The sequence below is a fragment of the Ursus maritimus genome, unplaced genomic scaffold (genome assembly GCF_017311325.1).
Source record: "Ursus maritimus isolate PB19 unplaced genomic scaffold, ASM1731132v1 scaffold_16, whole genome shotgun sequence".
NCBI classification, from domain to species: domain Eukaryota; kingdom Metazoa; phylum Chordata; class Mammalia; order Carnivora; family Ursidae; genus Ursus; species Ursus maritimus.
In genome coordinates this window covers 44112223-44256401 of record NW_024424008.1, presented here as the reverse complement: position 1 = coordinate 44256401, position 144179 = coordinate 44112223, and the positions used below count along the sequence as shown (strand labels likewise).

The window sequence follows — 144179 nt, the reverse complement described above, 5'->3', positions numbered from 1 at the left end:
TCCAGATTTAATTATGGTAGGCTTTGAATTTCTAAGAATTTATCAATTTCGTCTACGTTATCCCATTTGTTGGCATATAGTTGTTCTTGGTACTCTCTCATAATCCCTTTTATTTCAGTAGAAGTGGTAGTAATATCCATACTTTCATTTCTGATTTTTTTCTTTGACATTTTTAAAAGTTTTAACAGTCTATGGAAACGGTCATACATATACAAGAGTAGGGAGCATATTACAATTTACTATGCAGAACCCATCACCAAGTTTCAAAAATTATCAACTCGTAGCCAATCCTCTTTATTCCTACCACCATTACTCAATCCCTTCTCCAGTCAGGTTATTTTGGAGAAAATCTGAGATATCATATTTTAGTATGTATTTCCAAAAGACAAATATTTATTTAAATTATAATAACAACACTACTTTATACTTAAAGTAAAACAATAATGCCTTAATACTATCAACTGTCCAATCAGTATCTCAATTTCCTTAATTGTAGGGTAGGATTTTAGATCCACAGTAAAAGTCTGAGGTACAGCTGTGTGATAAAGTTAGTGGATATACTTGGTCCATTCTGAAAAACTTACCTTGCAATTATTTAAATTGAAATCTGCTCAAATATAAGCCATAGCTCCCTTGGATACTCTACAAGCAAGAAACTGAGAGTTTCATTCTGCATTTAACATGGTTAGAGATAGAAAAAGTAAAGGAAATGAAGAAAAAGTATACTTCAACTCCTGACCTTAGTCCCTCCAACAAATTGTAGGTATCTATTATGCAACTGGGAGGAAAACTGTATAGAGATGACAGCTGAGAAGGGGTGGAAAATCTTTTCCCAGCAAAAATAGGGTAGACATTTTATTCTTTTTATTTATTTTTATTCATTTTATTGTTGAGTCAGGAAATATTCATGATCACTTTGTTCTTGTCAACAATATCTTGCTCTGATGTGATTAATTTGAGTCTTCTAACTTTTTTTCTTAGTCCATCTAGCTGAAGTTTTGTCAGTTTTGTTGATTTTTCCAAAGAACCAACTTTTGGCCTATTATCTATCTAGTTTTTCTATTCTCTATTTTATTTATCTCAGCTCTAGTGTTTATTTCCTTTCTCCTGCTAGATTTTCCTCCTTAAGTTGTACAATAAGCAAGGTCATTGACTTGAGATTTTTTTGCTTTTTAATGTAAGCATGTAGCTATAAATTTCCTCCTTGCCACTGTTTTGCAACATCCCATGAGTTTTGCTATACCGTGGCTTTGTTTTCACTCATATTTAAATATCCCCCAAATTCAGTTGTTTTTCTTCTTTGTTCCATTGTTTTCTTTAAAAGAGTGTTGTTTAATTTCCACATATTTGTGCATTTTCCCATATTCCTTCTGTTATTGATTTCCAACCTTATTCTGTTGTGGTCACAGGCAATACCTTCTATGATATTTCTCTTTTCAAATCTACTGACATTCAATTTGTAGCATAACAGATGGTCTATTCTGGAATTTAGCCCATGTGCATTTGAGGAAATGTGTATTCTGCTTTTGTTAGGTACGTGTTTTTATATGTCTGATAAATCTATTTAGTTAATTATGTTATTCAAGTCCTATGTTTCTTTCCTTATCTTATGTCTGGTTGTTCTATTATTGAGAATGGGAGATATGGTAGGGAGAGCTAAGAGGCAGCATAGTAGGAGGACCCTGTGCTGGTCTCATCCCTGAGCACAACTAGATAATACCAAATCATTCTGAATACTCGCAAAATTGACCTGAGAACTGACAGGACAAACTTCACAACTAGAGGGAGAGAAGAGGCCACACTGAGGAAGGTAGGAAGTGTGGAGACTGGTTTAGAGGAGAAACTGATCATGGGTGCTGTGGAGGGGAGGGAACACTGGGGGCAGAGAAAGGTGACTAAGTGGAGCACACAGGTGAAACACACAAAAAGAACATTTCCCCAAAGCCACTGGCTGGGAAAACAAAAGTGGCTGATTTTCATGAGTTCTTGCAAGCAGCAGGGCTCAAAAATGGGGTTTTAAAGGCCCAGAGCCTTGCCCAGGATAGAGTCCTGGGGGCATGGCCATACTCCTAGAGAGAAAGCAGGCAAGCAACCCAGGAGCAGATGGCATGATCTGAGGATCACCTAAGGCACACTGGGAGAGATGGTTCACTCTACTTGGAACACATCTGTGAGAGCTGGTGTTCACAGAGATGCCTTTCTGGTGACAAAAAAGCCAGTAGGCACCATCTCTTCCCCAATCCCTTGGCATAGGCACAGAACTACATGCTGAGTGCAGCTAACCTGGACACTGGCTACCTAGCATTTTTGCTCCACATCCCATGGCCCTGAACCCTGGCATGACTGCCCTTTTTGGTCAGATCTGCACTAGTTCAGCAGAAGACTGTCACAGAACTCTCTGCCTACACCATGTCCCTAAACCCTGTAGTTTTAGAAGTCAGCAAGTTTACTGGAATAGAGCTCAAATTATACTGTTCTGCTCCTGACAGGCAACCAGCCCAGAGACAGACAGGGTGAAAATGGTGATGTGAAGATCACCTGGGATGCACCAAGAGACATTATTTGCTTTTCTGAAAGTGCTGCCTTGAGTTTAGCAAGCCCAAGACCCCTCCCTGTGGACAAAGGAGCTGGCTGGTGCCATTTCCTTCCCCTGTCCCTAGCATAATCCAGCTTCAGCAAATAGCACAACACCAACACTGGTTGCCCACCCTGCTTACACCATGTCCCAACCCTGTCTGCTTGTTGGTCCTGCTCTTCTCTGGCAAGTGTGCCTGAGAAATAGAGCAGAGGGCCCCTCCCCAAGAAACCCCTCCCACAAACCCCCTACACACACCAACTCTACTGACCACTGAGTTCTACAAACCTTCAGCTCTCTTTTAACAAGCAAACCAGAGAACACCTAATTAAAACTCACCACACTGTGGCCAAGGTCCAAATACTCCCCAATATAGGCAAGGAGAAACTCCACAGAGGACTGACCTGAGGGGAAGGGCAGCCGAAACATAGCAGCAGAGTGCACACAGCACACACCAGAGTCACTTCCTGAAGTGCCAGGCCCTGCACAGTATAGGACTTCTTCATAAAGCCATTATTCTCCTAAGCAGGAAATGTAACAGGATTTCCTAACACACAGAAGACAGAGACCTAGACAAAACGCCAAGATGGAGAAATTCACCCCAAAAGAAAGAATAAGAAAAGGTTATGGCCAGAGACCTAATCAAAAGAGATATAAGTAATATGCCTGATCCAGAACTTAAAACAACAATCATGAGGATATGAGCTGGGCTTGAGAAAAGCATAGAAGACACCAGGAAGTCCCTTATTCCAGAGATAAAAGATCTAAAATATAGTCAGACCGAAATGAAAAATACAATAACAGAGATGGAAAATTTATTGAATGCAATGACCACAAGGATGGAAGAATCAGGGGAACCAATAAGTCATACAGAAGATAAAATTATGGAAAATAATGAAGCTGAAAAGAAGAGGGAAAGAAAAATATTGGATCACGGATGTAGACTTAGGGAACTCAGTGAATCCATAGTGTCATAACATTCATTTCACAGGAGTGCCAGAAGAAGAAGAGATGGTAAAGGGGGCAGAATGTTTATTTGAAACATCCCAAAACTGGGGAAGGAAACAGGCATCTAAATCCAGGAGGCACAGACAAGTCTCATCAAAATCAACAAAAGCATGGCAACATCAAGAGATATCATAATAAAATCTACAAAGTACAGAGATAAAGAAAAATCTAAAAGCAGCAAGATAAAAGAAGTCTCTAAGTTACATGGGGTTAATGTCATCCTCAAAGGGAGCCTCAGCAATCAGACAACAAAAAGAAATAAAAGGCATCCAAATCTGCAAGGAAGAAGTCCAACTTTTACTATTTGCAGATGACATAGTACTCTACATAGATATCCCGAAGACTCCACAAAAAATTGCTAGAACTGATATAGGAACTCAGTTAAAGTAACAGGAAACAAAATCAATGTAGGAAAATCTGTTGCATTTTTATACACTAATAATGAAGAAGCACAAAGAGAAAACAAGGAATCAATCCCATTTACAATTGCACCATAAACCATAAGATTAGGAAAAACCTAACCAAAGAGGTAAGATATCTGCACTCTGAAAACCATAAAACACTGATGAAAGAAATTAAAGATGACCTAAGGAAATGGAAGGACATCCCATGCTCATGGATTGGAAGAACAAATATGTTAAAATGTCTGTAATACCCAAAGAAATCTACACATTAGATGCAATCCCTCTCAAATTACCACCAGCAATTTACACAGAGCTAGAAAAAATAATCCTAAGATCTGTATGGGGCCAAAAAAATACCCCGAATAGCCAAAACAATCTTGAAAAAGAAAAACAAAGCTGGAATCATCACAATTCCATACCTCAAGTTATATTACAAAGTTGTAGTGTTCAAGACAGTATGGCATAAAAACAGACACATAGGTTAATGGAATAAAATAGAAAACCCAAAAATGGACCCATAATCATATGGTCAACTAAACATTAACAAGCAGAAAAGAATATCTATGGGGAAAAAAGACACTCTCTTCAAAAAATGGTGTTGGGAAAACTGGACAGCTACATGCAAAAGAATGATACAGGACCACTTGCTTTCATGATACACAAAAATAAATTCAAAATTGATGGAAGCTCTAAATGAGACAGGAAACCATAAAATCCTAGAGGAGAACACACAGGTAGTAACCTTTTTGACATCAGCTGTAACAACTTCGTAATAGAAACGTCTCCTGAGGCAATAGAAACAAAAGCAAAAATAAACTATTGGGACTTCATCAAGATAAAAAGCTTCTGCATAATGAAGGAAACAATCAACAAAACTAAAAGGCAACCTTCACAATGGGGGGAAGATATTTTCAAATAACATATCTGATAGGATTACTATCCAAAATGTATAAAGAACTTACCAAACTCAAACCCATAAGACATAACCCAGTAAAAACAAAACAAAACAAAAAAATGGGCAGAAGACATAAAAAGACATTTTTCCAAAGAAGACATACAGATGGCCAACCAACACATAAAAGGATGCTAATATCACTCATCATCAGGGAAATAGAAATCAAAACTACAATAAGCTATCACCTCAAATCTGTCAGAATGGATAAAATCAATCACACAGGAAACAGCAGATGTTGGTGAGGATGAGAAGAAAAAGGAATGCTCTTACACTGTTGGTAGGAATGCAACCTTGTGAAGCCACTCTGGAAAACAGTATGGCCAGTCCTCAAAAGGTTAAAAAAAAAGACATATAGTCCAACAATTGCACTAGTAGGTATTTATCCAAAGGATACAAAAACACTGATTCAAAGGGATATATACACACTAATGTTTACAGCAGCCTTATCAATATAGACAAATTGTGGAAATATCAGCTGATAAATGGATAAATATGTGATATATATGTGGAATGGAATATTACTCAGCCATAAAAAAGAATGAAATCTTGCCATTTGCAATGACCTGGATGGAGGTAGAGATTATTATGCAAAGCAAAATAAGTCAGTCAGTCAAATAAGGATAAACACCATATGATTTCATTCATATGTGGAATTTAAAAAACAAAACAAGTGAATATGTCGGGGGGGGAGAGAGAGAGGCAAACCACAAAACAGATCCTTGACTACAGAGAACAAACTGAAGGTTGCTGGAGTACAGGTGGACAGGTGATGCGTTAATGAGTGATGGGAATTAAGGAGGGAACTGGTTGTGATGAGCACTGGGTGTTGTATGTAAGTGATAAATCATGAAATTCTATACCTGAAACCAATATTACACTGTATGTTAACTAACTGGAATTTAAATAAAAACTTGAAACTAAAAAAAAGTAAATAAAATACAGCAAAACAGACTACAAAGAAGAGTAGACCTAAATCAGAAGGCTAACCATTTATTCTCAACTTTTTCTTTCCAAAGCTGTGTGTCATTAGGTAAATCTATCTACACTGAGCTTCACTTTCCCAGCCATACAATAAAAATAATTTTATGATCAGTTATGTGTTGGTTTGACGGTACAAAGGTAAAAAAGAAAAGCCTACCAAAAGACTCTTGGTACATAAAATCTACAAAGAAAAATGGATTAACCTTGATTGTCATCATGGAATCTTCAACCTCTGGAATTTAAGGAGACATTCTTCCCAATTGGAGGATGGAAAAATGGGAGTACAAACAGAGTATCAGATATATATTCTAATACCAATTGGCAGATAAGAACACCTCCAATAATACAAGGTCACCCTTCTGTTACCTAATTCAATACTGTAAAGAGCATTCATCATGTTCCAGAGAAAAAAAACATGTTGAAAATGAAAATCGGGAAAAAAGACACAACATGTTTATTACTTAATGCTATTACTAAACAGAACAAAAAGGTGGAGAAGATATTATGTTATTGGTGAGGAAAAGAAGAAGACCTATATCATAAAGACTAAAAATAAATTGCGAGACTCAAACATCATTTACCTTATTAGAAAAAAATGCTAAGAAGATTGCCACTAAAAGTATTTTATTTAAACACACAGAATCCCCATGTGTAACAAACTACACGGGTAGACACTGATTCTGATCAATTCATTCTCCTACTCAAAGTTTTTCTCACGGCAAGTTTAATGTCCTTGTTTCTCAAGCTGTAAATGAAAGGGTTCATCATGGGAACTGCGATGGTATAAAAGACAGAAGAGATTTTCCCCTCATCCATAGACCCAGCAGAAGATGGTTTAAGATACATAAATGCACCTGATCCAAAGAAGAAAGAAACAGCAACTATGTGAGAACTGCAGGTGCTGAAGGCTTTGGACCTGCCCTCCGTGGAGCTGACGTGCAGGATGCTGGAGAGGATGAAACCATAGGAGACAAAGATGGTGACACTGGGCACCATCACATTGATGCTCAACACAATGAAAACCACCAGTTCATTGACATAAGTGCTGGTGCAGGAGAGCTGGAGCAGAGGGAGGATGTCACACAAATAATGGTTGATGGTGTTTGCATCACAGAAGGTCAGTCTCAGCATGCATCCTGTGTGAGCCATGGCATCCAAAAATGCCTTCAAGTATGTACCAAGCATAAGGATGGAACACACTTTAGGGGACATGACAACATTATACAAAAGTGGGTTACAGATGGCTACATAGCGATCATAGGCCATTGATGTCAGTACATAAGCTTCACAGACACCAAAAAAACAGAAAAAGTACAGCTGGGTCATGCATCCCCTGTAGGAGATAATATTCTTCTTTGATGTGAAGTTAATCAGCATTTTGGGTGTAAACACAGAAGAATAACAGAGGTCTATGAAGGACAAATTGAAGAGGAAATAGTACATGGGGGTATGGAGGTGTGAATTCAGCCCAATTAGAGTTATGAAGCACAAATTTCCCAACACAGTGACCATATACATGACTAGAAAGAGGCAGAACAGGGGGAGCTGTAGATCTGGTAGGTCTGTTAGCCCCACAAGAATGAATTCAGTAACAAAGGAAGCATTTAGAGGAGTCATTCTTCTCCAAGGGAATCTGTGAACACAGGAGGAAAAGTTACACAGAGAACAATTCAACATTTTCCACCAGAACTCCTCTCACATGAGTTGGGTTTGTACTGGGAATGCCTGAGACTAGCCCACCCTGGACCCACAGAAAATGCTCAACTATTATCATAAATCTAGTTACTTGGACATCCCCTCATTAGAGACTTAATAAGCTGTATAAGCAAAGAGATTCAACACTTGGCCTACAGTCTGAAGGCCAGTGCTTCATACACCAATAGGACTGCTGTGAAAACCAAAGATGAAGGAAGAAGATTGCACCAGGAGAGAATCACCTTCTCTCATTTCATTTCTTTGACCACATGACCCCTCCCCTAACCAGTAAAATGGAGGCAGCAACCCCACCAACCTGGTGCTGGCTTCTAATGGGGATTGGACTTGGTGATGTAGGAATGAACAACATTATTGTAAATAAAACGTAAAGGATCAGAGTCTTGGGGAGTTCAAGTTCTTGCCCCATGTCACAGAGTAAAAACTGTAAATGTACAAGACTGAGAGTTCCATCCATGGAACTGACCAATAAATTGCATCCTTAAAACCTAATAATCTCTGAACCTTCCCTGCACTACCACCCTTCTCTAGAACAGGTCCTTCTATCAATTTCACCTGAGTCTGAGGAATGCAAATACTGGAAAGAAAGAGGCATATGTTAGTTCCCTGGACTTGCAACACAAAAGGAAGACATGAATTTATTTATTTTTTTGACAATATCGCAAGGCATTTTATCTCACAATATGGGTCAGTGAGGAAGACATGAATTTAAATGGAATTCAGAAACTCACCTTCCTTAGGCAAGAACACCTGAGTGCTTCCTTATCAGTATTATCCCTGTGGTCCTGAAAGGGCAGATTTAGTCTCTGTGGCTTTGCTCCCTTGGATTCTATGAGAACACAACCCAAATGTAATTTCTGATGAGCCCTGGAAATCCTTCTGAACCACAGATAACAATTTCCTCTTAAGCAGCAGACCAAAATTAACAGCCTTTATTATTATCATTTTGCCACTTGGTAAATCACAGAAGACGTAAGGTGAGTGTGATGATATAAAGTACTCAGTTATAAACAGGGCAGAAGCTTACTCAGTCTCTTCCACAGGGAATGGTTTCTGGTGTAATAGGGTCTTGAGGGGATGTAGTTACACAAAGGACCACAATGTGTCTGTAATTCCTTAGGGACTCAAACTTTACTCAAGGTTTCCCTCCATTGTAGGGATTAAACATCCACCAAAGAGGAGCCAAAAATAAATTCCCATTTCCAGGTCAGCAACAAGGCAGAAGAGGAACCTCTAGACCCTCCGACCTTCAATGAACACCCTGATTCAGAAACGTTTCCTCTACAGATTCCCTTTGTAAGAAATCCAGATACTAGTTAGGGTAGTCCTGCTTCCAGTTCAAGCACGAATCAAGTCGTATTGGAGCTGCCAGGGAAATCCTAGATATGCTCTTGTTGTAACACTTTTCTTTTCATATGCCTTCAAATTAGGAGAGAACCCCTCAGTTTCTGGCTTCTCCTGGGGAGGAAAAGAAGTACATCATGTGTCCAATGCCCCAACCTTTATTAGGTGTGCCCAGAAGACTGGATTCTAGCTACTAGTCAGAAAACAGACAGGATACAAGCACAGCATACTCACTGCCCATGGAAAGACACAAAAAAAGATCGTGGTTTGGGCTGGAAGTCTCCAGAGCTCCTTCCCCTGCCTCAGTATAGAGCAAGCAATTGAAAACCTCTTTCTTACAGCTTGTCTCTATTGAGGATAAAATGTGCACTCTGTGTGTACTAACTCAACTTATCTGTGAGCTCCTGAGAATCGACTTCAGTGTTACTTGATTAGGACACAGACCCAACGCAGCACACTACGGATGCGGGGGGCACAGGGATACAGGAGGTCCTGCAACTAAGAACAAAGACAGAGGTTTAAACTGCACTAAACTGAGAGTCCTGCAAAGTCTCTGACCAGGCTTATTGCTGGTAGCTTCTCTAGTCCAAGGCGAGTCCATGAATGTTAGGACAGATGCGTGTTTTGTCTAAAGTGCAGACACCAGTGCACAGAGTCAATGAAAATGAAAACAAGTTGAAATACTTCCAAAAAGGAATAAGAGAAATCTCCACAAACGGACACTAATGAAATGAAAATATGTGACTTACCTGACAGAGAATTACAATAACTATCATAAAGATGCTCACTTGAGTCAGAGAACAACACACAAACCAAAGGAAATTGCAACATGGAGACAGAAAACCCAGAAGTATTAAACGGGGTGCATGGGTGGGTCAGTTGGTTAAGAGCTGGCCTTAGGCTCAGATCCTGATCTCAAGGTCCTGGGATCAGGCTCCCTGCTCAGCAGACTCTGATTCTCCCTCTACCCCTCCCCACCATTTGTGTTCTATCTCTAGTTCTCTCTCTCTCTCTCTCAAATAAATAAATAAATAAATAAATAAATAAATAAATAAATTCTTTTTAAAAAAGTATTAAGCAGAAATCATGGAGATGAAGAATACAATATCTGAACTAAAAAATTCACAAGGGATATATATAAGAGCAAACAGATCAAACAAAAGAAAGCATCGCTGAATTTGATTAAAGTTCACTGTAAACTATTCAGTCAGACGGGCAAAATGAAAAAAAACCAAAAAATAGTGAAGAAAGCCTGAGGGACTTATTGGATGCTACCAAGTGGATCAATATATGCATTTCAGAAACCCCAGTAGGAGACTAAGAAAGAACCAGAAAGCATATTCAAAGAAAATAAAGGCAGAACGGGGCACCTGGGTGGCTCAGTGGGTTAAGCATCTGCTTTCCACTCAGATCATCATCTCAGGGTCCTGGGATGGAGCCCCACAACAGGCTCCCTGCTCAGCGTGGAGGCTGCTTCTCCCTCTCCCTCTGCTCCCCCCCCCCACAAACTGCTCTCTCTGTCTCTCTGTCAAATAAATAAATAAAATCTTTAAAGAAGTTAATAAAGGCAGAAAAATTACCAAATCACAGCAACTTCCCAATACTATTTATACAAAGATAAAAGACCTATTTATAAAATGACAAAACCCACAAAAATTTCATAATGAGTATATATACAAAGACCAATGGTGAACTGAATATCCACTCTCCATTTTTCATTTTTTTCTTTTTATTTAAATTCAATTAGGCAACATATAGTACATCATTAGTTTCAGACATAGTGTTCCATGATTCATTAGTTGTGTATAACACCCACTGCTCATCACATCAGGTGCCCTCCTTATTTATTTATTTATTTATTATTTATTTATTTCAGTTAGCTGCTGTGTAGTACATTATTAGCTTTGATGTAGTGTTCGAAGATTCATTAGTTAAGTATAACACCCAGTGCTTATCACAGAACGTGCCCTTTTAAATACTCATCACCCTGTTCCCCTCCCCCCAACCTCCTCCCCTCTGAAACCCTCAGACTGTTTCCCAGGGTCCATAGTCTCTCATGGTTCATCTCCCTCTATGATTTCTCCCCCTTTGGATTTCCCTCCCTTCCCCTATGGTCCCCCGTGCTATTGCTTATGTTCCTCATGAGTGAAACTATATGATAATTGTCTTTCTCTGATTGACTTACTTCCCTTAACATAATCCCCTCCAGTTCCAACCACTAAAACCCATTACCCAGTTACCCCATCCTGGAAACCACATCCCTTTCTGCAACCCTCAGTTTCTTTCCTGCAGTCAAGAGTCTCTCATGGTTTGTCTCTCTCTCTCTCTGATTTCTTCTCATTCAGTTTTCCCTCCCTTCCCCTATGATCCTCTGTGCTATTCCATATATTCCACATATGAGCGAAACCATGTGATAATTGTCTTTCTCTGCTTGACTTATTTCACTTAGCATAATCCCCTCCAGTTCCATCCATGTCAGTGAAAATGGTAGGTATTGATCTTTTCTGATGGCTGAGTAATACTGCATTGCATATACAAACAACATCTTCTTTATCCATTCATCTGTTGAAGGACATCAAAGCTCCTTCTACAGTTTGGCTATTGTGGGCATTGCTGCTATGAACATTGGAGTGCAGGTGCCCCTTCTTTTCACTACATCTGTATCTTTGAGGTAAATACTCAGTAGAACATTTGCTGGGTATTTTTAACAGGTAAAACAGGGTAGCTGTATTTTTAACATCTTCAGGAATCTGTTCCCATACTGTTTTCCAGAGTGGTTATACCAGCTTCCATTCCCACCAACAGTGTAAGGGTGTTCCCCTTTCTCCACATTCTCACCACCATTTTTGGTTTCCTGTTGTGTTAATTTTAGCCATTCTAACTGGTGGAAGGTGGTATCTCATTGTAGTTTTGACTTGTATTTCCCTGATGCCGAGTGATGTGGAGCATTTTTTCATGGCTTTGTTGGCCATTGGTATGACTTCTTTGGAGAAGTGTCTGTTTATGTCTTCTGCTCAATCTTGTCTGGCTTATTTGTTTTTTGGGTAAATGAACATAAGGGGAAAAAAGAGAGAGAGGCAAACCAAGAGACAGATTCTAACTACGGAGGACAAACTGATCACCAGAGGGGATGTGAGGGGGCAGTGGATTAAATAGGTGAGGGGGATTAAGGACGGCACTTACTGTGATGAGCACTTGGTGTTGTATGTAGGGATAAAGCACTAAATTCTACACCTGAAACTAAAGTTACACTGAATTTTCACTAAGTGGAATTTACAGAGAAGTGTGGAGATGAAAAGATTATCACAAGTGTAGAAGGGTAAAGAAAATGAAATTATATAATATGTTATGAGAACCATCTCCTCCTTACATTAAACTATACATAATGACATATAACCTACTACAGACCTATACAATGGGGTTCTCTATGGACTTTGCTCCTCCCGCAGAACCTCCTAGAAATTCCCCATACTGGTTTACATTACTTAATACATTAGTTCTGTTGGTTTCTTTGGTGTGAGCCATTCTGTACTTGGAAGGCTATTCCCTTCCCTGAGCCTTTATTCTGAGTCTTGGCTTGTTGATGACATTAATATTTAATTTAAATACAAGTAGAATCCAAGTAAATAAATCCTTAATTTATTGTGCAAGTTAGCATAAATACATATATCAAAGTCTACAAAACACACACATCAGCCGTTATTATAACTAAACAGCTTATAATGAGCATGCAGACCGATAAACAGACTATTCTGTGTCCCAGAGCCCTCTGTGTGACCCTAGGTCCTCCCATTCTCCACCTTGATATTGTTGCAATCATGCTCCACCTTTTGTTCAAAGCTTCATCACTTAAGTGGGTCCCCGCGGTGTTTCACGTCCAGCCAGAAGAAGGATGAAGAGAATGTGGAAATGATTATTATAGTTTATCCTTATGTGTTTCCACATATTGCAAAGGCCAGTATAAGAATATATTCACACATTCTAAATTAGGCAATAGAGCTTCCAAACATAATGTGGGAAAGATACTTTCCTGACATTTTGCTTAGTTTAGCATTTTGTTTTTATTTGTATTCTCAGACTTTTTATTCACTGAAACCATTTCCGTGATTCATGGATATTTAAAAGTATAGTATGTTAATAATAATAATAATCATACGCTGATATATTTAGAATCAAACCTAAGTCATACTCTCAGCTCTATCAGTTACAAGTTGTAATTTGAAACCAAACCATGAACACATCTGAGCATCAGTTTCATCATCTATTAAATGAAAACTAAACTTCCCTCTCCTCTTTATCTCACATTATTTCCCCTTGGGATACATAAACTGACAGATGTGACAGAGCAGAAAAACTAAAACACATTTAGAACAATTGTAACAACCTGTATGTCTCTATATTAATATTTGACGTGGGTTGATTTAACTTCATGTCAGAGAGACTTTCAACAGCCCCTTCCTTTGATGCCACCAGCCATCCTACTCACTGAGGACGATGAGTCTCCCTCAGAAAGTAAAACTTCACACTGAGTATGATTTTCATGTTTAAAGGTACATCTTTTTCACAACGAAGCCCTGCAGATAAACCAACTACTTCATCTGGTGTTCAGCTGATAAGACAGTGAAATGTCCCAATGGAGGAGAGAAAAGCCGACTACGACAGACTCAGGGAAAAATACTATGTCTGTCCTCCAGCATGGATATTGATTCAACAAACTCAATTTTAAGAAGAGATTTTGACTACATAAGGTGCATTTTAGAATCTAACTACTCTGTTGCGTTAAGAAAATCTACATTTATATCTTTCACTTACTATGCCTTATTTATATTTTTACGTATACTCCAAAGCCATACATCATTAGATACTTAGACGTACAAAATGCTGTGTGTGTGTGCATGAAAGTGAATGTGTGTGTGTGTTAGTACATATACGTGTGCATGTGTGTTTCCATGAACATGTAACTGATTAAAGCAATAACTACCTCCTTTTCCTAGATTCAGCAAATACTTGTTGCTCAGCCCTTCCTCTCAGGAATCATCTACCTGAAAGTGGGTTGCATACCATGCAATCAATGTAAGGCAGTGATCTCATAAAATACCTCATACAATATAACTTTTTTTAAAAGATTTTATTTATTTATTTAACAGAGAGAGAGGCAGCCAGCAAGAGAGGGATCACAGGCAGGGGTAGTGGGAGAGGAAGAAGCAGGCTCCCAGCAGAGGAGCCTGATGTGGGACTTGATCCCAGGACTCTGGGATCATGCCCTCAGTGAAGGCAGACGCTTAATGACCGAGCCACCCACGTGCCCCTCATACAATATAACTTGAACATGTGTGTAGGTGTTTCTGTATGAGTGTGTGTGTGTGTGTGTGTGTGTGTGTGTGTGTGTGTGTGTGTGTTTAAGGAGGCAGTGTCAGGAGCAGTGGAGAAAGAGGTTCAATAAATTTAGGGGTTCAGCAATTAAAAGGACATGGAACTCAGAACCCCTCCTACTTCTGCTTTTCATGACACCTGAACCTTAGTGTACCCTGATCATGCTCACTACAAGCCTGGTCCCAAGCGACCACAGCAGCTCGCTTACAGAAAGTTTACATGAAAAAATTCAGAATGTAATCAGCTCTGCTTCTGGTCCTGAAGTAGGAGGATCATTTTCTGTTATTGCCAAGAAAGTCCAAGCTTTCATACTGATTCAGACATAGCTCTGTCCTAGGACACAGGTACAGACAAACCCCATGACTTACCTGCTTGACTCAGTTGTGACAACTTCAATAGACTCATACTTCCTCTCATAACTTCCTTTACAGCTGCTCACATAACACAAAAAAGCAAAGGCCAAAAGGGACAACTATGTTGTGCATGTAACACACCTGACCTGGTTTTTCTCCTTTTGAAAGAAGTCCCAATACATGCATAGTGCTTAAACTACTATTCAGAAAGCTGTCAGCTAAGTTGCTTTTATGAAAACTTTGCAAATCTTAGCTTTAATAAACTGTCTTTATAACTTTTATAACAATTTTAATGAACTTTTCCCCAAATAATCTGAAAAGTGCTATTTAGTTCAAAAGGTAGTTTATCCTTTTAGCAATAAAAAATTATCACTTCTGAAAGTCTTCTCCTGAAATTGAAGAAGATTACATTTGTATTTTGAGGCTTCTCAAATGAAAGATTAGTGACCAGGGTTAATATATACATTTAACTACCTCAAATAGGGATAAAATATATAACAAAACGGACGCACCTTTGCAATGTTTATAACGGTTCCTAAATATCAGTATGTATTATTTATGTATTGACACACTTTTTGTCAATAAGCAAAACAATTTCATCAAAACAGACAGCAACAAACAAAAACTACAACCAAAACCAACTATTTTGTATAAATGGAACTTGTTAAATGAAAATCAAGCATGTTGATATGGAGATCAGGGAAGTGGTATGAGAGGTCATTTAAAACCATAAGTCACTGACTGTATGGTGACAGATGGCCACTACACTTATCATGGCAAGGATTTGATAGTGTATATATATGCCAGGTCACTACGGTCTATGCATGACACTAACATCATATTGTATGTCAAGTATACTTCCATTAAAAAGAAATAAAAAAAATAAATCAATAAACCATAATCAAGGTTTTAGTGATATCAAACATCTTTTTTTATAATAATTTTTTATTATGTTATGTTAGTCACCATACAGTATATCCTTCGTTTCTGATGTAGTGTTCCATATCAAACATCTAAACCAAAAACAAGCCAACAAACCAGTTATGCTAAATTTCACAATACCTAAACCTTGAGAAGAAATTAGAAAACAGGTAGAATAGTAAATATTATTAAAGTTAGAAATATTTAAATTATCACATGATTAAGGGATTAAAGATTTTTGAAGTAGTCATCTTTTTGTGTTTCCTCAAGGAAAATAAGATAAAATAATCCAACATCTTATACCAGTAAAGAAATTGTCACAATTGGGTTTATTTAGCCAATAAAATTCCTTGACTAATATTCTGTAGAGTTCAGTTAAACAGTATCCATTTTTCCAAAGAAGACATACAGATGACTCACAGACACATGAAAAGATGCAAAAATCACTCATGATTAGGGAAATACAAATCAAAAGTACAATGAGCTATCCCTCACACACGTCAGTAGGATAAAATCAACAACACAAAAACAGAACGGTGGTTCCTTAAAAGGATAAAAATAGAACTAACTTATGATCCAGCAATTGCACTAGTAGGTATTTACAGAAAGGATACAAAAATACTGAATCAAGGTATACATGCGCCCCGATTTACAGCAGCATTATCAACAATAGCCAAATTATGGAAAGAGCCCAGATATTCACTGAATGATAAAATGATAAAGAAGATGTGACATACACACACACACACACACACACACACACACACACACTGGAATATTAGCCATAAAAAAGAATGAAATCTTGACATTTGCAAAGATGTGCATGAAGCTAGAGAGTATTAGGCTAAGTGACATAAGTCAGTCAGAGAAAGACAAATGCCATATGATTTCACTCACATGTGAAACTTAAGAAAAAAAAACAAATGAATGTGGGAAGAAAAAAGACAGGCAAACCATAAAACAGATTCTTGACTAAAGACAACAAACATGGTGCTGAAGGGGAGCTGGGCAGGGGATAGGTTAAATGTGAGATGGGGATTAAGGAGGGAACTGGTTGTAGGAGCACTGGGTGTTGGATGCATGTGATAAATCACAAAATTCTACACCTGAAACTAACATGACATTGTATATTAACTAACTGGAATTTAAATAAAAACTTGAAACAAAAATAAATAAATAAAGTAGAGCAAAACAAACTACAAACAGTAGTAGACATGAAATCAGAGGCTAATAATTTACTCTATAAAACTATGTGACTTTAGGTAAATCTAATTACTCTGAGCTTCACTTAGCCCTACAATAAAAATATTTTTTGCTGATCAGTTGTGTGTTGGTTTGACTGTACAAAGGTAAAAAAAAAAAAAAAGTCTGCCAAAAAATCTCTTCGCAGATGATGTCTACATGTGCAAAATGGATTAACATGATTTTCATTATGCAATTGTCAACCTCTGCCATTTAAAGGGGACATGTTCTTCCCAACTGGAGGATGGAAAATGGGATTACAGAGTATCTGATACATATCTTAATATCACGTGTTAGATAAGAACATTCCCATAATATAAGGGGACATGTTCTTCCCAACTGGAGGATGGAAAATGGGATTACAAACAGAGTATCTGATACATATTTTAATATCACGTGTTAGATAAGAACATTCCCAATAATATAATGTCTCCCTTCATTAGGTATATTCAATAGTTGAAAGACCATTACCATGTTCTAGAGGAAAAAACAATTTCAAAATGAAAATGGGAAAAAAGAGACAACATGTTTATGACTTAATGCTATTACTAAACAGAACACAAAGGTGAAGAAAATATTGTGGTATGGGTAAGGAAAAGAGAAGACCTATTTTACAAAAGCTAAAAAAAATTGTGAGACTCAAATATCCTTGACCATATTAGGAAAACATGCTAAGAAGATTGCCACTAAAATTATTAGATTTAAACACATACAATTCCCTGTGTGAAACAACCTACTAAGTCGGACACTGTTTCTGATCAAAAATGTCTCTTACTCAAAGTTTTTCTCACAGCAAGTTTAATGTCTTTGTTTCTCAAGCTATAAATGAAAGGGTTCATCATGGGAACCACATTGGTATAAAAGACAGAAGAGATTTTCCCCTCATCCATAGACCCAGCAGAAGATGGTTTAAGATACATAAATGCACCTGATCCGAAGTAGAGAGAAACAGCAATTATGTGGGAACTGCAGGTGCTGAAGGCTTTGGACCTGCCCTCAGTGGAGCTGATGCGCAGGATGCTGGAGAGGATGAAACCATAAGAGACAAAGATGGTCACAGTGGGCACAATCACATTGATGCCCTCCACAATGAAAACCACCAGTTCATTGACATAAGTGCTGGTGCAGGAGAGCTGGAGCAGAGGGAGGATGTCACACAAATAATGGTTGATGGTGTTTGCGTCACAGAAGGTTAGTCTCAGCATGCATCCAGTGTGAGCTGCAGTGTCCAGAAATGACACCAAGTACGACCCAAGCATAAGGATGGAACACACTTTAGGGGACATGACAACATTATACAAAAGTGGGTTACAGATGGCCACATAGCGATCATAGGCCATTGATGTCAGCACATAAGCCTCAGAAATAGCAAAAAAACAGAAAAAGTAAAGCTGCGTCATGCATCCCCTGTAGGAGATAATATTCTTCTTTGATGTGAAGTTAATCAGCATTTTGGGTGTAAACACAGAAGAATAACAGAGATCTATGAAGGACAAATTGAAAAGGAAAAAGTACATGGGGGTGTGGAGATGTGAATTCAGCACAATTAGAGTTACCAAGCATAAATTTCCCAACACAGTGACCACATACATGACTAGAAACAGGCAGAACAGAGGGAGATGGAGATATGGTAAGTCTGTGAGCCCCATCAGAATGAATTCAGTCACAAAAGAACCATTTCCAGGAGCCATTCTTCTCTAAAGGGATCTGTGGACACGGGAGAAAAAAAGCTACACTGAAAATAAGTCAACATTTCCCACCATATCTCCTCTCACAGGAGTTGAGTTTGTACTGTTACTATTTAAGACTAGCCCAAACCGGACCCACAGAATCTGCTTTAGTATTATCATGAATCTAGTGACATGGGTGTTCCCTTACTAGAGTCCTTATAAACAGCATAAGCAAAGACATTCAGAACTTGGCCTACAGTATGAAGGCCAGTGCTTTTAAGTGCCAACAGGACGGTTGTGAAAAAAAAAGGTTAAGGGAGAAGATTGGACCAGGAGAGAATTGCCTTCTCTCATTTCATTTCTTTGACCACATGACCCCTCCCCTAACCAGTAAAATGGAGGCAGCAACCCCACCAACCTGGTGCTGGCCTCTAATAGGGATTGGACTTGGTGTGGTGGAAATGAAGAATGTTATTTCTTATCCAAACTAAAGACCAGAGTCTAGGGGAGTTTAAGTTCCTGCCCCATGTCACAGAGTAAAAACTATAAATGTAAAGAGTGAGAGTTCTGTCCATGAACTGACCCATAAATTGCAAACTTGAAAACACATAATGTCTCAACCTTCACTACACCAACACCGTCCCCTTAAACAGGTCCTTCTACCAATTTCATGTGAGTCTGAGGGCAGAAAAACTGGAAAGAAAGTGACATATCTTGCATCACAAAAGGAAGACGTGAATACAAGTGGAATTCAGAAACTCACCTCCTTAGGAAAGAACACCTTGGTGCTTCCTTACCAGTATTACACCTGTGGTCCTGAAAGGGCAGAATTAATCTCTGTGGCTTTGCTCCCTTGGATTCTATGAGGACACAGCCCACACTTAATTTAAGAAAATGTTCTGAACCACAGATAACAATTTCTGATCCTGAGTCTCTCAAGAGGCAGACAAAAATAACAACATTTATTATTATCATTTTGCCACTCGGTAAATCACAGAAGACGTAAGGTGAGTGTGATGATATAATGAACTCAGTTATAAACAGGGCAGAGGCTTGCTCAGTCTCTTCCACAGGGAATGGTTTCTGGTGTAATAGGGTATTGAGGGGATGTAGTTACACAAAGGACCACAATATGTCTCTGATTCCTTAGGGACTCAAAATTTCACTCAAGGTTTCCCTCCACTGTAGGAATTGGACATCCCCAAGAGGAGCCAAAAATAAAGGCCCATTTCCAGGTCAGCAACATGGCAGAAGAGGAAGCCCTAGACCCTCCTACCCTCCATGAACACCCTGATTCAAAAATGTTTCATATATATATTCCCTTTATGAGAAATCCAGACAGTAGTTAAGGTAGTCCTGTTCCGAGTTAAACAATGAATCTACACATTCCCTAACATTTTAGGGAAATTCTAGATATCCTTTTTATATAACAGTTATCCTTGCACAATACCTTCAAATTGGGACAAAATCCCAGTTCCTGACTTCTCCCTGGGGAAGGAAAGAATTGCACCATCTCTCCAACACCCCAACTTCCATCAGGTGTGCCCAAAAGATTGGCTTCTAGATACTATGTGTCAGAAAGCAGAGCAGATATAGGTCACAGCATACTTACCTGTCCATGGAGAGAGATAAAATGTTGGTGGTGTGGGCTGGAAGTCACCAGAGTTCCTTCCCCTGGCTCAGCATAGAGCAAGTGATTGAAAATCCTTTTCTTACAGCTTCTGTCTGGTGAGGAAATAATCTGCATGATGTGTCCAAAAATACAACTTCTCTGTGAGCTGTCTGCAGAATTGGCTTCCATCTTGCTTGTTTTAGAACACAGACACAACCTGCCATACAATGGATGCCTGGGGGCATGGGGGGATGCAGGGGATGCAGCTAAGAAGAAACAAAGTGGTTTAGACTGCACTAAATTGAAAGGCCTCCAAAGTCTCTGGCCAGGCTTATTGGTGGTACCTTCTCTACTCCACGGCCAGTCCATGAATATTAGCACAGATGGGTGTTTTGTGTAAAGTGCAGACACAAAGTAGAGAGTCAATGAAGGCAAGTGGAAATACTGTCCAAAAAGAAATAAGAGAAATCTTCACAAACTGGCTCTAATATGGGATTTACCTGACAGAGAATTCAAGGTAACTGGTCATAAAGATGCTCACTGGAGTCAGAGAACAATACACAAACCAGAGAAAATTTCAACACAGAGACAGAAAGCTTAAATGTATTAAACAGAAATCATGGATCTCTAGTATACAATATCTGAACTAAAAAAATGCAGCAGAGGGATTCAAGAGAAAACGATATCAACAAAAGAAAGGATCATGAATTTGATTAAAGCTCACTGAAAATTATTCAGCCAGAAGGGCAAAATGAAAAAGAATGAAAAATAGCGAAGAAAGCCTGAGGAACTTATTGGATGTTACCAAGTGTATCAATATATGCATTTCAGGAATGCCAGTAGGACAGTGAGAAAGAACCAGAAACTATAGTCGATGGGAAAAAAAAAGGAAAAAATTCCCAAGTCATAGAAACTTCCCGATACTGTGACCTATTTATAGAAAGGTAAAACCCAGAAGAATATATATACCAAGGGTCAACTACTTATCCACTCTCCACTTAACTGAGTTAACCTGACTCCCACAGTCAAACGTAAGTCTATCCCAATTCCCATGCTTATCTAGGCAGATGAGATATAAAATGCTCTAAATCTGTATCCGGGGACTCAACACAAATTTACAGACTGCTGAATCACCTTTAAACTTGAATTATGATTGTGATACCTGGTTCTGATTCAATCATTATACTTTATAATACCTCTGGTGATTGAAACAGTCTTTTCTCTATGCCTAAATATACCCATTTTTCTATAGTCCTAAATTATTATCATCAAACAGCTTTCAAAAAATAATGCCTCAAAAAGTTCTTTAAGACAAGACTTGATCAAAATAAGTTCTGAAAGCAGCAATACAAAAGAAACCCCTTACTTACAAAGGAACACACATAAGGATAGCTGGAGATCTCTCAAGAGAAACTTGGGGGGCCAGAAGGGAGTGGCATGATATATTCTCCATGCTGAATGGGAAAAATTGCAGGCTAGAGGAGTCTATACAGGAAAGCTATCACTCAGAATAGAAGGACAGTAAATAGTTTCCCAGACAAACAAAACCTAAAGGAGTCTGTGACTACTAAACCAGCCCTGCAAGAAATATTAAAGGGGGCTCTGATTGGGAAAGAAAGACCAAAAGTGACAAAGACTAAAAGGAACAGAGACAATATCCAGAAACGATGACAAACAAGTAATAACTTAGCACTAAATTCATATCCATCAATAGTTACTCTGAATGTAAATGGACTAAATGCTCCAATCAAAAGATGTAAGGTATTAGAATGGATTTTTAAAAAAAACATCTATATGCCACCTCATTTTAGAGACTCATTATAGACCTAAAGACACCTGCAGACATAATGTAAGGGAATAAAGACACACTGACCATGCAAATGGACATCGAAAGAAAGCCAAGTAGCAATACTTAATCAGACAAACTAGATTTCAAACCAAAGACCATACCAAGAGATGAAGAAGGGCATTAAATAGCGAGAAAGGGGACTATCCAACAATGATCTTATAATTGTAAAGATTTATACCTCAACATCAGAGCACCCAAATATATCAAACAATTAATAACAAACACAAAGGAACTCATTGATAGTAATATAATAATACCAGGGGACTTTAACACCCCACTTACATCAAAGGAGAGATCATATAAAGAGAAAACCAATAAGGAAATATGGCTTTGAAGGATGCATTAGACCAGATGGACTTAACTGATATATTCAGAACATTTCACCCTGAAGCAGCAGAAAACACATTCCTTTCAAGTGTGCATGGGACATTCTCTAGAATAGGCCACATACTAGGTCACAAATCAGCCCTCAGCAAGTACAAAAAGAATGAGATTAAACCATGCATATTCTCCAATCACAACACTATGAAACTTGAAGTCAACCACAAGAAAAATATCGGAGAGACAAAAAATACATGGAGGTTGAACAGCATATGACTAAAGAATGAATGAATGAATCAACCAAAACTTGAAGAAGAAATTTTTAAAATATATGGAAAAAATGAAAATGCAATGGTCCAAAACCTTTGGGATACAGCAAAAGTAGTCATAAGAGGGAAGTATATAGCAATACAGGTCTACCTCAAGATGCAAGAAAAGTCTCAAATATGCAATGTGACCTTATAGTTAAATAAGCTAGCCATAGAACAATAAAAGAAGCCTAATACCAGTAGAAGAAGGGAAATAATAAAAGTTAGAGCAGAATAAATCATATAGAAACAAACAAACAACAACAAAAGTAGAACAGATCAATGAAACCAGGAGTTGGTACTCTGAAAAAATAAATAAAATTGATAAACCTCTAGCCAGATTTATCAAGAGGAAAAGAGAAAGAGCCAAAATAAATACAATCATGAATAATATAGGAGCAATCACAAACAACACTACAGAAACAAAAACTTACAAGAGACTATTATGAAAAATTACATGCCAACAAATTAGGCACTCTGGAAGAAGTGGATAAATTCCAAGAAACATATAAGCTATGAAAAATGAAACAGGATGAAATAGAAAACTTGAACAGATGAATAACAAGCAGAGAAATTGAATTAGTAATCAAAAATCTCCCAACAAACAAAAGTCCAGGGACAAGGGGCTACACAGGGAAAGTCTAGCAAACATTTAAAGAAGAGTTAATACCTATTTTTCACAAACTATTCCAAAAAATACAAATGCAAGGAAAACTTACAAACTCATCTATGAGGCTAGCATTACCCTGAATCCAAAACTAGACAAAGACCTCACTAAAAAAGAGAACTAAAATAGGCCAATACCCCTGATGAACATGGAATGCAAGAATTCTCAACAAAATACTAGCAAATACAATCTAGCAGTACATTGAAAGAATTCATCATGATTAAGTGAGATGTATTCATGGGCTGCAGGGGTGGTTCAATATTTGCAAAACAACCAACATGATACACCACATTTATAAAAGAAAGGATAAGAACCATATGATCCTATCAATGGAGGCAGAAATAACATCTGACAGAGTACAACATCCACTCATGATAAAAACGCTCAACCAATTAGGGTAGAGAGAACATACTTCAACATAGTAAAAGCCATAGATGAAACTCCACAGATAATATCATCCTCGTTGGGGGGGGGCAGAATTTCCTTTACAGTCAGGAACAGGACAGGATGCCCACTCTCACCATTAATATTTAAGATAGTACTAGAAGTCCTAGCCTCAGCAATCAGACAACAAAAAGAAATAAAAGGCATCCAAATCTGGAAGGAAGAAATCAAACTTTCACTATTTGCAGACGACATAGTACTCTACATAGAAAACCCAAAGAATCCACCAAAAAATTGCTAGAACTCACATATGAATTCAGTTAAAGATGAAGGATACAAAATCAATATAGAGAAATCTGTTGCATTTTTATATGCCAATAAGGAAGCAGCAGAAAGAGAAATCAAGGAACCAATCCCATTCACATTGTACCATAAACGATAAGATACCTAGGAACAAACTACACCAAAGACATAAAAGATCTGCACTCTAAAAACCATGAAACACTGATGAAAGAAATACAAGATGACACAAAGAAATGGAAAGCATTCCATGCTCATGGATTGGAAGAACAAATATGTTAATATATCTGTACTACCCAAAGCAATCTACACATTTAATGCAATCTCTCTCAAAACACCACCACCATTTTACACAGAGCTAGAACAAACAACCCTAAAATTTGTATGGAACCACAAAGACCCTGAATAGCCAAAGCAATCTTGAAAAAGAAAAGTAAAGCACAAGGCATCACAATTCTGTACCTCAAGTTACACTACAAAGCTGTAGTGATCAAGACAGAATGGTTGTGGCACAAAAACAGACACATAGATCAATGGAACAGAAGAGAAAACCCAGACATGGACCCACAACTATGTGCTCAACTAATCTTCGACAAAGCAGGAAAGAACAGCCAATGGAAAAAAGACAGTGTCTTCAACAAATGTTGTTTGGAAAACAAGACAGCAACATACAAAAGAATGAAACTGGATCGCATTCTTATACCATACAAAAAAATAAGTTCAAAATGGATGAAAGATCCAAATGTTAAACAGGAAACCATCAAAATCCTAGAGAACACAGGTAGTAACCATTTGACATCTTACATATGTCTCCAGAGGCAAGGGATACAAGAGCACAAATGAACTTTTGGGACTTCATGAAGATAAAAAGCTTCTGCATAATAAAGGAAACAATCAATAAACCTAAAAGGCAACCTTCAGAATTGGAGAGGATATTTGCAAATGACATGTCTGATAAAGGGTTAGTATCCAAAATATATAAAGAACGTATACAACTCAATACCCAAAAAACAAATAACACAGTTATAAAACAGGCAGAAGACATGAATACGCATTTTACCAAACAAGACATACAGATGGCCAACAGACACATAAGAAGATGCTGAACATCACACATCATCATGGAAATACACATCAAAACTACAATGAGATATCATCTCACATATGTCAGAATGGATAAAATCAACAACACAGAAAACAACAATGTTGTTGAGGATGAGGATAGAAGGAAACTCTCTTACACTGTTGGTAGGAATGCAAACTGGTGCAGCCACTCTTGAAAACAGTATAGAGGTTCCTCAAAAGGCTAAAAATAGAACTAACTTATGATCCAGCAATTGCACTAGTAGGTATTTACTCAAAGGATACAAAAATACTGATTCAAGGTACACATGCACCCCAATGTTCACAGCAGCATTATCAACAATAGCCAAATTATGGAAAGAGCCCAGATATCCACTGAATGATGAAATGATAAAGATGAGGTGTGTGTTTGTGTGTATGTGTGTGTGCATGTGTGTATAAATGTTAGCCCTAAAAAGAATGAAATATTGTCATTTGCAAAGATGTCCATATAGCTAGAGAGTATTATGCTAAGTGACATAAGTCATTCAGAGAATGACAAATACCATATGATTTAACTCATGTGGAATTTAAGAAACAAAATAAATGAACGTGGGGGGAGAAAAAGAAGGCAAACCATAAAACAGATTCATGACTAAAGACAACAAACATGCTGTTGGAGGGGAGCTGGGCAAGGGGATAGGTTAAACGTGAGATGGGGATTAAGGAGGGAACTGGTTGTGATGAGCACTGGGTATTGGATATAAGTGATAAATAATGAAATTCTACACCTGAAACTAATATGACACTGTATGTTAACTAACTGGAATTTAAATAAAAACTGGAAGCTATAAAAAAAAGCAGAGCAGAATAGACTACAAAGAGTAGTAGATGTGAAATCAGAAGGCTGACAATTTGGTCTAAACGCTTACTTTATAAAGCTGTGTGACTTCAGGTAAATCTGACTACTCTGAGCTTCACTTTCCCAGCCGTACAATAAATATATTTTGATGATCAGTTATGTGTTGGTTTGACTGTAAAAGGTAAAAGAAGAGAAAAGTCTTTTCATGTGTCTGTTAGCCATTTGTATGTCTTCATTGGAAAAGTGTCTGTTTATATCTTCTGCCCATTTTTTGATTTGATTATTTTTTTCTCATGTATTGAGTTTGAGAGGTTCTTTATAGATCTTGGATACCAGCCTTTTATCTGTAGTTTCATTTGCAAATATCTTCTCCCATTCTGTGGGTTGCCTCTTTGTTTTGATGACTGTTTCCTTTGCTGTGCAGAAATTTTTATCTTGATGAAGTCCCAAAAGTTCATTTTTTCTTCTGTTTCCCTTGCCTTGGAGACGTGTCATGAAAGAAGTTGCTGCAGCCGATGTCGAAGAGGTTACAGCCTATGTTCTCCTCTATGCTTTTGCTGGATTTCTGTCTCACATTGAGGTCTTCCATCCATTTGGAGTTTATCTTTGTGTATGGTGTGAGAGAGTAGTCAAGTTTCATTCTTTTGCATATAGCTGTCCATTTTCACAGCACCATTTATTGACGAGACTGTCTTTATCCACTAGATGTTTTTTCCTGCTTTGTCAAAGATTAGTTGCCCAAAGAGCTGAGGGTCCATTTCTGGGTTCTCTATTCTGTTCCATTGGTCTATATGTCTGTTTTTGTGCCAGTACCATGCTGTCTTGGTGATCACAGCTTTGTAATATAGCTTGAAATCAGGCAATGTGATGCCCCGAGCTTTGTTTTTCTTTTTCAACACTTCCTTGGTGATTCAGGGTCTTTTCTGATCAAAACTGCATTGAGATACTACCTTACACCAGTCAGAATGGCAAAAATGGACAAGGCAAGAAACAACAAATGTTGGAGAGGATGTGGAGAAAGGGGATCCCTCTTACACTGTTGGTGGGAATGCAAGTTGGTACAGCCACTTTGGAAAACAGTGGGAAGTCCCTCAAAAAGTCAAAAATAGAGCTAACCTATGACCCAGCAATTGCACTGCTGGATATTTACCCCAAAGATACAAATGTAGTGAAGAGAAGGGCCGTAAGCACCCCAATGTTCATACCAGCATTGTCCACAATAGCTAAAGTCTGGAAGGAGCCGAGATGCCCTTCAACAGAAGAATGGATAAAGGAGATGTAGTCCATATATACAATGGAATATTACTCAGCTATCAGAATGAATGATTACCCAGCATTTGCAGCAACATGGATAGGACTGGAGGAGATTATGCTAAGTGAAATAAGTCAAGCAGAGAAAGACAATGATCATATGGTTTCACTCATTTATGGAACATAAGGAATAGCGGGGAAATGGGTAGGAGAAGGAAGGGAAGAATGAAGGGGGAATAAACAGAAGGGGGAATGAACCACGAGAGACTATGGACTCTGGGAATCAAACTGAGGGTTACAGAGAGGAGGAGAGTGGGGCATTGGGCTAGGCTGGTGATGGGTAGTAAGGAGGGCACGTACTGCATGCAACACTGGTGTTATACGCAAACAAGGAATCATGGAACACTACATCAAAAACTAATGATGTACTGTATAGTGACTAACATAACATAATAAAAAAATTTTTTTAAAAAGAAGAGAAAAGTCTGGCAAAAATAAACCTCTTGGTCATGATGTCTACATAAGCAAAATGGAAAATCCTCATCATTACAGAAACCACAACCTCTAGCATTGAAAGGAGACGTTCTTTTCAACTGGAGATGAAAAAATGAGATTACAAACAGATTATCTGATACATATTCTTTTATTATTTTTTATTTGTTTATTTGAGAGAGAGAGAGAGAGAGGACAAGAGAGCAAAAGCAGGGGTTGGGGCAAGGGAGAGGGAGAAGCAGGCTTCCTGGTAAGCTGGGAGCCGAATGCAGTACTCAATCCCAGACCCCAAGATCATGACCTGAGTCAAATGCAGACACTTATCAAGCCACCCAAGTGCCCTTGATACATATTCTAATACCAAGTGGCTGATAAGAACACCCACAATTATACAATGTCACCCTTCTAATTCAATACTTTAAAGACCATTTCATGTTCCAGAGGAAAAAACAAGTTGATAATGAAAATGGGAGGAAAAAGACAACATGTTTTTACTTAATGCTATTACTAAACAGAACAAAAAGGTGGAGAAGATAGTATGGTATTGGTGAGGAAAAGAGGAAGACCTACTTTATAAAGACTAAAAATTGTGAGACTCAAACTTCCTTTACCATATTAAGGAAAAATGCTAAGAAGATTGCCACTAAAGGTATTTTATTTAAACACACAGAATCCCTACACAGATAGACCCTGTTTCTGATCAATTCATGCTCCTAATCAGAGTTTTTCTCACAGCAAGTTTAATGTCACTGTTTCTCAAGCTGTAAATGAAAGGGTTCATCAAGGGAATCACATTGGTATAAAAGACAGAGGAGATTTTCCCATTATCCATAGACACAGCAGAAGATGACTGAAGATACATAAATGCACCTGATCCAAAGAAGAGAGAAACAGCAACTATGTGGGAACTGCAGGTGCTGAAGGCTTTGGACCTGCCCTCAGTGGAGCTGATGCACAGGATGCTGGAGAGGATGAAACCATAAGAGACAAAGATGGTGACACTGGGCACAATCACATTGATGCACACCAGAAAGAAAACCACCAGTTCATTGACATAAGTGCTCGTGCAGGAGAGCTGGAGCAGAGGGAGGATGTCACACAAATAATGGTTGATGGTGTTTGCGTCACAGAAGGTCAGTCTCAGCATGCATCCAGTGTGAGCCATGGCATCCAAAAATGCCATCAAGTATGAACCAAGCATAAGACTGGAACACACTTTAGGGGACACGACAACATGATACAAAAGTGGGTTACAGATAGCTGCATAGCGATCATAGGCCATTGATGACAGCACATAAGCTTCAGAAATACCAAAACAACAGAAAAAGTAAAGCTGAGTCATGCATCCCCTGTAGGAGATAATATTCTTCTTTGATGTGAAGTGAACCAGCATTTTGGGTGTAAACACAGAAGAATAACAAATGTCTATGAAGGACAAATTGAAGAGGAAAAAGTACATGGGGGTGTGAAGGGGGGATGTGGGGATGGGGCAGTGGATTAAATAGGTGAGGGGGATTAAGACGGCACTTACTGTGATGAGCACTGGTGTTGTATGTAGGATAAAGCATAAATTCTACACCTGAAACTAAAGTACAATGAATTTTCACTAAGTGGAATTTACAGAGAAGTGTGGAGATGAAAAGATTATCACAAGTGTAGAAGGGTAAAGAAAATGAAATTATATAATATGTTATGAGAACCATCTCCTCCTTAAATTAAACTATACATAGACATATAACCTACTACAGACCTATACAATGGGGTCTCTATGGACTTTGCTCCTCCCGCAGAACCTCCTAGAAATTCCCCATACTGGTTACATTACTTAATACATTAGTTCTGTTGGTTTCTTTGGTGTGAGCCATTCTGTACTTGGAATATTCCCTTCCCTGAGCCTTTATTCTGAGTCTTGGCTTGTTGATGACATTAATATTTATTTAAATACAAGTAGAATCCAAGTAAATAAATCCTTAATTTATTGTGAAGTTAGCATAAATACATATATCAAAGTCTACAAAACACACACATCAGCCTTATTATAACTAAACAGCTTTATAATGAGCATGCAGACCGATAAACAGACCATTCTGTGTCCCAGAGCCCCTGTGTGACCCTAGGTCCTCCCATTCTCCACCTTGATATTGTTGCAATCATGCTCCACCTTTGTTCAAAGCTTCATCATTTAAGTGGGTCCCCAGCGGTGTTTCAGCCAGAAGAAGGATGAAGAGAATGTGGAAATGATTATTATAGTTTATCCTTATGTGTTTCCACATATGTGAAGGCCAGTATAAGAATATATTCACACATTCTAAATTAGGTAAATAGAGCTCTAAACATATGGAAAGATACTTTCCTGACATTTTGCTTAGTTTAGCATTTTGTTTTTATTTTTGTATTCTCAATTTTATTCACTGAAACCATTTCCATGATTCATGGTATTTAAAAGTATAGTATGTTAATAATAATAATAATCATACGCTGATATATTTAGAATCAAACCAAGTCATACTCTCAGCTCTATCAGTTACAAGTTGTAATTTGAACAAAACCATGAACACATTCTGAGCATCAGTTTCATCATCTATTAAAGAAAACTAAACTTCCCTCTCTCTTATCTCACATTATTTCCCCTTGGGATACATAAACTGACAGATGTGACAGAGCAGAAAAACTAAAACACATTTAGAACAATTGTAACAACCTGTATGTCTCTATATTAATATTTGAGTGGGTTGATTTAATCCATGTCAGAGAGACTTTCAACAGCCCCTTCCTTTGATGCCACCTAGCCATCCTACTCACTGAGGGACGATGAGTCTCCCTCAGAAAGTAAAACTTCACACTGAGTATGATTTTCATGTTTAAAGGTACATCTTTTTCATAAAGAAGCCCTGCAGATAAACCAACTACTTTATCTGGTGTTCAGCTGATAAGACAGTGAAAATGTCCCAATGGAGGAGAGAAAAGCGTCAGATACAGACTCAGGGAAAAATACTATGTCTGTCCTCCAGCATGGATATTGATTCAACAAATCAATTTTAAGAAGAGATTTTGACTACATAAGGTGCATTTTAGAATCTAACTACTCTTGTGCTAAGAAAATCTACATTTATATCTTTCACTCTTTATGCCTTATTTATATTTTTAATCATACCTAAAGCATACATCATTAGATACTTAGACGTACAAAATGCTGTGTGTGTGTGCATGAAAGTGAATGTGTGTGTGTGTTAGTACATATACGTGTGCATGTGTGTTTCCAAGAACATGTAACTGATTAAAGCAATAACTACCTCCTTTTCCTAGATTCAGCAAATACTTGTTGCTCAGCCCTTCCTCTCGGAATCATCTACCTGAAAGTGGGTGTAGCCACCATGCAATCAATGTAAGGCAGTGATCTCATAAAATACCCTTATACAATATAACTTTTTTTTAAAAGATTTTATTTATTTATTTAAAGAGAGAGAGGCAGCCAGCAAGAGAGGGATCACAGGCAGGGGTAGTGGGAGAGGAAGAAGCAGGCCCCCAGCAGAGGAGCTCGATGTGGGACTGATCCCAGACTGGGATCATGCCCTCAGTGAAGGAGACGCTAATGACCGAGCCACTCCACGTGCCCCCATACAATATAACTTGAACATGTGTGTAGGTGTTTCTGTATGAGTGTGTGTGTGTGTGTGTGTGTGTGTGTGTGTGTGTGTGTGTGTTTAAGGAGGCAGTGTCAGGAGCAGTGGAGAAAGAGGGGTTCAATAAAGGGTTCAGCAATTAAAAGGACATGGAACTCAGAACCCTCCTACTTGCTTTTCATGACACCTGAACCTTAGTGTCCCTGATCATGCTCACCTACAAGCCTGGTCCAAGCGACCACACAGCAGCTCGCTTACAGAAAGTTTAATGAAAAAATTCAGAATGTAATCAGCTCTGCTTCCGGTCCTGAAGTAGGAGATCATTTTCTGTTATTGCCAAGAAAGTCCAGCTTTCAGAACTCGATTCAGACGACAGCTCTGTCCTAGGACACTAGTACAGACAAACCCCATGACTTACCTGCTTGACTCAGTGTGACAACTTCACATAGACTCATACCTCTCATAACTTCCTTTACAGCTGCTCACATAACACAAAAGCAAAAGGCCAAAAGGGACAACTATGTTTGGTATGTAACACACCTGACCTGGTTTTCTCCTTTGAAAGAAGTCCCAATACATGCATAGTGCTTAAACTACTATTCAGAAAGCTGTCAGCTAAGTTGCTTTTATGAAAACTTTGCAAATCTTAGCTTTAATAAACTGTCTTTATAACTTTTATAACAATTTTAATGAACTTTTCCCCAAATAATCTGAAAAGTGCTATTTAACGAAAGTCAGTGTTTATCCTTTAGCAATAAAAAATATCACTTCTGAAAGTCTTCTCCTGAAATTGAAGAAGATTACATTTGTATTTTGAGGCTTCTCAAATGAAAGATTAGTGACCAGGGTTAATATATACATTTAACTACCTCAAATAGGGATAAAATATAAAAAAACAGACGCACCTTGCAATGTTTATAACGGTTCCTAAATATCAGTATGTATTATTTATGTACTGACACTTTTGTAATAAGCAAAACAATTTCATCAAAACAGACAGCAACAAACAAAACTACAACCAAAACCAACTATTTTGTATAAATGGAACTTGTTAAATGAAAATCAAGCATGTTGATATGGAGATCAGGGAAGTGGTATGAGAGGTCATTTAAAACCATAAGTCACTGACTGTATGGTGACAGATGGCACACTACACTTATCATGGCAAGGATTTGATAGTGTTATATATGCTCAGGTCACTACGGTCATGCATGACACTAACATCATATTGGTAGTCAAGTATACTTCCATTAAAAGAAATAAAAAAATAAATCAATAAACCATAATCAAGGTTTTAGTGATATCAAACATCTTTTTATAATAATTTTTTATTATGTTATGTTAGTCACCATTCAGTATATCCTTCGTTTCTGATGTAGTGTTCCATATCAAACATCTAAACCAAAAACAAGCCAACAAACCAGTTATGCTAAATTTCACAATACCTAAACCTTGAGAAGAAATTAGAAAACAGGTAGAATAGAAATAATTAAAGTTAGAAAAATATTTAAATTATCACATGATTAAGGGATTAAAGATTTTTGAAGAGTCATCTTTTTGTGTTTCCTCAAGGAAAATAAGATAAAAAATCCAACATCTTATACCAGTAAAGAAATTGTCACAATTGGGTTTATTTAGCCAATAAAATTCCTTGACTAATATTCTGTAGAGTCTCAGTTAAACAGTATCCATTTTCCAAAGAAGACATACAGATGACTCACAGACACATGAAAAGACAAAAATCACTATGATTAGGGAAATACAAATCAAAATACAATGAGCTATCCCTCACACACGTCAGTAGGATAAAATCAACAACACAAAAACAGAACGGTGTCCTTAAAAGGATAAAAATAGAACTAACTTATGATCCAGCAATTGCACTAGTAGGTATTTACAGAAAGGATACAAAAATACTGAATCAAGGTATACATGCGCCGATTTACAGCAGGATTATCAACAATAGCCAAATTATGGAAAGAGCCCAGATATTCACCGAATGATAAAATGATAAAGAAGATGTGGCATACACACACACACACACACACACACACACACAAACTGGAATATTACATAAAAAGAAGATGAAATCTTGACATTTGCAAAGATGTGCATGAAGCTAGAGAGTTAGGCTAAGGGACATAAGTCAGTCAGAGAAAGACAAATGCCATATGATTTCACTCACATGTGAAACTTAAGAAAAAAAAAACAAATGAATGTGGGAAAGAAAAAGACAGGCAAACCATAAAACAGATTCTTGACCAAAGACAACAAACATGAGGGGAGCTGGGCAGGGGATAGGTTAAATGTGAGATGGGATTAAGGAGGGAACTGGTTGTAGGAGCACTGGGTGTTGGATGCATGTGATAAATCACAAAATTCTACACCCTGAAACTAACATGACATTGTATATTAACTAACTGAATTAAATAAAAACTTGAAACAAAAATAAATAAATAAAGAGAGCAAAAAAACAAATCTACAAACAGTAGTGAATGTAAAATGAGGCTGAATAATTTACTCAAAAACTATGTGACTATAGGTAAATCTAATTTACTCTGATCTCACTAACCACAACAAAAATTATTTGGTTGCTGATGAAGGTTTGATCAAAAAAAAAAGTCTGCAAAAACTCTTCGCAGACTGATGTCTACATTGCAAAATGGTATTAACATGATTATCAATGCAAATTGTCAACCTCTGCTCATTTATAAGGCATGTTCTTCAATCGGAGATGGAAAATGGGATTAGCCGATTTATTATACATTGTTATACAGATGCTGTTCATTCCCAAAATAATGTCTCCCTTCACAAAGTAGTATTCAATAGTGAGATCCATTACACATGTTCTAGGGAAACAATTTCAAAAATGAAAATGTGGAAAGACACATGTTTAGTGACTTAATGCTATTTACTAAACAGAACACAAAAAGAAGTGAAGAAAATATTGTGTGCTGCTATAAAGAAAAGAGGAACTTATTTTTACAAAGCAAAAAAATTGTGAGACTCAAACATACTTGACCATATTAGAAAACATGCTAAGAGATTGCCAGCTACTATTAGATTACACACAAATTCCGTGAGCACAACCTACAAGTTTTCACCTGTCTGACACTGTCTCACCCAAAGTTTTCTCACAGAAGTTTAATGTCTTTGTTCTCAAGCTTATAAATGAAAGGGTTCATCATGGGAACCACATTGGTATAAAAGACAGAAGAGATTTTCCTCATCCATAGACCCAGCAGAAGATGGTTTAAGATACATAAATGCACCTGATCCGAAGTAGGAGAAACAGCAATTATGTGGAACTGCAGGTGCTGAAGGCTTTGGACCTGCCCTCTGGAGCTGATGCGCAGGATGCTGGAGAGGGATGAAACCATAAGAGACAAAGATGGTCAGCAGGGCACAATCACATTGATGCCCTCCACAATGAAAACCACCAGTTCATTGACATAAGTGCTGGTGCAGGAGAGCTGGAGAGAGGGAGGATGTCACACAAATAATGGTTGATGGTGTTTGCTCACAGAAGGTCAGTCTCAGCATGCATCCAGTGTGAGCTGCAGTGTCCAGAAATGACACCAATGACCCAAGCATAGGATGGAACACACTTGGGGGACATGACAACATTATACAAAAGTGGGTTACAGATGGCCACATAGCATCATAGGCCATTGATGTCAGCACATAAGCTCAGAAATAGCAAAAACAGAAAAAGTAAAGCTGCTGCATGCATCCCCTGTAGGAGATAATATTCTTCTTTGATGTGAAGTTAATCAGCATTTTGGGTGTAAACACAGAAGAATAACAGAGATCTATGAAGGACAAATTGAAAGGAAAAAGTACATGGGGGTGGAGATGTGAATCTTGCAGCACCAAGAGTTACCAAGCATAAATTTCCAACACAGTGACCAATACATGACTAGAAACAGGGAGAAAGAGGGGAGCTGGAGATATGGTAAGTCTGTGAGCCCCATCAGAATGACATCAGTCACAAAAGAAATCCTTCCAGGAGCTCATTCTCTAAAGGGATCTGTGGACACGGAGAAAAAAAGCTACACTGAAAATAAGTCAACATTTCCCACCATATTCCCTCTCACAGGAGTTTAGTTGTACTGTTACTATTTAAGACTAGCCCAAACCGGACCCACAGAATCTGCTTTAGTATCATGAATCTAGTGACATGGGTGTTCCCTTACTAGAGTCCTTATAAACAGCATAAGCAAAGACATCAGAATCTGGCCTACAGTATGAAGGCCAGTGCTTTTGGCCAACAGGACTGCGAAAAAAAGGTTAAGGGAGAAGATTGGACCGCAGGAGAATTGCCTTCTCTTATTTCATTTCTTTGACCACATGACCCTCCCCTAACCAGTAAAATGGAGGCAGCACCAACCTGGTGCTGGCCTCTAATAGGGATGGACTTGGTGTGGTGGAAATGGAGAATGTTTTCTTAACCAAACTAAAGACCAGAGTCTAGGGAGTGTCCTGCCCCATGTCACAGAGTAAAAACTATAATGTAAAGAGTGAGAGTTCTGTCCAAGAACTGACCCATAAATTGCAAACTTGAAAACACATAATGTCTCAACCTTCACTACACCAACACCGCCCCTTAAACAGGTCCTTCTACCAATTTCATGTGAGTCTGAGGGCAGAAAAACTGGAAAGAAAGTGACATATCTTGCATCACAAAAGGAAGATGAATACAAGTGGAATTCAGAAACTCACCTCTCCTTAGGAAAGCTGGTGCTTCCTTACCAGTATTACACCTGTGGTCCTGAAAGGGCAGAATTAATCTCTGTGGCTTTGCTCCTTGGATTCTATGAGACAGCCCACACTTTAAGAAAATGTTCTGAACCACAGATAACAATTTCTGATCCTGAGTTCCTCAAGAGGCAGACAAAAATAACAACATTTTTATTATCATTTTGCCACCTCAAATCACAGAAGACGTAAGGTGAGTGTGATGATATAATGAACTCAGTTATAAACAGGGCAGAGGCTTGCTCTGCTCTTCCACAGGGAATGGTTTCTGGTGTAATAGGCATTGAGGGGATGTAGTTACACAAAGGACCACAATATGCTCCTGATTCCTTAGGGACTCTACACCTCATGCTTCCCTCCACTGTAGGAATTGGACATCCCCAAGAGGAGCCAAAAATAAAGGCCCATTTCCAGGTCAGCAACATGGCAGAAGAGGAAGCCCTAGACCCTACCCTCCATGAACACCCATTCAAAAATGTTTCATATATATATTCCCTTTATGAGAAATCCAGACAGTAGTTAAGGTAGTCCTGTTCCGAATTAAACAATGAATCTACACATTCCCTAACATTTTAGGAAATTCTAGATATCCTTTTATATAACAGTTATCCTTGCACAATACCTTCAAATTGAAAAATCCCAGTTCCTGACTTCTCCCTGGGGAAGGAAAGAATTGCACCATCTCTCCAACACCCCAACTTCCATAGGTGTGCCCAAAAGATTGTTCTAGATACTATGTGTCAGAAAGCAGAGCAGATATAGGTCACAGCATACTTACCTGTCCATGGAGAGAGATAAAATGTTGGTGGTGTGGCTGGAAGTCACCAGAGTTCCTTCCCCTGGCTCAGCATAGAGCAAGTGATTGAAAATCCTTCTCTTACAGCTTCTGTCTGGTGAGGAAAATGCTGCATGATGTGTCCAGAAATACTAACTTCTGTGAGCTGTCTGCAGAATTGGCTTCCATCTTGCTTGTTTTAGAACACAGACAAACCTGGCCATACAATGGATGCCTGGGGGATGGGGGGATGCAGGGATGCAGCCAAGAAGAAACAAAGGTGGTTTAGACTGCACTAAATTGAAAGGCCTCCAAAGTCTCTGGCCAGGCTTATTGGTGGTACCTTCTACTCCACGGCCAGTCCATGAATATTAGCACAGATGGGTGTTTTGTAAAGTGCAGACACAAAGTAAGAGTCATGAAGGCAAGTGGAATACTCTGTCCAAAGAAATAAGAGAAATCTTCACAAACTGGCTCTATATATGGGATTTACCTGACAGAGAATTCAAGGTAACTGGTCATAAAGATGCTCACTGGAGTCAGAGAACAATACACAAACCAGAGAAAATTTCAACACAGAGACAGAAAGCTTAAATGTATTAAACAGAAATCATGGACTTCTAGTATACAATATCTGAACTAAAAAAATGCAGCAGAGGGATTCAAGAGAAAACATATCAACAAAAGAAAGGATCATGAATTTGATTAAAGCTCACTGAAAATTATTCAGCCAGAAGGGCAAAATGAAAAAGAATGAAAAATAGGAAGAAAGCCTGAGGAATCATTGGATGTTACCAAGTGTATCAATATTGCATTTCAGGAATGCCAGTAGGACAGTGGAGGAACCAGAAACTATAGTCATGGGGAAAAAAAGGGAAAATTCCCCAGTCATAGAAACTTCCCGATACTGTGACCTATTTATAGAAAGGTAAAACCAGAGAATATATATACAAGGGTCAACTACTTATCCACTCTCCACTTAACTGAGTTAACCTGATCTCACAGTCAAACGTAAGTCTATCCCAATTCATGCCATCTCAGGCAGATGAGATATAAAATGCTCTAAATCTGTATCCGGGGACTCAACACAAATTTACAGACTGCTGAATCACCTTTAAACTTGAATTATGATTGTGATACCTGGTTCTGATTCAATCATTATAATCTTTATAATACCTCTGGTGATGAAACAGTCTTTTCTATGCCTAAATATACCCATTTTTCTATAGTCCAAATTATTATCATCAAAACAGCTTTCAAAAATAATGCCTCAAAAAGTCTTTAAGACAAGACTTGATCAAATAAGTTCTGAAAGCAGCAATACAAAAGAAACCCCTTACTTACAAAGGAACACACATAGATAGCTGGAGATCTCTCAAGAGAACCTGCAGCAGAAGGGAGTGGATGATATATTCTCCATGCTGAATGGGAAAAATTGCAGCTAGAGGAGTCTATACAGGAAAGCTATCACTCAGAATAGAAGGACAGTAAATAGTTTCCAGACAAACAAAACCCAAAGGAGTCTGTGACACTAAACCAGCCCTGCAAGAAATATTAAAGGGGCTCTGATTGGGAAAGAAAGACCAAAAGTGACAAAGACTAAAAGGAACAGAGACAATATCCAGAAACGACAAAACAAGTAATAACTTAGCACTAAATTCATATCCATCAATAGTTACTCTGAATGTAAATGGACTAAATTCTAATCAAAAGATGGAGTATTAGAATGGATTTTTAAAAACATCTATATGCCACCTCATTTTAGAGACTCATTATAGACCTAAAGACTGCAGACATAATGTAAGGGAATAAAGACACACTGACCATGCAAATGGACATCGAAAGAAAGCCAAGTAGCAATACTTAATCAGACAAACTAGATTTCAAACCAAAGACCATAACAAAGAGATGAAGAAGGGCATTAAATAGCGAGAAAGGGGACTATCCAACAATGATCTTATAATTGTAAAGATTTATATCCAACATCAGAGCACCCAAATATATCAAAACAATTAATAACAAACACAAAGGAACTCATTGATAGTAAATAATAATCTCAGGGGATTTAACACCCCATCTTACATCAAAGGAGAGATCATATAAAGAGAAACCAATAAAATATGGCTTTGAAGGATGCATTAGACCAGATGGACTTAACTGATATATTCAGAACATTTCACCCTGAAGCAGCAGAAAACACATTCCTTTCAAGTGTGCATGGGACATTCTCTAGAATAGGCCACATACTAGTCACAAATCAGCCCTCAGCAAGTACAAAAGAATGAGATTAAACCATGCATATTCTCCAATCACAAAACCTATGAAACTTGAAGTCAACCACAAGAAAAATATCGAGAGACAAAAAATACATGGAGGTTGAACAGCATATGACTAAAGAATGAATGAATGAATCAACCAAAACTTGAAGAAGAAATTTTTAAAATATATGGAAAAAATGAAAATGCAATGGTCCAAAACCTTTGGGATACAGCAAAGTAGTGTCATAAGAGGGAAGTATATAGCATACAGGCTCCTACTAAGATGCAAGAAAAGTCTCAAATATGCAATGTGACCTTATAGTTAAATAAGCTAGCCATAGAACAATAAAAGAAGCCTAATACCAGTAGTAGAAGAAGGAAATAATAAAAGTTAGAGCAGAATAAATCATATAGAAACAAACAAACAACAACAAAAGTAGAACAGATCAATGAAACCAGGAGTTGGTACTCTGAAAAAATAAATAAAATTGATAAACCTCTAGCCAGATTTATCAAGAGGAAAGAGAAAGAGCCAAAATAAATACAATCATGAATAATATAGAGCAATCACAAACAACACTAAAGAAACAAAAACTTACAAGAGACTATTATGAAAAATTACATGCCAACAAATTAGGCACTCTGGAAGAAGTGGATAAATTCCAAGGAAACATATAAGCTATGAAAAATGAAACAGGATGAAATAGAAAACTTGAACAGATGAATAACAAGCAGAGAAATTGAATTAGTAATCCATCCCCAACAAACGAAAAGTCCAGGGACAGAGGCTACACAGGGAAAGTTCAGCAAACATTTAAAGAAGAGTTAATACCTATTTTTCACAAACTATTCCAAAAATACAAAATGCAAGGAAAACTTACAAACTCATCTATGAGGCTAGCATTACCCTGAATCCAAAACTAGACAAAGACCTTACTAAAAAGAGAACTAAAATAGGCCAATACCCTGATGAACATAATGCAAGACTCAAACAAAATACTAGCAAACAATCTAGCAGTACATTGAAAGAATTCATCATGATTAAGTGAGATGTTCATGGGCTGCAGGTGGCGTTCAATATTTGCAAAAACAACCAAAATGATACACCACATTTATAAAAGAAAGGATAAGAACCATATGATCCTATCAATGGAGGCAGACATCATCTGACAGAGTACAACATCCACTCATGATAAAAACGCCAACCAAAGGGTAGAGAGAACATACTTCAACATAGTAAAAGCCATAGATGAAACCCACAGATAATATCATCCCTCTGGGGGCAGAATTTCCTTACAGTCAGGAACAGGACAGGATGCCCACTCTCACCATATTATTTAAGATAGTACTAGAAGTCCTAGCCTCACAATCAGACAACAAAAGAAATAAAAGGCATCCAAATTCAAGGAAGAAATCAAACTTTCACTATTTGCAGAGACATAGTACTTCTTACATAGAAAACCCAAAGAATCCACCAAAAAATTGCTTAGAACTCACATATGAATTCAGTTAAAGATGAAGGATACAAAATCAATATAGAGAAATCTGTTGCATTTTTATATGCCAATAAGGAAGCAGCAGAAAGAGAAATCAAGGAACCAATCCCATTCACATTGTACCATAAACGATAAGATACCTAGGAACAAACTACACCAAAGACATAAAAGATCTGCACTCTAAAAACCATGAATGATGAAAGAAATACAAGATGACACAAAGAAATGGAAAGCATTCCATGCTCATGGATTGGAAGAACAAATATGTTAATATATTCAGCCTACCGCAATCTACACATTTAATGCAATCTCTCAAAACACCACCACCATTTTACACAGAGCTAGAACAAAACAACCTAAAATTTGTATGGAACCACAAAGACCCTGAATAGCCAAAGCAATCTTGAAAAAGAAAAGTAAAGCACAAGGCATCACAATTGTAGCTCCTCAAGTTACACTACAAAGCTGTAGTGATCAAGAGAATGGTGGCAAAAAAACAGACACATAGATCAATGGAACAGAAGAGAAAACCCAGACATGGACCCACAACTATGTGCTCAACTAATCTTCGACAAAGCAGGAAAGAACAGCCAATGGAAAAAGACAGTGTCTTCAACAAATGTGTTTGGAAAAGACAGCAACATATACAAAAGAATGAAACTGGATCGCATTCTTATACCATACAAAAATAAGTTCAAAATGGATGAAAGATCCAAATGTTAAACAGGAAACCATCAAAATCCTAGAGAACACAGGTAGTAACCATTTGACATCTTACATATGTCTCCAGAGGCAAGGGATACAAGAGCACAAATGAACTTTTGGGACTTCATGAAGATAAAAAGCTTCTCGCATAATAAAGGAAAACAATCAATAAAACTCAAAAGGCAACCTTCAGAATTGGAGGATATTTGCAAAATGACATGTCTGATAAAGGGTTAGTATCCAAAATATATAAAGAACGTATACAACTCAATACCCAAAAACAAATAACACAGTTATAAAACAGGCAGAAGACATGAATACGCGATTTTACCAAACAAGACATACAGATGGCCAACAGACACATAAGAAGATGCTGAACATCAACATCATCATGGAAATACACATCAAAACTACAATGAGATATCATCTCACATATGTCAGAATGGATAAAATCAACAACACAGAAAACAACAATGTTGTTGAGGATGAGGATAGAAGGAAACTCTTACACTGTTGGTAGGAATGCAAACTGGTGCAAGTTTCACCTTTGAAAACAGTATAGAGGTTCCTCAAAAGGCCAAAAATAGAACTAACTATGATCCAGCAATTGCACTAGTAGGTATTTACTCAAAGGATACAAAAATACCGATTCAAGGTACAATGCACCCCAATGTTCACAGGGCATTATCAACAATAGCCAAATTAAGTGAAGAGCCCAGATATCCACTGAATGATGAAATGATAAAGATGAGGTGTGTGTTTGTGTGTATGTGTGTGTGCATGTGTGTATTAGTTAGCCCTAAAAGAATGAAATATTGTCATTTGCAAAGATGTCCATATAGCTAGAGAGTATTATGCTAAGTGACATAAGTCATTCAGAGAATGACAAATACCATATGATTTAACTCATGTGGAATTTAAGAAACAAAATAAATGAACGTGGGGGGAGAAAAAGAAGGCAAACCATAAAACAGATTCATGACTAAAGACAACAAACATGCTGTTGAGGGGAGCTGGGCAAGGGGATAGGTTAAAGTGAGATGGGGATTAAGGAGGAACTGGTTGTGATGAGCACTGGTATTGGATATAAGTGATAAATAATGAAATTCTACACCTGAAACTAATATGACACTGTATGTTAACTAACTGAATTTAAATAAAAACTGGAAGCTATAAAAAAAGCAGAGCAGAATAGACTACAAAGAGTAGTAGATGTGAAATCAGAAGGCTTGACAATTTGGTCTAAACGCTTACTTTATAAAGCTGTGTGACTTCAGGTAAATCTGATACTCTGAGCCACTTTCCCCAGCCGTACACAAATATATATTTTGATGATCAGTTATGTGTTGGTTTGACTGTAAAAGGTAAAAGAAGAGAAAAGTCTTTTCATGTGTCTGTTAGCCATTTGTATGTCTTCATTGGAAAAGTGTCTGTTTATATCTTCTGCCCATTTTTGATTTGATTATTTTTTTCTCATGTATTGAGTTTGAGAGGTTCTTTTTATAGATCTTGGATACCAGCCTTTTATCTGTAGTTTCATTTGTAAATATCTTCTCCCATTCTGGGTTGCCCTTTGTTTTGATGACTGTTTCCTTTGCTGTGCAGAAATTTTTATCTTGATGAAGTCCCAAAAGTTTTTTTTTCTTCTGTTTCCCTTGCCTTGAGAGCAGTCATGAAAGAAGTTGCTGCAGCCGATCCGAAGAGGTTACAGCCTATGTTCCCTCCCCTATAGCTTTTGCTGGATTTCTGTCTCACATTGAGGTCTTCCATCCATTTGGAGTTTATCTTTGTGTATGGTGAGAGAGTAGTCAAGTTTCATTCTTTGCATATAGCTGTCCATTTTCACAGCACCATTTATTGACGAGACTGTCTTTATCCACTAGATGTTTTTCCTGCTTTGTCAAAGATTAGCGGCCCAAAGAGCTGGGTCCTGGGATCAGCCCCCTGTTGGGCTCCCTGATTAGCAGAGAGTCTGATTCTCCCTCTAACCTCCCCACCATTTGTGTTTTATCTCTAGTTCTCTCTCTCTCTCGCTCTCTGTCTCCCTCTTCCAAATAAATAAATAAATTCTTTTAAAAAAAAGTTTTAAGCAGAAATCATGGAGATGAAGAATACAATATCTGAACTCAAAAATTCACAAGGGATATATATAAGAGCAAACGAGATCAAAAAAAAGAAAGCATCGCTGAATTTGATTAAAATTCACTGTAAATTATTCAGTCAGAAGAGTAAAATGAAGAAAGGGATAAAGAAAGGGGGGTAATCAGAAGGGGGAATGAAGCATGAGAGACTGTGGACTCTGGGAAATAAACTGAGGGCTTCAGAGGGGAGGGGGTGGGGGAATGGGATAGGCTGGTGATGGGTATTAAGGAGGGCACGTACTGCATGGTGCACTGGGTATTATACAAATTAAAATAAAAAAATTAAAAAAAGAATGATATATAGAGTTACAAAAAAAAAAAGAATAAAATGAAAAAAGAACAAAAAATAGTGAAGAAAGCCTGAGGGACTTACTTGATGCTACCAAGTAGATCAATATATACATTTCAGAAACCCCAGTAGGAGACTAAGAAAGAACCAGAAAGCATATTCAAAGAAAATAAAGGCAGAACGGGGCACCTGGGTGGCTCAGTGGGTTAAGCATCTGCTTTCCCCTCAGGTCATCATCTCAGGGTCCCGGGATGGAGCCCCACAACGGGCTCCCTGCTCAGCGTGGAGGCTGCTTCTCCCTCTCCCTCTGCTCCCCCGCCCACATACTGCTCTCTCTCTGTCTCTCTGTCAAATAAATAAATAAAATCTTTCAAAAAGTTAATAAAGGCAGAAAAATTACCAAATCATGGCAACTTCCCAATACTATTTATACAAAGATAAAAGACCTATTTATAGAACGATAAAACCCACAAAAATTGCATAATGAGTATACATACAAAGACCAATGGTCAACTGCTTATCCACTCTCCATTTTTCGTTTTTTCTCTTTTTATTTAAATTCAGTTAGGCAACATATAGTACATCATTAGTTTCAGACACAGTGTTCCATGATTCATTAGTTGTGTATAACACCCACTGCTCATCACATCAGGTGCCCTCCTTAATTATTTATTTATTTATTCATTTATTTATTTATTTTATTTATTTATTTCAGTTAGCAGCTGTGTAGTACATTATTAGCTTTTGATGTAGTGTTCAATGATTCATTAGTTAAGTATAACACCCACTGCTCATCACAGAACGTGCCCACCTAAATACTCAACACCCTGTTAGCCCCTACCCCCAACCTCCTCCCCTCTGAAACCCCCAGTTTCTCTCCCAGGTTCCATAGTCTCTCATGGTTCATCTCCCTCTCTGATTTCTCCCCTTTCAGATTTCCCTCCCTTCCCCTATGATCCTCCGTTCTATTGCTTATGTTCCACATATGAGTGAAACTATATGATAATTGTCTTTCTCTGATTGACTTACTTCCCTTAACATAATCCCCTCCAGTTCCATCCATTAACACCCATTACCCAGTTACCCCATCCTGGAAACCACTTCCCTTTCTGCAACCCTCAGTTTCTTTCCTGCAGTCAAGAGTCTCTCATGGTTTGTCTCTCTCTCTCTCTCTCTCTCTCTCTCTGATTTCTCTCATTCAGTTTTCCCTCCCTTCCCCTATGATCCTCTGTGCTATTCCATATATTCCATATATGAGCGAAACCATGTGATAATTGTCTTTCTCTGCTTGACTTATTTCACTTAGCATATTCCCTCCAGTGCCATCCACGTCAGTGAAAATGGTAGGTATTCTTCCTTTCTGATAGATGAGTAATACTGCATTGCATATACAAACAACATCTTCTTTATCCATTCATCTGTTGAAGGACATCAGAGCTCCTTCTACGGTTTGGCTATTGTGGGCATTGCTGCTATGAACATTGGAGTGCAGGTGCCCCTTCTTTTCACTACATCTGTATCTTTGAGGTAAATACTCAGTAGTACATTTGCTGGGTATTTTTAACAGGTAAAACAGGGTAGCTGTATTTTTAACATCTTCAGGAACCTGTTCCCATACTGTTTTCCAGAGTGGTTATACCAGCTTCCATTCCCACCAACAGTGTAAGGGTGTTCCCCTTTCTCCACATCCTCACCACCATTTTTGGTTTCCTGTCGTGTTAATTTTAGCCATTCTAACTGGTGGAAGGTGGTATCTCATTGTAGTTTTGACTTGTATTCCCCTGATGCCGAGTGATGTGGAGCATTTTTTCATGGGTTTGTTGGCCATTGGTATGACTTCTTTGGAGAAGTGTCTGTTTATGTCTTCTGCTCAATCTTGTCTGGCTTATTTGTTTTTTGGGTAAATGAACATAAGGGAAAAAAAGAGAGAGAGACAAACCAAGATACAGATTCTAACTATGGAGGACAAACTGATCACCAGAAGGGACATGAGGGGGCAGTGGATTAAATAGGTGAAGGGGATTAAGGACGCCACTTACTGTGATGAGCACTGGGTATTGTATGTAGGGATAAAGCATTAAATTCTACACCTGAAACTAAAGGTACACTGTATTTTGAACTAAGAGGAATTTACAGAAAAATGTGGAGACAAAAAGAAGATCATCACAAGTGTAGAAGGGTTAAGAAAATGAAATTATATAATATGTTATGAGAACCATCTCCTCCTTACATTAAACTATACATAATGACGTATAACTGACTACAGACCTATACAACGGGGTTCTCTATGGACTTTGCTCCTCCCCCAGAATCTCGTAGAAATTCCCCATACTGGTTTACGTTACTCAATACATTTGTTCTGCTGGTTTCTTCTGTGTGAGCCATTCTGTACTTGGAAGGCTGTTCCCTTCCCTGAGCCTTTATTCTGAGTCTTGACTTGTTGATGACATTAATATTTACTTTAAATACAAGTAGAATCCAAGTAAATAAATCCTTAATTTATTGTGAAAGTTAGCATAAATACATATATCAAAGTCTACAAAACACACACATCAGCCATTATTATAACTAAACAGCTTATAATGAGCATGCAGACCGATAAACACAATATTCTGTGTCCCAGAGCCCTCTGTGTGACCCTAGGTCCTCCATTCTCCACCTTGATATTGTTGCAATCATGCTCCAGCTTTAGTTCAAAGTTTCATCACTTAAGTGGGTCCCCGCGGTGTTCCATGTCCAGCCAGAAGAAGGATGAAGAGAATGTGGAAATGATTATTATAGTTTATCCTTATGTGTTTCCACATATTGTGAAGGCCAGTATAAGAATATATTCACACATTCTAAATTAGGCAATAGAGCTTCCAAACATAATGTGGGAAAGATACTTTCCTGACATTTTGCTTAGTTTAGCATTTTGTTTTTATTTGTATTCTCAGACTTTTTATTCACTGAAACCATTTCCATGATTCATGGGTATTTAAAAGTATAGTATGTTAATAATAATAATGATCATACGCTGATATATTTAGAATCAAACCCAAGTCATACTCTCAGCTCTATCAGTTACAAGTTGTAATTTGAGACAAACCATGAACACATCTGAGCATCAGTTTCATCATCTATTAAATGAAAACTAAACTTCCCTCTCTTCTTTATCTCACATTATTTCCCCTTGGAATACAAAAACTGACAGATGTGACAGAGCAGAAAAACTAAAACACATTTAGAACAATTGTAACAACCTGTATGTCTCTATATTAATATTTGACGTGGGTTGATTTAACTTCATGTCAGAAAGACTTTCAACAGCCCCTTCCTTTGATGCCACCAGCCATCCTACTCACTGAGGACGATGAGTCTCCCTCAGAAAGTAAAACTTCACACTGAGTATGATTTTCATGTTTAAAGGTACATCTTTTTCACAACAAAGCCCTGCAGATAAACCAACTACTTCATCTGGTGTTCAGCTGATAAGACAGTGAAATGTCCCAATGGAGGAGAGAAAAGCCGACTACGACAGACTCAGGGAAAAATACTATGTCTGTCCTCCAGCATGGACATCGATTCAACAAACTCAATTTTAAGAAGAGATTTTGACTACATAAGGTGTATTTTAGAATCTAACTACTCTGTTGCGTTAAGAAAATCTACATTTATATCTTTCACTTACTATGCCTTATTTACATTTTTACATATACTCCAAAGCCATACATCATTAGATACTTAGACGTACAAAATGCTGTGTGTGTGTGCATGAAAGTGAATGTGTGTGTGTGTTAGTACATATACGTGTGCATGTGTGTTTCCATGAACAAGCAACTGATTAAAGCAATAACTACTTCCTTTTCCTAGATTCAGCAAATACTTGTTGCTCAGCCCTTCCTCTCAGGAATCATCTACCTGAAAGTGGGTTGCATACCATGCAATCAATGTAAGGCAGTGATCTCATAAAATACCTCATACAATATAACTTTTTTTAAAAGATTTTATTTATTTATTTAACAGAGAGAGAGGCAGCCAGCAAGAGAGGGATCACAGGCAGGGGTAGTGGGAGAGGAAGAAGCAGGCTCCCAGCAGAGGAGCCTGATGTGGGGCTCGATCCCAGGACTCTGGGATCATGCCTTCAGCGAAGGCAGACACTTAATGACTGAGCCACCCAGGCGCCCCTCATACAATATAACTTGAACACTGTGTGTAGGTGTTTCTGTATGAGTGTGTGTGTGTGTGTGTGTGTGTGTGTGTGTGTGTTTAAGGAGGCAGTGTCAGGAGCAGTGGGGAATGAGGTTCAATAAATTTAGGGGTGCAACAATTAAAAGGACATGGAACTCAGAACCCCTCCTACTTCTGCTCTTCATGACACCTGAACCTCAGTGTACCCTGATCATGCTCACTACAAGCCTGGTCCCAAGCGACCACAGCAGCTCGCTTACAGAAAGTTTACATGAAAAAATTCAGAATGTAATCAGCTCTGCTTCTGGTCCTGAAGTAGGAGGATCATTTTCTGTTATTGCCAAGAAAGTCCAAGCTTTCAAACTGATTCAGAGACAGCTCTGTCCTAGGACACAGGTACAGACAAACCCCATGACTTACCTGCTTGACTCAGTTGTGACAACTTCAATAGACTCATACTTCCTCTCATAACTTCCTTTATAGCTGCTCACATAACACAAAAAAGCAAAAGCCAAAAGGGACAACTATGTTGTGCATGTAACACACCTGACCTGGTTTTTCTCCTTTTGAAAGAAGTCCCAATACATGCATAGTGCTTAAACTACTATTCAGAAAGCTGTCAGCTAAGTTGCTCTTATGAAAACTTTGCAAATCTTAACTTTAATAAACTGTCTTTATAACTTTTATAACAATTTTAATGAACTTTTCCCCAAATAATCTGAAAAATGCTATTTAGTTCAAAAGGTAGTTTATCCTTTTAGCAATAAAAAATTATCACTTCTGAAAGTCTTCTCCTGAAATTGAAGAAGATTGCATTTGTATTTCGAGTCTTCTCAAATGAAAGATTAGTGACCAGGGTTAACATATACATATAACTACCTCAAATAGGGATAAAATGTGTAACAAAACGGATGCACCTTAGCAATGTCTATAATGGTTCCTAAATATCAGCATGTATTATTTATGTACTGACACACTTTTGTTAATAAGCAAAACAATTTCATCAAAACAGACAGCAAGTAAAAGAAAACAAACAAAAACTACAACCAAAACCAACTATTTTGTATAAATGGAACTTGTTAAATGAAAATCAAGCATGTTGATATGGAGATCAGGGAAGTGGTATGAGAGGTCATTTAAAACCATAAGTCACTGACTGTATGGTGACAGATGGCCACTACACTTATCATGGCAAGGATTTGATAGTGTATATATATGCCAGGTCACTATGGTCTATGCATGACACTAACATCATATTGTATGTCAAGTATACTTCCATTAAAAAGAAATAAAAAAAATAAATCAATAAACCATACTCAAGGTTTTAGTGATATCAAACACCTAAACCAAATACAAGCTAACAAACCAGTTATGCTAAATTTCACAATACCTAAACCTTGAATGGAAATTAGAAAACAGGTAAAATAGTAAAAATTATTAAAGTTAGAAATATTTAAATTATCACCTGATTAAGGGATTAAGGATTTTTGAAGTAGTCATCTTTTTGTGTTTCCTCAAGGAAAATAAAATAAAATAATCCAACATCCTATACCAGTAAAGAAATTGTCACAATTGGGTTTATTTAGCCAATAAAATTCCTAGACTGATATTCCGTAAAGTGCAGTTAAACAGTAACCATTTTTCCAAGGAAGACACACAGATGACTCACAGACACATGAAAAGATGCAAATATCACTCATGATTAGGGAAATACAAATCAAAACTACAATGAGCTATCCCTCACACACGTCAGTAGGATAAAATCAACAATACAAAAACAGAATGGTGGTTCCTCAAAAGGATAAAAATAGAACTAACTTATTATCCAGCAATTGCACTAGTAGGTATTTACACAAGGGATACAAAAATACTGAATCAAGGTATACATGTGCCCCGATTTACAGCAGCATTATCAACAATAGCCAAATTATAAAAGGAGTCCGATATTCACTGAATGAGGAAATGATAAAGAATATGTGGCATACACATACACACACACACACACACACACACACACACTGGAATATTAGCCATAAAAAAGAATGAAATCTTGAGATTTACAAATATGTGCATGGAGCGAGAGAGTATTAGGCTAAGTGACATACGACAGTCAGAGAAAGACAAATACCATATGATTTCACTACGTGAAACTTAAGAAACAAAACGAATGTAGGAGGAAAAAAGAAAGGCAAACCATAAAACAGATTCTTGACTAAAGACAACAAACATGGTGCTGGAGGGGAGCTGGGCAGGGGGATAGGTTAAACGGGACATGGTGATTAAGGAGGGAACTGGTTGTGAAGAGCACTGGGTGTTGGATGCATGTGATAAATCACAAAATTCTACACCTGAAACTAACATGACATTGTATATTAACTAACTGGAATTTAAATAAAAACTTGAAACTAAAAACAAATAAATGAAGTAGAGCAAAACAAACTACAAACAGTAGTAGACATGAAATCAGAGGCTAATAATTTAGTCTATAAAACTAAGTGACTTTAGGTAAATCTAAATACTCTGAGCTTCACTTACCCAGCCCTACAATAAATATATTTTTTTAAGATCAGTTATGTGTTGGTTTGACTGTATAAAGGTAAAAAAGAAAGTCTGCCAAAAAAAATCTTCACAGATGATGTCTACATGTGCAAAATGGATTAACCTTGATTGTCATTATGGAACGGTCAACCTCTGGTATTTAAAGGGGACACTCTCTTCCCAACTGGAGGATGGAAAATGGGATTACAAACAGAATATCTGATATATATTTTAATACCAAGTGGCAGAAAAGAACATCCAAAATAATATACTGTCTCCCTTCGTTAAGTATATTCAATAGTTGAAAGACCATTACCATGTTCTAGAGGAAAAAACAATTTCAAAATGAAAATGGAAAAAAAGAGACAACATGTTTATTACTTAATGCTATTACTAAAGAGAACAAAAAGGGAAAGAAGATATTGTGATATGGGTGAGGAAAAGAAGACTTATTTCATAAAGACTAAAATTGTGAGAGTCAAATATCCGTTACCATATTAGAAAAAAATGCTAAGAAGATGCCACTAAAAGTATTAGATTTAAATACACAGAATCCCCCTGTGCGAAACAAACTACTAAGTCAGACACAGTTTCTGATCAAAAATGTCTCTTACTCAAAGTTTTTCTCACAGCAAGTTTAATGTCTTTGTTTCTCAAGCTGTAAATGAAAGGGTTCATCAAGGGAACCACATTGGTATAAAAGACAGAAGAGATTTTCCCCTCATCCAAAGACCCAGCAGAGGATGGTTTAAGATACGTAAATGCACCTGATCCAAAGAAGAGAGAAACAGCAACTATGTGGGAGCTGCAGGTGCTGAAGGCTTTGGACCTGCCCTCAGTGGAGCTGATGCGCAGGATGCTGGAGAGGATGAAACCATAAGAGACAAAGATGGTCACAGTGGGCACAATCACATTGATGCCCTCCACAATGAAAACCACCAGCTCATTGACATAAGTGCTGGTGCAGGACAGCTGGAGCAGAGGGAGGATGTCACACAAATAATGGTTGATGGTGTTTGCATCACAGAAGGTCAGTCTCAGCATGCATCCTGTGTGAGCCATGGTATCCAAAAATGACACCAAGTAAGAACCAAGCATAAGGATTGAACACACTTTAGGGGACATGACAACATTATACAAAAGTGGGTTGCAAATGGCCACATAGCGATCATAGGCCATTGATGTCAGTACATAAGCTTCAGAAATAGCAAAAAAACATAAAAAGTAAAGCTGGGTCATGCATCCCCTGTAGGAGATAATATTCTTCTTTGATGTGAAGTGAGTCAGCATTTTGGGTGTAAACACAGAAGAATAACAGAGATCTATGAAGGACAAATTGAAGAGGAAAAAGTACATGGGGGTGTGAAGGTGTGAGTTCAGCCCAATTAGAGTTACCAAGCATAAATTTCCCAACACAGTGACCACATACATAACTAGAAACAGGCAGAACAGAGGGAGCTGGAGATATGGTAAGTCTGTGAGCCCCATCAGAATGAATTCAGTCACAAAAGAACCATTTCCAGGAGCCATTCTTCTCTAAAGGGATCTGTGGACACAGGAGAAAAAAGCTACACTGAAAATAAGTCAACATTTCCCACCATATCTCCTCTCACAAGAGTTGGGTTTGTACTGTTACTATTTAAGACTAGCCCAAACTGGACCCACAGAATCTGCTTTAGTATTATCATGAATCTAGTGACATGGGTGTTCCCTTACTAGAGTCCTTATAAGCAGCATAAGCAAAGACATTCAGAACTTGGCCTACAGTATGAAGGCCAGTGCTTTCAAGTGCCAACAGGACTGTTGTGAAAAAAAAAAAAAGGTTAAGGGAGAAGATTGGACCAGGAGAGAATTGCCTTCTCTCATTTCATTTCTTTGACCACATGACCCCTCCCCTAACCAGTAAAATGGAGGCAGTAACCCCACCAACCTGGTGCTGGCCTCTAATAGGGATTGGACTTGGTGTGGTGGAAATGAAGAGTGTTATTTCTTATCCAAAACTAAAGACCAGAGTCTAGGGGAGTTTAAGTTCCTGCCCCATGTCACAGAGTAAAAACTATAAATGTAAAGAGTGAGAGTTCTGTCCATGAACTGACCCATAAATTGCAAACTTGAAAACACATAATGTCTCAACCTTCCCTACACCAACACCCTCCCCTTAAACAGGTCCTTCTACCAATTTCATGTGAGTCTGAGAGCCAAAAAACTGGAAAGAAAGTTACATATCTTAGATCCTTGGACTTGCATCACAAAAGGAAGACGTGAATATAAGTAGAATTCAGAAACTCACCTCCTTAGGCAAGAACACCTTAGTGTTTCCTGACCAGTCTTACCCCTGCGGTCCTGAAAGGGCAGATTTAGTCTCTGTGGCTTTGCTCCCTTGGATTCTATGAGGACGCAGTCCACACTTAATTTAAGAAAATCTTCTGAACCACAGATAACAATTTCTGATGATGAGCCTCTCAAGTGGCAGACAAAAATAAAAAGCCTTTATTATTATCATTTTGCCACTTGGTAAATCACAGAAGACGTAAGGTGAGTGTGATGATATAATGAACTCAGTTTTAAACAGGGCAGAAGCTTGCTCAGTCTCTTCCGCAGGGAATGGTTTCTGGTGTAATAGGGTATTGAGGGGATGTAGTTACACAAAGGACCACAATGTGTCTTTAATTCCTTAGGGACTCAGAATTTTACTTGAGGTTTCCCTCCACTGTAGGGATTTGGACATCCCCAAGAGAAGCCAAAAATAAATTCCCATTTCCAGTTCAGCAACATGGCAGAAGAGGAAGTCCTAGAACCTCAGACCCTCCATGAACACCCTGATTGAAAAATGTTTCACATACATATTCCCTTTATAGGAAATCCAGATAATAGTTAAGGTAGTCCGCTTCTCTGCAAGAACATACTTAGTCACATTGGAAGGTTTAGTGAAATTCTCTTGTTGTAACACTTATCCCTGCACAGCACCTTCAAATTGTGATAATCTCCCCTCCCAGTTCCTGGCTTCTCCCTGGAGAGGGATGGAATTGCACCTTATACCCATGCCCCCACTTTTTTAGGTGTGCCCAGAAGACTGGCTTCTAGATACTGTGTGTCAGAAAGCAGAGCGGATATAGGTCACAGCATACTTACCTGTCCATGGAGAGAGATAAAATGTTGGTGGTGTGGGCTGGAAGTCACCAGAGTTCCTTCCCCTGGCTCAGCATAGAGCAAGTGACTGAAAATCCTTTTCTTACAGCTTCTGTCTGGTGAGGAAATAATCTGCATGATGTGTCCAATAATACAACTTCTCTGTGAGCTGTCTGTGGAATTGGCTTCCATCTTGCTTGTTTTAGAACACAGACACAACCTGCCATACAATGGATGCCTGGGGGCATGGGGGGATGCAGGGGATGCAGCTAAGAAAGTGGTTTAGACTGCACTAAATTGAAAGGCCTCCAAAATCTCTGACCAGGCTTATTGGTGGTACCTTCTCTACTCCACGGCCAGTCCATGAATATTAGCACAGATGGGTGTTTTGTGTAAAGTGCAGACACAAAGTAGAGAGTCAATGAAGGCAAGTGGAAATACTGTCCAAAAAGGAATAAGAGAAATCTTCACAAACTGGCTCTAATATGGGATTTACCTGACAGAGAATTCAAGGTAACTGGTCATAAAGATGCTCACTGGAGTCAGAGAACAATACACAAACCAGAGAAAATTTCAACACAGAGACAGAAAGCTTAAAAGTATTAAACAGAAATCATGGAGCTCCAGTATACAATATCTGAACTAAAAAATACAGCAGAGGGGTTCAAGAGAAAACGGTATCAACAAAAGAAAGGATCATGAATTTGATTAAAGCTCACTGAAAATTATTCGGTCAGAAAGGCAAAATGAAAAAAGAATGAAAAATAGTGAAGAATGCCTGAGGAACTTTTTGGATGCTACCAAGTGGATCAACATATGGATTAATATATGCGTTTCAGAAACCCCAGTAGGACAGTGAGAAAGAACCAGAAAGTATAATCAAAGAAAAGAAAGGCTGAAAAATTCCCAAATCATAGAAACTTCCCGATACTGTGACCTATTTATAGAAAGGTAAAACCCAGAAGAATACATACACCAAGGGTCAACTACTTATTCACTCTCCACTTTACTTAACTGTGTTAACCTGACTTCCACAGTCAAACTCAAGTCTATCCCAATTCCCATGCTTATCTAGGCAGATGAGATATAAAATGCTCTAAATCTGTATCCGGGGACTCAACACAAATTTACAGACTGCTGAAACACCTTTAAACTTGAATTATGACTGTGATACCTGGTTCTGATTCAATCATTATACTTTATAATACCTCTGGTGATTGAAACAGTCTTTTCTCTATGCCGTAGGGGAAGAAAGGGATAAAGAAAGAGGAGTAATCAGAGGAGGGAGAGAAGCATGAGAGACTATGGACTCTGAGAAACAAACTTAGGTCTTCGGAGGGGAGGGTGATGGGGGAATGGGATAGGCTGGTGATGGGTAGTAGGGAGGGCACGTATTGCATAGTGCACTGGGTGTTATACGCAACTAATGAATCATCGAACTTTACATCAAAAACCAGGGATGTACTGTATGGTGACTAACATAATATAATAAAAAAAATATTTAAAAAAAATAATGCCTCAAAAAGTTCTTTAAGACAAGACTTGATCAAAATAAATTCTGAAAGCAGCAACACAAAAGAAGCCCCTTACTTACAAAGGAACACACATAAGGATAGTTGCAGATCTCTCGAGAGAAACTTGCAGGGCCAGAAGGGAGTGGCATGATATATTCTCCATGATGAATGGGAAAAATTGCAGGCTAGAGGAGTCTATACAGGAAAGCTATCACTCAGAATAGAAGGACAGTAAATAGTTTCCCAGACAAACAAAACCTAAAGGAGTTTGTGACCACTAAACCAGCCCTGCAAAAGATATTAAAGGGGACTCTGATTGGGAAGGAAAGACCAAAAGTGATGAAGACTAAAAAGAAACAGAGAAAATATCCAGAAACAATGACAAACAAGTAATAAAATAGCATTAAATTCATATCCATCAATAGTTACTCTGAATGTAAATGGACTAAATGCTCCAATCAAAAGACATAAGGTATTAGAATGGATAAAAAAAAGAACCTATGCCACCTCATTTTAGAGACTCATTATATACCTAAAGACATCTGCAGACATAATGTAAGGGAATAAAGATATATTGACCATGCAAATGGACCTCAAAAGAAAGCCAAATAGTAATACTTAATCAGACAAACTAGATTTTAAACCAAAGACCATAACAAGAGGTGAAGAAGGGCATTAAATCATAAGAAAAGGGACTATCCAACAATGATCTTACAATTGTAAAGATTTATGCCCCCAGCATCAGAGCACTCAAATATATCAATTAATAACAAACATAAAGAAACTCATTGATAGTAATATAATAATAGTAGGGGACTTTAACACCCCACTTACATCAGTGGACAGATCATCTAAGGAGAAAACCAATAAGAAAATATGGCTTTAAGGAAACATTAGACCAGATGGACTTAACTGATACATTGAGAACATTTCACCCTAAAGCAGCAGAATACATATTCCTTTCAAGTGTGCATGGGACATTCTCTAGAATAGGCCACATACTGGGCCACAAATCAGGCCTCAGAAAGTATAAAAAGACTGAGATTAAACCATGCATATTCTCCAATCACAACACTATGAAACTCGAAGTCAACCACAAGAAAAATATTGGAAAGACCACAAATACATGGAGGTTAAACAGCATACTACTAATGAATGAATGAACGAATGAATGAATGAATGAATCATCCAGAAAATTGAAGAATAAACTTTAAAAAATATGGAAACAAATGAAAATGAAAAGACAATGTTCCGAAACCTTTGGGATGCAGCAAAAGTAGTCATAAGAGGGAAGTGCATAGCAAAACTGGTTTATTTCAAGATGCAAGAAAAGTCTCAATATACAACCTAACCTTACAGTTAAAGGAGCTAGACATAGAACGATAAAAGAAGCCTAATACCAGTAGAAGAAGGGAAATAATAAAAGTTAGAGTGGAAATAAAAGATATAGAAACAAACAAACAACAACAAAAGTAGAATAGATCAATGAAACCAGGAGTTGGTACTTTGAAAAATTAATAAATTTGATAAACCTCTAGCCCGATTTATCAAAAGGCAAAGAGAAAGGACCAAAATAAATAAAATCACGAATAATATAGGAGCAATCACAAACAACACTACAGAAACAAAAACATACAAGAGACTATGATGAAAAATCATACGCCAAGAAATTGGGAAATCTGGAAGAAGTGGATAAATTCCTAGAAACATATAAGCTATGAAAAATGAAACAGGATGAAATAGAAAACTTGAACAGATGACGAACAGATGAATAACCAGCAGAGAAACTGAATTAGTAATCAAAAATCTCCCAGTAAACAAAAGTCCAGGGACAGGGGGCTACACAGGGAAATTCTAGCAAACATTTAAAGAAAAGTGAATACCTATTTTTCACAAACTATTCCAAAAAATAAAAATGCAAGAAAAGCTTACAAACTCATCTATGAGGCTAGCATTACCCTGAATCCAAAACCAGACAAAGACCTCACTAAGGAAGATAACCACAGGTCAATATCCCTGATGAACATGGAATGCAAGAATTCTCAACAAAATACTAGCAAATACAATCTAGCAGTACATTGAAAGAATTCATCATGATTAAGTGAGATGTATTTCTGGGCTGCAGGGGTGGTTCAATATTTGCAAAACAACCAACATGATACACCACATTTATAAAAGAAAGGATAAGAATCATATGATCCTCTCAATAGGGGCAGAAAAAACATCTGACAGAGTACAACATCCTTTCACGATAAAAACCCTCAACCAATTAGGACAGAGAGACTATACCTCAACAAAGTAAAAGCCATATATGAAACTCCACAGATAATATCATCCTCGTTGGGGGAAAAACAGAATTTCCTTTATACTCAGGAAAAGGACATGGATGCCCACTCTCACCATTACTATTTAAGATAGTACTAGAATTCCTAGCCTCAGCAATCAGACAACAAAAGGAAATAAAAGGCATCCAAATCTGGAAGGAAGAAATCAAACTTTCACTATTTGCAGACAATATAGTAATTGACATAGAAAACCCAAAGAATCGGCCAAAAAAATCCTAGAACTGACACATGAATTCAGTTAAAGATGAAGGATACAAAATCAATATAGAGAAATCTGTTGCATTTTTATATGCCAATAAGGAAGCAGCAGAAAGAGAAATCAAGGAATCAATCCCATTCACATTGCACCAAACACCATAAGATACCTAGGAATAAAACACACCAAACACGTAAAAGATCTGCACTCTGAAAACTATGAAACACTGATGAAAGAAATACAGGATGACACAAAGAAATGGGAAGCATTCCATGTGTGTGGATTGGAAGAACAAATATGTTAAAATGTCTGTACTACCCAAAGCAATCTACACATTAATTCAATCTCTCTCAAAATACCACCAGCATCTTACACAGAGCTAGAACAAACAACCCTAAAATTGTATGGAACCACAGAGTCCCTGAATAGCCAAAGCAATCTTGAAAAATAGAGTAAAGCACAAGGCATCACAATTCTGTACCTCAAGTTACATTACAAAGCTGTAGTGATTAGAAGGGGGATTGAAACATGAGAGACTATGGACTCTGGGAAACAAACTGAGGGCTTCAGAGGAGAGGGGGATGGGGGATTGGGATAGGCCGGTGATGGGTATTAAAGAGGGCACATAGGGCATGGAGCACTGGGTGTTATATGCAAATAATGAACCATGAAACACTACATCAAAAACTAAGGATGTACTGTATGGTGACTAACATAACATAGTAAAAAATTATTATTAAAAAAAGGAAAATTCAGGTACCTCAAGTGAAAAATAAACATGAATTTAAAAAAAATTAAAAAAACAAAGCTGTAGTGATCAAGACAGAATGGTCGTGCCACAAAAACAGACACATAGATCAACAGAAGAGAAAACCCAGAGATGGACCCACAATATGTGCTCAACTAATCTTCGACAAAGCAGGAAAGAACATCCAATGGAAAAAAGACAGTGTCTTCAAAAAATGGCGTCTGGAAAACAAGACAGCAACATACAAAAGAATGAAACTGGATCGCTCTCTTATACCATACAAAAAAATAAATTCAAAATGGATGAAAGACATAATGTAAGATAGATATGCCTCCGGGGCAAGGGATACAAAGGCAAAAATGAACTTTTGGGATAAAAAGCTTCTGCACAATGAAAGAAACAATCAACAAAACTAAAGCACAACCTTTAGAATGGGAGAAAGTATTTGCAAATAACATTATCTGATAAAGGATTACTATCCAAAATATAGAAAAACTCAACACCCAAAAAAACAAATAACGCAGTTAAAAAATGAGCAGAAGTCATGAATACACATTTTTCAAACAAGACATAGAGATGGCCAACAAACACATGAAAAGATGTTCAACATGACACATCATCAGAGAAATACAAATCAAAACTACGAGATAACATCTCACGCTTGTCAGAATGGATAAAATCAACAACACAGGAAACAACAGAGGTTGATGAGGATGAGGATAGAGAGGAATGTTCTTACACTGTTGGTGGGAATGCAAACTGCTGCAGCCACTCTTGAAAACAAAATGGAGGTTCCTCAAAAGGATAAATATAGAACTAACCTATGATCCAGCAGTTGCAATAGTAGGCATTTACCTAAAGGACACAAAAACACTGATTCAAAGTATACATGCACCCCGATGTTTACAGCAACATCATCAACAATAGCCAAATTATGGAAGGAGCCCAGATATCCACTGAATGATGAAATGATAAAGAAGATGTGGCATACACACACACACACACACACACACACACACGCACTGGAATATTAGCCATAAAAAGAATGAAATATTGCCATTTACAAAGATGTGCAAGGAGCTAAAGAGTATTATGCTAAATGACATAAGTCAGTCATAGAAAGACAAATACTATATGATTTCACTCATGTGGAATTTAAGAAACTAACAAATGAATGTGTGGGGGGGAAAGAGGACAAACAATAAAACAGATTCTTGATGAAAGACAACGAACAGGCTGCTGGAGGGGAGGAGGGCAGAGGGATAGGTTAAATGGGAGATGGCGATTAAGGAGGGAACTGGTTGTGATGAGAACTGGGTATTGGATGCAAGTGATAAATCATGAAATTCTATGCCTGAAACTAATATTACACCATATGTTAACTAACTGGAATTAAAAAAAAAACTTAAAATTAAAAAAATAATAATAAAGTAGAGCAAAATAGACTACAAAGAGTAGCAGATGTGAAATTAGAAGGCTAAGAATTTAGTCTAAACTCCTACTTTATAAAAGCTGTGTGACTTCAGGTAAATCTAACTACTCTGAGCTTCTCTTGCCCAGCCATACAATAATCAGTTATGTGTTGCTTTCACTGTAAAAAGGTAAAAAAGAAAAGTCTGCCAAAAGAAAACTCTTGGTACATGATGTCTACATATGAAAATGGATTAACCTTGATTGCTATATGGAATCTTCAACCTCCGGCATTGAAAGGAGACATATTCTTCCCAACTGGAGGATGGAAAAATGAGATTACAAACAGATTATCTGATACATATTCTTTTTTTAAAAGATTATTTATTTATTTATTTGAGAGAAAGGACGAGAGAGCAAAAGAAGGCATTGCAGCAGAGGCAGAGGAAGAAGCAGGCTCCCCGCTAGGTAGGGAGCCCCATACAGGACTCAATCCCAAGACCCCAATATCATGACCTGAGCCAAAGGCAGATGCTTAACCAAGCTACCCAAGTGCCTTGATACATATTCTAATACCAAGTGGCAGATAAAAACACACACAATAATACAATGCCACCCTTCAAATTCAATACTTTAAAGACCACTTCATGTTTCAGAGGAAAAAACAAGTTGATAATGAAAATGGGGGGGAAAAGACATGTTTATTACTTACTGCTATTACTAAACAGAACAAAAAGGTGGAGAAGATTATATGGTATTGGTGAGGAGAAGAGGAAGACCTACTTTATAAAGACTAAAAATAAATTGTGAGACTCTATCTTCCTTTACCATACTAGGAAAAATGCTAAGAAGATTGCCACTAAAGGTATTTTACTTAAACACACAGAATCCCCATGTGCAACAAACTACACAGACAGACACTGTTTCTGATCAATTCATTATCCTACTCAGAGTTTTTCTCACAGCAAGTTTAATGTCCTTGTTTCTCAAGCTGTAAATGAAAGGGTTCATCATGGGAACCGCATTGGTATAAAAGACAGAGGAGATTTTCCCCTTATCCATAGACCCAGCAGAAGATGGTTGAAGATACATAAATGCACCTGAGCCAAAGAAGAGAGAAAGAGCAACTATGTGGGAACTGCAGGTGCTGAAGGCTTTGGACCTGCCCTCCCTGGAGCTGATGCGGAGGATGCTGGAGAGGATGAAACCATAGGAGACAAAGATGGTGACACTGGGCACAATCACATTGATGCCCACCACAATGAAAACCACCAGCTCATTGACATAAGTGCTTGTGCAGGAGAGCTGGAGCAGAGGGAGGATGTCACACAAATAATGGTTGATGGTGTTTGCATCACAGAAGGTCAGTCTCAGCATGCATCCTGTGTGAGCTGTGGCATCCAAAAATGACACCAAGTAAGAACCAAGCATAAGGCTGGAACACATCTTGGGGGACATGGCAACATGATACAAAAGTGGGTTACAGATGGCCACATAGCGATCATAGGCCATTGATGTCAGCACATAAGCTTCAGAAATACCAAAGCAACAGAAAAAGTACAGCTGGGTCATGCATCCCCCGTAGGGGATAATATTCTTCTTTGATGTGAAGTGAGTCAGCATTTTGGGTGTAAACACAGAAGAATAACAGAGGTCTATGAAGGACAAATTGAAGAGGAAAAAGTACATGGGGGTATGGAGGTGTGAGTTCAGCCCGATTAGAGTTATCAAGCCCACATTCCCCAACACAGTGAAAACATACATGATTAGAAACAGGCAGAACAGAGGGAGCTGGAGATATGGTAAGTCTGTGAGCCCCATCAGAATGAATTCAGTCACAAAGCAAGCATTTCCAGGAGCCATTCTTCTCTAAAGGGATCTGTGGACACAGGAGAAAAACATTACACGGAGAACAATTCAACTTTTCTGATCATATCTCTTTTCACAAGAGTTAGGTTTGTACTGGGAATATTCGAGGTTACCCCAAACTGGAGTAATTCTGGAGCACCCACAGAATCTGCTTTGCCATTATCATGAATCTAGTGACATGGCCATTCCCTTATTAGAGTCTTTATAAACTGTATAAGCAAAGAGCATCAAAACCTGGCCTACAAAATGACGGCCAGGGGTTCCATACGCCAACAGGACTGCTGTGAAACCAAAGGTTAAGGGAGAAGATTGGACCAGGAGAGAATTGCCTTCTCTCATTTCATTTCTTTGACCACACGACCCCTCCCCTAACCAGTAAACTGGAGGCAGCAACCCCACCAATCTGGTGCTGGCTTTCATGGGGATTGGACTTCATGTGGTGGGAATGAAGAACATTGTTCTAATCCAAAAATAAAGGACCAGAGTCTTGAGAGTTAAAGTTCCTGCCCCATGTACAGAGTAAAAACAATGAATGTACCAGAGTGAGAGTCCCATCAATGACCAATAAATTGCATCCTTTCAAACTAGTAATGTCTCTGAATCTTCCCTGCGCCATCACCCTCCCCTAAATAGGTCCTACGACCAATTTCATCTGAGTCTGAAGACTGTAAAACTGGAAAGAAAGTGGAATATCTTAGGGGCGCCTGGGTGGCACAGCGGTTAAGCGTCTGCCTTCGGCTCAGGGCGTGATCCCGGCGTTATGGGATCGAGCCCCACGTCAGGCTCCTCTGCTATGAGCCTGCTTCTTCCTCTCCCACTCCCCCTGCTTGTGTTCCCTCTCTCGCTGGCTGTGTCTATCTCTGTGAAATAAATAAATAAAATCTTTAAAAAAAAAAAAAAAGAAAGTGGAATATCTTAGATCCTTAGACTTCCATCACAATAGAAGGACATGAACATAAATGGAATTCAGAAACTCACCTTCCTTAGGCAAGAACACTTCGGTGACTCCTTACTGGTATTACCCCTGTGGTTCTGAAAGGGCAGATTTAGTCTCTCTGGCTTTGCTCCCTTGGATTCTATGAGGACACAGCTTACACGTAAATTCTGACGAGCCCTGCAAATCCTTCTGAACCTTAGATAACAATTTCTGATTATGAGTCCTCTTAAGCAGCAGACCAAAATTAACAGCCTTTATTATTATCATTTTGCCAATTCGTAAATCACAGAAGACTTAAGGGTGAGTGTGATGATATAATCAACTCAGCTATAAACAGGGCAGAAGCTTGCTCGGTCTGTTCCGCAGGGAATGGTTTCTGGTGTAATAGGGTCTTGAGGGGATGTAGTTACACAAAGGACCACAATGTGTCCTTAATTCCTTAGGGACTCCAAATTTTACTCAAGGTTTCCCTCCACTCTAGGGATGGCACATCCCCCAAGAGGAGCCAAAAATAAATGCCCATTTCCAGGTCAGCAACTTGGCAGAAGAGGAGCCCTAGAACTTCCTGCCCTCCGTGAACACCCTGATTCAAAAATGTTTCACATACATATTCCCTTTATAAGAAATTCAGACAGTAGTTAAGGTAGGCCTATTCCGAGTTAAACAATGAAGCTACACACATCCCCTAACATTTTAGGGAAATTCTAGATATCCTCTTTTTATAACAATTATCCTCGCACAGCACCTTCAAAGTGGGACAAGACCCCAGTTCCTGACCTCTCCCTGGGGAGGGAAAGAATTGCACCATCTGTCCAATGCCCCAACTTTAATTACGTGTGCCTAGGAGTCCAGCTTCTAGATAGTCTGTGTCAGAAAGCAGGGGGATACAGGACTCAGCATGTTTTACCTGCCCATGGAGAGAGACAAAAAAGTTGGTGGTGTGGGCTGGAAGTCACCAGAGCTCCTTCCCCTGGCTCAGCATAGAGTAAGTGATTGAAAAGCCCTTTCTGACAGCTTCTCTCTGGAGAGGGAAAGATATGCACGATGCGTCCAGTAATACTACATATCTGTGAGCTGCCTGAGGAATTGGCTTCAGTCTTGATTTTTTTAGAACACAGACACAACCTGGCACACAATGGATGGGGTGGGGGGAGACAGGGAGAAGCAGGGAGTGCTGCAACTAAGAACAAAGAAAGAGGTTTAGACTGCACTAAATTGAGAGGCCTCCAAAGTCTCTGACCAGGCTTATTGGTGGTAGCTTCTCTAGTCCAAGGCCAGGCCGTGAATGTTAGGACAGGTGCGTGTTTTATCTCAAGGGCAGACACCAGTGCAGAGAGTCAATGAAAATGAAGACAAGTTGAAATCCTTCCAAACAGGAATAAGAGAAATCTCCACAAACGGACACTAATGAAATCAAAATATGTGACTTACATGACAGAGAATTAATAACTATCATAAAGATGCTCGCTGGAGGCAGAGAACAACACACAAACCAAAGGAAATTGCAACACGGGACAGAAAACTGTTTGAAAAAAAAACTGTTTAAAACTGTTTAAAAGTATTAAACAGAAATCATGAAACTGAAGAATACAGTATCTGAACTAAAAAATTCAGCAAAGAGTTTCAAGAGACTGAACAAAAGACAGGATCTTGAATTTGATTAAAGGTCACTGTAAATTATTCAGTCAGAATGGCAAAATGAAAAAAAGAACAAAAATAGTGAAGAAAGCCTGAGGGACTTACTGGATGCTACCAAGGGCATCAATATATGCAGTTAGAAACCCCAATAGGAGAAGAGAGTGAGAAAGAACCAGAAAACATATTCAAAGAAAAAAAAGGCTGAAAAATTCCCAAATCATGGCAACTTCCCAATACTCTGACAATTTATGCAAAGATAAAACCCAGAAAAATTGCATAATGAGTATACATATACATACACCAAAAGTCAACTACTTATCCACTGACCACTTTACTTAACTGAGCCAAACTGACTTCTACCCTCAAACTCAGGCCTATACCAATTTCCAGGAACAATGCTTATCTAGGCAGGTGAGATATAAAACACTCTAACCCAACATTCTGGACTCAATGCAATTTACTAACTGCTGAATCACCTCTAAACTTGAATTATGAGTGTGATATCTGGGTCTGTTTCAATCATCATGCTTTATAATAACTCTGCTGATTGAAGCGGTCCTTTCTCTATGCCTAAATATATTCATTTTTTTCTATATTCCCAAATTATAATCATCACACCACTGTCAAAATAATACCTAAAGAAGTTCTTTAAGACTTTGTCAAGAATGCAGAAGGGGTTAAGAAAATGAAACTATATAATATATAGGAGAACCATCTCCTCCGTACATTAACCTAAACATAATGACATATAACCCTCTACAGACCTATACAATGGGGTTCTCTATGGACTTTGCTCCTCCTGCAGAACCTGGTGGAAATGTTTCGTTGAGTGTAGTAAAAGCACCATCTCTGCTCCGAACTGGTTTGCATTACTCCACACTACTCTATTTTTGGTTTCTTCTGTGCGAGCCATTCTGTTTTGTACTTGGAACCCTGTTCCCTTCACCTGAGCCTTTATTCTGAGTCTTGGCTTTTTGAGTACTTTAATATTTAATTTAAATAAAGGTAGAATCCAAGTTTTTCAGCCTTAATTTACTATGAAAGTTAGCATACATACATATATCAGTCTACAAAATAGACACTTCAACCATTATTATAAACTGAGCAGCTTATAATGAGCATGCAGACCTATAAATAGACTATTTCAGGTCCCAGAGCCCTCTGTGTACCCCTAGGTCCTCCCATTCTCCACCTTGATACTGTTGCAATCATGCTCCAGCTTTTGTTCACAGCTTCATCACTTAAGTGGGCCCTCATGGTGTTCCATGTCCAGCCAGAAGAAGGACGAAGAGAATGTGGAAATGATTATTATAGTCTACCCTTACGTGTTTCCACATATCGTGAAGGCCAGTATAATATAAGAATATATTCACATGTTCTAAATCAGGCAATAGAGCTTCCAAATATAAAATGGGAAAGATACTTTGACTTTTTGCTTAGTTTAGCATGTTGCTTTTATTTGTGTTCTGAGACTTTTCATTCACTGAAACTATTTTCATGTTTCATGGATATTTAAAAGTACAGTCATTGATTAATAATACTAATAATAATATGCTCTTATATTTAGAATCAAAACAACAAGTCCTAGTCTCAGCTCTACCACTTAAAAGCTGTAATTTGAGACAAACTATGATGACATCTCCCCATCAGTTTCATCAACTATGAAATGAAAATTAAGCTTCCCTCTCCTCTTTATCTCACATTATTTCCCTTTGAAATAGAAGAACTGACAGATGTGACAGAGCAGAAAACACTAAAACACATTAAGAACATTTGGAACACCCTGCACATCTCTATATTACTATTGGAAGTGGGTTAATTTACCTTTATGTCAGAGACAGAAGTTCAGCAGCCCCTCTGATGCCCCCAGCCATTCTACTCACTGAGGAAGATGAGAGTCTCTCCCTCAGAAGGTAAAACTTCACACTGGGTATGATTTTAATATTTAAAGATACATATTTTGTACAGCAAAGCCCTGCAAATCAACCAACTACTTCATCTGGTGGTCAGCTAATAATACAATGACATGTCCCAATGCACAAAAGAAAAACAAACTTATGCTAGACTCAGGGAAAAATAACCATGTGTGTCTGCCAACATGGACATCAATTCAACAAAATCAATTTTAAGAAGAAATTTTGACCATACAGAACTGATATTAGAATCTATCTACTCTGTTGTATTATGAAAACCTACATTTATATCATTCTCTTATCATGATTTATTTATATTTGTAACATACACCCCAATGCCACACATTGCTAGGTACTCAGAGGTATAAAATGCTGTGTGTTTGTGTGTGTGTGTGTGTGTGTGTGTGTGTGTGTGTGTGTATGCAAGGAATGTGCATGTATGTGTTAGTACGTATGTGTGTGCATGTGCGTGTGTTTCTATGAACAAGCAACTGATTAAAGCAAAAACTATTTCCTTTTCGTAGATTCAGCAAGTACTTCCTGCTCAGCCCTTCCTCTCAGGAGCTGGAACCAGGAACCATCTACCTGAAAGTGGGTTGCATACCATGCAATGGCAGTGATCTCATAAAATATGACTTGAACACTATGTGTAGGGGTGTGTGTGTGTGTGTGTGTGTGTGTGTGTGTGTGTATGTGTTTAAGGAGGCAGTCAGAAGAAGTGGATAATGAGGTTCAATAAATTTAAGGGTTCAGCAATTAAAAGGGCATGGAACTCAGAACCCTTTGTACTTCTGCTTTTCATGATGCTTGAACCTTAGTGCACCCTGATCGTGCTCATTTCAAACCTGGCTGAGCAACACGAGCAGCTCACTTACAGAAAGTTTATATTGCACAAATCCAGAATGGAATCAGCTCTGCTTCGGGTCCTGAAGTAGGAGGATCATTTTCTGTTATTGCCAAGAAAGTCCAAACTCTCATACTGATTCAGAGATGGCTCTGTCCTAGGACACAGGTAGGGACAAATCCCATCACTTACCTGCTTGACTCTTAGTTGTGACAATTTCCGTAGACTCGTACTTCTTCTCATAACTTCCTTCACGGCCATTCACATAGCACACAAAAAGCAAAAATCATAAGGGACAACTATGTTGTGCATGTAACACACCTGACTTGGTGCTCCTCCTTTTAAAAAAAGTCCCAAACATATACAATGTTTAAATTACTAACCAGAAAACTGTCAGCTAAATTGCTTTTATGACAACGTTGTAAATCTTAACTTTATAAACTGTCTTTATAACTTATGTAACAATTTTAATGAACTTTTCCCCAAATAACCTGAAAACATGGAATTTAGTTCGAAAGTTTATTCTTTCTGCCATAAAAAAATTATCATTTCTGAAAGTCTTTTTCTGAAATTGAAGCTGATTGCATTTGTATTTCGAGGCTTCTCAAATGAAAGATTAGTGATCAGGGTTAACATATACTTTTAGCTACCTCCAATAGTGATAAAATATGTAACAAACGGGATGCACCTTTGCAATGTCTGTAACGGTTCCTAAATAGCACAAATATTATTTACGTGCTGACATACCTTTTTCAATAAGGAATACAATTTCATCAAAACAGACTCTAAGTAAAAGAAAAGCAAAATTTAAAAAAACAACAAAAATCAACTATTTTGTATACATAGAACTTGTTATATGAAAATCAAGCATGTTGATCTGGAGGTCAGGGGATGTGGTGTGAGAGGTCGATTAAAACCGTAAGTCAATAACTCTATGACGGCAGACTGTAACTACACTTACCATGGTGAGCAGTTGGTAGTGTAAAATATGTCAGATCACTACGATGTACTAATGTGTGAAACTAATAGAACATTGTATGTCAAGAATATTGTATGTCAACTAAAAGAATATTGCATGTCATCTATACTTCAATGAAAAATAAATTACTTTTTTAAAATTGATAATAATAAATAAATAAAACCATACTCAAGGTTTTAGTGATGCCAAACTTCTAAAACACAAACAAGCTGACAAACCAGTTACGCTAAATTTCACAATAACTAAATCTTGAGCGGAAATCAGAAAAGCGGTAAAATATTAAATATTATTAAAGTTATCTTAGAAATATTTAAATTATAACTTAATTAAGGATTAAGCATTTTTTGTTTCAAGTTTTTATTTATTTATTTATTTATTTTAATTTTTTATTATGTTATGTTAGTCACCATACAGTACATCATTAGTTTTTGATGTAGTTCCGTGATTCATTGTTTGCGTATAACACCCAGTGTTCCGTGCAACATGTGCCCTCCTTAATACCCATCACCGGGCTACACCAATCCCCCACCCCCCTCCCCTCTGAAACCCTCAGTTCAAGTTTTTATTTAAATTCCAGTTAGTTAACAAAGAGTGTAATATTGGTTTCAGGAATATAATTTAGGATTAAGGACTTTTAGAGTAGTCATCTTTTTGTGTTTTCTCAAAAGAAAAATAATCCAACATCCTATTGAAGAAAAGAAACTAGCACAATTTGGTTTATCCACCAAATGTTTCTTTCAAGCTGTCATTGCTCTCCCAGCTGCAATTTCAGGGTTTTTGTAACTTAACATCCATACAGGAGTAGCACACAGAAGTCAACAAAAACAGGAGTGATTTAGCTGTTCCCAGGTCATCCAGCCCTGCTAGTTTACCTGTTTATTTTTTTTATTATGTTCAGTTAGCTACCATAGAGTACATCATTAATTTTTGGTATAGTGTTCAATGATTCATTAGTTGTGTATAATACCCAGTACTCATCACAACACGTGCCTTCCTTAATACCCATCACCTGGTTTAAATATCAAGTGACTTGTGCTTTTATCCCACCCAGAGAAATCCTGTGGTCTTTATAATATTTCTAGAGCCTTCTAGAAAGGAAGAGTCACAGAAAGAGTTGTCTTTTACCCATGATTTGCTTTCTAAATTTCTTCATCTTAATTTGAGTTTTGTATACCAAACGCTATATCTCCTGTCCTCTGTGTTCCTGGTTCCTCATAAATGTGGAGACCAATTTGGCCTTTTGGCCTTCACTCCCCAAAACATTTCCCTATTAATGTAGGATCATTGTGCATTATAAGTTTTATCAAAGATGTATAAACACTGGGGGGAAATAGCATTACCCTAAAGAACAGGATACAAAGTCAGATGAAATGTGGTTTTAAACCTCATTGTCCTTTGCTACAGAGAGATTTCTTGTTTATTGACCATGCGGTTTTTGGGTCCTGTCCTAATGATTTGTAGCTGGGTTCCTTTCTCTCCCATGCCCTAGTCTCTGAATTACTAGTACTTGCAAACATTCTAAAATGTCTTTTTTTAATTAATTTGCAAAAAAGCTCCCTGTTTAGTCAATCCTCTCTCAACTATCCTAGCCTAATAGGACTTGTCTTTGACAAGAAAAACTATCAAACTATTCTCCTATAACAACCACTACCCTGAGGGATATTCATGTGTAAGCCAACAAAGCACAGCCAACTTTCAAAACAAAAAGTTTTCTCATATTTCAGGACTACTGAAATAAAATAAAAATAAAAATAATAAAATGAAGTAAACAAAAAGTATATTTGAAAGAGCAGTAGACATGAAATCAGAAGACTACAGTTTATCTAGGTGTTTCCTTAGTAAGCTATATGACTTAACTCATTAATTTTTCTCAGCTTCTGTGTTATGTCTATGCAATAAATAAATATTGAGGATCACTATGTGTCCTATGGTAAATACAAAATCTGTGCCAAAAGAGGCTTAACACATAGTGTTTAGCTGGAAAGTGGATTATATTTTATGGATGTTCTGGTACCTGCTGTATCTGTGAAACACTGACATCTCAAGGAGGCACATTATAGGCCAGGAAAGGGTTTAGACAGGAGTACAGACTATCTGATTCCTGATTCTAATAGCACAGTGTAAGAACCCCCCACACAAAGTACAAGATCACCCTACTGTTACTTTACATGATCATTTATAAACCTATTTATACTCTTCCAGGAGAAAAAAACAAATTCCATAATGACAATGTTAAAAACAGAGATAAATTTGTTTGTTGATTTTATTCATAAATGGTTAAAGTGGTAAAAAGGAGAAGACATTGTGAAAATGATGGGGAGGGAAGATCTTCTATCAAAAAACTGGAAAAAAAATTGGGCTCTCTGCTCCTCCCTGTCTGACACACAGCCACATCTTCTGGTGCAGTGACAGCACCATCCCAAAGACAAGACGGTAAAGGTCGGAGTAAGTACATTTGGCCGTATTGGGTACCTGGTCACCAGGACTGCTTTTAACTGTAACAAAGTGGATGCTGTTGCCACCAAGGACACCACTGATCTCAACTATATGACCTACTTGTTACAGTACGATTCCACCCATGGCAAACTCAAAGGCACAGTCAAGGCAGAGAAGAGGAAACTTGTCATCAATGCAAAGCCCATCTCCATCTTCCAGGAACAAGATCCCACCAACATCAAATGGGGCGATGCTGGCGCTGAGTATACTAGGGAGTCCACTGGAGAAGACTCTGCCTTACCCGAAGCTGGGGCCAAGAGGGTCACCATCTCTGCCCATTCTACTGATGCCCTCCTGTTTCTGATGGGTGTGAACCATGATAAGTTTGATTATCAGCAATGCCTGCAGCACCAGCTGCTTGGCCTCTTTGGCCAAGGTCATCCATGAAAACTTTGGCATCATGGAGGGACTCATAACCACAGTCCATGCCATCACTGCCACCAAGAAGACTATGCCAGGCCCGGCTGGGAAACTGTGGCATAATGGCTGAGGGGCTTCCCCTGATGCTGCCAAGGTTGTAGGCAAGGTCATCCCTGAGCTGAATAGGAAGCTCACTGGCATGGCCTTCCATGTCCCCTCCCGCAAGGTGTCAGTCGTGGATCTGAGCTGACAAATGGAGAAAGCTGCAAGTACTATGACATCAAGAAGCTGGTGAAGCAGGCATCGGTGGGCCGCCTCAAGGGCATCCTGGGCTCCATTGAGAACCAGGTAGTCTCCTGCAACTTTGACAATGACACCCATTCTTCCACCTTCAATTCTGGGGCTAATACTGCCCTCAATGACGACTTAATCAAGTTCATATTCTAGTATGGTAATGAATTTGGCTACAGCAACACATTGGTGAACTTCATGGGCTATATGGCTGCCAAAGAATAAGAGCCCACTGAACCAACAGCCCTAGACAGAACAAGAAGAAAGATGCTCTCAGCTGGTGGGGAGTACATGCCCCAACACACAGAGAATTTCCACACCTCTACACAGTTTCCATCCCGGAATCCCTGAAGTAGAGGAGGGAATTGGAGAGCCCTACCTTGTCATGTACCATCAACAAAGTATACTGTACCCAGCCAAAAAAAATTGGAAACAAACTGACAAAAATCAATTTCCTTCACAGTGGTAACAAAGATATAGGATATGAACACTCCCACCTAAACTATTCTGATGAAAAAAAATAAAATATACCAGTCCTATAACTATACACACAGACAGTGATTCTGATCAAAACTCTCTCCTACTCTGGGTTTTTGCAAGAGCGAGTTTAATGTCTCTGTTTCTCAAGCTGTAAATGAAAGGGTTCATCATGGGAACCACATTAGTATAAAAGATAGAGGAGATTTTTCCCTCATCCATAGACCCAACAGAAGACGGTTTAAGATACACAAATGCACCTGATCCGAAGTAGAGAGAAACAGCAAATATGTGGGAACTGCAGGTGCTGAAGGCTTTGGACCTGCCCTCAGTGGAGCTGATGCGCAGGATGCTGGAGAGGATGAAACCATAAGAGACAAAGATGGTGACACTGGGCACAATGATGTCAATGCCCACCACAATGAAAACCACCAGCTCACTGACATAAGTGCTTGTGCAGGAGAGCTGGAGCAGTGGGAATATATCACACAAATAATGGTTGATAACGGCTGCATCACAGAAGGTCAGTCTCAGCATGCAACCAGTGTTAGCCATAGCACCCAAAAATGCCATCAAATATGAACCAAGCGTAAGGCTGGAACACACTTTGGGGGACATGGCAACATGATACAAAAGTGGGTTACAGATGGCCACATAGCGATCATAGGCCATTGATGTCAGCACATAGCATTCAGAAATAGCAAAAAAACAGAAAAAGTAAAGCTGAGTCATGCATCCCCTGTAGGAGATAATATTCTTCTTTGATGTGAAGTGAGTCAGCATTTTGGGTGTAAACACAGAAGAATAACAGAGGTCTATGAAGGACAAATTGAAGAGGAAAAAGTACATGGGGGTGTGGAGGTGTGAATTCAGCCCAATTAGAGTTATTAAGCCCAAATTTCCCAACACAGTAACCATATACATGACTAGAAACAAGAAGAACAGGGGGAGCTGGAGATCTGGTAGGTCTGTGAGCCCCACCAGGATGAATTCAGTCACAAAAGAGGAGTTTGTAGGAGCCATTCTTCTCCAAGGGATCTGTGAGCACAGGAAAACAGGATTACATTAGAGAAAAAGCCAGCTCTTCCCACAATATCTCAACCTACAAAAGGGAATATATACTGGGAATATCTGAGACTAACCAAATCTGGACACAAAAATTTGCCATTACCTCTATTGTGATACTGAGAAATACTAACTGCCCCCTTTATTAGAGGGTTGTAAGCTAAATAGAGCAAAGAGTACCACAATTTAGCCTAGAGAGGGAAGTCCAGTCCTACCACATACAAACATGACTGCTGGAAAAGACAAGGGAGAAGGGAGAAGCAGGATGGACCAAGACACAATTGTCCTTCTCTGAACGCACCATCTCTTCCTTCACTTCAACCTCCCATCAAGTAAAAATGGAGGTAAAGGTCCTCTAACTTGTTACTGGTCTCTAATGCACATTAGACTTGGTGTGGTGGAGACAAGAACACTCTATCTAATTCAAAACTCAGGTACCAGAGTCTAGGACAACCCCCATGTCACAGAATAAAAGCCATAAATCCAGAAGAGTGAGAGTTCCATCCATGGAGGGGGAACTTATTGACAGAGATATTGTACCCTGAACCCCTTAAGTCTCTGAACATCCCCTCATCTCCCCTTGAACAGATTCTTCCTCATTTTAATTTCAGAACTGCACAAAATGAAAAAGAAAGTTGCATATCTTTGATCTCTGGATTTCCACCTCACAGAGGGACATTCATACAAATGGGATTCAAGAACTCACCCCCTTAGGCCAGAATATTTCAGTGCTTCCTTATCATTGTTCTTAACCCCTGCAGTCCTGGAAAGGCAATTTCAGGTTCTGAGGCTTTGATTCTGAAAGGATGTTGCATACACTTAATTTCAGGTATGCCCTAGAAATCTTTCTAAACTACAGATCATAATTTCTGATGACTTTGAGTTTTCTCAAGCAGCAGAAGAAAATAGTCTTTATTTTTATCTCATTTGCCACTTGATAAGATACAGATGATTGAATGTGAGTTTAATGATATAATGCGTCTGCTTATAAACAGAGTAGAAGCTTACTCAGTCTTTTCCCCTTGGGATTAGATTCTATGTGGAAATGGGAAATAAGAGGATTGTATTTACACCCTAGACCATGCATCTGCCTTTAGTTCCTTAGAGACTACAAATTTACTCGAGGTTTCTCATCACTCTAGGGATAGTCCATCTCCCACGACAGAGCCAAAAATGAACTCCCATCTCCCTGTCATCTTCATCTCTGAAGGGAACTCTATTATACTGTTTATTTCCCTCTTTCTTCCCATACTCCTAAATGGAAAATTTTCTGCAAGGGTTCTGCCTCCAGGATTCTTTATTTCTTTATCTGAAATTTTTCTAGAGGGAGCATCTCACATCAATTGTCTCTTTCCTGAGATATCTCAAAAATAATTTACAATGTCTTATATTCCTTCTGAAGTTTTTACTTCTAAACATCTACTGGAAATGTGTACCTGACCGTTCTGCTGGGTCTTTTGTAACGTTTCAGCTAGTGAGGTCATCTATTTCTATACCACATCTATACCACACTTACTAATAATATTGCAGACAAATTACACAATCTCCTTCTACCTCTGGCTTAACTTTATAAAATGGAATAGTAAAAAAAAGGCAGCTTTTCAATAAATTATTATGACGAATAAAAGAAAAATATGTAAATAAAATGTCCAGAACAGTGCCTGTCCCAAAGTAAACAGTCAATTAATGTCAGCTGTTATATAGATTCTCATAAATTCCAAGAGATCCTCTATTGTCACACTCATCAGACATTTTTCCCTTTAATTCCTGTGTGTTCCAATAAATTATAACTTCTATAAGACTAAACATCAGGGGCAACAAGGTGGCTCAGTCAGTTAAGCATCTGCCTTTGGCTCAGGTTGGGATGGAGCCCCATGCCATACTCCCTGCTTAGCAGGGATCCTGCTTCTCCCTTTCAGCATATGCCATATGCACCCCGATGTTCATAGCAGCATTGTCCACAATAGCTAAATCGTGGAAGGAGCTGAGATGCCCTTCAACAGATGCCTGGATTAAGAAGATGTGGTCCATATATACAATGGAATATTACTCAGCTATCAAAAAGAACGACTTCTCAACATTTGCTGCAACATGGATGGCACTGGAGAAGATAATGCTAACTGAAATAAGTCAAGCAGAGAAAGACAATTATCATATGGTTTCTCTCATCTATGGAACATAAGAACTAGGAAGATCGGTAGGAGAAGAAAGGGATAAAGAAAGGGGGGTAATCAGAGGGGGGAATGAAACATGAGAGACTATGGACTCTGAGAAACAAACTGAGGGTTTTGGAGGGGAGGGGAGTGGGAGAATGAGATAGACTGGTGATGGGTAGTAAGGAGGGCACGTATTGCATGGTGCACTGGGTGTTATACGCAACTAACGAATCATCAAACTTTACATCAAAAAAAATTAAAAATTAATAACAAAATAAATAAATAAATAATAAAATAGAGTTATTTGTTTTGTGTTGTTGTTGTTGTTAATTGAGTTTCAGGTGTTCCTTACATATTTTGGATATAATCTTTTATCAGATAAATGTTTTACCAACATTTCCTCCCATTCCATAGGTTGCCTTTTCATTTTGCTGACTGTTTCCTTTGCTCTAAAGAATCTTTTTATTTGATGTAATCCCAACTATCTATCTGTGTTTCTGTTGCCTTTGTCTTTGGTGTCATATCCAAGAAAATCCTCCATTTTATGTATGAATTTATATCTGCACTTTCTTATGTATTCCATTGACCTCTCTGTTTATCTTTATGCCAATACCACACTCTCTTGGTTACTGTAGCTTTGTGGTTTTGTAACCAGGAACTATGTAGTAAGTTTTGTGACCTGCTTTACTCTTTCAAAGATTACTTTGGCTGTTCAGGATCCCCTGAGTTTCCGTATGAATTTTAGTATGGGTTTTTCTATTTCTTTCTCTTTTTTCTTTTGCCATCTCTATAATAATTTTTATTATGTTATATTAGTCACCATACAGTACATCCTTAGTTTTTGATGTAATGTTCCATGATTCATTATTTGCATATAACACCCAGTGCTCCATGCAATATGTGCCCTCCTTAATATCCATCACCGGCCTATCCCACTCCCCCACCCCCTCACCTCTGAAGCCCTGTTTGTTTCCCAGAGTCCATAGTCTCTCATGGTTTTTCTATTTCTGCAAAAAAAAAAAAAAAAATCATTGGAATTTTTATTTAGATGGTGTTGAATCTGTAGATCACGCTGGGTAGTATTAACATGTAAACAAAAAGCAGCTTTCCAATCCATGAACATAAAGTATTTTTCCATTTATTTATGCGTTCTGTATTTTCTTTCAGCAATGTTTTTTCATTTTCACTTTACAAGTCTTTTATCTCCTTGGTTAAGTATTCAATTCCATTCAATGTTTCTATAAATAGAACTATATTCTTAGTTTCCCTTAAGGATTTTTCATTGTTTGTGTATATAAAGGCTACTGATTTTTGTATATTGACTTTGTATCCTGCTACTTTCCTATGTTCCTTTGTGGTTTCAATCTTTTTGTGGACTGTTTAGAATGTTCTACATGTATGATCCTAACATTTGTGAAGAGAGATAATATTCCTTCTTCTTCTCCAACTTGGATGTTTTCATTTTTATTCCTTGCCTAAGGTCCTAGCTAGAAATTTCAATGGTGTATTGAACAGAAGTTGTGAGAGTGAGTGTCCTTCCCTTGACCTTGAAACTTAAGAAAAAGTTCTGATTTCACCATTAAGGATAATGTTCTCGGGGTTTTTCAAATACAGCTTTTATTCTGTTGAGGTAGCTTCCTTCTAGTCTTAATCTGTTGAAAATTTTTATCATGAGAGGTCCAATGCTTTTCCTGAATCAATTGACATGATTGTGTGTGTTTCCTCCATTTTATTATTGTGCTGTATTACTTTGATCAGCTTTCCTATGTTGAACCATCCTTGCAGTGCTGGAATCATCCCACATTGTCATGGTGTATAATTCTTTAAACATGCTGCTGAATTTGATTTGCTAGTATTTTGTTGAGGATGTTGGTATTATTGTTCATTAAGGATATTGGTCTATAGATTCCTTTTCTTGTAGTGTCTCTATCTGGCTCGGGTATCAGGGTAATGGTGGCCTCAAAGTCTGAGTTAGGAAGTGTGCCATACTCTTCAATTGTTCGAAAAAGCTTGAGAAGGACTGGTGTCAGTTCTTCCCTAAATATTCCATAGAATTGATCAGTGAACCAATGAGGCCCATAACTTCACTGGGAGATTTTTAATTACTGATTCAATATCCTCACTAGTCATAGGTCCACTCAGATTTTCTATTTCTTCAAGATTTAGTCATGGTAGGCTTTAGATTTCCAGGAATTTAACAATTGCATCTATGTTATCCAATTTGTTGGCATATAGTTGTTCCTGGTACTCTCTTATTATCTTTTTTATTTCAGTACAAGTGGTAGTAATAGTGCCACTTCTATTTCTGAATTTTTTCTTTGACATTTTTAAAAGTTTTAACATTCTATGAAAACTGTCATACATATACAAGAGTAGGGAGCATATTACAATTTACTATGCAGAACCCATCACCAAGTTTCAAAAATTATCAACTCATAACCAATCCTATTTATCTCTACAGCATTACTCAACCCTCTCACCGTGGGGTTATTTTGGAGAAGATCCGAGATATCATATTTTAGTATGCATTTCCAAAAGATAAATATTTATTTAAATTATAATAACAACACTACTTTATACCTAAAGTAAAATAAGAATGCCTTAATACTATCAAATGTCCAATCAGTATCTCAATTTCCTTGATTGTGGGCTAGGATTTTAGATCCACAGTAAAAGTCTGAGGTACAGCTGTGTGATAAAGTTAGTGGATATCCTTGGTCCATTCTGAAAAACTTGCCCTGCAATATCCTTTTATCATAAATTATTTAAATTGAAATCTGCTCAAATATAAGCCATAGCACTCTTTGTCTACTCTACAAGCAAGAAACTGTGAGAGTTCCATCCTGCATTTAACATGCTTTAGAAATATAAGAAGTAAAGGAAATGAGGGAAAGGTATATGTCAACTCCTTACCTCAGTCCCTTCAACAAATTGTAGGTATCTATTATGGAACAGGGAGGAAAACTGTATAGAGATGACAGCTGAGAAGGGGTGTAAATCTTTTCCCAGCAGAATTAAGGTAGAAATTTTATTCCTTTTATTTATTTTTACTCATTTTATTGTCGAGTCAGGAAATATTCATGATCACTTTGTTCTTGTCAACAATATCTTGTTCTGATGTGATTAATTTGAGTTTTCTAACTTTTTTCATAGTCCATCTAGCTAAAGTTTTGTCAGTTTTGTTGATTTTTCTTAAGAACGAACTTTTGGCCTCAAAATTTTCTCTATTATTTCCCTATTCTCTATTTTATTTATCTCTTCTCTAGTCATTATTTCCTTTCTCCTGCTAGATTTGTGTTTAGTTTCTTCTTATTTTCTTACTTTACAACTACTTAAGCTGTAAAAAACATAAGGTTATTGATTTGAGATATTTTTCAGTTTTTCTTAATATTTTTTAAAATGTATTTCTTTGAAAGAGAGAGACAGAGAGCATGAGCAGGGGAAGGCACAGAGGGAAAAGAAGAAGAGACTCCCAGTGAGCAGGGAGCCTGACACAGAGCCCCGATCCCAGGACACTTGGATCATGACCTGAGCCAAAAGCATATGCATAATAACTGATTGAGCCACCCAGGTTCCCCTGTTTCTTGTTTTTTAACTAAAGCTTGCATAGCTATAAAATTCCCCCTTACTATTGCTTTTGCTGCATTCCATGAGTTTTGCTAAGTTGTGGCTTTGTTTTTACTCACATTTAAATATTCTCCAAATTCCCTTGTTTTTCTTCTTTGTTTCATTGGTTTCTTTAAGAGAGTGTTGTTTAATTTCCACACATTTGTTTGTTTTCCCGTATTCTTCCTATTACTGATTTCCAACCTTATTCTTTTGTGGTCACAGGCAATACCTTCTATGATATTTCTCTTTTCAAATCTACTGACATTCAATTTGTAGCATAACAGATGATCTATTCTGGAAAATATCCCATATGCGTTTGAGGAAATGTGTATTCTGCTTTTGTTAGGTAGATGTTTTTATGTCTGATAAATCTATTTAGTAATTATGTTATTCAAGTCCTATGTTTCTTTCTTTATCTTCTGTCTGGTTGTTCTATTATTGAGAATGGGAGATATGGCAGGGGGAGCTAAGAGGCAGCATAGTAGGAGGACCCTATGCTGCTCTCATTCCTGAGCACAACTAGATAATACCAAATCATTCTGAATACTCACAAAATTGACCTGAGTACTGACAGTACAAACTCCACAACTAGAGGGAGAGAAGAGGCCACATTGAGGAAGGTAGGAAGTTGGAGACTGGTTTAGGGGAGAAACTGATCATGGGTGCTGTGGAGGGGAGGGAACACTGGGGGCAGAGGAAGGTGACTAAGTGGAGCACATGGGTAAAACACACAAAGAGAACATTTCCCCAAAGCCACTGGCTGGGAAAACAAAAGTGACTGATTTTTGTGAGTTCTTGCAACCAGAAGGGCTCAAGATTGAGTTTTAAAGGTCAGTGGGCTTGCTCAGGATAGAGGCCTGAAGGCAGTGCCATACTCCTGGAGAGAAAGCAGGCAAGGAACCCAGAAGCAGATGGAGGATTACATAAGGCACACTGGGAGAGATGGATCGCTCTTCTTGGAGCACATCTGGGAGAGCTGGTGGTCACAGAGATGCCTCTCTAGTGATAAAAGAGTCAGCAGGCATCGCCTCCCTCTCTTGCCCTTTGGCATAGACACAGGGCTGTCTGCTGAGGGCAGTTAATCCGGATACTGGTTACCTAGCATTTTGCTCCAAATCCCGTGCCCCTGCACTCTGGCATGACTGCTCTTCCTGGTCACACCTGCAAGTCCCACCACGACGAGACGCTTTCCAGAAAATCAGCACAGGTCCCTGCCCACACCATGTCCCTAAACCCTGGAGTTTTGAAGTCAGCATGGCTTAACTGGGAGAGAGCCCAAAGTGTACTACACTGTTCCTAGAAGGGACCATCCCAGAGACAGAGAGAGTGAAAATGGCGATGTGAAGATCACCTAGGAGATACTGGGGGAGATTATTGGCTTTTCTGAAAGTGCTGCCCTGAGTGCAGCAAGCATGGAGATCCGTCTCTCAGTACAAAAGAGTGGTTGGTGCCATTTCCTTCCCCTGTCCCTAGCATAAACGAGCCTCAGCAAACCGCACAGCACCAACACTGGCTGCCTAACCTGCTTACATCAAGCCACAACCCGCCCTGTGCTCTCTGGTACTGCTTCTCTCCAAGGATGCCTGAGAACCAGAGAAGCAGGCCCCTCCCCCAGAAGACCACCACAAACCCTCTACATGCCCCAACTCTACTGATCATTGTTTTCTGCAAAATTTCAGCACTCTTTTAACAAGCAGACCAAAGCACACCAAGTTAAAACTTGCCACACTCCAGACAAGGTCCAAACACCCCCCACTACAAGCAAGGAGAAACTCTGCAGAGGACTGACCTGAGGGGAATAGCAGCCAAAACACAGCAGCAGAGTGCACACAGCACACACCAGAGTCACTTCCTGAAGTGCCAGGCCCTGCACAGTATAGGACCTCTTCTTCATAAACCAATCATTCTCAAGAGTAGGAAATATAACAGGCTTTCCTAACACATAGAAGAAGACAGAGACCTAATCAAAATGCCAAAATGAAGGAATTCATTCTCCCCAAAGAAAGAAAAAGAAAAGGTTATGGCCAGAGATCTAATCAAAACAGATATAAGTAAATGCCTGATCTAGAATTTAAAACAATCATGAGGATACTAGCTGGGCTTGAGAAAAGGATAGAAGACACCAGGGAGTCCCTTACTCCAGAGATAAACGATATAAAAACTAGGCAGACTGAAATGAAAATAACAATAACAGGGGCGCCTGGGTGGCTCAGTCATTAAGTGTCTGCCTTCGGCTCAGGGTGTGATCCCAGCGTTCTCCCGCATCGGGCTCCCTGCTCCACTGAGAGCCTGCTTCTTCCTCTCCCACTCCCCCTACTTGTGTTCCCTCTCTTGCTGGCTGTCTCTCTCTGTCAAATAAATAAATAAAATCGAAAGAAAGAAAGAAAGAAAGAAAGAAAGAGAAAAATAACAATAGCGGAGATGCAAAACTGACTGAATGCAATGACCACAAGAATGGAAGAATCGGAGGAACCAGTAAGTCATACAGTAGATAAAGAAAGAAAGAAAGAAAGAAAGAAAGAAAGAAAAATAGATAACAATAGTGGAGATGCAAAACTGACTGAATGCAATGACCACAAGAATGGAAGAATCGGAGGAACCAGTAAGTCATACAGAAGATAAAATTATGGAAAATAATGAAGCTGAAAAGAAGAGGGAAAGAAAAATACTGGATCACGAATATAGACATATGGAACTCAGTGAATCCATACAGCATAATAACATTCATGTCAAAGGAATACCAGAAGAGAGGGTAAAGGGGGCTGAAGGTATTTGAGGAAATTATACATGGAAATATACCAAATATGGGGAAGGAAACAGACATCTAAATCCAAGAGGCACAGAGAACTCTCATCAAAATCAACAAAAGGAGGCCAACACCAAAACATATCATAATTAAATTTGCAAAATATAGAGATAAAGAAAAATCCTAAAGGCAGCAAGACAAAAGAAGTCCTTAAATTACAAAGGAAGACCAATAAGGTTAGCAGCATATCTCTCCAGAGAAACATAACAGGCAAGAAGAGAATGGCACGGTATATTCCTCGTGCTGAATGGGGGGAAAATGTAGCCAAAAATACTGTATCCAGCAGGGTTATCATTCAGAATAGAAGGAGAGACAAACGGTTTCCAAGATAAACAAAAAACTAAAGGAATACATGATCTAAACCAGCAATGCAAGAAATGTTAAAGGGGAATCTTTGAATTGGACTAGAAAGGAACAGAGAATATTTCCAGAAACAATGACAAAACAAGTAATAAAAGGGCACTAAATTCATACCTATCAATAATTACTCAGAATGTAAATGGACTAAATGCTCCAATCAAAAGACATAAGGTGTCACAGATCAAAAAACAAGATCAATCTATTTGCTGCCTCATTTTAGAGACTCATTTTAGACCTAAAGAAACCTGCAGACGTAATGTAAGGGAATAAAGACATATTTACCATGCAAATGGACCTCCAAAGAAAGCAAAGCAGAAATACATAATCAGAAAAACTAGATTTTAAACCAAAGACCATAACAAGAGATGAAGGGCATTAAATCACAAGAAAAGGCACCATCCAGCAATGATCTTACAATTGTAAAGGTTTATGCCCCCAGCATCAGAGCATCCAAATATATCAAACAATTAATAACAAACATAAAGGAACTCACTGATAGTAATATAATAATAGTAGGGGACTTTAACACCCCACTTACATCAATGGACAGATCATATAAAGAGAAAACCAATAAGGAAATATGGCTTTGAAGGATGCATTAGACCAGATGGACTTAACTGATATATTCAGAACATTTCACCCTGAAGCAGCAGAAAACACATTCCTTTCAAGTGCACATGGGACATTCTCTAGAACAGGCCACGTACTGGGTCACAAATCAGCCCTCAGCAAGTACAAAAAGACTGAGATTATACCATGCATATTCTCCAATCACAACACTATGAAACTTGAAGTCAACCACAAGAAAAATATTGGAAACACCACAAATACATGAAGGTTGAACAGCACACTACTAAAGAATGAATGAATGAATCAACCAGAAAATTGAAGAAGAAACAAAAAAAATATGGAAACAAATGAAATTGAAAACACAATCCTCCAAAGTCTTTGGGATACAGCAAAAGTAGGCATAAGAGGGAAGTATATAGCAATACAGGTCCACTTCAAGAAGCAAGAAAAGTCTCAAATATGCAACCTAACCTTACATTTAAAAGAGCTAGACATAGGGGGCGCCTGGGTGGCACAGTGGTTAAGCGTCTGCCTTCGGCTCAGGGTGTGATCCCGGCGTTCAGGGATCGAGCCCCACATCAGGCTCCTCTGCTATGAGCCTGCTTCTTCCTCTCCCACACCCCCCGCCTGTGTTCCCTCTCTCGCTGGCTGTCTCTATCTCTGTCGAATAAATAAATAAAATCTTTAAAAAAAAAAAGAGCTAGACATAGAGCAATAAAAGAAGCCTAATGCCAGTAGGAGAAGGGAAATAATAAAGGTTAGAGCAGAAATAAATGATATAGAAACAAACAAACAACAACAACAAAAGTACAACAGATCAATGAAACCAGGAGTTGGTACTTTGAAAAAATTAATAAAATTGAAAACCCCTAGCCAGATTTATCAAAAAGAAAAGAGAAAGGACCAAAATATATAAAATCATGAATGATATAGGAGCAAAGACAAACAACACTACAGAAACAAAAAATTACAAGAAAATATTATGAAAAATTATGTCAACAAATTGGGCAATCTGAAAGAAATGGATGAACTCCTAGAAACATATAAGCTATGAAAACTGAAATAGGATGAAATAGAAAACTTGAACAGATGAATAACCAGCAGAGAAATTGAATTAGTAATCAAAAATCTCACAACAAACAAAAGTCCAGGGACAGGGGGCTACACAGGGAAATTCTGGCAAACATTTAAAGAAGAGTAAATACCTATTTTTCACAACTATTCCAAAAAATACAAATGCAAGGAAAACTTACAAACTCATCTGTGAGGCTAGCATTACCCTGAATCCAAAATCAGACAAAGACCCCACTAAACAAGATAACTACAGGCCAATATCCCCGATGAACATGGAATGCAAGAATTCTCAACAAAATACTAGCAAATACAATCTAGCAGTACATTGAAAGAATTCATCATGATCAAGTGAGACATATTTCTGGGCGGCAGGGGTGGTTCAATATTTGCAAAACAACCAACATGATACACCACATTTATAAAAGAAAAGATAAGAACCATATAATCCCCTCAATGGAGGCAGAAAAAACATCTGACAGAGTACAACATCCACTCGTGATAAAAACGCTCAACCAATTAGGGTAGAGAGGACATACCTCAACATAGTAAAAGCCATAGATGAAACTCCACAGATAATATCATCCTCGTTGGGGGAGGGGGGGAACAGAATTTCCTTTATAGTCAGGAACAGGACAGGATGCCCACTCTCACCATTAATATTTAATATAGTACTAGAAGTCCTAGCCTCAGCAATCAGACAACAAAAGGAAATAAAAGGCATCCAAATCTGGAAGGAAGAAATCAAACTTTCACTATTTGCAGACAACATAGTAATCGACATAGAAAACCCAAAGAATCCACCAAAAAAAATGCTAGAACTCACACATGAATTCAGTTAAAGATGAAGGATACAAAATCAATATAGAGAAATCCGTTGCATTTTCATATGCCAATAATGAAGCAGCAGAAAGAGAAATCAAGGAATCAATCCCATTCACATTGCACCAAACACCATAAGATACCTAGGAATAAACTACACCAAAGACATAAAAGATCTGCACTCTGAAAACTACGAAACACTGACGAAAGAAATACAAGATAACACAAAGAATGGAAAGCATTCCATGTGTGTGGATTGGAAGAACAAATATGTTAAAATGTCTGTACTACCCAAAGCAATCTACACATTAATGCAATCTCTCTCAAAATACCACCAGCATCTTACACAGAGCTAGAACAAACAATCCTAAAATTTGTATGGAACCACAGAGACCAAATAGCCAAAGCAATCTTGAAAAAGAAAAGTAAAGCACAAGGCATCACAATTCTGTACCTCAAGTTACATTACAAAGCTGTAGTGATCAAGATAGAATGGTTGTGGCACAAAAACAGACACATAGATCAATGGAACAGAAGAGAAAACCCAGATATGGACCCACAATATGTGCTCAACTAATCTTCGACAAAGCAGGAAAGAATATCCAATGGAAAAAAAGACAAATGGTGTTTGGAAAACAAACAGCAACATGCAAAAGAATGAAACTGGATCCCTTTCTTATAAAATATAAAAAAATAAATTAAAAATGAATGAAAGATCTAAATGTAAGACAGATATGTCTCCGGGGCAAGGGATACAAAGGCAAAAATGAACTTCTGGGACTTCACTAAGATGAAAATCTTCTGCACAATGAAGGAAACAATCAACAAAACTAAAACGCAACCTTCAGATTGGGAGAAGATATTTGCAAATGACATTACCTGATAAAGGATTAGTATTGAAAATATAGAAACACTGAAAAACAAATAACACAGTTAAAAAATGGGCAGAAGACATGAATAAAAATTTTACGAAATAAGACATACATGTGGCCAAAAGACACATGAAAAGATGTTGAACATCACACATCATCAGGGAAATACAAATCAAAACTACAATGAGACATCATCTCACATCTGTCAGAATGGATAAAATCAACAACACAGGAAACAACAGAGGTTGAAGAGGATGAGGATAGAGAGGAATGCTCTTACACTGTTGGTGGGAATGAAAACGGGTGCAGCCACTCTTGAAAACAGTATGGAGGTTCCTCAAAAGGATAAAAATAGAACTAACCGATGATCCAGCAGTTGCACTAGTAAGTATTTGCCCAAAAGATACAAAAATACTGACTTGAGGTATATATGCACCCCGATGTTCACAGCAGCATTATCAACAATAGCCAAATTATGGAAGGAGCCCAGATATCCACGGAATGATGAAATGATAAAGATGGATAAAGATAGGAATATTAGCCATAAAAAGAATGAAATATTGTCATTTACAAAGATGTGCATGGAGTTAGAGAGTATTATGCTAAATGACATGAGTCAGTCAGATAAAGACAAATACCATATGATTTCACTCATGTGGAATTTAAGAAACAAAATAAATGAGTGGGGGGGGGAAGTGGGCAAACCATAAAACGGATTCTTGACTGAAGACAACAAACAGGGTGTTGGAGGGGAGGTGGGCAGGGGATAGGTTAAACGGGACATGGTGATTAAGGAGGGAACTGGTTGTGATGAGCACTGGGTGTTGGATGTAAGTGATAAATCATGAAATTCTACACCCGAAACTAATATGACACCGTATTTTAACTAACTGGAATTTAAATAAAAACTTGAAACTATAAAAAAAAATAAAATAGATCAGAATAGACTACAAAGAGTAGTAGATGTGAAATCAGAAGGCTAAGAATTTAGTCTAAACTCTTACTTTATAAAGCTGTGTGAATTCAGGTAAATCTAATTATACTGAGCTTCACTTTCCCAGGCGTATAATAAATATATTTTGATGATCAGTTATGTGTTGCTTTGACTGTAAAAAGGTAAAAAAGAAAAGCCTGCCAAAAAAACCCCTCTTGGTACATGATGTCTACATAAGCAAAATGGATCAACCTTGATTGTCATTACGGAAACTTCAACCTCTGGCATTGAAAGGAGGCATATTCTTCCCAATTGGAGAATGGAAAAATGAGATTAAAAACAGATTATCTGATACATATTCTTTTTTATTTTTATTTATTCCTTTGAGAGAGAGTGAGGACAAAAGAGTAAAAGAAGGGGTTGGGGCAGAGGGAGAGGGAGAAGCAGGCTCCCTGGTAAGTAGGGAGCCCAACACAGTACTCAGTCCCAGCACCCTAAGATCATGACCTGAGTTGAAAGCAGACACTTAACCAAGCCACCCAAGTGCCCTTGATACATATTCTAATACCAAGTGGAAGATAAGAACACCAAAAATTATACAATGTCATCCTTCTAATTCAATACTTTGAAGACCACTTCATGTTTCAGAGGAAAAAAGAAGTTGATAATGAAAATGAGGGGGGGAGACAACTTGTTTATTACTTAATGCTATTACTAAACAGAACAAAAAGGTGGAGAAGATAGTATGGTAATGGTGAGGAAAAGAGGAAGACCTACTTTATAAAGACTAAAAATAAATTGTGAGACTCTATCTTCCTTTACCATATTAAGGAAAAATGCTAAGAAGATTCCCACTAAATGTATTTTATTTAACCAAACAGGATCCCTACACAGATAGACTCTGTTTCTGATTAATTCATTCTCCTACTCAGAGTTTTTCTCAGCAAGTTTAATGTCCTTGTTTATCAAACTGTAAATGAAAGGGTTCATCATGGGAACCACATTGGTATAAAAGACAGAAGAGATTTTCCCCTAATCCATAGACCCAGCAGAAGATGGTTTAAGATACATAAATGCAACTGATCCAAAGAAGAGAGAAACAGCAACTATGTGGGAGCTGCAGGTGCTGAAGGCTTTGGACCTGCCCTCAGTGGAGCTGATGTGCAAGATGCTGGAGAGGATGAAACCATAAGAGACAAAGATGGTCACAGTGGGCACAATCACATTGATGCCCATAACACTGAAAACCACCAGCTCATTGACATAAGTGCTGGTGCAGGAGAGCTGGAGCAGAGGGAGGATGTCACACAAATAATGGTTGATGGTGTTTGCATCACAGAAGGTCAGTCTCAGCATGCATCCAGTGTGAGCTACAGCATCCAAAAATGACACCAAGTAAGAACCAAGCATAAGGCTGGAACACACTTTAGGGGACATGGCAACATGATACAAAAGTGGGTTACAGATGGCCACATAGCGATCATAGGCCATTGATGTCAGCACATAAGCTTCAGAAATACCAAAACAACAGAAAAAGTAAAGCTGGGTCATGCATCCCCCGTAGGGGATAATATTCTTCTTTGATGTGAAGTGAGTCAGCATTTTGGGTGTAAACACAGAAGAATAACAGAGGTCTATGAAGGACAAATTGAAGAGGAAAAAGTACATGGGGGTGTGGAGGTGTGAGTTCAGCCCGATTAGAGTTATCAAGCCCAAATTCCCCAACACAGTGACCACATACGTGACTAGAAACAGGCAGAACAGAGGGAGCTGGAGATATGGTAAGTCTGTGAGCCCCATCAGAATGAATTCAGTCACAAAGGAAGCATTTCCAGGAGCCATTCTTCTCTAAAGGGATCTGTGGACACAGGAGAAAAACATTACACGGAGAACAATTCAACTTTTCTGATCATATCTCTTCTCACAAGAGTTGGGTTTGTGCTGGAAATATTTGAGATTACCCCAAACTGGAGTAATTCTGGAGCACCCACAGAATCTGCTTTGCCATTATCATGAATCTAGTGACATGGCCATTCCCTTATTAGAGTCTTTATAAACTGTATAAGCAAAGAGCATCAAAACCTGGCCTACCAAATGACGGCCAGGGGTTCCATATGCCAACAGGACTGCTCTGAAACCAAAGGTTAAGGGAGACGATTGGACCAGGAGAGAATTGCCTTCTCTCATTTCATTTCTTGACCACACGACCCCTCCCCTAACCAGTAAACTGGAGGCAGCAACCCCACCAATCTGGTGCTGGCTTTCATGGGGATTGGACTTCATGTGGTGGGAATGAAAAACATTGTTCTATTCCAAAAATAAAGGACCAGAGTCTTGAGAGTTAAAGTTCCTGCCCAATGTATAGAGTAAAAACAATGAATGTATAAGAGTGAGAGTTCCATCAATGGAACTGACCAATAAATTGCATCCTTTCAAACTAGTAATGTTTCTGAATCTTCCCTGCTCCATCACCCTCCCCTAAACAGGTTCTACCACCAATTTCACCTGAGTCTGAAGACTGCAAAAACAGGAAAGAAAGTGGAATATCTTAGATCCTTAGACTTCCATCACAATAGAAGGACATGAACATAAATGGAATTCAGAAACTCACCCTCCTTAGGCAAGAACACTTCGGTGATTCCTTACCAGTATTACCCCTGTGGTCCTGAAAGGGCAGATTTAGTCTCTGTGGCCTTGCTCCCTTGGATTCTATGAGGACACAGCCCACACGTAAATTCTGATGAGCCCTGCAAATCCTTCCAAACCTCAGATAACAATCTGATTATGAGTCCTCTTAAGCAGCAGACCAAAATTAACAGCCTTTATTATTATCATTTTGCCACTTGGTAAATCACAGAAGACGTAAGGTGAGTGTGATGATATAATGAACTCAGTTATAAACAGGGCAGAAGCTTGCTCAGTCTCTTCTGTAGGGAATGGTTTCGGGTATAACAGGGTCTTGAGGGGATTGTATTTACACAAAGGACCACAATGTGTCTCTAATTCCTTATGGACTCAGAAATTTATTCAAGGTTTCCCTCGGCTGTAGGGATGGGACATCCCCCAAAAAAACCAAAAATGAATTCCCATTTCCAGGTCAGCAACATGGCAGAAGAGGAAGCCCTAGAACCTCCTACCCTCCGTGAACACCCTGATTCAAAAATGTTTCACATACATATTCCCTTTATAGGAAATCCAGACAGTAGTTAAGGTAGTCCTGTTTCAAATTAAACAATGACTCTAGACACATCCCCTAACATTTAAGGGAAATTCTAGATATCCTCTTTTTATAACAGTTATCCTTGCACAGAAACTTCAAGTTGGGACAAGACCCCAGTTCCTGACCTCTCCCTGGGGAGGGAAAAAATTGCACCATCTGTCCAATGCCCCAACTTTTATTAGGTGTGCCTAGGAGACCGGCTTCTAGATAGTCTGCGTCAGAAAGCAGAGGGGAGGGGCGCCTGGGTAGCTCAGTCCTTAAGCCTCTGCCTTAGGCTCAGGTCAAGAACCCAGTGTCCTGGGATGCAGCCCAGCAGTGGGCTCCCTGCTCAGTGGGGAGCCTGCTTCTTCATTTCCAACTCCCCCTTCTTATGTTCCCTCTCTCGCTGTCAAATAAATAAATAAATAAATAAATAAATAAATAAATAAATAAATAGAAAACAGAGGAGATACAGGACTCACCATGTTTTACCTGCCCATGGACAGAGACAAAAAGTTGGTGGTGTGGGCTGGAAGTCACCAGAGCTCCTTCCCTTGGCTCAGCATAGAATAAGTGATTGAAAAGCCCTTTCTGACAGCTTCTCTCTGGTGAGGGAAAGATATGCACGATGTGTCTAGTAATACTACTTCTCTGCGAGCTGCCTGAAGAATTGGCTTCAGTCTTGTTTTTTTTAGAACACAGACACAACCTGGCACACAATGGATGGGGTGGGGGAAGACAGGGAGAAGCAGGGAGCGCTGCAACTAAGAACAAAGAAAGAGGTTTAGACTGCACTAAATTGAGAGGCCTCCAAAGTCTCTGACCAGGCTTATTGGTGGGAGCTTCTCTAGTCCTAGGCCAGTCCGTGAATGTTAGCACAGATGCATATTTTGTCTAAAGTGCAGACACCAATGCAGAGAGTCAATGAAAATGAAGACAAGCTGAAATACTTCCAAAAAGGAATAAGAGAAATCTCCACAAACGGACACTAATGAAATCAAAATATGTGACTTACATGACAGAGAATTACAATAACTATCATAAAGATGCTCGCTGGAGGCAGAGAACAACACACAAACCAAAGGAAATTGCAACACGGGACAGAAAACCTAAAAGTATTAAACAGAAATCATGAAGCTGAACAATACAGTATCTGAACTAAAAAATTCAGCAAAGAGTTTCAAGAGACTGAACAAAAGACAGTATCGTGAACTTGATTAAAGGTCACTGTAAATTATTCAGTCAGAAGGGCAAAATGAAAAAGAGAACAAAAATAGTGAAGAAAGCCTGAGGGACTTACTGGATGCTACCAAGGGCATCAATATATGCAGTTAGAAACCCCAATAGGAGAAGAGAGTGAGAAAGAACCATAAAGTATATTCAAAGAAAAAAAAGGCTGAAAAATTCCCAAATTATGGCAACTTCCCAATATTGTGACCAATTTATGCAAAGATAAAACCCAGAAAAATTGCATAATGAGTATACATATACATACACCAAAAGTCAACTATTTATCCCCTGTCCAGTTTACTTACCTGAGCCAACCTGACTTCTACCTTCAAACTCAGGCTTATGCCAATTTCCAGGAACAATGCTTATCTAGGCAGGTGAGATATATAACACTCTAACCCAGTGTTCTGGACCTGACACAATTTACTGACTGCTGAATCACCTCTAAACTTGAATTATGAGTGTGATATCTGGGTCTGTTTCAATCATTATGCTTTATAATAACTCTGCTGATTGAAGTGCATAAATAGATCCATTTTTTCTATATACCCGTTATAAATGTACACAGTTGTCAGATTAACGCCTAAAGTAGTTCGTTTAAGACTTTGTCATGAATGTAGGTTTAAGAAAATGAAAGTATATAATACATTATGAGAACCATCTCCTCTTTACATTAACCTAAACATAATGACATATAACCTATAACAGTCCTATACAATGGGGTTCTCTATGGGCTTTGGTCCTCCTGCAGAACCTGGTGGAAATTTCTCACTGAGTATAGTAAAAGCATTGTCTCTGCCCCAGACTGGTTCACATTACTCCACACATTACTTCTGCTGGCTTCTTCTGTGTGAGCCACTCTGTACTTGGAATGTTGTTCCCTTCACCTGAGCCTTTATTCTGAGCCTTGCCTTTTTGATTACTTTATTTTTTTAATGTTTTTTTATTATATTATGTTAGTCACCATGCAGTACATCCCTGGTTTCTGATGTAAAGTTCGATGATTCATTAGTTGCGTATAACACCCAGTGCACCACGCAATACGTGCCCTCCTTACTACCCATCACCAGTCTATCCCATTCCCCCACCCCCCTCCCCTCCGAAGCCCTCAGTTTGTTTCTCAGAGTCCATAGTCTCTCATGCTTCATTCCCCCTTCTGATTACCCCCCCTTTCTTTATCCCTTTCTTCCCCTACTGATCTTCCTAGTTCTTATGTTCCATAGATGAGAGAAATCATATGATAATTGTCTTTCTCTGCTTGACTTATTTCACTTAGCATTATCTCCTCCAGTGCCATCCATGTTGCAGCAAATGTTGAGAAGTCGTTCTTTCTGATAGCTGAGTAATATTCCATTGTATATATGGACCACAACTTCTTAATCCAGTCATCTGTTGAAGGGCATCTCGGTTCCTTCCACGAGTTAGCTATTGTGGACAATGCTGCTATGAACATTGGGGTGCATATGGCCCTTCTCTTCACTACGTCTGTATCTTTGGGGTAAATACCCAGTATTGCAATGGCCGGGTCATAGGGTAGCTCAATTTTTAACTTTTTAAGGGACCTCCACACTGTTTTCCAGAGTGGCTGCACCAACCTGCATTCCCACCAACAATGTAGGAGGGATCCCCTTTCTCCACATCCTCTCCAGCAATTGCTTTAATATTTAACTTAAATACAGGTAGAATCCAAGTTTTTCAGCCCTAATTTATTGTGAAAGTTAGCATATATACATATACCAAGTCTACAAAATATACACTTTAAGAATTATTATAAATTTGTCATGACTTAGTTTATAAAGCTTATAATAACCATGCAAAACTATGAATAGACTATTCCGGGGCCCAGAGCCCTCTGTGTGCCCCTAAGTCCTCCCATTCTCCATCTCAGTACTGTTGCAATCATGCTCCAGTTCTCCTTCACAGCTTCATCACTTAAGCGGGCCCTCACGGTGTTCCACGTCCAGCCAGAAGAAGGACGAAGAGAAAGGGGAAATGATTATTATAGTCCAACCGTATGTGTTTCCACATATTGTGTAGGCCAGTATAAAATAAGAATATATTCACACATTCCAAATTAGGCAATAGAGCTTCCAAATATAAAATGGGAAAGATACTTTCTTGACATTTTGCTTAGTTTAGCATTTTGCTTTTATTTGTGTTCTGACACTTTTTATTCACTGAAACCAATTTCATGTTTCACTGATATTTAAAAGTAGAGTATATTATTAATAATAATAATTCCCTGATATATTTAGAATCAAAACACCAAGTCATACTGTCAGCTCTATCAGTTACAAGTTGTAATTTGAGACAAACCATGAACACATCTGAGCATTAGTTTCATCATCTATGAAATGAAAATTAAGCTTCCCTCTCCTCTTTATCTCACATTATTTCCCCTTAGAATACATAAACTGACAGATGTGACAGTGCAGAAAACACTAAAACACGTTAAGGACAAATGGAACACCCTGCACATATCATATTAATATTTGAAGTGAGTTAATTTAATGTCAGAGAGAGACTTTCAACAGCCCCTTCCTCTGATGCCACTAGCCATCCTACTCACCGAGGAAGATGAGAGTCTCTCCCTCAGAAAGTAAAACTTCACACTGGGTATGATCTTCATGTTTAAAGGTACATGTTGTGTACAGCAAAGCCCTGAAGATAAACCAACTGCTTCACTTGGTCATCAGCTGATAATACAGTGAACTGTCCCAATGGAGGAGAGAAAAGCCAATTATGACAGACTAAAGGAACAATACCATGTCTGTCCCACATCATGGACATCTATTCAACAAAATCAATTTTAAGAAGAAATTTTAAACACATAAGACTGATTTTAGACTCAATCTACTCTGTTGCATCAAGAAAATCTACACTTACATCTTTCCCTTCCTATGCCTTATTTATATTTGTGACATACACCCCAATGCCACACATTGTTCAGTACTCAGAGGTACAAAACACTGTGTGTGTGCACACAAGTGAATGTGCATATGTGTTTGTTAGTACATATGTGTGTACATGTGTATGTGTGTTTCCATGAACAAGCAACTGATTAAAGCAATAACTATTTCCTTTTCCTAGATTCAGCAAATACTTCCGGCTCAGCCCTTTCTCTCAGGAGCTGAAACCAGGAAATATCTACCTGAAAGTGGGTTCCATACCATGCGATTAATCTTAGGCAGTAATCTCATAAAATAGAAGACTTGAAGACCGTGTGCGTGTGTGTGTTTAAGGAGGCAGTGTAAAGAGGAGTGGAGAATGAGGTTCAATAATTTTAGAGATTCAGCAATTGAAAGGACATGGAACTCAGAGTCCCTTGTACTTCATGACACCTGAACCTCAGTGTACCCTGATCATGCGCACTCCAAACCTGGTCCCAAGCAACCAAAGCAGCTCACTTGCAGAAAATTTATATTTCACAAATCCAGAATGTAATCAGCTTTGCTTCTGGTTCTGAAGCAGGAGGATCATATTCTGTTATTGCCCAGAGAGTCCAAGCTTTCATACTGATTCAGAGACGGTTCTGTCCTAGGACACAGGTACAGACAAATCCCATGACTTCCCTGCTTGACTCCTAGCTGTGACAATTTCAACAGACTCATACTTCTCATTACTGGTTTTATGGCCATTCACATAACACAAAAAGCAAACACCATAAGGGATAACTATGTTGTGTATGTAATGCACCTGGCTTGGTTCTCCTCCTTTTTAAAAAAGTCGCAACATATATAGTGCTTAAATTACTAACCAAAAAGCTATCAGCTAAGCTCCTTTAATGAAAACTTTGCAAATCTTACCTTATAAACTGCCTTTATAACTTTTGTAACAATTTTAATGAACTTTTCCCCAAATAACTTGAGAAAATGCAATTTAGTTCGAAGGTTTATTCTTTCTACAATAAAAAATATTACCATTTTTGAAAGTCTTTTTCTGAAATTGAAGAAGGTTATATTTGTATTTTGAGGCTTCTCGAATGCAAGATTAGTGACCAGGGTTAACACTTATGTTTTGCTTCCTCAAGCAGTGATAAAATATATAACAAAGTTGACATAACTTGCAATGTCTATAAGGTTCCTGAATAGCACAGATATTATTCACATACTGACACACCTTTTTCAATAAGGAATAAAATTTCATCAAAACAGACACTAAGTAAAAGAAAAGCAAAATAAAAAAAATACAACAAAAATCAACTATTTTGTATAAATAGAACTTGTTAAATGAAAATCAAGCATTTTGATATGGAGTTTAGGGGATGTGGTGTGACAGGTCATTTAAAATCATAAGTCAGGCTAATTGAATTTAAATAAAGCAAAATAAAAAAAATAAATAAAAATAAAATTTCTTCCAGCAGGGGGAAAAAATAAAATAAAACCATAAGTCAGTACATGCTTGGTGACAGATGATAACTACACTTACTACCGTGAGCATTTTGTAGTGTATATAAATGTCAGATCACTATGTTGTACGTGTGAATAGAATATTGTATGTCAACTATACTTCAATTAAATATAAATTAATTTTTTAAAATAAATAAATAAGGGGCTCCTTGGTGGCTCAGTCAGTTAAGTGTCTGTCTTTGGTTTAGGTCATGATCCCAGGGTCCTGGGATCAAGCCCCCACATCGGGCTCCGTGCTCAGTGGGGAGTCTGCTTCTCCCTTTTCTGCTCCCCATGGTGTGCTTGTGCGTGCTCTCTCTCTCTCTCTCTCTCTGTGTCGAATAAATAAAGTCTTTAATAAATAAGCCATAGTCAAGGTTTTAGTGATGCCAATCATCTAAAACAAAAACAACAAACCAGTTTTACTAAATTTCACAATACCTAAATCTTGAGTGAAAATTAGAAAACAGGTAGAATAGTAAATATTATTAAAGTTACCTTAGAAATATTTAAATTATCACTTGATTAAGGATTAAGGGATTTTTTGTTTGTTTCAAGTTTTTATTTAAATTCTAGTTCATTAACAAATAGTGTAATACTGGTTTCAGGTACAGAATTTAGGATTAAGAGTTTTTAAAGTAGTCATCTTTTTGTGTTTTCTCAAAAGAAAAGTAATCCAACATCCTATTCCAAAAAAGAAACTGTCACAATTTGGTTTATCCACCAGATGTTTCTTTCAAGTTCTCATTGCTCTCTCAGATGGAATTTCAGGGTTTTTGTAACTTAACATCCATATGGGAGTAGCACACGGATGCCAACAAAAACGGGAGTGATTTCGCTGTTCCCAGGTCCTTCAGCCCTGATAGTTTACCTGTTTAAATATCAAATGACTTGCACTTTTATCCTACCCAGAGATATCATGTGATATCTGTAATATTTCTAGAGCCTTCTAGAAAGAGAGTCACAGAAAGAGCTTTTTCCCACCATCTGCTTTCTAAATTCCTTTATCTTAACTTGAGTTTTGCATACCAAGCACTATTTAATTTCCTGAAATTATGTCCTCTGTGCTCCTGGTTCCTCATAAATGTGGCCACCAATTTTAGTCTTCATTCCCCAAGACACCATTAATGTAGGATCATTGTGCATTTTAAGTTTTATCAAAGCTGTATGGACAGTGGGGGAAAATAAGAGAAGTACACAAAGTCAGATTGAAATGTGGTTTTCAACCTCATTGTCCTTTTCTACAGAGACATTTCTTACTTATTGTCCACGCTGTTTTGGGGTCCTGGCCTACTGATTTGTTGCTGGGTTCCTTTCTCTCCCGTGCCCTAGTCTCTGAATTACTAGTACTTGCAGACATTCTAAAATCTTTTTTTTAATTAACTTGCTGAAAAAGGTCCTTCTTTTAGCTAATCCTCTCTCAACCACCCTAGCCTAATAGGACTTCTCTTTTATAAGAAAAAGAACTATCAAACTATTTTCCTAAAACAAAAAAACTAAAACATCCCCTACCCTGAGAGATTCATGTATAACAAATCACAGTCTACTTTCAAAATAAAAGCTTTTTCATATTTCACAATCTATTACTAAAATAAAAATATGATAATGTAGACAAAAAGAAGATTTCAAAGAGCAGTAGACTTGAAATCAATAGACTACAGTTTATCTAGTTGCTTCCTTAATGACTTAAACTCATTAACCTTTTCATCTTCAGTATCATGTCTATGCAACAGATATATATTGATGATCTATTATGCGTCCTATGTAAATAGGAAACCTCTGCCAAGAGGAGCTTAACACGGTGTTTAGCTGGAAAGTGGATTACATTTTATGGGTGTTCTGCAACCTGCTTTATCTGTGAAACACTGACATTTCAAGGACGCACATTACAGGCCAGGAGAGGGTATAGACAGGAATACAGATTATCCGGCAGCTGATTCCAACAGCACAATATAAGAAACTCCTGCAAGTACAATACCAGCATATTGTTACATGATCATTTACAGAACTGTTTATCTTTTCCTAGGAGAAAAAAGCTAACTCCATAATGACAATGTAAAAAACAGATGAATTTATTCATTAATGTTATTCTTAAATGGTTAATGTGGTAAAAAGAAGAAGACATTGTGAAAATGTTAAGGAAAGAAAATCTACTATAAAAAATTAGAAACAAATTGGGCTCTCTGGTCCTCCCTAACACACACCACATCTTCTGGTGTGGTGCCAGCCCCATCCCAGAGATATGATGGTGAAGGTCAGAGTAAGTGTATTTGGCCGTATTGGACACCTAGTCACCAAGGCTGCTTGTAACGCTGACAAAATGGATGCTGTTGCCATCAGTGACACCCTCATTGGCCTCAACTACATGGTATACATGTTCCAGTATGATTCCACCCTCAGCGAACTCAAAGGCACAGTCAAGACTGAGAATGGGAAACTTATCATCAATACAAAGCCCATCTCCGTCTTCCAGAAGTGAAACCCTGCCAACATCAAATGGGGTGATGTTGGTGCTGAATATGTTGTGGAGACCACTGGGGTCTTCACCACCATGGAGAAGGATGCTACTTACTCAAAAGTGGCACCAAGAGGATCATCATCTCTGCCAATTCTACTGATGCCCTCATGTTTGTGATGGGTGTGAACCATGAGAAGTATGATGACTCCCTCAAGATTGTCAGCAATGCCTCCTGCACCACAAACTGCTTGGTCTCTCTGGCCAAGGTTATCCATGACAACAATGGCATCGTGGAGGGACTCATGACCATAGTCCATGCCATCACTGCCACCAAGAAGACCATACCAAGCCCAGCAGGGAAACTGTGGCATGATGGCTGAGGGGTGACCCAGAACATCATTCCTGATTCTACAGGTGTCACCAAAGTTGTAGGCAAGGTCATCCCTGAGCTGAATAGGAAGCTCACTGGCATGGCCTTCCATGTCCCCAGCTCCAAAGTGTCAGTTGTGGGTCTCAGCTGCTGCCTGGAGAAAGCTGCCAAGTACTATAATATCAAAAAGCTGGTGAAGCAGGCAATGGAGGGCCCACTCAAGAGAGCCCCCACCCTTGCAACTTTAACAATGACACCCACTCTTCCACCTTCGATTCTGGTGCTGAAACTGCCCTCAGTGACCACTTAGTCAAACTCTAGTATGATAATGAATTTGGCTATAGCAACTGGGTGGTGAACTTTATGGGCTACATGCCCTCCAAGGAATAAGAACCCACTGAACCAATAGCCCCACCCAGAACAAGAAGAAAGAAGCTCTCAGCTGCTGGGGAGTCCCTGCCCAACTCATCCCCCAACACACTGAGAATTTCCACACCTCTACAGTTTCCACCCCAGAATCCCTGTAGTAGAGGAGAGACAAGGGGAGCCCTACTTTGTCATGTACCATCAATAAAGTATACAGCACCCGGCCAAAAAAAAAAGGAAAAAAATTGAAAACAAACAGATGATTCAAATTTCCTTCACCATGGTAAGAAAGATAAGGACATGAACACTCCCACCTAAACTATTCTAATGAAAGAAACAGAATATAGCAGTCCTATAGCTACACCCAGAGACAGTGATTCTGATCAAAACACTCCTCTCCTCTGGGTTCTTCTCAGACCAAGTTTAATGTCTTTGTTTCTCAAGCTGTAAATGAAGGGGTTCATCAAGGGAACCACACTGGTATAAAAGACAGAAGACATTTTTCCCTCATCCACAGACTTAGGAGAAGATGATTTAAGATACACAAATGCACCTGATCCAAAGAAGAGACAAAGAGCAACTACGTGGGAACTGCAGGTGCTGAAGGCGTTGGACCTGCCCTCAGTGGAGCTGATGTGCAGGATGCTGGAGAGGATGAAACCATAAGAGACAAAGATGGTGACACTGGTCACAATGATGTCGATGCCCACCACAATGAAAACCACCAGCTCGTTGACATAAGTACTTGTGCAGGAGAGCTGGAGTAGAGGGAGGATATCACAAAAATAATGGTTGATGGTGTTTGCATCACAGAAGGTCAGTCTCAGCAAGCCTCCTGTGTGGGCCATAGCACCTGAAAATGCCATCAAATATGAACCAAGCATAAGGCTGGAACACACTTTAGGGGACATGGCAACATGATACAAAAGTGGGTTACAGATGGCCACATAGCGATCATAGGCCATTGATGTCAGCACATAGCATTCAGAAATAGCAAAAAAACAGAAAAAGTATAGCTGAGTCATGCATCCCCTGTAGGAGATAATATTCTTCTTTGATGTGAAGTTAATCAGCATTTTGGGTGTAAACACAGAAGAATAACAGAGGTCTATGAAGGACAAATTGAAGAGGAAAAAGTACATGGGGGTATGGAGATGTGAATTCAGCCCAATTAGAGTTACCAAGCATAAATTTCCCAACACAGTGACCATATACATGACTAGAAACAGGCTGAACAGGGGGAGCTGGAGATCTGGTAGATCTGTGAGCCCCACCAGGATGAATTCAGTCACAAAAGAGGAGTTTGTAGGAGCCATTCTTCTCCAAGAGGATCTGTGAGCACAGAACAGGATTACATTAGAGAAAATGCCAGCTCTTCCCACAATATCTCAACCTACAAAAGGGAATATATACTGGGAATATCTGAGGTCTGACACTAACCAAATCTGGACCCAGAAGATTAGCCTTTACCTCTATCATGATATTTCATGATATTGAGAAACACTAACTTCCCATTCTGAGACGTATAAAAGCTAATTATAGCAAAGACTATCACAATTCAGCCTAGAGAGGGAAGTACACTGCTGCCACCTGCAAACAGGACTGCTGTAAAAACCAAGGGAGAAGGGAGAAGCAGGATGGGCCAGAGCACAACTCTCCTGCTCTGGACTCAAAATTGCAGGCAAAGATCCTCTAATCCGGTGCTGGTCTCTACTGCACATTAGACATGACTTTGGAGGAATCAAGAATATTGTTTCTAATCCAAAACTCAGGGACCAGAGTCTAGGACAACCCCCATGTCACAGAATAAAAGCCATAAATCCAGAAGAGTGAGAATTCCATCCATGGAAAGGGAACTTACTGACAGAGATATTGTACCCTGCACCTCTTAAGTCTCTGAACATCCCCTCATCTCCCCTTGAACAGATTCTTCCTCACTTGAATCTCAGAATTGCACAAAATGAAAAAGAAAGTCTCATGTCTTTGATCTCTGGATTTCCACCTCACAAGAGGGCCATTCATATAAATGGAATTCAAGAACTCACCCTCCTTAGGACAGAATATTTCAGTGCTTCCTGATCATTGTTCTTTACCCCTGCAGTCCTGGAAGGGCAATTTCAGGTTCTGAGGCTTTGATTCTAAAAGGAGGTTGCATACACTTAATTTCAGGTATGCCCTAGAATCCTTTCCAAACTATAGGTCATAATTTCTGATTATGACTTTGAGTTCTCTCAAGCAACAGAGGAAAATAGCCTTTATTTTTATCTCATTTGCCACTTGATAAGATACAGATGATTGAATGTGAGTTTAATGGTATAATGCGTCTGCTTATAAACAGAGTAGAAGCTTGCTCAGTCGTTTCCCGTTGGGATAGACTCATTGTGATAAAGGGAAATAAGAGGATTGTATTTACACCCTAGACCATGCATCTGTCCTTAGTTCCTTGGGTACTCCAAATTTACTCAGGGTTTCTCATCACTCTAGGGATTGTCCATCTCCCAAGATGGAGCCAAAAATGAACTCCCATCTCTCTGTCTTCTTCATCTCTGAAGGGAAATCTATTATAAATTGTTATTTCCTTCTTGCTTCCCATATCTTAAATGGAAAATCTTCTGCAAGGGTTCTGCCTCCAGGATTCTTTGTTTCTTTATCTGAAATTTTTCAAGAGAGGGGATCTCACATCAATTGTCTATTTCCTAAGATATCTCTGAAATGATTTGTAAAATCATATATACCTTCTGAAGTTTTTACTTCTAAACAACTACTGGAACTGTGTACCTGACCATTCTGCTGAGTTTTTTAAATATTACAGTAAGAGGTCATTTATTTCTTCTCATCACACACACACAAAATAATAGGAACTACAGAGTTATAGAGTGTGTGTATGAATCTGACCTGCACTATTACTAATAAAAACCCAGGCAAATTATTTAATTCCTTTTTTCCTCAGCTTTGTTATTGTAAAATAGGAATAGTAAAAATAGCACCACTTGCATTCAATTATTATGGTGATGCTAAGTAAAATGGCTAGAACAGTGCCTGTCCCATGGTAAATAGTCAATTAATGTTAGCTATCATTGTGTAGGCTCTCATAAATTCAAGAGATCCTCCATCACCACACTCATCAGACATTATTCCCTTTAATTCCTGTGTGCTCCAATAAATTGTACATTCTATAAAAATAAGCACCATTTTTGTCTAATTTATTTGTTAAGTACCCGGTAGTGTACATAGTAGGAACTCAATAAATATTTCTGAAAATGATGTTATTTTCCATATATCCCACATGCTAAGCAATAGAGTCTATAACCCCAATGACCTCCACCCCTTTCCTCAGCCACCACACAAATTCAGACAGTTTTTAGATTTTAAATCTACTACTGAACTATAGTGGCTCCTAATTATTTTCTAGCATTTACACAAATACCCTCTTATTTTACCATCCACACTGCTGCTACAATGAGCACTGAAAAGTCAGATCCATCATTCCCTAATTCAAGAACTTTCAATCGATCTCCATCATCTGGGGCAACTGAAATTTTGTTGTGAAAGTAAATCTTGAAACTATGATTCAGCCTCAGTATAACCAAAGAAGAAATTGAGTCAAATTTATTTTTTTTCTTTTCCAACTTAACAGGGTATTATTTAAAAATAATAATTTTATAAATATTTTTAAAATATTTTATTTATTTATTTATTTATTTATTTATTTAGGGGAGAGAGAGCGTGAGCGAGAGAGCACAAGCAGGGAGAGCAACAGAGGGAGAGGGAAAAGCAGACTCCCCACTGAGCAGGGAGCCAGACTCCGGGCTCCATCTCAGGAGCCTGAGATCATGAGCTGAGTCGAAGGCAGCTGCTTACCCAACTGAGCCACCCAGGAGCCCCATAATTTCATATATTTAAGATACATGACTTGATTTTAATATTTGTAAACATTGTCAAATAATCGTCATAATTAGGTTAAAGTATCTATCAGCTTACATACTTACCTCTATTTTATAGTGAGAACATTTCAGATCTACCCTCCTGGCAAATTTAAAGTATGCAATAAAGTATTGTTAACTGTAGTGACATTGGTGTATATTAGATCTCCAGAACTTATTCTTCTTACATAAAGGAAACTCTGTACAGTTTGACCAACATTGTACGGGATTCCTTTTTCTCTACAAACTCATCAATATCTGTTATCTATTATCTTTTTAATAATAGCCATTCTAACAGACATGAGGTGATGATATCTCATTGTGGTTTGCACCCGGTGGTGATTAGTGATTTGAGCATCTTTTCACATCCTTCTTGGCCACATACATGCTTTCTTTGGAGAAATGTGTATTCAGGTCCTTTGCCCACTTTTTCATAGAGTTATTTCTTTTGTGTTATTAGTATTATTATTTACTTGTAGGTGTTCCTTGCTTATTTTGGATATAACTTTTTAACACATATATGGTTTACAAGTATTTCCTCCCATTCCGTAGGTTGCCCTTTCATTTTGCTGATTGTTTCTCTTGCTTTCAAGAAGCTTTTTATTTGATATAATCCCACTTATCTATCTTTGCTTCTGTTGCCTTTGTTATGGTATCATATCCAAAAAAAATCTTACATTTTATGCCAGAATTAATCAGGGATTTCTCATGTATTCCATTGCTCTCTCTGTTTAACTTTATGCGATACCACACTCCTTTGATTATTGTAGCTTTGTAGTCAGTTTTGTAACGAGGAAGTATGAGTCTTCCTACTTTACTCCTTTTCAAGATTGCTTTGACTGTTCGGGGTCTCTGAGTTTCCATATGAATTTTAGGGTGGAAGTTTCTATTTCTACAAAAAGAAGGCATTGGAATTTTGATTTGGATTGTGTTCAATCTGTCGATCATTTTGGGTAGTATTAACATCTTAACAATAGTAAGTCTTCCAATCCATGAACACAGAGAATGTTTCCATTTATTTATGCCTCCTCTATTTACTTTCAGTGATGTTTTTTCGTTTTCATTTTACAAGTCTTTTATCTCGTTGGTTAAGTATTTGATTCTATTTGATGCTGCTATAAATGGAACTGTTTTTTCTTAATTTCCCTTAAGGATTGTTCCTTGTTAGTGTATACAAAGGCATCCGATCTTTGTGTATTGACTTTGTATCCTGCTGCTTCCCTAAGTTCCTTTGTGGTTTAATTTTTGTTGACTCTTTAGAATATTGTATATATAAGATCCTAACATTTGAGGAGAAATATTTTTCCTTCCTCCTTTCCAACTTGGATACTATTTATTTCTATTTCTTGCCTAATGTCCTGACTAAAAATTCTAGCGCTGTGTTGAATAGACGCATGAGAGTGAGTGTCCAAAGCACCCAGATTTCAAACACAGTTTTTATTCTGTTGAGGTAGTTTCCTTCTAGTCTCAGTCTATTGAAAATTTTTATCATGAAGGGGTGTTGAATTTGTCCAATGCTTTTTCTGAATCAATTGGCATGATTGTGTGTGTGTGTGTGTGTGTGTGTGTGTGTGTTTCCTTCATTTTATTCATGTGGTGTGTTACTTTGATCAGTGTTCATATGTTGCACCACTCTTGCATTCCAGTGAATAATTGCACTTTTTGTAATCCATTAAACATGCTGCTGCATTTCATCTGCGAGTATTTTGTTAAGGATGTTTGCATTAATGTTCATTAAGGGTATTGGTCTATAGATTTCAATTCTTGTATTGTCTCTTTCTGCCTTTGGTATTGGGGTAATGGTGGCCTCAAAGAGTGGGTTAGGAATTGTGTCATACTTTCACATTTACGAAAAAGCTTAAGAAAGATTGATGTTAGTTATTCCTTAATATTTGGTAGAATTGACCAGTGAAGTCATGAGGTCAAGGACTTTTCTTTCCTGGGAGATTCTTAATTATTGATTCAATATCCTTACTAGTCATAAGTCTATTCAAATTTTCTATTTCTTCATGATTTAGTCATGGTAGGCTTTGAATTTCCAGGAATTTATCCATTTTCTCTATGTTTTCCAATTTGTTGGCATTTAATTGTTCATAGTACTCCCTTATAATCCTTTCGATTTCAATAGAAGTGGTTATAATATCCACACCTTCATTTCTGACTTTTTCTTTGATATTTTAAGAAGTTTTAAATCATATGAAAAATGTCCTACATATACAAGAGTTAGAAGCATGTTATAATTTACTATCCAGACCCCTTTACCAAGTTTCAAAAATTATCATTTCATAGCTAATCCTGTTTACCTTTACCATATTACTCAACCCCTTACCCAACTGGGTTATTTGGAAGAAAATCCCAGATATCATATTTCCAGATATGTATTTCCAAAAGATAAGTATTTATTAAAATTATAATAACAAAACTGCTTTGCATCTAAATTAAAATGTCTTAATACTACCAAATGTCCAATCAGTATCTCAATTTCCCCAATTGTGGGCAAGGATTTTAACACAGAGTCACATTAAAAATGTAAGATAGAGATGTGTGATAAAGTTAGTGGATATAGTTGATCCGTTCTGAAAAACTTACCCTGCAATATCCTTTTATCATAAATTATTTAAACTAAAATCTGCTCAAATATAAACCATAGTTACCTTGGATACTCTATAAGCAGGCAACTATTATAGTTCTATTCTGCATTTAACATGCTTTATAGATATAAAAAGTAAAGGAAATGAGGAAAAAGTAGAGTTCAACTCCTTACCTCAGTCCCTCCAACAAACTGTAGTATCTATTGTGGGACAGGGAGGAAACTGATATAGAGAGAAAACCTGAGAATGGAGTAGAAAATCTTTTCCCAGCAGAAATAAGCTAGACGTTTTATTCTGAGACAGGAAATAATATTCATGATCATGTTCTTGTCAACAATATCTTGTTCTAATATGATTAATTTGAGTCTTCTTTTTTTTCTTAGTCCATCTAGCTAAAGTTGTATCAGTTTCGTTGATTTTTTCCAAAGAATCAGCTTTTGGCCTTATTGATTTTCCCTATTGTTTTCTATTCTCCATTTTATTTATCTCTACTCTAATCTTAATTTCCTTTCTCCTGCTAGATTTCTGTTTAGTTTGTCCTATTTTCCTATTTCCTCTAGTTGTAACAAGTAAGGTCGTTGACTTGAGATCTTCCTTGTTTTTTATGTAAACCCACATAGCTTTCCCTCTTACCACTCCTTTTGCTGCATCCCATGAGCTTTGCTGTTTTGGCTTTGTTTTCACTCATATTGAAATATTTCCCAAATTCCCTTGGGTTTTCTTCTTAGATCCACTGGTTTCTTTAAGAGAGTATTGTTTAATTTCCACAAACTTGTGCATTTTCCTGTTTTCTTTCTGAGATTGATTCATAACTCTATTCTGTTGTGATCAGAAGAGATACCTTCTAAAATATTTCTATTTTAAACCTACTGAGATTCAATTTGTAGCATAATATATGGTCTATTCTGGAAGATATCCCACATGCATTTGAGGAAATACGTATTCTGCTATTTTGGGGTAGATGTTTTCTTTAGGTCTGATAAAACTCTGGTTTATTATGTTATTCAAGTCCTCTATTTCCTTCCTTATCTTCTGTCTGGTAGTTCTATCAATTATTGAGATAGTGGTACTGAACTCTTCAACTATTATAAAAACTGTCTATTTTAAAGGCCAATTCTGCCAGTTTTTGCTTCATATATTTTCATGGTCAATTATTAGGTTTGTAACTGTTTACAACTGTTATATCTTCTTGCTTTATTGAATCCTTCAATAAGTATGGTTTCTTTGTATCTAGTAAACTTTTTTAATTAAGTTTTTAATTCTATTATAGTTAACATACAGCGTTATATTAGTTTCAGGTGTACAATATAGTGATTCAACAATTTTATATGTTACTCAGTGCTCATCAGGATAAGCGCTCTCCTTAATCCTATTTAATCCATCACCTTTAATCCTTTAATCCTAATCCTTTAATCCATCACCTATTTCACTCATCCCCTCACCTATCTCCCCTGTGGTAACCATCAGTTTGTTCTCTATAGTTAAGAGTCTGTTTCTTGCTTTGTTTCTCTCTTTTCTTTTCCTCCTTTGTTTATTTGTTTCTTAAACTCTACGTATTAATGAAATTACATGGTGTTTGTCTTTGACTGACTTATTTCGCTTACATTATATCCTCTAGCTCCATCTATGTTGTCGCAAATGGTAAGATTTCATTCTTTTTTATGGCTGAATAACATTCCATTGTATATATATACACCACATCTTCTTTATACATTCATCTTTTGATTGACACTGGGCTGCTTCCATAATTTGGCTATTGTAGATACTGCTGCAATAAATATAGTGGTGCATATATCCTTTCAAAATAGTGTTTTGTACTTTTTGGATAAATATCCAGTAATGCAATTACTGGATCATAGGGTAATTACATTTTTAACTTTTTGAGGGAACTCCATACTATTATTCACATGGCTGCACCAGTTTGCATTCCTAACCAAAACTGCATGAGGGTTCCTTATTCTCCACATCCTTACCAGCCCTCGTTGTTTCTTGTGTTGTTGATTTTAGCCATTCTGACAGGCCTGAAGTGATATCTCCTTGTGGATTTGATTTGCATTTCCTTGATGATCAGTGATGTTAACCATCTTTTCATGTGTCTGTTGGCTATCTGTATGTCTTCTTTGGGAAAATGTCTGTTCATGTCTTCTGCCCAATTTTTAATTGGATTATTTGTTTTGAATTGTATAAGTTCTTTATAGTTTGGATACTAACGCTTTATTAGATATGTCATTTGCAAATATCTTCTCCCACTCCATAGGTTGTCTTTTAGTTTTATTGACTGCTTCCTTCACTGTGCAGCAGCTTTTATTTTGATGTACTCCCAACAGTTTATTTTTTATTTTGCTTCTCTTGACTCAGGAGACATATCTAGAATAATATTTCTATGGTGAAAGTAAAAAATTACTACCTGTGTTCTCTTCTAGGATTTTTATGGTCAGGTCTCATTTTTAAGTCTTTAATCCACTTCGAGTTTATTTTTGTATATGGTATAAGAAAGTGGTCCAGTTTCATTCTTTTGCACGTAGCTGTCCAGTTTTCCCACTACCATTTGTTAAGATTATCTTTTTCCCATTGCATGTTTTTGCCTCTTTCGTCAAAGATTAATTGACCATGTAATCATTGGTATGTTTCTGGGTTTTCTATTCTGTTCCATTGATCTATGTGTCTATCTTTGTGCCAGTATCATACTGCTTTGATTAGTACAGTGTTGTAGTATAACTTAAAATCTAGAATTGTGATACCTCCAGCTTTGTTTTTCTTTTCCAAGATTGTTTTGGCTATTCAGGATCTTTTGTGATTCCATACAAATTTTAGGATTATTCATTCTATTTCTGTGAAAAATGCTGTTGATATTTAATAGGGATTGCATTAAATCTATAAATTGCTTAGGGTAGTATGGACATTTTAACAATATTTTTCTTCCAATCTATGAGCACAGACTATCCTTCCATTGATTTGTGTCATCTTTAATTTCTTTCATCAGTGCTTTATAGTTCTCAGAGTACAGGTGTTTCATTTCCTTGCTTAACTTTATTGCTAGGTATTTTATTATTTTTGACGCAATTGTAAATAAGATTGATTTCTTAATTTCCATTTCTGTTTTTTCTTTATTAGTATATAGAAATGCAACAGATTTCTGTACATTGATGTTGTATCTTGCAAATTTACTGAATTCATTTATCAGTCCTAGATTTTTGGTGGAGTCTAGGATTTTCTATATCTAGTATCATGTCATCTGCAAATAGTGCAAGTTTTACATCTTCCTTACCAATTTGGATGCCTTTTAGTCCTTTTTCTTGTCCAATTGCTGTGCTAGGATTTCCAGGACTATGTGGAATAAAAGTGGTGAGAGTTGACATCCTTATCTTTTTCCCAATCTCGGGGAAAGCTCTCAGTTTTTCACCATTGAGTATGATGTCAGCTGCAGGTTTCTCATATGGCCTTTAGTATATTGAAGTATATCCTTCTAAACCTACTTTTTTGAGAGTTTTTATCATGAATGGTTGTATTTTGTCAGATGCTTTTTCGGCACGGATGGAAATTATCATATGGTTTTTATCCTTTCTCTTATTGATGTGATGTATCACATCGATTGATTTGCAAATACTGAACCACCCTTGCACCCTGGCAATAAATCCCACTTTACCAGGGTGAATGATTTTTTTAATGTATTATTGGATTTGGTTTGCTAATACTTTGTTGAGGATTTTTGCATTTATGTTCATCAGAGATATTAATCTGTAGTCCTCTTTTTTTGTAGTGTCTTTATCTGGTTTTAGTAACAGGATAACACAGGCCTTGTAAAATGAATTTGGAGTTTTCCTTCCTCTTCTATTTTTCGGGATAGTTTGAGAAGAACAGGTATTAACTCTTCTCTAAATTTTTGGTCGAATTCACCTGTGAAGCTGTCTTGTCCTGGACTTTTGTTTGCTGGGAGTATTTGATTACTGATTCAATTTCATTGCTGGTAACAGCTCTGTCCAAATTCTCTATTTCTTCCTGATTCAATTTTAGGAGATTCTGTTTCTAGTAATTCATCTATTTCTTCTAGGTTGCTCAATCTGTTGGGAACAAGCTGTGAAATCTCTGAGAATCAGTTTCATCATCTATGAGCTGGAAACTGGATCCCCTTCCCTATTGACCTCCCAATTATTCTGAGGAGCACATGGACTGACAGACATTAAAAGCACAGAGAAAACAGTAACACTACACACTGAGAGTGATTTTAATGTTCAAATTTACATTTTGTTACCACAGAGCACTGAATATAAATCACTACTTCATCTGGTGCTCTGCTGAATGTACAGTGAAATGTCCTAATGCTAGGGAGAAAAACCAACTGCAGCAGACTTATGGAAAAATACCCTGACAGTCCCCAACATGGACACTGACTCACCATAATCAATTTTCAATAATAATTTTGACTATATAAGACTGATGATAGATTCTGTGTGTAGCATGTAACTCTACTGTGTTGTTATATGAAAATCTACTTCTCTATCCTGCTACAGTAACATTTGTGACATAACACATCACACACATCATTAAACACTTAGCAGGTATAAACATGTTTGCTATTGTTGCTTTTACATAATTAAATGAATGACTGAAACAATAATCATTTCCTCTTGCAGGATTTAGCAGCATTTCCTACTCAGCCCTGTCTCACTGGAGCTGACAGCAGGAACAATGTACCTGAATATTCTTGCATAGATTAAAAGTGGGTTGTATGCCATACAATAGATGTTAGGCAGAAATCTCATAAGCTATAAGACTTGAATACACTGCATGCACGTGTGTGTGTGTGTGTGTGTGTGTGTAGGGAGGCACTATGAAGAAGAGTGGATGGAGTTCAACAAAGCTTGGGTTCAGGAATTAAAGAGATATAGAACTAATACCACTTTTATTTCTGGTTTTCATCATTTCTTAACCACAGCACACACTGATCATGCCCATTCCAAACCTAGTCCCGAGTAACAATAGTAGGTCACTTACAGAAAGCTCACATTAAACAAATTTAGCATGTGATCAGGAAATTTTCTTTATGGTTTATCTAAGAGGAACATTTTTTTATTATAGCTCAGAAAGTCCACGTTTTTCACACTAAATTAGAAAAATCCCCTTCCTAATACACAGGCGACTCATATGGCTTACCTATTTGACTCTCCGCTGTGACAATTTCAAAAGAATTATACTTTCTCTCAAACCCTTTTTATCACATTTCATATAACAAATAGAATATAAAACTATTGCCTCTATTAAAACTTCACCACCCTTAAATTTTACCACCTCTCTTTATATCCATTTTTTTATTGTTTCCATAATAATCTGAAAGAATAGAACCTAATTTTAAAGAAAGGACTTTTTTTCTGAAATTGAAATATAGTTAATTTGTATTTGAGTGTCATTAAATGAAAAATTAATGACTTTAAAAACCACTCTTTGGAACACCTCAAATAGTAATAAAATACATAAAGAGTGAGTGCACCTCTGCAATGCCTACAAACTATCCCAAATACCACAGCTATAAACTTTTTTTCCTATAGGGAAAACAATTTTATCAAAACAGTTAGTAAAAGAGAAGCAAAATGAAAACTCCACCCAAGATCAGCTATTTCATGTAAATAGTGAAGTGAAAACCAAGTGTATTAATATTGAGGTCAGAAGATGGGGAACCAGTGGTCATTTAAAAATCACAAATCAAGAATTTAGCAATGTTAAACACCTCAAAAACAAACACGTGTATGATCTAGCTCTGCTAACTTTTAAAATACCAAAATATTGAGTGGAGGTTACAAAACAGTAACATAGTAAATGTTATTAAATGTAAATGTTATTTAAGTTACCTTGGAACACATTTAAATTGTGACTTCACAAGTCATATTAAGGGTTTTTACGTGATCATTGTTTTGCCCGTTCTCTCAAAAGAAAAACAATCCAACATCCCATTACAGAAAAGACACCATCACAATTTTGTCTACTCACCAATAGTTCTTACAAATTGTCATTGTTCCCTCAGCTATAATGTGAGGTTTTTGTACTTCAAAATCCATATGGGAGTAGCATGTGGAAGACACCTAAAACAGGAGTGATGCTATTGTTCCCAGGACCACCAGTCCTGTGAGTTTAACTTTTAAATATCAAATAACTTAAGCTTTTATTCTATCCAAAGAAATCCTGTCATCCACATAATATTCTGGAGCCTTCCCAAAAGGAAAGTTATCCAAAGATTTCTTTTCTCATTTTATTTTCTACTCCTCTTCCTGAGTTTTTTTTTTTTTTTAAGATTTTGTTTATTTATTTATTTGGCAGTGAGACAGAGAGCACAAGCAGGGGGAGCAGCAGGCAGAGGGAGAAGCAGGCTCCCCACTGAGTAGGGAGCCTGATGTGGGGTTTAATCCCAGGACCCTAGGATCATGACCTGAGCTGAAGGCAGACACTTAACTGACTGAGCCACCCAGGCGCCCCCCAACTTGAGTTTTGACTACCACTCATTATTTTATCTCCTTAAGATGCTGTCCTTGCTCTACCTGGTTCCCCACAAATGTGGCCATGGCCATTGGTCTTCATTCCCAAGACCACTATTAATATATGGTCATTGTGTTTTCTAAGTTTTAATGAAAACTTTATGGACAGTGAAGGATAATGAAAGTTCTATGGAATAGGTTACAAATTAGAATGAAATACAGTTTCTAAAATCTCATTGTCAATTCCCTATTGAAGGAGGTCTCATTTATTGGCCACGTATCTCTTTAGGTCATGCACTAATGGCATGTTCCTGGGAAATTTTTCCTCCTGTGTCTTGTTTTTCTCACACACACACAAAAAAAAGTCAGCATTCAAAATGGAAGTGTTTTCTCATATTTCATGTTTACTAAAATAAAAATAAAATGAATTAGAAAGTATATTAGAAATGGGGCACCTGGGTGGCTTAGTCAGTTAAGCATTTGACTCTTGGTTTCAGCTCAGGTCATGATCTCATGTGAGATCAAGCCCCACATCAGGCTCCACACTCAGTGGGGAGTCTGCTTGAAGATTCTCACCCTCTGCCCCTCATTCCACTCATGCACGTAAGTGCTCTTTCTCTAATATAAATAAATCTTAAAAAAAAGAAAAGAAAAGAAAAGAAAGTGTGCTAAAAAAGAGTAGTTGACTTGAAATCAGGTAGCTAATAGCTTGTTCTAGAATTCTTCATGAAAAGCTGTGTGTGACTTTAAGTAATCATTAACCTCAATATATATTGACAATCTATTGTGTGTGACTTTGTAGAGAAATAAATATGAAATGTCTGTGAAAAGAAGCTTAATGTATTAGGTTTACATCTGCAAAGTGGAGTAAAATTGATAGTTGTTATGGAACCTGCTATAATTGTGAAACACTGGCATTTGAAGGAGTCATATTCCTGCCCACAGTAGAACGGAAAGAAAAGAATACAGACAGATTACCTGACTCATGCTTCCAACAGCATATACGAGATGGCAGTTAAGAAACCCCACAAAATACAATGTCACAGTGGTGATATTTTATTGATCATTTGCAGAATCATTCACCTTTTTCCAGGAGAAAAAAAGTCCACTAATGACAATAAAAAGAGATGAATTTCTTCCTTAATGTTATTCTTAAATAGGAAAAACGAAGGAAAGGAACTAAAGTTGCAGAAAGGAAGCAGACCAACCCTAAAAAAAGTGGAAACAAATTTAGAGAAGGCTCAAATTTCCTCCACCACAGTGAGAAATTAATAGGATAAGGAGACTACCACTAAAAATATTGTAAAAACACATGGAATCTCCCTGCCCCATGACTACCTGCACAGAGACACTGATTTTGATCAAAACGTTCTCTTACTGAGGGTTTTTGTCAGAGCAATTTTAACATCTTTGTTTCTCAAGCTGTAAATCAAAGGGTTCATTGCGGGAACAACATTGGTATAAAAGACAGAAGAGATTTTCCCCTCATCCATAGACCCAGCAGAAGATGGTTTAAGATACATAAATGCACCTGATCCAAAGAAGAGAGAAACAGCAACTATGTGGGAACTGCAGGTGCTGAAGGCTTTGGACCTGCCCTCCCTGGAGCTGATGCGGAGGATGCTGGAGAGGATGAAACCATAGGAGACAAAGATGGTGACACTGGGCACCATCACATTGATGCCCGCCACAATGAAAACCACCAGCTCATTGACATAAGTGCTCGTGCAGGACAGCTGGAGCAGAGGGAGGATGTCACACAAATAATGGTTGATGGTGTTTGCATCACAGAAAGTCAGTCCCAGCATGCATCCTGTGTGAGCCATGGCACCTGAAAATGCCATCAAATATGAACCAAGCATAAGGCTGGAACACACTTTAGGGGACATGAGAACATGATACAAAAGTGGGTTACAGATGGCCACATAGCGATCATAGGCCATTGATGTCAGCACATAGCATTCAGAAATCACAAAAAAACAAAAAAAGTAAAGCTGGGTCATGCATCCCCTGTAGGAGATAATATTCTTCTTTGATGTGAAGTGAGTCAGCATTTTGGGTGTAAACACAGAAGAATAACAGAGGTCTATGAAGGACAAATTGAAGAGGAAAAAGTACATGGGGGTGTGGAGGTGTGTATTCAGCCCGATTAGAGTTATCAAGCCCAAATTTCCCAACACAGTGACCACATACATGATTAGAAACAGGCAGAACAGGGGAAGCTGGAGATCTGATAGGTCTGTGAGCCCCAGCAGAATGAATTCAGTCACTAAAGAAACATTTCCAGGAGCCATTTTTCTCTAACGGGATCTGTGGACAGAGGAGAAAAGGGTTGCATTACAGAAAAACTCAGCTCTTCCTGCAATATCCCATCTTACAAGAGAGTGTGTACACTGGGAATGTCTGAGATTAGCCCAGCGAGTCTAATCTGCCTTTTCCATTAGCATGAGACTAAGTGACAGGACTTTCTCTTACTAGAGTCTTAATGAGGTAAATATAGCAAAGGGCATCACAAACTTAGCCTGCAGAGGAAAGGCCAGTGTTGCCATATGCAAATGTGATTTCTGGAAAACCAAGGGTGTGTAAGAAGAAGCCTGGCCCAGGACAGAATCATCCTTCTCTGATTGCACCATTTCTTCATTCACTTGAACCTTCTCCTCACCAGCAAAATTGGAGGAAGAGATCCTAACAACCTAAGGCTGGTCTCTAATGAGCCAGATTAGACTTGGTGGGCTGAGAACTATGAATATTGTTCCTAATCCAACACTAAGGAACCAGAGTCTAGGGGAGGTTGAGTTACTGCCCCATGTCACAGAGAAAAACTCATAAATCTGGAAGACTGAGAGTTCCAACCATAGAGAGGGAACTTACTGAGATACTGCATCCATTGTACCCCCTGATCTCTGAACATTCTTTTGTCCCCCTGAAGCATATTCTCCTGCCAGTTTCATTTCATCTCAGGACTACACAAAATGGGAAAGAAAGGGGCTTATCTTAGATTTTTGGACCTGCATCTCAAAACAAGAAGGACATTGATATAAATAGAATTCAGACACTCACCCTCCTTAGGCCAGAAAATGTCAGTGCTTCCTTATCCTTGGTATCTACCCCGTGGTCCTGGAAAGGCAGTTTCAGGCTCTGAGGCTTTGGTTCCATTAATTCTAAAAGGATTTAGCCCAGACTTAATTTCACATATGCCCCTTGAATATTTCTGGACTATAAATCATAACTTCTGATTATAACTTTGAGTTCTCTCAAGTGGCAGAGAAAAATAGTCTTTATTATTATCACATTTGCTACTTGATAAAAAACATGGAAGACTGTGAGCTGAATGATAAAGTGCACTTGATTATAAAAACAAGGTAGAAGTTTGCTCGGGCTCTTCCTCAAGGAATAGATTCTGTGTGTAAAAGAGAAATAGGGGATTGATTTTATTTACACTCAGGACAACAATCTCTATTTAGTTCCTTAGGGACTCAATATCTAATCAAGTTTACTCTTCACTCTAAGGGTTGTACATCCCCTAAGGGAGAAGGAAAAATAAATTCCTATCTTCCTATCATCTTCATCTCTTAAGGAAAATCTATTACATAGGTTCTTTCTCTCTTTCTTCCCATATCCTAAATGAAAATTTTCCATAGACTCTGCTGCCTACAGGCTTCTTTATTTCTTTACCTGAAATATTTCAAATATTGCAGTAATTCAATTCAGTTGTTGTTTCTCCTGGGATAATTCCAAAAGGAAAGGATACTGCCTTTCTTGCTTTTTAAGTTTATATTTTATTTTTAATTTTTTTTAATTCCAGTATAATTAAGGTACAGTTTTATTGATGTACTATAGTGATTCAACAATTCTATACATTGTTCATCATCAATAAATGTACTCTTAATCACCTTCATTTATTTCACTCATCCTCCTACCCACCTTCCCTCTGGTAACCATCAGTTCTCCAGTTAAGAGTCTGATTTTTTTCTTTGTCTCTTTTTTTCTTTATTTATTCAAATTTGCTTATTTGTTCTTAAATTCCACATATGAGTGGATCAAGTGGTATTTGTCTGATTGATTTATTACACTTAGCATTATACCCTCTAGATAAAATCAAGTTGTTGCTAATGGCAAGATTTCATTCTTTTTCTATGATTAATATTCCATTGTATACACATACCACCTCTTCTTTCATCTATCAAAGGACACTTGGGTTGCTTTCATATTTTAGCTATTATAAATAACAGGGGTTCACATAACTTTTCAAATTAGTGTTTTTGTATTCTTTGGGTAAATATCCAGTAGTGGAATTACTGGATCATAAAGTAATTCTATTTTTAACGTTTTGAGGGACCTCCATACTGTTTTCAACAGTGACTGCACTAGTTTGCATTCCCACCTATAGCACATGAGAGTTCCCCTTTCTCCACAAACTCATCAACACCTGGTATTTCCTGTGTTGTGATTTTAGACATTCTGACAGGTGTGAGGTGATGTTGAGCAACTTCTCATGTGTCTGTTAGCTATCCGTATGTCTTCTTTTGGAGAAATGTCTGTTCATGTCTTCAGCTCATTTTTAAATTGGATTTTTTTGTGTGTGTTGAATTACAGAAGTTCTTTATAAGTTTTGGATACTTAGCCTTTTTTTTTTTTTTTGGATACTTACCCTTTATTGGATATATCATTTGTAAATGTCTTTTTCCATTCAGTGGGTTGTCTTTTTGTTTGTTGACTGTTTCCTTTGTTATGCAGAAGCTTTTTATTTTGAAAACGTCCCAATAATTTATTTTTCTTTTTGTTTCCCTTGCCTCAAGAGACATATCTAGAAGGACGTTGTTATGGCCAATGTCAGAGAAATTATTCCTTGTGCTCTCTTCTAGGACTTTTATGGTTTCAGGCCTCACACTTAGGTCTTTAATCCATTTTGAGTTTATTTTTATGTATGGAGTAAGAAAGTTTCCTCCTTCCTTCCTTCTTTCCTTCCTTCCTTTTTTCATTCATTCATTTTGCTGTAACTGTCCAGTTTTCCCAGCCCCATTTGTTGAAGAGATTGTGTTTTTCCATTGCATATTCTTGCATCCTTTGTCATAGATTAATTGATCATATAATTGTAGATCTATTTCTGGGGTCTCTATTCTGTTCCACTGATCTATGTTTCTATTCTATGCTAGTACCATACTGTTTTGATTGCTACAGATTTGTAGTATAACTTGAAATCTAGGATTGCAATACCTCCAGCTCTGTTTTTCTTTTTCAAGATTGTTCTGGCTATTTAAGGTCTTTTGTGGTTTCATACAAATTTTAGGATTATTTGTTCTAGTTCTGTGAAAAATGCTGTTGATATTTTGATTGGGATTATATTAAATCTGTAGATTGCTTTCAGTAGTATGAACATTTTAACAATATGTGTTCTCCCAATCCATGGCATGAACTGTCTTTGCAATTATTTTTGTGATCTTCAATTTCTTTCATTAATGTTTTATTGGTCTCAGAGAACAGGTCTTTCACCTCCTTGGTTAAGTTTATTGTTAGATATTTTATTATTTTTGGTGCAATCATAAATGGAACTGTTTGTTTAACTTCTCTTTCTGCTACTTCATTATTAGTGTATAGAAATTCAATAGATTTTGCATATTGATTTTGTATCCTGAAACCATACTGAATTCATTTATCAGTTCTAGTGGTTTTTTGGTGGTATCTTTAGGGTTTTCTATATATAGTATCAAGTCATCTGCAAATAGTGAAAGTTTTACTTCTTCCTTACCAATCTGGATATTCTGTATTCCTTTTTCTCGTCTGATTGTCATCACTAGTACTTCCAGTACTATGTGGAATAAAAGTGGTGAGAGTAGACATCTTTGTCTTATTCCTGATTTCAGAAGAAAAGCTCTCAATTTTTCACCATCATGTATGGTGTTAGCTGATGTTAGCTGTTACTTTATTCAGAGTGTTTATCATGAATGGATGCTGTACTTTGTCAAATTCTTTGACATATTGAATGGTTTTTATTCTTTCTCTTATTGATGCAATGCATCATGTTGGTTGTTTTGTGAATACTGAACCACCTTGCACCCCAGGAATAAATCCCACTTAATTGTGGTGAGTGGTTTTTTTAATGTACTGTTGGATTCAGTTTGCTTATATTTTGTTGAAGATTTCTGAATCTATGTTCATCAGAGATACTGAACTGTAGTTCTCTTTTTTTGCAGTGTCTTTACCTGGCTTAGGTATCAGCATAACGTTGGCCTTATAGAATGAATTTGGAAGTGTTTCTTCTTCTATTTTTTGGAAGAGTTTGAGGAAGAATAGGTATTAACTCTTCTTTAAATGTTTGGTAGAATTCGCCTGTGAAGCCGTCTGGTCCTGGACTTTTGTTTGTTGGGAGTTTTTTTTTTATTATTGATTCTATTTCATTGCTGGTAATCAGTCTGTTCAAATTTTCTATTTCTATTTTCTATTTCTATTTTCTATTTCTTCCTGCTAAAACTAGGAGGTTATATACTTCTAGGAATTTTTTTCCATTTCTTCTAGTTTGTCCAATTTGTTGGCATATAATTTTTCATAATATTCTTTTATACTCCTTTGTATTTCTGTGGTGTTGGTTGTTCTTTCTCCTCTTTTATTTCTGATTTTGTTTGACTCTTCTCTCCCTCTCTCTCTCTCTCTCTCTCTCTCTCAAATGAGTCTGGCTAAAGGTTTATCAATTTTGTTGATCTCAAAGAATCAGCTCATGGTTTCACTGATCTGTTCTATTGTTTTTTTTAGTTTCTATTTCATTTATTTCTGCTCTAATCTTTATTACTTCCTTCTTTACTGTTTTAGGTTTTGTTTTTTCTTCTTTTTCTAGCTCCTTTAGGTATAAGATTTGTTTGTTTGAGATTTTTCTTGCTTCTTGAGGTAGACCTATATTGCTATAAACTTCACTCTTAGAACAGCTTTTGCTGCATCCCAAAGGCTTTGAACCACTGTGTTTTTGTTTTCATTTGTTTCCATGTATTTTATTTCCTCTTTGAGGTCTTGGTTGACTCATTCATTCTTTATTGACATGTTATTTAACCTCCATATATTTGTGGTCTTTCCAGATTTTTTACTCCTGATTGATTTCTAGTTGCATAGTGTTTTGGTCAGAAAAGATGCATGGCATGACTTCAACCTTTTTGAATTAGTTAAGACTTGTTTTGTGGCCTAGTGTATGATCTATTCTGGAGAATGTTCCATGTGCACTTGAAAAGAATATGTATTCCACTCTTCCCAGACAGAATGTTCTGAATATATCTGTTAAATCCATATGGTCCAATATGTCATTCAAAGCCACTGTTTCCTTATTGATTTTATGTTTGGATGATCTATCCATTGATATAAGTGGAGGTGTTAAAGTCCCTTACTATTATCGTATCACTAGTAATTACTTCCTTTATTTATTAATAGCTGCTTTATGTATTTGGATGCTCCCATGTTGGTTGCATAAATATTTACAATTGTTATAGTTTCTTGTTGGATTGTTCCCTTTATTATTATGTAGTGTCCCTCTTTCTTTCTTATTAGTCTGTTTTAAAGTCTGTTTTGTCTGATGTAAGTATTGCTATCCTTGCTTTCTTTTCACTTCCATTTGCATAATAAATTCTTCTCTATCCCTTCACTTTCAATCTGTATGCATCTTTAGGTCTGAACTGAGTCCCTTGTAGGCAGCATATAGACAGGTCTTGCTTTTTTATCCATTCAGTCACTCTATGTCTTTTGATTGAAGCATTTAGTCCATTTATATTCAAGTTAATTATTGACAGGTATGTACTTATTGCCATTGTATTACTTGTTTTATGGTTGTTTATGTAGTTCTTTTCTGTTCTTCTCTTGCTCTCTTTTCTCATGGTTTGCCGGCTTTTTTTTTTTAGTAATATAGGTGGATTCCTCTTTATTTTTTGCATATCTATTATTGATCTTTGATTTGAGGTTACCATCAGGTTTGTATAACATCTCATGCATATAGCAGTCTGTATTGAGTCAATGGATGTTTAATAAGTTTGAACCCATTCTAAAAGCACTAAATTTTTACTCCTCTCCCCCACCATGTTTTAGGTAGATGGTGTCATGCTTGACCTCTTTTTATCTTGTGAATTCCTTCACTGATTTTTATAGATGTATTTATTTTATTACTTTTGTGCTTCCCACTTTTCTTACTCCTGCTTATGGTCTTTCCTTTATACTCCATGAGTCCCCTTTAATATTTCTTGGAGGGCTGGTTTAGTGGTCATGAATTCCTTAAACTTTTGTTGTCTGAGAAACTCTATTTCTCTTTCTATTCTGAATGATAGTCTCGCTGGATAGAATATTCTTGACTGTAGGTTGTTTTCTTTCAGTATTTTAATAGGTCATGACATGCCCTTCTAGCCTTCAATGTTTCTGCTGGAAAATCAGGTAATCTCCTTATAGGGTTTTCCTTGTATGTAACTGCTCTTTTTTTTTGGGGGGGGGTCCTGCTTTTAAAATTCTCTCTTTATCATTACTTTTTTACCATTTTAATTACTATGTATCTTGGTGTGGACCACCTTGGGTTGATTTTTTGTGGAGTTCGGTATGCCACTTGGATCTAGATTTGTTTCCTTCCCCAGATTCAGGAATTTTTCAGCTACTATTATTCAAATAAATTTTCTGCCCCTTTTCTCTCTTTTCTCCTTCTGAAATCCCTAAAAGGTAAATGCTATTATGGTTGATGATGTCATTAAGTTCCCTTAATCTATTCTCATTTCTTCTTATTCTTTTTTCTTTCCCTGTTCAGCTTGACTGCTTTCCATTATTCTGTCTTCCAGATCACCGATCCATTCTTCTGCCTCCTCCAGTCTATTTTTAATTTCAGTTGAGTTCTTCATCTCTGATTGGTTCTTTTTTATGTTTTTCTATTGTTTTGTTGGACTCACTGAGACCCTCCATTTTTTTCTCAAGTCTAATGAGTATTTTCATTATCATTATTTTAAATTCTCTATCAGGCTTATTACTTATCTCCATTTTGTTTAGCTCTTTTGCTAAAATTTTGTCCTGTTCTTTCATTTGGGATATATTCCTCTGTCTACTTACTTTGTCTAACTCTCTGTGTCTGTTTTGATGTGTTAGGAAATTCAGCTATGTCTCCTGCTCTGGAAAGTAGTGACCTTATAAAGAAGAGGCCCTGTAATGCTCTGCAATGCAATGTCCCCTGTTCACCAGAACCTGGCACTTCAGGAGTATCTCCTCTGCATGTTACCTGTTGTGTGTTACCTGCTGTGTGTTACCCTACTGTTATGGCTTAGGCATGTTTGCCTTCAGTCCAGTTGTCTTCAATGGCTCTCCCTGCTGGTTGTGAGCAGGGTTTAGTCCTTCTGTTGTTCATGGACCAGACTAGGGCCACCTTGGGCTTGAGCTGGGTCAGATCCAGCCTTTGCCAGTGGTGCAGTTATATGGAACTGCAGGCACTTTCCTGGTGTTGCTTCCTGAGAAGCTTTCATTGGTGGGCACGACTGCCATCAGATCAGATATCTGCCCCCAGCCCACTGCTTGGAGCCACCACAGAACTGGTACGTGTGTTTATCTTCTCCCCTCCCCAAGGCAGGAGTCATTTGGAGAGGTACTGTCCCATGTTGGGGCTATTCACGTACTTCCATGCTTGTGGCACAGATTTGGATAGACTCCTGCCAAGGGTGTGTTGGACAGGGTGGATTCACAAGAGAATGCAGGGGCAGGGCATATTGGAACATATTTTTTTCTATTATGCTTTGTGAATTAAACAGATCAATTATTGATCAAGAATTCTTAATAATTACAGCCACAATTTTTTTTACAGTCACCATACCAAAAGTTAATGAATATAAAGGTAACACAGAGTTTGAAATCATTTTTTAAACCATTCAAAAGTTTACAAATGAAATCATTCAAATAATGAAAGAGCTTTTTTCTTTCATGGAGAAATTTAATGTTAAGGCAATTTAGAGCCAATTTCATGTTTTCATTTCAAATGCTTCAAAATAACAAAGAAGTCCTAATTTTCAGAAGGCTTGTACATTCTTAGAGCAATTGCACTAGCTTAAAATGGTACTAACAGGATACATCAGCTGGAAATCATCAGGAGTATCTGAAATGGGGAAACACGTTGGGCAGCTTCTTGGAGCAAATTCATGATTCACTGCCTGGCCTTCCACTACCACAAACAGCCACACCTATGGGTGTTGCTTGGGCACCTAAAACATAAACTCCTCCAGCAGTCCCATGAGCCTCTTGCCCACAGTGTGTACTGTCTTCCTCTGCATGTAGCTGCTTTAGCTGGCAACCAGATGGTGGAGCACCTCTTTTTAAATGGAGCAATGAGTACCATTTTGTCTCATTTTCGCTGCTTCCCAAAGCCACAGGAATGCAATCACATCAGACTTCTTTTACTCTTGATCTCCCAGAAACCACTTTTTAGGCTACAACATGCCAATGCAATCACAATGAAACTCCAACTCTTCAAGGACAAATCTGATTGTCCTAAATACCTTAACCCTAGCCCATTTTCTGTATTGTCTACTACACAGTGTTTAGAAAGTTCTGTCCCAACGTGTTTTTATGAAGGATAAAGAATGAGAACTTTTGGTTTAAAAAATCTAAGAACTTTTCCATTAGTAAGTCAGCCGCAGTGCTAGGGCAAATCATGGACCAGAAAACATTTCAATTCCTTTAGGTGATGGAAGGAATCTGGTTGATGAACAGGCACCATTTCATGAGCACCAAAACAATAAGTTTCTAAGATTTCTTACTTCATGTTTTTTTTTTGTAAGTTAAACCATAGGATCATTTTAAGTTAATGTTAATCTAATTAAGGCAGATTATAATTGATGTAATTAAGTCTTTATATATAAAAAAGATTTGATATGCCATTAGCATATGGGTTGAACATAAGTAAAATAAAAATTTTACAATTTAAATTGTTTATGGAGGGGTGCCTGGGTGGTTCAGTCATTAAGAATCTGCCTTCAGCTCAGGGCGTGATCCCAGAGTCCTGGGATCGAGTCCCACATCAGGCTCCTCCACTGGGAGCCTGCTTCTTCCTCTCCCACTCCCCCTGCCTGTGTTCCCTCTCTTGCTGCCTGTCTCTCTCTCTCTGTCAAATAAATAAATAAAATCTTTAAAATAAATAAATAAATAAATAGTTTATGGAGCAACTATGATAAAACAGGAGGATAAGAACTAAATATATGACAATTTCCATACCTTTCAAAAAGTTAGCAAATAAAATACACAAAATTTCCAAATATTCAAGTCATAAAATAATAATAAGCTTATATATTCTGAAATTATTTTACACTGAATTGTCATCTTATATTAATTTTTAAAACACTAGGCTTAAATATTATAATGTGCAAGAAGGTCTGGTTCCTTGGTACTCAGGGATGGTTGTGCAAGAGTATTCTGTTCTTTCTGCAAAGGAAGGAAAGGTCTACAGATGCACAAAGGAAGGTTGGTAAAGTCATTTGTGTGACCTTAAAAAAGAAAAACATTTTGCTAAAAGATTGCTGGGCTAATCAGAAAGCCAATGCGGCTTCAAACAGACTTGCTGGCCTCTGAGGCCTGGGAAAGTTCTGGTCTTTCATTCCCCAAGACCAGTGATCTGCAAATCTCAAAGAAAGTAAATTAGCTCTGCTATAGATCAAGGGCCTTAAGTCAGCAAGTAAGGACTGTGTTAATTTGTTAACCTTTAAGTTAGCCCTTAAGACTGGTTGGAATGTTGTTATAATTATGCCAAATAATATATTTAAATGACAATATTTGCTCTAAAACTCTAGCCTTTTAAAAGAATCTTATCTAGCATACTGTAAGACAGTATCTACAATACATTGCTTGATTCTGTGTCTTAATTTGAGTGTTATGAAAAATTTTCTTATAAGTAGGTGAGAATGTAGTGATTAAAACAAGATTGTATTGTGAAAATAAATAAATAAATAAATAAACATTATACAAGGTGGTTTTAATTAAAAAGATCAATTAGATTTGCCAGGTCAAAACAAGAATTTCAATCTATGAAATAAGACTGTTGACTTCAGGGGCGCCTGGGTGGCACAGCGGTTAAGCTCCTGCCTTCGGCTCAGGGCGTGATCCCGGCGTTATGGGATCGAGCCCCACATCAGGCTCCTCTGCTATGAGCCTGCTTCTTCCTCTCCCACTCCCCCTGCTTGTGTTCCCTCTCTCGCTGGCTGTCTCTATCTCTGTCAAATAAATAAAATCTTTAAAAAAAAAAAAAAAAAAAAAAAAAAAAAAGACTGTTGACTTCATAGAACTGAGCCAGTCTATTTGTTGACTCCTCCACCAGGGAGTGCTGGTGCTTACATATAGTACTCAGACCACAAGTCATGTACTATGTCTGTGACTCATTCACACTTTAACTTTTCATTAAGCACTAAGGATTTACTGACATGGGTGTTATAAATCTATTCTATGTCTTTATTAAAGCATGTAAACTCCTAAAAACCTGTGCTTTGGAATCAACTTCAAACCAAATAGTCTTAAGCTAGCTATTTAACCAGCTACTTTAGCGGATATAGACAAAACAAGGACGGAAGCAGATATGAGGCTTCCATGTTCTACTTGAGGAATAAAAGATTTTTTAAAAAATTATGACAGTGAGATAGGCATTATACTAAATAAAATTACCTGAGTATCTGTTCTTGTGGCAATAATTTTAATCAGATTTAAGTAAAGTTCTTAAATGGCATAATTATCTCCTAAGACTATTCTTACAAACTAATGCTGTAGAACTGTTGAAAACTCATGATATCTTTGTAAACATAAAAATGACAGGGATAATCTACTACATCCCCTAACTAGGGTATATCCTCTGAGATACATCTTCCCATAAAATCATTAAAAGTCGTGATGGATGATAGACAGCTTATCCTCTGTGTAACACACAAAATAAGAAAAATTTGTGTACCTGTTTACCATTGTATTAATTATAAAGAACTCTTTTTCATTGCTTCTTTCCAACTGATAGCATAATACCTAACAGGCTTGTTAAAGTATACATAATATTCTGAGAAGTGTGGCATTCCCCAAACTCCTCAGCCTCAACTATTCCAGGAAAGGATCACAATAAAAAAAAAAAAAAAAAGATTGTGAGGAAACATCTCTTTGTAACTCACCCTGTTTACCCTCACTTTAAAATCAAACTTCTCCAGGGACAGGTGCATTTTTCTAGTTGGGCATCAAAGCCCATAGATAATCTCTTCTGGACAGGCATCTTGGCTGAGGACATTATTCCCATAAATTCCCACTTTCAAACGCATTCTGGAAAAACTCTCAGAAGTTCTTTTATTCCTTCACAATTCTCCTTTCTTCTCTTCCATTTCTTTGTGAGAGGAACACGGATTAAAACACTGGGCTCTGTATCATTGGCTGGGTGATCCTGAGCAAGTTGCATAATTATTTCTTCCTCTAAAGAACAGGTTAAAGAGACTTATCTTTGAATATAATTTGTAAAGAATGTATCACATGTATGGGCCACAGATTTGATTTGACCAAAGGGAGGAGTCAAATTATATAGTGAAAGAATAAACCCCAACAGGACAAGTTTTTTGCCATATATTTTTGTTTGTCTTTTGAAAGCAGGAAAGAGATCTTCCTTTGCAAAAGGGAATCCCTGTTCACACAGTTAGGCAAACAAAGAATCTCGTATTGCTCATGATACTCTATTCTGTAGCCAAGAATATTATTGTGTGATTTTTATCACAATGACAATTCATGGTTACATAGACAAATGGTGGCAATTTCAATTCTGTTTATGACAAAATATCAGTTGACCACTACATAAACAGAGGCATTCATTATTAGTGGGGATTGAAGAAGGTGAGCAGAGTAGTGTGACTCATTCATTCCCAAGCATCCTCAAGAATAAAAGAGAGAAGCTAGGTTCAACAAAGTATTCACTTCCTTTACCCATATGGGACTAAAAATCCAGAACAAGAACCATTATTAAAAGAACCCTGAAGTTTTCTGCAAATTTTTACAACTATACTTGTCTACAATTTTTATCATACCTTCTCTGTTTTAATGCAGTTATAAGTAATAAAACCCTTGAAACAGAAAAGTGTTCTGTGTAATTGTTTCAGAGAAAGCAAAAAAATAAATGAACTGGTAAGACAGCACGCTACTTGATGGCTTACCTTGGATGGGAAAGACAAGAGAAAAAATAATAGGTAGGGCTATGCTTAGATAGGGAAGGTTATCCTAGTGTCCTCAACTGATATGGGGAATAAAGATCAGTTTGGGTTCACCTTGGAACTGAGGATGACCCTGAAGTCCAAGAATAGGCCCACATGGTAACACCAAGTAAGTAGAGAAAAAAGAAATTAAAGTAGAAATCCTGCCAAAAAAAATTTAGAAAGGTAAGGAAAAGGAAAAAGAATAGGAAGAAGAAGATAAGGAAGAGCAGAAAGTGGAGGAAAAGACACAGCAAAAGAGGGATAAATGGTTATGTTCAGTTATAAATTCTCTTCAGGGTTTTCTTCAGAGCAAGTCTGATATCTTTGTTCCTGAGACTATAAATGAAAGGGTTGAGCATGGGCACCACATTGGTACAAAACACTGAGAAAAATTTCCCTTGGCCCACAGACCCATCAGATGATGGTTTGACATGAGTGAGCAACCCAAATCCATAGAACAGACCAACAGTTACTAGGTGGGAGCCACAGGTGCTGAAGGCTTTGGACCAACCCTGAGCTGATGAGATGTGAAGGATGTTGGAAAGAATCAAAATATAAGAAATACAGATAATGAGGCTAGATACAATAACAACTGTGCCCACAATAACAGAAATCACAAGCTCACTGGCATAGGTGCTGCTGCAGGAGAGCTGGAGGAGGGGGAAGATGTCACACACGTAATGGTTGATGATGTTGGAACCACAAAAGTTCAGCCGGACTATGCACCCTATGTAGACCATAGAACCAACAAAACCCATCACGTATGAAGCAGACATCAGCAGAGAACAGACCTGAGGGGACATGGTAACTGTGTACAGCAGGGGTTTACAGATGGCCACATAGCGATCATAGGCCATGGCTGTCAACACATAGCACTCAGAGTTGACAAAAAAGCAGAAGAAAAACAGCTGAGTCATGCATCCTGTAAAGGAGATGATGTTCTTCTCTGAAATAAAGCTTATCAGCATTTTGGGGGTGAGGACAAACGCATAACAGAGATCAATAAAGGACAGATTGAAAAGGAAAAAGTACATGGGGGTGTGAAGGTACGAATTCAGGTAAATTAAAGTAATTAAGCTCAAATTGCCCACCACAGTGACCACATAGTTCACCAAAAACAGAAAAAACAGAGGTAGTTGGAGTTCAGGTTTGTCTGTTAATCCTATAAGGATAAACTCATTCACGGAGGAGTCATTTTCCACAGCCATTCACTTCACAGGTGTGATCTGCAGGAACAGAGGTAGAAGGTGACATTAGCAATGGACCCTCACTCTTTGTCTCCAGAGGGAGAGATGGATCTGCTGGTTTACAAGCTCAGGGTTGTCATGCAAGGAATCCAAGGAACAAGACTTCTTCCGATTATTCCTAATGATTCCTCATTTTCTCCTTTACTCCCACTCATGTGGTTTGTCTCCGTGCAGAAAAAATACCGATAGATCCCCAAGGTCTCTGCACATCATTTCCTCCCTTCTCTCTGGTCTCCATTCAGGGTTATGGCTGACAAGAGCAATAAATTAATAAATTGGTGGTGTTCCCCACAAACCTTGATTTGTGCAGTTTGGAGTCTGAAAGGAAATTATCAAGACAAGTATCATTCAACCCTCATCTTTCTTTTCCTGGAGGCCTCACTGCTGCTGGACCTTAAGGCTACTTCTACTCTACAGTCCTGGGGGTAAAAAGTTTCTGACAAGAAAGGAGGCAATATACATCAGCACAGGCCTCAGTCTTTGACATGCTAAAAGACGTATTCTGGAAAACAGGCCATGATGTCTATTTGATAATTTGCCCAGAAGTCCTCTTCACTAGCAAGGAGGAAAACAACCTTATATGAGCTCCAAAACAATCAGTTGACTCAAATGGGAATCTATTCCATGACCTGTAGTTCTGGGAAAATTGATCAGAAGCATAGAAAATTATTCCCTCCCTCATTATTTCCTCCCAAGTTAAATTAGTCCACTGAGGGTAGAAATTATTGAGCCCATATTCATATCCTGTGTCACAGGCCTAACACTGGATCCTTTGAGACTCAATGTTTTGCTCAGTTTATAACTTCATAATAGGAATGCCTAATCCCCAATGCAGAGGAATGAGTGCCTCTCTTTGTCACTTCCTTCATCACCCCCTAGAGTCTATGCACAGTTCTAAGAGGAAAGTTGGAGCACAGTCACTTGTCATTTCTAGTACTTCCCTGAAGTCTCCAGAATTGCATTAGTAAAACATTAAATCATAGCTTTAGCACTTTCCATTCTTGTGGATTTCATTTCTATAAAAGGATGTTCTAGTGAAGTGGTTAAGAGAGTGGGGGTGTTGGGGCTGGGCTTGATGGGTGATGGGTGTTAAGGAGGGCACTAGATATGATGAGCTCAGGGTGTTGCATGCAAGTGATGAATCACTGAATTCTACTCCCAACACCAATTGCATTGTATGCTACCTAGCTAAAATTTAAATAAAAACTTGAAAAAATAATAATAATAAAAGAAAATAAATAAAAATTTAAAGAGAGAGATTGCATGCAAGTGATGAATCACTGAATTCTACTCCCAACACCAATTGCATTGTATGCTACCTAGCTAAAATTTAAATAAAAACTTGAAAAAAAATAATAATAAAAGAAAGTAAATAAAAATTTAAAGAGAGAGAGAGAGAGGGAGGGAATGAGCCCTCACGTCAAATCTGGACTTTAAAATCCTTAATTGTGAGACTGAAGACAAAATATAACTTCTCTGGCTCTTGTACATATATTTTCATATCTACTCAATATATATGTATAGATATAAAATGAGTTTAGTAAAGGAGCAATCTCATAGGGTTGTTGTGGATATTAAAGGGGTTAAATCATGTAAGCATCAGAAACACGCCTGACACATAAAAAGAGCCTGGTAAGTGTTGGTATCCCTCCCCTATTCCCAATCCATATTCATTATATCAAGGTTTTTCAACCTTGGCACTATTGATGTTTTGGACTAGATAATTCTTTATTGTGAAGCTGTCCTGTGTATCCTAAGATGAAAGCATCCCTGTCCTCTACCCATTAGATTCCAGGAGTATCCCCCACCACCAGCTGTGACAATCAAAATGTTCTCCAGACACTGGCATGTGTCCCTTGGGTGGCAAAATGACGCATTTTGAGAAATGCATATCCGTATGTAGATCGAGATCTACATGCATATGGACTTCCATAAAAGCCTCTCAGAAATGTCTATCTTATGTCTACTTACGCGCCTCAAGCTCAAAGTGCCCAAAACTGAAGTCAGCACTTTCTGATGAGTCCTTCTGCTCTTCCTCCAGGTCATCATTTTCCACATTATTTTTGCCATCATCCAGGCAACTAATCTACAAACTAAACTTAAGCAGCTTCTCTCGCTGGCCATCTTCATCCAGTCTCCAATTCCCAAAGAATTTAACTCCTTGGAAGATCTGTCCTTCCCTCTTACACAACTCCTATATTCTCTCTTCATCTCCAATTCAGATTACTCTAATAGTTTCCTACCAGGACTCCTACTACGATGAGAATTTGTAACTTTTCCACCCCGTACCATCACTGTGCAGATGTGCACACTCTTCCCTTGCTCTCTATTCCTAATTCCTACTGTTATATGGTTATAATAATAAATTAGGTGAGTTAATGCCATTTTAATCCCTTTGTTGTCATGTTAGTGAGTTTCAAGAAGAAATACAGACAAGTTGCTTACATTAGTCTTCCATCTTTAACCAGAGTCCTCCACTGTACTTCTAGGATGAAACCTAGAAGCACACTAAGTCCACAGGAACCTGGAGCCTGGAATGTAATGTGATAGGTCTTGAGAGTTCTGTTCTACCCAAAGTAGATGGTGCAGGAGGACTAAAACTCCATAAATAAACTCTCTTTATTTTAGAGATTTTCCTGACTCATTACCTTTAATGAACAAGAGCATTTAGACTGCAAGACAGAGTGAACATACGCAAAATAAGGTACAGGCCTTGACCTTATGATTTCTCAGTATAACTAGAATGATAACCAAGGAAACTGAGATTTGTACCACTATTAGCTAATGTTAGCGGTCACAGGGCTAGATTCTCTATTCACTTTCCCCCTTACTCCCACCCTCTAAAACAGGCAGAAGGGATTAACTGACTGTTCCATGGTCAAAATAGGAAGTGCCAGAGCAAGATTCATATGTAAGTGTCTACGAATCCAGAATTGATTTCTTTTACTACTACACTATGCAGAATTGTGTGGTATATGTGGGATATTTTGTAGAGAATACATTAAGAATCCTTCAAATTAAGTGACAGAAATTCAAGCTGAATCTGTCTATATAAGCCAGCCTATACCACAAAAGTGTGTGAAACTTCTAAGCTGAGGATGTACATGGCTTCTTGCATGGCTGTACAGGACCAAGTCATTCATGTGTGTGTCTCTCTTCCCACTTTTTGTTCTGCTTAGTTCTACTCAGTTTTAATCACAGATGGGTTCTCCTCATGTAGCAAAAAGAGAACCATCAAAATCCCTACATTTAATCTTACCAACTCAGTAATTCTAAAGAGAAAAGAAAAGTTAAAAAAAATTGTTATAGTAGAAAATATAAGTCAAATGTCTATTTCTGACTAATCACCACCATTGAGGTTTGTGTCTGTGCTGACAGACAAGATAATGTCTCCTAAAGTGAGCAAATCAATCCATCAAAATCACATAAAATGTGCTACCTGTATCAGACAAGGTGCAGTCAGAAAAACAAACAGCATAATATGTGCTTCTTATAGAGTATATTTAGAACAAAGAATAGGTTTATTCAGATATTGCAAGGGGGAAAGAGAAAAAAGTTGAAAAATATAAAGACTATTAAGCTACAGAAAATAGCTACCACTCTCACAACTGGGAGAATGCATGGAAAGAGGAAGCATAACCAGATTCTGGAATCTCCAAGGAGAAGCTCTACAGGATTGGTGCTTAGAGGAATGGAGGGCTTGAAAGTGCTTGGATGTTTGAAGTAGAGGCTCCACCCAGTGCTGGGTCCAACATGGAAGAAGGCCATTGAGGAGGCCCAACAAATGCTTAAGCCTCTCAATGGGCAGAGCCCATGCAATGAATCGAGAGAGGACTGTACAGCTGCCAAGGGAGCATTGTCCAACTACTGACTATGCATCTAAGGAGGTGCAGAAAGTTAAACACATTTCCATGTGCTTATTGGACATTTGTATGCTTTTCTTTGGGACATGTTTTTCAAACCATTTGCCCATTTATAAAATGGTCTTTTATTATTGAGGTATCCTTTAATTTTTAACTTGTTATATATTATGGTTACAACACCTTTATCAGATACAGGTATTGCAAATATTCTCCAAGTCTGTGGCTTGCCTATGAATTTTGTTTTGGTAAACAGATGTTCTAAGTTAATGAAGTTTATTTTATCTTTTTTTTTCTTTTGAGCTTAGTGCTTTCTAGAATATGTCTAAAAAATCTGTGTCTACACCAACTTACTTTTCTATGTTTTCTTCTAGAAGATTTGTGTTTAAACTTTATGTGTGCACTCTGATCCATTTAAAATTAATTGTTGTATATGGTGTGAGGTAGAGATCATTTCATTGTTTTCTCAAGAACAGTATTTCCAGCATCAATTGTTTAAAAGATTTTCCTATCCCTATGGATTTACTTTGTTGCCTGGTCAAAAATCAATTCACTGTATAAGTAAGGATCTCTTTCTGAACCTTCTATGTTGTACTGTGACTTATCTATTTATCTTTATAACAAAACTAATCTGTCTTCATTATCAGAGCCTAAATCTAAGTGTTAAAATCAGTTAGTGTAAATCTTCTGTGTCATCTAGAGTTCTCCAAGGAGAAGATGCCAAGAAATAAACAGACCTGAAAGACATTAACTCTGGTAAATACCTGTAAAGGATAAAATGGGAGGGGGAAGGAGTCATTGATAAAGGCCTTCAGACTGGGTTGAAACTCTCGACATCTAAGAAAGAAGAGAGAGAAGGAAGGACACAGTAGGAAAATCTCAGACTACAGTGCAGTTCTAAAAAGTCTCTGTTAGTACAGGAAGTCCCTGAGCAAAGAATGCCTATCAGAAGACACCTATGTTATGCCAGTATTGGCCAGCTCCTGTATGACCCATCATGCTAAGCCATTGGCTGGGGACATCTCAGTGAGCATGGACTCTGCCGGAACCCAATGGTGAATCCAAAGGAGTATCAGTTATAGACTATCAGTCAACAATGCTCCCCACAGCTGATTCTCTTGAAGAGATGGGCAGCACCTCCCTATGACTGCCACAGTCCACTCCCCAGGACAAATTATACCCCAAAGTTCTTTCCGATTTATTTATTATTGTTATTTTATTATATTTTGTTAATTGTTGTTTTAGCAATAAACATTTTTGTTGTTATTCAAGCAAGATAATGCAATTCAACAAATATTTCTCGTCCTCCCAATACATCTGACATTCTAAATATACAAATGAGAAAAACATTGAGAAATAGGAAAACTATAGGAAAGAGTATCTACTTCAAATGCTTATTATCTTCTTGGTGAGACAAAGTGCTATGGTCAAATGTTGAAATCCTAACCCCCAAACATATTAGGATGTGGGGCCTTTGGGAGGTGCTTAGGTCATGACAATGGAATTCTCATGAGTGTGACTTGTGCCTTATAAAAGAAGCTCCATGTAGATCACTAGTGCTTCCCACCATGTGAGGATATAATGAGAGGTGTGTGACCTAAAAGAGTGCCCTCAGCCATTCAGACTGGCACCCTGATCTTGGACTCTCCAGAACTGTGAGAAATAAATTTCTGTTGTTTATAAGCCAACAACTCTGTGGTATTTTGTTGTAACAGCCCAAACAGACTCAGACACAGATTTAAGTAAGCTCACAAAATGTTGCTAGAAATAAAGTTTATTATCATTAACCATATACCCTTTTTTCATTATAAACTTCATTAAGTAAGTAAAATAATGTCTAACATGTTTCTCCCAATATGCATTATTTTCTTTTAAGTGATAAATAGCAGACTACAGTAAAAACTTAATGTTCTTTTTCAAAATATCTGATACCATTTTAGATAGTAATGAAGACAAGTCTTATAATACACCAGTCATCTCCCATATTTGGATCCTGAGATACATATGTACTATTTCCTTAGTCATACTACGTTAATACTATCTTTGGCAATAAAAGGTGGAGTCATATGTATTCACTTCAATATTAAATGAACTGCACTGCTGAGGTTCTCAAAAGCAGTTGGTGTGCAATACAGATTTTGCCATTTTCAAAGGGAACAAGAAAGAACAGAATAAGAAAAAGAAAAGTTGGTAAGAATATAGAACAAAATGAAAAGATCAGAGGGATTTGATCATACTTTAAGCTATATACACAGTTTATAATGAACACATCTCATTGAAGCCTGCTGCCTATACCAGCAACAGTATGGAAAAGAATAAGAATGTTTCTATAGTATTTGACATTTCTGTGTTTAGGTAAACAAGCTGTAATTTCAAATTTCTGTTGCTTATGAAGTTTACCATACTTGTCCAGAATAGGAATAGCTCAGAGACAGAAACAGCATGAAAAAAAATAAAAGAGTCAGTATTTTTGTTCTTTTTATAAGCATGTTATTAGTATCAGGTACAGAAATATAGAAGCAAAAAAATGAGACAAAGTACCTGTAAGGAAAATGATAAGACAAGTCTATTAAACCACACATAACACAATCTGCAGAAACAACACTGGTAATGATCAAAACCTCTTCTTGAAAAACACTAATAAAAATGTTTAAAAATTGAATTTCTTTACATTATAACTTCTAATTACAACATGTTTCTCCTCCAGATTTTAAACAAGGCTTTCTGCAGTGTAACTTTGATATCCTTGTTCCTCAAACTATAGATCAGGGGATTGAGCATGGGTACCACATTAGTATAGAAAACCGAAGAAATTTTTCCCAGGTCCATAGATTCAGGAGAAGAATATTTAAGATACATGAATGCCGCTGACCCAAAAAAAAGAGAAAGAGCAATGATGTGAGAGCTACACGTACTGAAGGCTTTTGATCGTCCTTGAGCAGATTTGATATGAAGAATGCTACTGAGGATGAAGACGTAAGAAATCAGGATGGTAAAACTGGGTACTGTGATATTAATTCCCACCACTATCAGAACTACTACCTCATTGACATAGGTGCTGGTGCAAGAGAGCTGGAGAAGAGGAAGAATGTCACACAGGTAATGGTTAATGATATTGACACTGCAGGTTAGTCTAAGCATGCACCCCGTGTGGGCAGAGGCTCCAGCAAAGCCCATCATATACGCAGCAACAGTTAGCAAGGAACACACCTGATGGGACATGGTGACCCTATACACCAATGGATTACAGATGGCCACATAGCGGTCATAGGCCATTGAGGTCAACATGTAGCATTCCGAGATGACAAAAAAGAGAAAGAAAAACAGCTGAGTCATGCACCCGACATAGGAGATGATATTCTCCCTTGATACAAAGTTCATCAGCAACTTGGGAGTGAAAACAGAAGAGTAACAGAGATCAATGAAGGACAGGTTGAAAAGGAAGTAGTACATGGGGGTGTGGAGGTGTGAATTGAGACCAATGAGAAGGATCAAGCCAAGATTGCCCACCATGGTGACAATGTAGATCATCAGAAACAGGATAAAGAGGGGTTGCTGGAGCTCTGGGCGGTCTGTTAATCCAGCAAGAAGAAATTCAGTCACTAAGGAGTCATTTCTAACCAATGTTCTCCTCTTTGGAAATCTGTGAGAACAGAAGAAAGTCCCATTAATAGAAACCCCAGCTCTCTCCTTACACACTCTTATTTATAAGAAGACTCAGATCAGTGGAAATCAAATAAGTCTTTCTTTGCTTCACAGGGTCAGAGTGGACTGGCACACATGCCCCTCAACATTAAAATCACTCTGTCTTTTGTTGCTTGAGCTGCATGTGAAAAACAACTGCTCCTGTCTTTACTAGAAGATACAGGGATGGAGTAGCTGAGGATGAAGGCTCCCTGCTGGTGAGCTTCACTAGTGAGAGGGTATCCATATCTCTCCCTCCCACTCATCTGATCCTTCACTTCCTAGTTCCTACTCATGTTTCCATTCCCCTACCAGATACCTCAGTTCCCCTGTGATGACTATCAAAAAAAAAGGGGGGGGAAATTCTGCTAGGGTAGCTACCATTCACATATTTTGCTTCCTAGAAGGCAGTCTCTCAGAGTCTACAGGGTTTCCAGATACTTTACTACAAAAATCCAGGAACTCGGGACACCTGGGTGGCCCAGTGAGTCAAACGTCTCTCTTCAGCTCAGGTCATGATCCCAGGGTCCTGGGATCGAGTTCCACATCTCTCATTCTGCCTGTTTCTCCCCTTGCTTGTGTGCTCTTTCTCTCTCTCTCTCTCTCTCTCTCTCTGATTGATAAGTAAGTAAATAAATAAATAAATAAATAAATAAATAAATAAAAGAATCCACAAAGTCAATTACTGATAACACTTATTGAGGAGACCCTTGGTCGCCTAAGATTTATACTTAACTATACACTGGGTGTTTCTACACATTCTCCTCCTTTGTTCCATCCTAGCTGGACAGATAATGAATAAAGGAAGGTAAATGAGTTTCCTTTGCTTTGTAGGAGGGCATGAAAGAGAAACATAATTTAGATGCTGATTAAATTAGTTAACGTTTGTGAAAATGTATCAAGCTGTATACTGATTAGGACATGTAAACTTTTCCATATGTATAATATATTTCACCAAAAAAAATATTTTTAGGGGAAAAAAACCAAATCTTTTCTTCCTCTGATGTTCCTATTTTCTGGACATGTCACTTGTAACTGCTATAACTCTCCCACTACCAGACGGAGGATGAAGCCAACACAAGAAGGGTGTGCTGAGAATAATGCAGCCAGTAGGGTCAGGGCTGCCTACTTTTGAGTTTCTTGTTCTTAAAAATAAATACGTTTCACCATTTTTCAGCAACAGAGTGCGAGAAAAATAGAAACTTGCATAACTCACTCTCCTTCCATTGCGAGAACTCAGTGCCGAGTCTTTGTGAGTTTCACCTCCTGTCCTGTAAGAACTGGCTTTTATGAGCTCAAAACTGAGCCAACACAGTCACAGGGTCTTCTTCATTTATAGGCAAAAGGGCAAGAGCATAGATCTCCCAGACTGAATGTTCCAGGAGTCGGTCTGAGGAGTAGATCAAACTTCTAGTTATAAATTTACTAAGAAAGTTTGAAGAGAAACCACACAGCTGACATCAGACCCACCATGTCATAGAGAACAGGCCTTCTCCATAAGGTTTATAATTCTTTTGGATCTCATTAGAAATCTAAGTATAGGTCTCCCCTAAGAAGCTCCTATCATGATATACTCTACAGGGAAGAAATGAATGTCTGAGTTTACACCCTAATTGTGACAGTAAATGTTAACTTCCCATCAGGGATTATACATTCCCCAGGTTTTACAAGAAAGGATCCTCTTTTGTCCCTTAGAAAGATGCAAATAAATAGCAGCATTGAAAATGTCACTAATTAACATTCTAGGTAACATACTCATTTCAGCAAGAATTTGTGAACATTTCAGTAAAGTTTATGTATTACGTTCTTTTTAACATTTTGTGAACCTTCAAATAATCATTACTTATGCATATTTTATAGGCATACAGCAAAAGGATACTTTTAATTGTTTTCAAAGAAAATTGTTTAATGAAAAGTTATTTGATAGAATAACAATCCATTATTCCATGAAACTTTACTTTGGATTGTTCTGACTCAATGTGTCTTTGCTTTCAACATATTAAAATTCAATCTATAAGAAAAATCAGTGTTAATAGGCTTCCATTTCAAGAAAATATGACTTTAGAATTCCAGCATATATATTAATTTCTACTTGTGCTTGTGAGAATGCGTCTAAATTTTAATTTTAAATGAATATAGATTCACAGGTAATTGTAAAAATAACACATAGATTCCCTTGAACTCCACCCAGATTCCTACCATAGTGACATCTTCAACAACAGTCGTATAATAGCAAAACCAGGAAACTGACTCTGGTACAATAATGTTAACTAGACTTTAGGACTACAGACACTATTCAGTTTTCAGCAGTTTTACATGCACTGAGTGTTTCTGTTGTGTGTGTGTGTGTGTGTGTGTGTGTGTGAGACTATGAGTAGAGCGATGCAATTTGATCCTTTGTATAGGTTCATGTAATGACCACACAATTAGGATACAGAACTGTTCCATCACCTTATTCTACCCCTTTATAGTCACACCCATCCCCCTCCCCCTGCATCTATCTTCCAGCAACCACTAACCTGTTCTCCATCTCTATGATTCCTTTAGAGAACAAGAAATGAAATCATATAATATGTAACCTCTGAATTTAGGTTGTTTGTTTGCGCTTTTTTTTTTTGCTTTGGTGAATATTTGTATTTTTTAGTTCTTTATTTAAATTCAATTTAGTTAGGGGCGCCTGGGTGGCTCAGTCGTTAAGCGTCTGCCTTCGGCTCAGGGCATGATCCCAGAATCCTGGGATCAAGCCCCACAACAGGCTCCTCCGCTGGGAGCCTGCTTCTTCCTCTCCCACTCCCCCTGCCTGTGTTCCCTCTCTTGCTGGCTGTCTCTCTCTCTCTCAAATAAATAAATAAAATCTTAAAAAATAAATTAGTTAAATAAATAAATAAATTCAATTTAGTTAACATATAGTGTATTATTAGTTTCAGGGGTAGAATTTAGTGATTCATCAGTTGCATACAACACCCAGTACTCATTACATCATGTGCCCTCCGTAATGCCCATCACCCAGTTACCCCATCCCTCCATTCCCCTCACCTCCAGCAACTCTCAGTTTGTTTCCTAGAGTTCAATGTCTCTTATGGTTTGCCTCCCTCTCTATTTTCATCTTATTTTATTTTTCCTTCCCTTCCCCTATGTTCATCTGTTTTGTTAAATTCCACATATGAGTGAAATCACACAGTATTTCTCTTTCTCTGACTGACTTATTTTGCTTAGCATAATACCCTCTAGTTCCATCCACATTGTTGCAAATGGAAGATTTCGTTCTTTCTGATGGCTGAGTAATATTCCTCTGTGTGTGTGCGTGTGTGTGTGTGTGTGTGTGTGTGTGTCAATTTTCTTTATCCACTCATCTGTCAACGGACACCTGAGTTTAGCTTTTTCACTAAGTATGATGCCCTTAAGTTCATCCCACTTGTTATATATCTCAATGGTCCATTCCTTTTATTGCTGAGTAGTATTCAGTTTTTTACAATTCAGGTTTATTCAACCTTCTGTAGTAACTTAAAATTTGTGTATTGATACAAAACTAAATCTGTTTTATTTATGGAAAATGTTTCGGGGACAGGAGACAGAAGATCATAGTTGAGACTGATTCAACTATGAATTCTCTTTAAGTCAACCCAAGTCAAGGCTCCCATTCTTCTTCCTCTAACAAGACTGGCTGGAACACTCAGAATTTAAGTAGGTCTTATAATCAAAGACAAGGGGAACACAGGGTATGTCTGAACATTACTCTTCCTGAAAGTACACATTAGTAGTCGCAATCAAATAGGAAAAGGCCTTTGAATATAATGAAATTTCTATTGGTTACAATTTCTTATTCATTCAACCCAGTATATGTGTATTAGAGTTTCAGAGTTGCAAAACCATACACCTGTGGGAAACAAATTTACCAACTAGAGTATAGCGCTTATATACAGGGTTTTTTTGTATTTTCCCTTGCAATGTATAGCCAAATAACTGTTTCTGTCACAGAAAGAAGTTACAAATATACAAAAGAGGAACTCTAAAATGAACTATCTGGTGCTAGATTAGAGTCAGAGAGAACATGTTTATATTGAATACACATATTAAGATACATAGATACAAAAATATAGATAGATGATAGATAAGTAGATAGACAAGTGTTTGAATACATACAAACATTTCCTACCTCTCTTCTCTAAGAGGACCTAGATACAGTGATACCACAGTGAACACATCCAGAACCCAGATCTTAGTTTCTTAATAATATTCTCTGATAATAAGAACTAGGGCTCCTTGGAGAAGTGATTCATTTTGGGGCTGAACCAGGGAAATGACAAAATGATTCTGTAGCATTTAGGTATCAGAGTATAAACAATTAATTTTTAAAAAAGAAATGGAGTCATGGTCAAAAGGTCACAGGATCCAACCTGGGAGCTCTGAAGGAGAAAGTTGGACCTATTCGAGCAATGAAATAAACAGGGTTGACCCTTGAATCACACAGGTTTTAATATAGATTGGAAATATTTTTGGAGATTTTCTCTAGCTAATTTCATTATAAGAATGCAATACATAATACATATAATATACAAAATATGTGTCAATCAACTGTTTATTTTATCGATAAGGCTTCCAGGCAACAGCAGAATATTAGTAAAGTTTTGGAGGAGTTAGAAGTTATACATGGACTTTTGACTGTGTGGGGGTCGGTGCCCCTAACCCCATATTGCTCAAATATCAGTTGTAAGGATATTATTGGATTATAACTCCCCAAAAATAAGTTCAATATCCATAAATCTATATTGTTACAGGAGAGATAGAACAAATGTTCCTTGAGAAGAATTTCAAGAATATATATCGAGATAATTCCTCTCAAGGAGGTAGAGCTTAATTCCTCTCCCCTAGACTTAACGACTTGATTCCAAAGGACTGAGTATGGAAAGGGAAAAACAGTATATTTTTCTCCTTGACAGACAACACCTTAACCAACTGACCAAAGTTAACATCACCAGCGATAAGTCATACTAATATCATGTAGATTACAACAGATACCTCACTCTACATTATTCTTCCCAAAACCTACAACCCAATCTAATGATGAAAAAGCAGCATACAAACCCAAATAAGGGCATTATTCAACATATCTACTTACACTCCTCAAAATCATTATAGTCATGAAAAAAAGGCAAGACTGAAAAAATAGAGATCAAGGAAGACTAAGGAGAAATAACAACTAAATGCATTGTGGAATCCAACTAGGATCCAGGAACAGAAAAATTCCATTACTGAAAAATTTTTCTCTATATGTATTTTTCTCTCCATATATAACCCAGATGTTAGAATTATTTGACAAGAATTTTAATGCAGTAAACACAAAATCGTTTCAATAAGCAATTACAAATATTCTTAAAACAAATTATAAAATAAAATATTTTAACAGGCAGAAAATTTAAAAAGAACCAAATGGGACTCTTGCTTCTGGGAGGATAGAGATGGTATATTTTTTCTTATTCTTCCTACTATCACAACTAAAAACCCTGGACATTATATATAAAACATACCTAAGAATTTCTTAAAGGTAGAGAGGAAAAGCTAGACTTATAAGGGAACTGAGGACTCATGGTCAGTTCCCTGGATTACTTTTTGCCTCCTACATCCCAAATTTGAAGAAGCTGGCAAAAAAATTTTCAATAAGCACAGATATTTTTTAAAATTAAAAAATTGAAAAAGGCCAGACAAAAACCACCTCTCTCTAGGTAAAACACCAGGACAGGGACAACCTAAAAAATAAAAAATAAATAAAAAGAAAAAAGAACTGGCTCCAGTCACATCCATAGTGACAAAGACTGGGAACCTGTCTACTCTCATGAGGCAATATTAAATTGTATCAACAACAACACCACACACACACACACACACACACACACACACACATAGGAAGTGTCAGAGGAGGCCTAGTGGAAAGTCCAGACTTTTAATTACTCAGCATTAGTGAGACCACACTCACCACAGTGCTGGTGGAGAACATGTGGGGAGCCAGAATTCCCATTTCCACCCAGCAGTAATGAGGTATTTCTTCCTTTGAATGTCAACAAAGGCTGAGAGGGGAACATAAGTTTCTAATTCAATCCCTCCCTTCTCCTGCTGGGGCAGTGTTAGGGGAAAACAAAACAAAACACAAACTAAATGGAAGATTAAAAAAAGATCCAGAGTCTCATTATATAATATGAAAATGGCCAGGTTCCAATCAAACATCCTTGTCATACCAAGAACCAAGATGATTATACACTAAATGAAAAAAAGACAATTACAGATGCCAACACTGAGATGTCAGAGATGTTAGAATTACCTGAAAGTCATACAGATACTTCAATAAACATTATAAACACACTTGAAAAAAAATTTGAAAATGCAAAGTCTCAGCTAAGATATAAAAAATGTCAGCAAAGAAATAGGAGAAAGAATGAAGAACAAAAGGGAAATTTTAGCTCCAATTAGTAACTCAGTGAACGGACTCAACAGTAGAATGGACCAGAATCAATGAACTAGAAGGTAGAATAAGAGAAATTACATAATCTGAAGAACATACAAAAAAGTGACTGGAAAAAAAAACTGAAGAGTCTAGGAGGCCTATAGCACTCTAACAAAAAATCCAGTATTCATATCACCAGAGTCCTGAAAAGATAAGGAAAACACAGTAGGGCTGAAAGAGTGTTTAATTTGGGGGAAGTCTCAAAATTTCCCAAATTCGGCAAAAGACACAAATGTACAGATTCAAACAGGATTAAACTCAAAGAAATCCATGCCAAAGCACACAGTAGTCAAATTTCTAAAAACCAAAGACAAAAAAAGTATAGTAAAAAAGAAACAATACCTTGAGTCTTCCAGGTGTGCCTGATGGTCAGGGGCACCATGGCGGGTGTGGTAGATGGCTCCATTGGGGAGGCGAGGATGGCGAAGTTCCTCAGGTCCAAGGTGACCTTCAGCAGGGCCCATGAGGTCAGGAAGCCCCAGGTTGGGGATTGTCCCAAGCAGCACGGGGCTGCGGGGTGCTGGTGTCCTCACCAGGCTGCTCAATGACAACATTCCTATGGAGAGGCCCCACGTGAGGAGCACGTGGCTGCAGCTGTAGTGTCTAGGCTACCAGAGGTCGCAGGGGATGGAGGAGCACAAGAAGGAGGGTGAGGCCAACCAGGAGCAGAGGTCCAAGCACTAGTTCTCCAAGTAGAAGCCAAAACGCAGGAGGAGGTGGGGGCCATCACACTGCCAGAACACAAGCAGCAGATACTGTAGCACTTCTTCCAAAACTTGGCCACTGCCATGGCCGAGCTCCACAAAGCCCGAGTGTGTCAACAGCCAGGACTTTCTCTCTGGGTCCCCTTCCAACACAGCCACCATTACCACCAGCCTCTACAAAGAAGCATGGAGACCCATCAGTGAAATTTTGACATTGGAATTCAGATTGGCTCTGAGCTACACAATAGGGATGCATTGGCTTGGGTTAAAAAGTTCAAAACTATAGGTAGGGAAGATTTCATCAGCTTCCTGGGTGGAAGAGTTCCCCACCACATAACTCTAGAGCTTACCCAAGACTGACTACAGTGTCCCCTGACCTAGCTACTTCAACAGAAACTAGCTCATCATACTGATTTACAACCTTTCTGGAAGCCATAGCTCTGAGTGGTAAAACTGTTTTTAACACATTTCTGTGGAAAAGTGTGAAGAGTGTCGCTGTGGACCCATTTTCACATTTAGGTTAAGGATCAGGTAGACATTGTCTGGTGTTTGTCCATCATACTATGTGTTCTAGAAATGTAGTAGAATATTAGCTAAAACTTAATGCAGGCAATTTTTGAATGTTAGCTAGCCCATCCTAAGGAAAGGGAAAGTGGTTTAAAAAGTTTGAGGGGCGCCTGGGTGGCTCAGTCGTTAAGCATCTGCCTTCGGCTCAGGGCATGATCCTGGGGTCCTGGGATCGAGCCCCACATCAGGCTCCTCCGCTGGGACCTGCTTCTTTCTTTCCCACTCCCCCTGCTTGTGTTCCCTCTCTCGCTGGCTGTGTCTCTGTCAAATAAGTAAATAAAATCTTTAAAAAAACAAAAGTTAGTTTGAGCTTTTTGGTGTCACAAAAACAATTTCACATTGACTAGAATTTATTGCTTTACACTTATATTGTACGTTTTCTTACTATTCTGAGTCAATGAGGAAGTTCTTGTGTCTTAATAATTCTGTTACATTTATAATCACCTATAAGTCCTGGCCAATAACAGGCAAGTAATTTGGGCTAGTTCTCATGGGAACTCCCTTTGATATTCTACGTTATTAAGTGTGCCTATAAAGAGTTGATGGCCCAACTTGGAATGGACAGATGTAAGAATAGTTGACTTCTCTTATGTCCATCATCCCTTAAGTCCTTGTTTTGATAGTCAAGACTGTCAAAGGAGAATCCATTACCATCTCTCCAGGCCAGACCTGCCATAAAAAGGCATTCTTCACTAAGAGGTTTAAATATTATCGGAGAAAACTGGGGTAGGTAGTCAACAAGTCTCTTGTTGCTTGTTCTTCTCTAATAAGAACTTCCAAATAGAATGGGGGAGGTACTTCTATATGACAACATTTAATACTGCTGTAAAAATAAAACAACAAAATAATAATACTCAGTTGAAACCAAGACGACAATATTGATGGTGCAGGCAACTAAGAAGATAGAATAATCAGTGAACTAAGTAGTGGGTCCTGTTAAAAGTGAACAATTCTGTTGGGGTGCCTGGGTGGCACAGCGGTTAAGCGTCCGCCTTTGGCTCAGGGCGTGATCCCAGCGTTATGGGATTGAGCCCCACGTCAGGCTCCTCTGCTATGAGCCTGCTTTTTCCTCTCCTACTCGCTCTGCTTGTGTTCCCTCTCTCGCTGGCTGTCTCTATCTCTGTCAAATAAATAAATAAAATCTTTTTTAAAAAAGTGAACAATTCTGGACTATAGTATAGGTCATCTAAAACTAAGTAAACTGGTATTAAAAATAGTGGGATATATATATACACAGGGTTTCTATATCATTGAAGTTTTAATGCTTATAGAAATTCTTGTTCTCTTTGGCAGACCTTGATTCTTTACCTAAAACTCCAATCAGAACACAGCGTTGGAAAAAAGGTGTTCTCTTTTTTTCCTCCTGTTAGTAAGTTTGTTTTTGGTAAGTTAAAAACACAAACAAAAACACCTATTGCAAGAAAGTCCCTGAAGTATGGATGCAGTAGTTAAGATCACTCACTGTTTCTAATACAGTGGATAGTCACACCACCAGAACTTCTGAAAACTCAGACCAAAAAATATTGATTTGACTCTATGGAATTATAGGGTTCATATGTTTTACCATTAAGTTTGGAACAAATGACTAGGAGTGTGGAAAGTGTTCCAGATGACTCCATGCACAGTGGGGCTGGATGCAATTGTCTCTCCTTAAGCATTCTGATTTTCTTCCCTTTATCAAGATTCATTCCATACTTCTCTTATTAAAGCATCTTTTTTTCTGTATTATACTACACTTTATAAGAGAATTTTAAGACACAGAAATGTCACCCCTGCTATAAAATCTTAGTGTGGTTGCATCTATTATAAAAAAGGCCAGCACCACCCTCCAACTCTCATTACATTTGCTTAAATTGACTGTTCAACTTGTGATTTATTACTTTCCTGAACTTTTGGAGTTTTAGTAACAATGTAGTTCTAGGAAGGAACTCTATAATTTTGACTTATGTTTAAATTATGAGGGTTTGAAAAAGTTTAATTATGAAGCTGTGTAGACAAATAATCGTTTTCTTCAATAAATTTACTAAGTGGAGCCAAACTAGAAAGAGAAATGATATCTAACCTACATGTTTTTAAAAAACTTTTTTTGGAAAAATCATGGATTTCTCATCAGAAACCATGGAAGTTAGAAGGAAATGGAATAATATTTCTCAAGTGCTGAAAGAAAAGAACCGTCACCCAGAATCTGATATTCAGTGAAAATATTCTTTACAAATGAAAGGGAAATCACAGTATTATCAGATAAAGACAAGTGACAGAATCTGTTGTTAGCATCCTTCCCTTAAAGAATGACTAGAGGAGGTTCTCTAAACTAAAGGCAAATGATTTTTTAAAAATGGAACACCAAGAAGGAAGAAAGTATATGAAAAGCAAAAATAAAAGTTTTCCTTATTGCAATTGGTTTCATTCTCCTCTTGAATTTTCTAAATTATGTTTGACAGTTGAAGCAAAAATTATACCACCACCTCATAAGGTTCCAAATAATACATAGGAGAAATGTTAAAGATAATTACAAATAAGAGAGGGTAAAAGAACATAAAACAGAGGTAGTTTTGTGTACTTCACTTGAACTGCTAAACTATGATATGTATACTGAACTCAATATCTAGAAATATTCATCTATTTTAAA

The 144179-nt window shown here is 37.8% G+C and overlaps 11 protein-coding genes and 3 pseudogenes across 12 annotated transcripts; 2 read left to right on the top strand and 12 right to left on the bottom strand.

Annotated features, from left to right (window-relative positions):
* Window positions 1-6607: 6607 nt before the first annotated feature.
* On the bottom strand, window positions 6608-7577 carry LOC103656270 (olfactory receptor 145-like). The gene has a single exon (XM_008683630.2). The coding sequence runs from the start codon at window positions 7538-7540 to the stop codon at window positions 6608-6610; it is 933 nt and encodes a 310-aa protein (XP_008681852.1). The 5' UTR covers window positions 7541-7577.
* Window positions 7578-17501: 9924 nt separating this feature from the next.
* LOC103656253 (olfactory receptor 145-like) lies at window positions 17502-19010 on the bottom strand. Its single transcript, XM_008683612.2, has one exon. It carries the CDS (start codon window positions 18558-18560, stop codon window positions 17628-17630), a length of 933 nt encoding a protein of 310 aa, XP_008681834.2. The 5' UTR covers window positions 18561-19010; the 3' UTR covers window positions 17502-17627.
* A 9337-nt stretch (window positions 19011-28347) lies between these two features.
* On the bottom strand, window positions 28348-31594 carry LOC103656268 (olfactory receptor 8B3-like). Its single transcript, XM_008683629.2, has 3 exons — window positions 31496-31594; window positions 30900-30949; window positions 28348-29119 (listed from the first exon to the last, which is right to left on the bottom strand). Exons 1-3 carry the CDS (start codon window positions 31592-31594, stop codon window positions 28348-28350), a joined length of 921 nt encoding a protein of 306 aa, XP_008681851.2.
* A 2810-nt stretch (window positions 31595-34404) lies between these two features.
* Window positions 34405-34928, bottom strand: LOC121102830 (annotated as a pseudogene).
* Window positions 34929-50997: 16069 nt separating this feature from the next.
* Window positions 50998-52346, bottom strand: LOC103660593 (olfactory receptor 145-like). The gene has a single exon (XM_008688225.2). The coding sequence runs from the start codon at window positions 51928-51930 to the stop codon at window positions 50998-51000; it is 933 nt and encodes a 310-aa protein (XP_008686447.2). The 5' UTR covers window positions 51931-52346.
* A 6124-nt stretch (window positions 52347-58470) lies between these two features.
* LOC103660731 (olfactory receptor 8B3-like) lies at window positions 58471-62047 on the bottom strand. Of its 2 annotated transcripts, XM_040630696.1 has the most exons (2): window positions 60690-62047; window positions 58471-58599 (listed from the first exon to the last, which is right to left on the bottom strand). In XM_040630696.1, the coding sequence occupies exons 1-2, from the start codon at window positions 61603-61605 to the stop codon at window positions 58484-58486; spliced, it is 1032 nt and encodes a 343-aa protein (XP_040486630.1). In that variant the 5' UTR covers window positions 61606-62047; the 3' UTR covers window positions 58471-58483. The 2 variants fall into 2 exon arrangements, with proteins under 2 accessions (XP_040486630.1, XP_008686613.2); XM_008688391.2 differs by lacking the exon at window positions 58471-58599 and having other exon boundaries at window positions 60673-62047.
* A 2910-nt stretch (window positions 62048-64957) lies between these two features.
* On the top strand, window positions 64958-71294 carry LOC103660594 (annotated as a pseudogene).
* A 342-nt stretch (window positions 71295-71636) lies between these two features.
* On the bottom strand, window positions 71637-72578 carry LOC103660595 (olfactory receptor 145-like). Its single transcript, XM_008688226.2, has one exon. It carries the CDS (start codon window positions 72567-72569, stop codon window positions 71637-71639), a length of 933 nt encoding a protein of 310 aa, XP_008686448.1. The 5' UTR covers window positions 72570-72578.
* A 14265-nt stretch (window positions 72579-86843) lies between these two features.
* Window positions 86844-87653, bottom strand: LOC103660732 (olfactory receptor 8B3-like). The gene has a single exon (XM_040630695.1). It carries the CDS (start codon window positions 87651-87653, stop codon window positions 86844-86846), a length of 810 nt encoding a protein of 269 aa, XP_040486629.1.
* Window positions 87654-96873: 9220 nt separating this feature from the next.
* On the top strand, window positions 96874-97846 carry LOC103660596 (annotated as a pseudogene).
* A 359-nt stretch (window positions 97847-98205) lies between these two features.
* Window positions 98206-99144, bottom strand: LOC103660733 (olfactory receptor 8B3-like). Its single transcript, XM_008688392.2, has one exon. The coding sequence runs from the start codon at window positions 99136-99138 to the stop codon at window positions 98206-98208; it is 933 nt and encodes a 310-aa protein (XP_008686614.1). The 5' UTR covers window positions 99139-99144.
* Window positions 99145-112164: 13020 nt separating this feature from the next.
* LOC103660597 (olfactory receptor 8B3-like) lies at window positions 112165-113239 on the bottom strand. Its single transcript, XM_008688227.2, has one exon. It carries the CDS (start codon window positions 113095-113097, stop codon window positions 112165-112167), a length of 933 nt encoding a protein of 310 aa, XP_008686449.2. The 5' UTR covers window positions 113098-113239.
* Window positions 113240-125264: 12025 nt separating this feature from the next.
* Window positions 125265-126458, bottom strand: LOC103660598 (olfactory receptor 143-like). The gene has a single exon (XM_008688228.2). The coding sequence runs from the start codon at window positions 126195-126197 to the stop codon at window positions 125265-125267; it is 933 nt and encodes a 310-aa protein (XP_008686450.1). The 5' UTR covers window positions 126198-126458.
* A 6323-nt stretch (window positions 126459-132781) lies between these two features.
* On the bottom strand, window positions 132782-140833 carry LOC103660734 (olfactory receptor 8B3). Its single transcript, XM_040630647.1, has 2 exons — window positions 140622-140833; window positions 132782-133799 (listed from the first exon to the last, which is right to left on the bottom strand). The coding sequence occupies exons 1-2, from the start codon at window positions 140831-140833 to the stop codon at window positions 132782-132784; spliced, it is 1230 nt and encodes a 409-aa protein (XP_040486581.1).
* Between the last annotated feature and the right edge of the window lie 3346 nt (window positions 140834-144179).

Bases quoted from the DNA above. Each gene is read 5' to 3' on its own strand.
- LOC103656270 (XM_008683630.2), bottom strand. From the start codon at position 7,540: ATGACTCCTCTAAATGCTTCCTTTGTTACTGAATTCATTCTTGTGGGG.
- LOC103656253 (XM_008683612.2), bottom strand. From the start codon at position 18,560: ATGGCTCCTGGAAATGGTTCTTTTGTGACTGAATTCATTCTGATGGGG.
- LOC103656268 (XM_008683629.2), bottom strand. From the start codon at position 31,594: ATGATCTCCTACTTCAGGACCGGAAGCAGAGCTGATTACATTCTGAAT. The intron at 30,950-31,495 runs GCTTGTAGGTGA...TGCTGAATCTAG, and splicing joins TGTGTGGTCGCTTGGACCAG to GAAAAGGAGGTAGTTATTGC. The intron at 29,120-30,899 runs CATGCACACGTA...CCCCACATCCCC, and splicing joins TACATGTTCTTGGAAACACA to CCTTCACACCCCCATGTACT.
- LOC103660593 (XM_008688225.2), bottom strand. From the start codon at position 51,930: ATGGCTCCTGGAAATGGTTCTTTTGTGACTGAATTCATTCTGATGGGG.
- LOC103660731 (XM_040630696.1), bottom strand. From the start codon at position 61,605: ATGGCTCCTGGAAATGCTTGCTTTGTGACTGAATTCATTCTGATGGGG. The intron at 58,600-60,689 runs GTAGGATAATGA...ATGGTATAAGAG, and splicing joins TGCTGTGAGAAAAACTCTGA to AGCGATCCAGTTTCATTCTT.
- LOC103660595 (XM_008688226.2), bottom strand. From the start codon at position 72,569: ATGGCTCCTACAAACTCCTCTTTTGTGACTGAATTCATCCTGGTGGGG.
- LOC103660732 (XM_040630695.1), bottom strand. From the start codon at position 87,653: ATGGCTCCTGGAAATGCTTCCTTTGTGACTGAATTCATTCTGATGGGG.
- LOC103660733 (XM_008688392.2), bottom strand. From the start codon at position 99,138: ATGGCTCCTACAAACTCCTCTTTTGTGACTGAATTCATCCTGGTGGGG.
- LOC103660597 (XM_008688227.2), bottom strand. From the start codon at position 113,097: ATGGCTCCTGGAAATGTTTCTTTAGTGACTGAATTCATTCTGCTGGGG.
- LOC103660598 (XM_008688228.2), bottom strand. From the start codon at position 126,197: ATGGCTGTGGAAAATGACTCCTCCGTGAATGAGTTTATCCTTATAGGA.
- LOC103660734 (XM_040630647.1), bottom strand. From the start codon at position 140,833: ATGTTGTCATTGAGCAGCCTGGTGAGGACACCAGCACCCCGCAGCCCC. The intron at 133,800-140,621 runs GTATTGTTTCTT...CTTCTTATAAAT, and splicing joins GCACACCTGGAAGACTCAAG to AAGAGTGTGTAAGGAGAGAG.